This window comes from Adiantum capillus-veneris, chromosome 16 (assembly GCF_014529385.1).
Source record: "Adiantum capillus-veneris isolate H3 chromosome 16, ASM1452938v2, whole genome shotgun sequence".
Classification (NCBI taxonomy): domain Eukaryota; kingdom Viridiplantae; phylum Streptophyta; class Polypodiopsida; order Polypodiales; family Pteridaceae; genus Adiantum; species Adiantum capillus-veneris.
The window spans coordinates 154,182,144-154,326,322 of NC_140946.1; the positions used below are offsets into that span (position 1 = coordinate 154,182,144).

General features: G+C 43.6%; 1 protein-coding gene and 1 pseudogene across 9 annotated transcripts; one reads left to right on the forward strand and one right to left on the reverse strand.

Moving 5' to 3' along the window:
• The first annotated feature begins 23,004 nt into the window (after window positions 1-23,004).
• LOC147440095 (uncharacterized) lies at window positions 23,005-104,367 on the forward strand. Of its 9 annotated transcripts, none has more exons than XM_086483845.1 (8): window positions 23,010-23,209; window positions 83,739-83,851; window positions 84,389-84,488; window positions 84,595-84,651; window positions 84,816-84,964; window positions 85,048-85,092; window positions 102,720-102,814; window positions 102,966-103,394. In XM_086483845.1, the coding sequence occupies exons 1-8, from the start codon at window positions 23,126-23,128 to the stop codon at window positions 103,124-103,126; spliced, it is 804 nt and encodes a 267-aa protein (XP_086339971.1). In that variant the 5' UTR covers window positions 23,010-23,125; the 3' UTR covers window positions 103,127-103,394. The 9 variants fall into 9 exon arrangements, with proteins under 9 accessions (XP_086339968.1, XP_086339971.1, XP_086339972.1 ...); XM_086483846.1 differs by having other exon boundaries at window positions 102,723-102,814; XM_086483843.1 differs by lacking the exons at window positions 102,720-102,814; window positions 102,966-103,394 and adding exons at window positions 26,430-26,512; window positions 103,720-104,367 and having other exon boundaries at window positions 23,062-23,209.
• Window positions 104,368-124,811: 20,444 nt separating this feature from the next.
• Window positions 124,812-128,293, reverse strand: LOC147440096 (uncharacterized; annotated as a pseudogene).
• Window positions 128,294-144,179: the final 15,886 nt, after the last annotated feature.

The window sequence follows — 144,179 nt, forward strand, 5'->3', positions numbered from 1 at the left end:
CCACTCTGGTAAGACCTCCTCAATTGACTAGTACTAACCTGCTCATTAGCTCTATCATTCACTTGTAGAACAAAAGACTCTTGAGTTGTCTACATAGGAGGTGATACATCGGAGAATGTGACCTTCTAGAATTCAACCTCTTTATTGGTTGTCTATATATGTTAGTCTCATCATCACCACTACAGACAACGGATTAACTCTCTGTATCCCACAAACGATAGCCAAACTAACCATCCAATCCAATATAGCCAATAAAGATGCATCTTTGAGATTTTGGATCTAGCTGAAAGGATTGCCTTGTAATTGGGTGTACAAACAAAACAAAGCTTGGTTAGTAGCTAAGGGATTTGAGCAAGAGTATGACATAGTGTTAACCCTCACGGCACACGGACACCCTATGATCTATAAACGTTGTATTATTTAGAGTCAGGTACCGGGCTTGTCGGTCCAATAGGGAAAGGTAGAGTGATCGTCGATGAGAGGCGCACTTTAACTTGGACATTCAAGGGATTAGTTGGTTAAGCATGGGCGCCCAAGTGTGAATGGGGTGAGCTCCTATAAAAGCCAACTAAACCTAATTTTTACTCATTCTCTCATTTGTGCAATTGAAGAGTGCTCTTGCTCCATCTCCATCTTCTTCTTCTTCACCTCCTTGTGTGTGTGTGTGAGAGAGAGAGAGAGAGGGAGAGTGTGTGTGCGATCGAACATTACAAAGGCACGACGGCGGCGAAGCGGTTGAGCGCGGCACGACTGCAGCTTCTTCTTCATCGCGGCGAGGAATCCACCACGAAGGCGAGCGTAGAGCGGTGAGTGACACACCCTTTGTTTTCTTGAGCTTGCTAGTTTAGGCTTGTTGTGTGCTTGGAGCCGTTTGTGGCTCGCATACGGTGTATTGGCAAGTCCCTTGCTTCGACAGTGCGGCAAGGAGCGCACATTTTTGGCGCCGTTGCCGGGGATATGCCCTACACTAAGCTCGGTTAGCACTTTACGCTTCCTTGTGGTGCAATTTCTATCATAGGAAAGGCAGGGAAGGAGTGTGTGGAGATTTCTGTTTTTTGCGTTTTCTGCATTTTCTGCCAAGTTTCAATTTCTGTTATTGTCTGCGTTTTTTCAATTTTTGCAATTTCTGCATTTTCAAGTTCGGCGTTTTCAATTTCTGCAATTTTCAATTTCTGCGTTTTCAATTTCCGCAATTTTCTGCATTTCTGCGTTTTTTCAATTTTCTGCATTTCTGCATTTTCAATTTCAGCGTTTTCAATTTCTGTATTTTTTGCATCAAAAAAAAAAAAGTTTTTTTTGGGAAAAAAAAAGAAAAAAAAAATCTCGAATTTTTTTTTTAATTAAAAAAAAAACAAAAAAAAAATTCGGAAATTAAAAACGCGAGTGAGCGGGCGGCGAAATTTTTCGAAAATAAAAAACGTGACTCTTAAAACGGACGGGTTGGTTTGTATAAAAGATAGATCGGGATCGTTTTCCCAAGCCCAAGCCCAAGCCCAAGCCTCAGTCCTCAGTCTTATGATATATACTAGACTCACTCTTATATATATACCCTACTCCCTCAAGAGAGAATGAGAGCATGTGGGACAAGTTCTCCACTCTCCTTCTTTCTCTTCCCACTTGCACCCTTAGACTTTCTAGTTTGGGCCTAGTTCCCTACTGGAAATTGACAGTTTTAGGGATTCCGAGGGCATAGAGTGACCAAACGGAGGGCTGTAAAGCACGGCACGACCCTCTGACCGATACGCGTTCAAGCTATCACACGGCCCATTCCACGACACGCTCTAAAAAATCTAGCAAAAAAAACAAACAAAAAACACGCTAAAAACTAGTCACAAGGCCTCCTAGAGCAGCTTTTTGACACCTAAGGGTATCAGAAGCACATGCACTTACGCTCTGGGCGGGTGCTAGAACACGAGCATATTGAGGGTACCTCTGTTCATACGGACACCCATTACCCATCCACGATAAGCTCTAGACCCTCAGCGGGGACACAAGGTAGCACCACCCAAGACCCTAAAATAGCCGCTAGTGATTCCTCCTCCGACTCAGAAATCATGGAAGCATACCCTACCCAAAACACTGAGAGAGAAGGCCATGCACCTCCCGAAGCTCCACAGCGTAGTACTAGTATGTTTAGCCGTTTCGTGGAAACATTAGGTAGAGCTACTCGCTCGGAACCTGATGCAAATGAAGCACACGAAGGGGGTGGGGAAGTGGACTCTCCTTTCACATCGCACGTGGACCCCACACCCCCAAAGAGTGTCCATGTGGATATCCTGCCAACTTCTTACCAAGAAGGCCCTGTTGAGCTGCCTCCTTCAGAAGTTCCCTCTAGAGTACCGTTGGTGACAAGTAAAACCACGGGGAGCAACATTGCTTCTACCTCACAAGAAACCATTAACACGTCGACTCTAGAAGGATTGTTCATTAATGATCATTGGACATACGACCTCCACACTGAGGTGTTGATGGATCTACACTCTGGCCACGCCTACCATGTAGGATGGATAGAGATTGTACAATCCACCTCTAGTGCCACGAGCATCGAAGATCAACAAAAATGATCTGTAATGTTATCCATGGCATTATTCAATCAGAAAGGCAAAACCGAGGGGTAAATATACTCTCAACTGGCCCCATGAGATTTTTGGATACGAGTAAGGCTCAACAGCCTACTCTATCACAAATGGAGACTCCTCTAATGAGCCCCATGGACCCATCTTACGTCATTTCACCTGGGGTCTCTATGCAATCTGAGCCTCCGAGCGAAAACTTTAGCTTCCCTAACTTGGCTCAACCCTCTATCAAGGAAAACACAGTGCTCACTCCAGGGATAAGCCTAACAGAGAATGTACCGATGACATCTACGGTTAGAGCAGTGCCACTACCTAGTGTCGTAGTACCTAATATGGGGCCTCGACCGTATGTGCCTCTAGCCCCTTATGCACACATGGCCCCCACACCTCCAATTGTACCACTTGCTTATGCTCCTCGAGTGCCGCTCCCTAGCTCTTATCCGAGTGGACCTATGCCCGGTTATGTTCCATATCCTGCATCATCCACACATATGCCAAGACCGGTACCCGTTCCTCTCCCACATATGATTCCAAGAGTACCTCCACCGGCCCTACCTCCTCACATAGGTGACTTGGCAGCGTTTGCTCAAACCATAGGTCGATCTATCGCGGAAAATATGCGTCATGCATCTGATAGAGAGCCTAGAAGTAAGGCAATACAAATTGCCAAACTCACGCAAAAATTCAATGGGGACGAAGATGCTAGAAAACACATTGAAGTGTTTGAACAAGTATGTGATTCCTTAGGGGAACGCAACGAACTACATAAGTGCAATGCCTTAAGCTTGACATTAAGTGGGAAAGCTGGAGATTGGTATAGGACCCTAAGGGTGGACGAGAAAACAATCTACCCTACCCTTCGAAGGTTGTTTCTAAAGGAGTACATACGAGAAGGTGTGCTTTGGGGTGTAGCATCTCAGCTACAGAAGGCCGAACGTAAGGAAGGAGAGTCAGTAAGGGACTTCATTAGTCGTCTAAAGCACTTAAACTCTCGTTGCCCTGTAAATGAGCGCTTCAACAATAACAAACTGCTTGATCGATTCATTCGAGGGTTGAGGAATGAAGGAATCTATAATGGACTAGTGATTAGAGGTATCACAACCTGGGAAGATGTCACTGCCAATGCAATCCAATTAGAGGACAACTTGATGATAGCAGGCATGAGGGTGTCTACTGACACGAGATCCACTAGCTCACAAGCCATTGAGTATGAACCCATGACTGCAAAGCCCATTGCCAATGAGCCAAAGGTATTTGAGACATTCTTGACAGACCTCACCAAGGCAATCCAAGAGTCTCTTAAGGATAATCGACCCCCTCAAAATAGTCACATGTATCCAAGAAGGGAGCAACAATGGTGTTCCATTTGCTTAGGTCCACATAGCACTAGTGAGTGCCCTACGTTTAGAGTAAAATTTAATGGAACTTGCAACGCATGTGGTAGGTATGGTCACCAAGCTAAGGATTGTTTAATGATCAAAAGTATGATGGCAAATAGACCACCTGTAGCCTGGACGGATGCGCCTCGAGCTCCTGTATTGATGCCTACTCCACCTGTTGAGCAACTACCGCAACACATGGTCCCTAGATCTCAAAATGTTGTACAAGCTACACCGCTACCACCTCCTGTGCTAGGACCGCAGCCCCCGCATCCAAGAGTCGCCCCTATGAACCAAGTGGGTTGCGAGCCATCAAATGCTTATCCAGATGGCTGTGAGGAGGAAATAGACACTAGTATTGCCTACGGACTTGATACATTGGAAGAATGTCCTATATACTACATGGAAGATTGTTGGGGACAAGTCAAGCCGGTTTATCAAGCTGCTGCTCTCGCATCCAGAGGTCAAAATATCAACACCCAGGCTAGGAGGCCACCTCTTCAATGCTACGAGTGTGGTGGACCACATCGAGTAGAGGAGTGCCCTATTAGGCTGCAAAAGAATGCTGCACATATGCAAATGAATCAAGGGAGCACGTCTGCAATGCCAATACTCACATGTAATCGTTGTGGCATAGATCACTTGATTGCCCAATGCCCCTATAACCCAAATGCGCCTAAAATCACACCCCTGAATTTGGTCGAAATTGCTAGTGTGACATCACCAATACCACCCGTCGCACCCGCTTATGCGATTACACGGTCCATGCTTCAAGGGCCAGGACATATCCTCGAAGAGAGAGATACCGCGTCAATTATCCAAGCAAAGAAAAAGAAGACACGAAGGAAGAAGTCGCAGAATACGGAAAATTCAAAGCCAAGTTCCAAAACAAACATAGGAACAGGAGATAACCCCGTGTATATGAATGACCTCGAGGATGATTCAGATTCAGTCGAGACAATGGAGACTAGAACCAATACCACAAAGGGAAAGACCGACAAAGAAAACCGTAACATGGAACCAAATGAAAACTGAATGAGAGAAAACCATAAAGAGCCTCTCAAAACACCACAAGTGTTTCCAAATCCAATCCAAGACCCCCAAGATAAACCGCAGGGGCAAAAAGGGAAGAATCGTAAAAAGAAGATTGGGACGTACCCAAACCCTGTAGACGAGATTAAGCAGGTGAAACATCTAAGAGGTTTAGTGGAGGAGACTCAAAGGAAACTAGAACCAGAACCCATGCATATCAAAATTCATGACACAGTGTTTCCCACGCAAGTTCATCCACCCCACATGAACCATAGACCGTTAGCCATATCTAGTATCATCCAAGAAGGGAGTGAGGACGGGACATCAAAAAGTGAGCATACACCCTTCTTGTTGGAAAGGATGTTTAACGAAGGAATACCTGATCCCATTGAGAAATATGAGATTCCATCCTCACCAGTTCCTAGTCAAGGACCTACACCCTGCAAAACGCCAATGAATGTTGCCAAACTAGTGGACTTCATGTCTTCAGAGGTCCGAACCACGATCATAGCAAAGCTGTATGGAGATCCTGAGTTATTCCTTGCACTTCGAGCATTCCTTAACGGAGAGCTACGAACGGGATTACCGCATTTTGCGCAACCAAATAGGCCTGACTCGATTATGATTGATGAGGAAAATCATGTGCAATCACTTGACTTAGATGGACACGAGTCTGTGATTGAGGTACCCATTAACGAATTAGGGCAGTATTTTGAAGGCGACGAGTCTAATGCGACCCTACCCATCACTACCAAGGGATTAACTATAAAGGGAATTCTTGATGGTGGTGCGGGAGTTAGCATCGTTACAAAAGATTGTTGGGAATCCATGGGAAAACCCCGCCTCAGTGTTACTAACATTGTGGTAAAGATGGCAAATGGTACCCTAGCCAAACCTATGGGGATGCTCAAGGATCTTAAGATCAAAGTTCTAGGACACAAGGTACGACATACGTTCATTGTAATGGATTTCTCTAAACACCTTATGTCATATGAAATGATTTTAGGACGACCATTCATGAGGGAAGCACAAATGGTTCACGATTGGTCTAAAAATCATGTCTATTTGCAATTCCAAGACTCTGTCCTTAGAGTGGATTTGGTGACTGGTAAGGTACACCCCTTAGGGAGTAAAACCATTATTGATCATCGCTCTGACACCACAGTTCACTCGGCCCCACTACAATATTGTTACACTTGTAAGAAGGATACAGACATTGGCCAAGATTCTCCTTACATGGATGTGTTACCGGGTATGACGGAATCAGACAATGTAGACTGGGTCCACCTAGCATCAACCATAGACACTTGGGGAAATAGGGGGACGACCTGGGTAACACCTGAGGGGGATGAAATGCATATACCCTTAAATATGCTACAAGCAATGCATATCACTTCTGACAAGACTCATCCTAAGGTAACGAAGAAAACATACAAGTGGGTCCCTAAAGCTTCTTTAGTGACCATATCTAGTGCTAAAAAACAGAAGCCTTGTAAGAAACGTACCACTCGCTCCAAGAAAAGTAAGAAAATGTTGCGATGGATCTCTAAACGACTATTGGAAGCCCAAGGCTACTATCAAGGAAATGATCAAATCTGGGTGCCGAAACGTAAAGTGTACTCTTACCTATCACCTGACCCAAGTGAGCCCAATCCCGTAGCTCCAAAACGAATCAATGATCGTGGAAAGAAAAAGATCACAGAATGCTACACACCCGCTCCCGAGCTAGTTTGGGTACCAAAGAAAGAACGATTTGTTCCACCTAGCTCAGGAAGGGGGGAGTCCCATGGAGATTCTAGCTCCTCATGTAATACATCCATAGAGGTAAAAGCTTCTACACCGCCTCCATCTATAGTAGTGGACCTCCATGAAGCTACCAAAGAATCCACACCTCCCAGTGTTCAAGAATCACCTAATGAACCACTTCAAGTTCGATCCTGGGAGAGTACCTTACCACCCTTGCAACTTGACGAGGCACCTAGGGTAATAACAAACTACTGGCAAAAATCCTCACCTATTACCAACTGGAACAATTGGTTTCAAAGGGTGACAAGCTCATTTCAAATGGTATGATCTACCCAAGGAAGGGGGGAGTGTTTGTGGACAGTCATCATTCATTTGTTTCCCTCTGAACCTTTTTCCCTGACCTCTCAATCACCAATCTTAGGGAATGTACATATAAAGCTTTATACTCACAAAAAACAAAAAAATAAAGAGCAAGAGCAATTAGCAAACGAGTATGCACAATAAAAGTCAAAACATTGACTCAGACCTACACATGTCACATCTGGTACAGTGAAGCAGAAACCTATGCCATAAAACACCTTTGATCCTCATCACTTGAGTGATGGAGGGTAGGTAAGATTAGTACGATAGGAGTGTTTCTGTTTTAGAGTAGAGTGATTAGCGAAGTTCTCTTTTCCCACTAATGTGCCTCCTGGAGGTATTCCTTTTGTTTCCTAGTGTGTACAGGAGCGTGTTGCTATTGATAGGATTTGGACCTTCATGGAATCTTTATCTCGACTCACTCTTCAAATCAAGCGCGACCATCGACACAAACAGGTGTTTCTTGTCCATTAGCATTGCCCTTATCTTTTTTGCATCTATGATTGTCTGCTTTGATTGTGATTGGTAGCATAATATTCAGCGCATTTGCTTAGTATCAAACATTTAATTCAATGTAATGTTTTGTCATAATCACTTGTTTAGGTGTAAATATCAAGCAGTCCGACTAAGCTAGTTTGACCAAGCTAGGTATTAGAAATCTTCTCTTAATACCATGGGGAATGCCTTCCTAATAAGCAATGGTTACTTAGGTTCTTAATCCGATTTAGGCAGCATTGTATGAAATGTACTAGGGCTTTCTAGTGGGCTTAACACTAGTGACCTTTAGCTTAAGTATTATAAAGGGAGTTTACTAATGTGATGAGCCTGGGGAATGTAACAGTGTTATATGACCTCCCAAAGTTACAAAATTAAAATGCTGAAAATGAACAAACAAAAAATCAAAGTGCCACAATGTAAAATTTTAAGCTGGAAGAGAAATCCTGGCTTGAATTGGTACTTCACTCACATGTATTGCCTATGGTACTAGAGCCCTAGAGGTTCCCAGTGTGGGCGCTTTTCCTTGAAAAGCAAAAAACCCAAGGCATACAAAATAAGCACCCACTTCAAAATTGAATCAGTGTGAAAAGACTTTGGGGGGTCAAAGAAAAAGTAATCAGTCAGGCGATGATTTCATGAGAAATTCCTTTTATGGTAGCTTAACTACAAAGTTTTCTAGATATAGCCTCTAGTCAGCCCTCGAACATGAATACTTGGCTCTCGCGATTAAACAACTTAATTGACCACAGAAAATTAAGAAGCTTACCCATGGTATTAATATTCGATCTCTAGTGCTTTTCGACAGTCAAATTAGCGACCCCAGACTTGTTTAATTTTTTACCTTTACATCTGTTTATGCATTTGATTACATTGCAATTTAATGTTCATTGCTATCAAATTGTTTGAAATTCTTTGACCAATCAATGTGTCTACCTAAAACTGCATATGCTTTTTAAGAGAATGCAATTACTGTGCCAATGTTGTTTGATTTTGCAGTGACTGAAGAAGGCTAAGGACATTCATCTCAAATGCTCTTCCACCCTCGATGACCCAGCTTCAACTCAATAGCTTCCGAGGACGGAATCTACATCAGGAAGGGGGGCATGTTAACCCTCACGGCACACGGACACCCTATGATCTATAAACGTTGTATTATTTAGAGTCAGGTACCGGGCTTGTCGGTCCAATAGGGAAAGGTAGAGTGATCGTCGATGAGAGGCGCACTTTAACTTGGACATTCAAGGGATTAGTTGGTTAAGCATGGGCGCCCAAGTGTGAATGGGGTGAGCTCCTATAAAAGCCAACTAAACCTAATTTTTACTCATTCTCTCATTTGTGCAATTGAAGAGTGCTCTTGCTCCATCTCCATCTTCTTCTTCTTCACCTCCTTGTGTGTGTGTGTGTGAGAGAGAGAGAGAGAGGGAGAGTGTGTGTGCGATCGAGCATTACGAAGGCACGACGGCGGCGAAGCGGTTGAGCGCGGCACGACTGCAGCTTCTTCTTCATCGCGGCGAGGAATCCACCACGAAGGCGAGCGTAGAGCGGTGAGTGACACACCCTTTGTTTTCTTGAGCTTGCTAGTTTAGGCTTGTTGTGTGCTTGGAGCCGTTTGTGGCTCGCATACGGTGTATTGGCAAGTCCCTTGCTTCGACAGTGCGGCAAGGAGCGCACACATAGATTTTGAGGAAATATTTTCTCTAGTGGTCAAGATGGTGACACTGAGATTGTTGCTTGGATTAGAGGATTTGGAGCTAGTTCTCGATGAGGAGATTTATATGGAGTAGCCTGAAGGGTCTGTGCAGAAAGGCAAGCAACATTTGGTGTGTAGACTAAAAATTAGTTTTAATGGTGTAAAGAAAGCATCCAGGCAATGGTATCATAAGTTTGATATTTTTATGTGATCCCAAGGATTTATGTGTGGTACTGAAGATTCACGTATTTATGTGAAAAGACCATTGAATAGACAAATTACTATGCTTATTCTTTATGTGGATGCATGCTCATTGTTGGTCATTTTAAAAAGGACATTGCTGACTAAAGCAGAAGCTACATAGTCAGTTTGACATAAAAGATTTGGGTGATGCCAATCATATTTTGGGTATGCACATTACTTGAGATGGTAAGAACAAGTATCTCAAAAAGAGTATGTGCAAAAAGTTCTTGGGCGTTTGAATATGCAGAAGGGGGAAGTCATTGAGTACTCCATTGGCTCCCTGTTTGAAATTCAACAAGAATGATTGTCCCAAATCTATTGAGGAAAAATCCACAATGGCTAAAGTTCCTTATGCTGGAAATCTCATGTATGCCATGGTGTCTACAACACCTGACATTGCATATGCAATAAGAGGTGTCAGTAGGTATAAGTCCAATCCTAGAAAGAAGCATTGGGATGCTGTCAAATTGATTTTGATATACTTGAGTGGCACACCAGCTAGACAGTTATGATGGTTGTGGAGAATTATCCATTAGGGGATATGTTGGCAATGATTATGCAGTCTATGTTGACAATAGTAAATCAACAACTGGTTGGATCTACACTTTTTCTAGTTTTGCTATTTCTTAGAGATTTGTTCTTCAAGACTGCATGCCAATTTCAACTACAAAAGTAGAGTTGTCACCTTGAGTGAAGCATGCAAAGATCCTATATGTCTTACTCGTCTAGTGGGAGATCTTAGACTAGAGCAGAAGATACCAATTCTTCACCGTGATAGTCAGGGTGCAGCTAAAAATACGACGTTTCATGCAAGGACAAAACACATTGATGTGCGTTATCACTTCAATTGTGATTGCTTGGCAAACAAGAAGCTTGACTTGGTGAAGATACATATATCAGAGAACACAACAAATACATTCACTAAGAATCTCTCTAGCAATCCGTTTCAGCCTTGTTGTTAGCTGATGGGCATTGAGTGAAGATGCGGTATTCTTCACTAATAGTATAGTTTTACGGCCTCCCACATTGGCCATCAAGTGGGAGAATGTAGGGTTGTTGACCATGTAGGCCAAGCGCCCATCACCCATCACTAACTTAAGTCCGCTTTAATTCTATAGATATACAATTTATGAGCCATGCATGAACTAATTTGCTATCGTGTGCTACTGAAAAGAAGAGGGTTAGCTCTCCCTCACCATATTTGTGTGCCATGTGCTTTCTCCATGCGCGTGCACCTGTGTGTGTGTGTGTGTGTGTGTGTGTGTGTGGCTTGCAGGTATGCGACTCTGCTCTTTCGTTTACCTTCAGAAAGATGTCATGTGTAAAAACAAGTCCTGTGGTAGAGTCAACAGCCATAGGAGTGCCAAAAGGCAACAATGTGCATCACTACCTCTGCAACATCTTACAAAAGATGGTAGATACCACACATATCATAAAGCATGCATCAAAACAGAGTACATGTTCAACTTTTAACACTGATGGACTCACCTCTAGGTCCAACATTTCACATTGGACTCACCAAAGGTCAATTACTAGCCATCACACCATGGATTGACATTTCACATCAAATTCATCCACATGTACCAATGGACTAGTTATCCACTAGTTATTCATCACATCATCAAACCCATTTGAATGTACAAAATCCAATGGACTAGTTATCCACTAGCTATTCATCACATCATATCAAACCCATTTGAATGTACCAAATCCATTAATTAGTCAATGATGCAATGCAATCCTACCGAAGAAGATCCATGGTCACTTATGTGAAGAAAAGAGGAAACAATCCATCGTGATCAAGAAACCAATCCACAAAAACTCTCAAAAGGTGACTGAAAAGTCTAGAGCAAAAAACCCGGTCGTGTGCTATACTAGTCACTTTGCAACCGCATGAACCACCACTAAATGGTGTATTGTTAGTAGTAAAGTGTACTCCAAGCTGAGAGAGAGAGAGAGAGAGAGAGAGAGAGAGAGAGAGAGAGAGAGAGAGAGAGAGAGAGAGAGAGAGAGAGAGAGAGAGAGAGAGAGAGAGAGAGAGAGAGAGAGAGAGAGAGATGAAGCAATCAACTCATAATCGTCATCCAAGCAAGACTAACTGGTCTTTGCTATGGTCGTCCTCTGAGAAGGGGGGTAGACAGACTGAGTAGTCTCTGCTTTCTAGATCCTTTGAAAAGAGATGTACCCAAACTTAGGTTTGTGCTTCCAATCCTCCATTGATGTCAATTAAAGCATGATCCACGTCGACAAGCCAGGAGACCGCAAGTCAGATCGCCTATCCTCGTGTCAATCTAGGAGACCACATTTGCTCAGGTCGAGGGATGTATATGCTATAAGATTATTGAGGTTGAGTTTTGAAAACTCTAAAGGTAAGTATCCAAACAATAAAGAGAGAAGGAGAGCAACAAACTTGCCATTCAAGGAGTCAAAACCTATAAGATCCTTTGCATCTTGCGTATAAACTCCCCAAGGAAGTCTAAAGCACTGAAGCTTAACTACAGATTGTAAATCAAGGCTGAATCGATGACCAAGAAGAGATCTAGAATCCTCTCTTTAAGGCCAAAAATATGCTATTCCAAGGCAATGCAACTATCTTGCCAAGGTCCATTAGTATCTGTGTCCAACAATGGATGGTGGTGTCCTCTTTGGGAAGTCGATGCTCCCATATGTTGATACCATGACCATTGTCAATTCACTTGTATGGTTTGTACTGATCAAACCACAACTTATACCCCCTCTAGAGTCACTATCAATGTCAAAATGGAATGAAAGGTCCCCATAGATTTCATGCCTTAAAGAAATGTTGTCCACCCTAAAACACTCTTGCAAGGGGCTGAAAATACATTGTCCAACCAAAATCAGTGTGCTCGTACACTCCTGGATTGTACAAGAGCATTTCAGAGGTACAAGTAGAAGAGGTCTCCATGTCAACATCTTTCAGAAGGCTGAAAATAGAGAGAAAACAAAGCTAAAAAAGAAGCATATGTGATAGAGCTCTAGCGTTGGATCTAATTGTGGTATAGATAGATGATCACAACTAGATAATGTCATAAAATCTAATATCTAGCAAACCCAAATGATTTTCTCATTTAAACTGATCATTTAATGTGGGAGAATAAATGGGAACAAGAGCTAGAATAGAGACACGTGCTTCTAGACCTATCTCAACAAGGGACCAAAAGGAGAGATGATTGCATCTCAATAAGGGTCCAAAAGGAGACGGTCTACCAAAGATCAATGTGCAATAAGTGCTTCTAAACTTATCTCAACAGGGGACCAAGAGGAGAGATGGTTGCATCTCAATACGGGTCCAAAAGGAGGTAGTGTGAGTGCGCAAATGCGGTGCGTGTGCAGAGAGTGAGAAGGGGAGAGAGAGAGAGAGAGAGTACACAGGATGTGGGTGGAGCTCCTAAATCTCACTCTATGAGCACAATAGAGAATGAGTGAGAGCTCCTTATTCTTTGTATATATAAAGAATAAGGAGATAAATGTAGGCGGCCTAGACACTGGCTGGCGGACATGGGCAAAGCACGGTGAGGCACACCGCCTTTACCTAACATTCTCCCACTAAAAACTGTGTGCCGATATGTGGCGAGAATACTAGCCTACAACTAGTATATACAAGAGGTGAGAGAAGATGGCTCTCAACTTATGCCCACTAGCTCACTCTGTAACCGCTCTATTGTAGATGCAACATGCATAGCACTAGGGCTAGAGCTATGATGACACTCCTGATGTAGGTATCGAGTGATGACCTACATGGCGCCACAATGCACAATGCCAGTGTCAGTAATCGCACGACTGACAACTCCCACTGCAAATGCACTAACCGCATAAGCAAGATCAGGTCTTGAGACCAAAAAGGTCAGACATGAGAGACCCAAAAGCCGAAGAAACATGCACTATCTGTGCCAACCTATCCCTATCAGCAACCTCAATGCCATATGCAAAAGAGACACGCCTCGTCTCTCGCTCCAAACATGGCTGCAAATACACAGAGACTACACCGCCTCGTGTGTCAGAAATATGCAAAGGGTATACCAGACCACTCCTAGCACCTCTGGCTATCACCAATGATCCCTTATGCATCTGAAATGATTGCTCTCCAAGCAGTACACAATATCCACTACTCTACAACTTATGCACTGAAATGAGACTCTAGCTGAGTCCTGGTACATAACGTACATCTCGTAGCGTAAGCAATGCACCGCTAGATAAAGACATGCATACATCTCTAGCACCCTCTATGTCATATGTTTAACAATCAGCAAACTACACACAACCAAGTCTCCCACTAGAGAAAGAGCAAAACAAATCACGACGTGGCATCAAGTGAAAAACTGCATGCTCGTCTAGTAGAAAACACGTAGACAATGTGCTATCCCAAGACACAAAGTAGTCTGAAGGCAAGCTAGACTCAAACGTGACATGCTCGTCACATGCATACTCTCTAGCATCTGTCCTCATAGTAGCACCATGCATCTGTCTCTTCCGTTGCCTCATACGCTTGAAGCAACGACGCCTAATATGCCCATCGTGGCTGTAGTGCCAACATGTTAGCCGTGATCGTGATCGAGAACCACCTCTAACTTGAAGTGTCTCCATATTCATGCCAAAACTATGGCAAACAATGCTCGAGATCACAAGACTCTCCCACCCGAGAGCAAACCACTGTTTCAAGCAAAGAAGGTGAGCGAACGGTCAAGCTCACTAACCTCTGCAATAGGCATACATATCTGGCAAAATTTTGGTAGAGCCTCCTCTATAATCAAAGCAAAAACTCAACAGTAAATTGCAATGGAGACAACAACAAATGCCCAGATGGCCAATCCAGGAATGTACTCATCCGGAATCACCTCACAAAGTCATACACAGAGCCAAACCGCTCTAGCCGGAGTATCACTCAATGACGCCACAAATGACATATATATGTGAGCAAAAAACTGCTACCAAAATGTGTCAATGAATGAACAATGTGCCAAAAAACCATAGCATACACAACTTCCCACTCCTGCGAAAGTGGGGACAAGAACACCAAACTGTGTCCAAAACTGACAAAACCTGTCAAAGTGAGAGTAAACACTTGATCACTGTCAAAGTGGGAATATATCGACCACTGTACAAGATGGCATAACACTGCAAACTTTTATGGTGAGAAGACGGGGAAAAACGAATAGAATTTCCTTTGCAAAATGAGTCAAAACTCAACGCAAACCGCAAGCCAAAAAAACTGCAGATAACTGCTAGAGGTGGAGTCAACTCGACCACTAAACCATCAGAGAGCAAACTGCGAATACGCATAAACCATGGTGAGAAATATTGGAAAAAATCCGAGAGTTTTCTCTTGAAACTGAGGAAAAACTCAACAATAGACATTGTCTCAGTAGCAAAATCCTCAAATGGTCTACATGCAATGCCAAAAGCCTGGCAAAGTAGCTCACTCTTGATCGAGTAGCTTTATGGACATGTATCTGTCCAAAAAACACGGAAAACTTGTAAACCTACTACCTGCGAGCTATAGCTAGCTCAAACTGTATCTGCATACTGCATACATAGCATGAAACTGCACAAAACCGTGCTAAATAAGCTCTCTCAAATGCCCCATACAGTCAAACAATGCGCACGAAACCGCATTTGGATGTGTAATGATCCGAAAGTCACATCCCAAAGTATCACTTGCATACAAAAAAACAAGGTCATTTCTCTCTCAAATAGCACCACAGTGTGCCATACATAGCCAAAGATGCAAACCGCATCACTCTCTACACTGTAGGAATCAAACTGCAAAACCTCGATATGTCGAGATTGTGGACAGGCTGCTGCAAAAAATTCAACACTCAGAATTTCAAAATTTTGATATAACCAATGCATCCGGAACGTGCCAAAACCTCAGGGTAGACTTCTGGATCACATGTATCCGAGCCCGGGTGTGAGAGATATGCCAAAAACCTCCGTTTTCGACCCAAAAATGCAGCATAAACTTGTTGTTGTTGCACCTATTGTAATTCAGAGAAAGATTTCAGAAAATGAGCATCACCATCCCATTTGAAATGGGCCAAAACCCCAACCTAGACTCTTGGCTCATATCCATCTGACTCCGTGTGACGGAGATCTGCAAAAAACACTGTTTCAGGAGCCAAAAACAGCAAAAACGAGCTGCGACACTTCTTGTTTCCGCTCTTTCTCTGCAAAATTCAGCAATGGCTTGCTACACAAGCTCTACACAAGACGAATATACATGCCTAGGACCTTAGAGTTAGCTTCATTAAAGACCTCCAATAGTTAGTGTTAAAAGTCCTTTGACCTTAAGCAAGCTAGGACTGAGCTTGAGGTGGAAACCTGACCTAAGCTTGAGGTGTTGGTCATGCTTGTTGACTAAGGTGCTTGTCATGCTCGATGACTAAGGTGCTTGAGGTGCTTGTCTTGCTTGATGACTAGGTGCTTGAAGTGCTTGATGACTAAGGTGCTTGAGGTGCTTGTCATGCTTGATGAGGAAGGTGCTTGAGAAGCTTCCTATGCATGGGGGGTAAGGAGGGGGAAAGCCCCAAAGTTAGGGGAATCTTTGAATTTATTCTCAAGGGGCACATGGGATACATGTCAGACTCTCCCTATGCTTAGCCACATGGTGTGCTTGAATGCTATTGGTTGGCTAAAGAGGGTCCAATGAGCTTGAGGCATGAGCAAAAAGTAGAACTCGCCCCAAGCAAGCAAGGGGTGTGCTGGGGGGGTATACACCCCTCACACACTCATTTTGTGGATTCATTCTCACTTGGTGAAAGTAGAGGAGCTCCACCTCCTTCTCCAAGCTTGTTACAAGTTGAGTGCCTACACCAACACTCTTGGCTATGGAATGCAAATCCAACCAAGAGCCATGCTTCAATGCTTAAGCTTACCATCTTTATTATTACTATGCTATTATGTATGCTAGCAAGAAGAGTGATGATAAGTGAGGAACTATTTCTTTCTCCTATGGAATGTTTCTTCTTCCTCTTCCCTACCCTCATTCCCCGCTAGCTCTCTCCACCTTCGAAGGTGTTTGAGGCCTTGGGACTGAGGCTTGGGATAGTTAATGCTTTCTACAAAGTTTATGTTATGCTTGTGATGCATGAAGCTTTCCATCTTCATTGCATCACCTAGGTCACAAGGAACACAAAGATTGTATTGTACCAAGTCTCTCTTGATGGGAGAAACTATAATACAAATGCCTATTGGAGGGGGGTCCGGCTCCGTATGAATCCGGTCTCAACTATTGTTATGTTCTCTAAACTCTCTCTCTTACAAAGGTATTGTTCATGCCAAGTTAACTAAGTACCATGTTTATGTTGCTACCATCAATTAAGTTCACCCGCTATGCTCACAAATTAATCTCACAAAAGTGCTTTATCTACTTTCCTAATTTGTCTACTCTCAAAGTTCATAGGCCATTTCCATTACAGATCCAATGCAAGAGCTCTATCACAGATGCTTCTCCGTGGCTGAAGAAACCTCGAGTCCAACCCGTATTTGCAAATGGATTACCAATGAAACTGGGGTGTGGACGGGGCTGAGGAGAGGTGTAGGCCATTGAAGGAAAAAATGATTTGATGCAGCTATCATTGCTGATAGTGCGTGCACTTGGAGGGTAAGTTGCCAAGCACATGCTTGAGAACATTGAAAGTGAATGTAATGTAGCCCACCAAATGGTTCTAGGGAGGAGGCAAAAGGGAACCCACAAAATGCTCAAGGGGATGTTGGTAGCCCATTAGTACTTTGGAAACGCAACCAAGCAGGGAGAAAACACTAGCACAAGAGAACGCCACAAGAGATGATCAATAAAATGAAGCCCTCAACTTTTAGATATGAAAAAAGGCAATAAGCATTTTTTAATAAACGTAGCCAAAGCATTCATTAAAACACTCCATAGAAAAACGTTGGGCAGTAGATGAGAGAGATTGCGGGAGGGGGAGTCACTAGGAACTGAAAAGCTGTAAGAGAGAGAGAGAGAGAGAGAGAGAGAGAGAGAGAGAGAGAGATAGAGATAGAGATAGAGATAGATAGTTCTATTATCGTCCTGGGAGGTCAAATATGACCTATGGGACCAAATGAACATGTCACGTGGTGTGAGTGGAGTTCATAAGTGACTCTCGATGCTCAAAAATGGCTGAAATGAGCGTCGCAATAGAGAGTCCACATCGTGGTTGGGAGAGGAAGGTATGTAGGGAGAGATCATGGCTGAATATATGGGGAAAAGAGGACCTAATGTGGTCAAAAGCTGAGCACTCAAGTAGTGTGTGGTACTCACTCTCTCGCACTTGACGAGGGCATAAGGTGCAAAGTCGATGACACTCCTCGCCAATGCCCCAACGTCCTGTCTCGCAGCGTAGAGAATGGGAGCTAAGACGAATGGAGGCAATGGTGCGGATTGCACTCAACGGGATGGGCTCAAGGATGTAGGAATGGGTTCGGTTACCTCGTTCCGAGAAGAAGAGAGATTTGTAGTTTGGGGCAACGTGTGTGGTGTAATGGCTGAAGCGAGAACTTCCGGATTTCTCCCAAGCCGTGATACATTGGCGTTGTAAGAAGGCCTCATTAACTTGGGAGTCGATCGACGCATCCTTAACCAAGTGACATGCATCCCATCTTCCAAACCATTTCTTGATACCAAGCATCCACCCCAAACTTAGTATTTTGCTCTTGCATGTCTTTTGAACCATTTGACTTGCTTCATATGCGATTCTAGGAAGTCGATGCAAAGGGCTACGTTGTGTCTTACGCATGTACTCCACAACCCTTTGCATGCCCAAGACCTCAATGGGAAGCAATCCGGACTCAAGATGTAAGAGCATGTAGGGTGTTTGTGTCTTGACTTGGAGAAAGTTGGTGAGAAAATGCTTTTGGACATTCTCAAACTCTTTCCAAGTAGACTTCCCGATGCTTCCACCCCACACCTCCACTCCATAAAGAAGCACCGATGTCACCAATGTGTCAAAGAGGTACTTTTTGAGAGCCCAACACTTGATCTCTCCTGCATTGCACATGTTCTCAAATGCATAATAGGCCCTCTTTCCGGCTTCCAAGCGACGCATTGCACAATCCTTCCATTTATGATTGGATGGAACCTCAAGGCCAAGGTACTTGAAGTGATCTACCAATTCAAGTTTCTCATTGTTATATACAATGCATGGATTTTCATCATTGAGGGTCTTTACAAGCATAACCTTGGTTTTGGAGCCATTCACGATCAGCCCGCTCTGTAGGCAAAAGCGTTCCAAGACACTCATAAGCTTTTGTGCATCTTCTAAGGTATGTGCCAAGAGCACTACATCATCGGCATAAAGCAAAAGCATGATCACCGCATTTCCAATCTTAACCTCTTCTATGCCTTCTTGCTGCATAAAGTCAAGATCCATGCATTCCAATTCATCAATGAGTAGCCCAAAGAGGGTTGGGGAAAGTGGGCATCCTTGTTTGACACCAATAGTGCTTGCAAAAAATTCTGAAATTCCATCTCCCATACGTAATCGACATATCACTTTTTGGTAGATGCGAAAGACTACATGCATAAATTCTCTCGGCACTTGAAGGCTTTGCATACGTGTCCAAAGATTTCCTCGCGGTACCATGTCAAAAGCTTTCTTGAAATCCACAAAGCAACAATACAACTTTTTTCCTTTCAATCGAGACGCTTCCATAAGAACTCGAAGAGTGACAAGGTGATCAATAGTGCTATGATGCTTTCGAAAACCTACTTGGTCAAGTGCACGTTTGCCATTCTTTTCAGCCCATTCACTTATCTTCATCCCCATGATACATCCAAATAACTTTGCCATTAAAGAACCAACCATTATAGTGCGATAGTTGTTCACATTGTTTACATCTCCTCCTTTGTGCAAAGGTTTGATCCAATTTGCACTCCAATCATGAGGCATGCCATACTGAAGTGCAAGGTTAAACATATCGCATATCCAATATCGTGTTTTCTTGCTTGTCCATTTAATCATTTCAGCCTTGACACCTTAAAGGTCACGTGCCTTGCGAGTAGCAAGTTTCTCAAGCGCGCGGCATACATCTTCAATGGTAAAGAAGGGAGACATAAACGGAAGGGAGCTACAACACTCCATCTTATCAACATTGCGTTGCTCATAGAGGTTCTTACAATGCATATACATATCCTCAAGAGTCAAGTCACCAAAGCTCTCAACGCGTTTGCCTTTTAGATTTTGCCAAAACTTTCCACATGCATGTGCTTTCTCTTGTGCTAAAAGAAGTTGTTTTTCGACTTCCCACCTTCGCCTCTTCTTTTGAACAAGTGCTTTGTATGTGAGTGAACATTCCAAGTAAACTTCCTTGTCTTTGATTGCATCCAATCTTAGCAAGTGTTTTCGGGCTTGACTATATTCCATGTCAAACCATTTCTTCTTGGTGCTACCCTTCTTAGATCTTTTGCAAGACATGTGTTTCACCGAAAAGCATTCCTTCGCACAAGAGAAAATTACTTCTTTGAAAACTTTCCACTTGCATTCTAATGTTGGGCTCTCTTGATGCTCTATCATGCTTAACATTTGGTCCACCATATCAGCATATATAAGTGCTCGTTTGAAGTCTAGAGGTAGGTACAAATGATTCACATCATGATTGGAGGCTACATGCTCGGGCCGTTTACCACACTTGAGGTCAATACATAACATCCTATGATCCGATTCCGGATTCCATTCACCAAGTGTAAAGCTTTGTATGCATTCTAGAGTGGCTTATGAGAACAACATATAGTCAATCACGCTAGCACCGTTGTGCTTTCTACATGTAAAGTCATTGGTGCCTTGCCATAGAGATACACCATTTGCAATGAGCATTCCGGTACTATTGCACATATGTAGAAGTGACTTTCCATAGTGATCCACTTCTTTTGCATCATTAGAACTTCGATTATACATGTATGAGTCATCCATTCTTCTTGAGACATGCGGCATGTCTACTTGTTGTGTGTCGTGTTGTAACATATTTGTGCGAGCATTCATGTCTCCAAAAACAATGACTTCACCTTGATCCTTGTAATGAGCAATGTCTTCCTCTAGTTCAACAAAGGGCTAATCTCTATCCATATTCAAGCAAGCATAAAAGTTGGAGTCATAGTGAGGAATGTAGCAACCGGCCACAAACATGACTTGACCATTTGGTGGGATGATTTTCAACCATAAGTAGCGTTTATACTTATCTTCTTTGACAATGGAAACATCTTTCAAACCCTTTTTGGTCATACATGCTACGCCTCCTTGGCCTCTTCGTTGCTTTGCATTTTTGGCCCACATCAAAGAATGCACATCGTATTTGTCAAATCCAAGAATTCGTTGCGCATCATGCTCCCATGTTTCGACAAGAAGTATCACATCGGAGTCATTGGTAAGCTCATCAATGCCAATTCGCGCATTCCATGGATACCCATTACAATTCCAAAAGCTTATTCGCAAGCGTGAGTTGGTCTCATAGATCATGTGTCCCTATTTGTTGGGTGGACTTGCATCCTCCTTAAGTGGCTTTTCTTCTTGAGGTGATACCTTAACCTTCTTGCTTCTTTCCTCATATGCTTTGCGACGTACATTTTGTTGCATAAGAGTGTGATCCTCATATACATTACAACCTGTTCCTTTGAGGTAGATCCAAGCATTGTCAAGGATGATCTTTCTCTTTACCTCATCAGCCATGGTACATACAATAGGTCTTTCTCCTGAGCAAGGGACTCCTTGTTTTCCAACTCGATGTGCACCATAAGCCATGATTCCTGACATGCCAAAGTGTGTAGCAAAAAACTCTTCAATAGCAACTGTAAGAGATTGGGGTGTTTCCATGCTTTCCTCCTTGATTCCACGAATGACGATGTTCTTTGAGCGTTTTTGTCGTTCGTCTGATTCTTGAGTGTCCACATTTTCTACATTCTTTGCTTGGACAACGGCTTGCGTGATTGGAGATGTAGAAACCACATTATCCTTACATATATCAGCCCATGATTTGGATGCATTTCTCATCTCACATACATCATGTCGTATTGTATCTATTGTTTCCTCTTTCAATACATGATCACTCTCAACTTTGCTCAAGCGCTCTTTCAATACATTCATGTCTACAAGAGAGCGTTTACATTCTTGAACTTCATTCTCAAGATGCATCAAGCGTGTTGTTTGCATTTCAAGAACCTTCTTGAGGTGCTCATTCTCCACAACGAGAACTCTTAAAGTACCATTCTCCATTGCAAGTGCGCGCAACTCTTCACCTTGTTTGTTGACGGTTTCTTGTAACGAGATCAAGTAAGCCATGATCATTGCTTCCGTTGTTGTAGATGATGTGGTTGGATTAGCATCCAAATTCCTTGGAGATTTTGCATCATTCTCCATGGCGAGTGTGGCTTTTCCACCCTTGCGAGTTTTGTCTGACATTGCCTTCAAGTCGGCAACAAAAACGCAAAGTTTTGACAGTTTTTTCAGTTCTGAGATGCTGTTACAGCAAAGCCTTCCATTACACAGAAAAATTCTGTCTTTACATCAATGCGTAGAGGGCTTCGTGCTCTTCGATTGAGGCTATAGATCACCTAAATCGGAGTTCGGATGAGCAAGTTATGGTCAAAAGAGTGAACTGCTGTCTACTAGGTCAAAAAACGGCTGTGAGAGAGAGAGAGAGAGAGAGAGAGAGAGAGAGAGAGAGAGAGAGAGAGAGAGAGAGAGAGAGAGAGAGAGAGAGAAAACACGAGAGATGACCCCTCATGTGACCATGGTAGAAGTCCCCTTCCCTTAAGGAGGCAACTCACAGATACACTATACCCTTGATAGGTGTCCCTAACCCCTACTTATATAGCAGATGAGGGCTGGATCGGGCAGCGTCCACCAATAAACCCAACAACCCATTAATATCTATGAACATGTGAGAAATTGGCTCCACCTTCTACCACCTGCACCATCTTCATAAAAATCGAGACCACCAAACCAAGAGAGAGAGAGCTCGTCAACCTCACCCAGCACATCTCTCCACACCTGCACCATCTTCATAAAAATCGAGGCCACCAAACCGGCCACTCCATTCTTTGAGTCAACAACCTTTAAAAAAATCTTTCACAAATCCCCACCACTCATTCTTTGAGTCAAGAATCTTGAAACAAAATCTTTCACAAATCCCCATGAGTTTTTTATTTATTGAAAGTATCACCCAATTCCATAAAGGCTTGTCTGCAGTATGCTTTGTAATGAAGATTTTCTATTTTTTTCATCCAAAAGTAATTTATGCAGATCCTTAAAATAATCTTCCCTTTTTCATTAGCAAAAAGGGAAGGCGTTACTAAAGCCTTCCCCTTTGGAGTAGGCGAAAAACCTCATCATCTCAAAAGATGGTTTTTTTAATAATCAATTTTCACACGAATTTTTTAAATTTAATCTATTTTCAAAATAACTTCCCCTTTTAAAGGGAAACCATCACTAATGGGCAGGCCGGGCAGTTTAGTTATAAACCTTAGATTTTGGCAGAAATCATTAACTTGGCCTCACAATGCCAAGAAAATGGAGTTTTCTTTGCGAGCAGTGGGTGGTGGCGAGATTTTCGGCGGTCTGCAAGCAAGAGGATAGGTGAGACGCTGTAGCATGGACACTGACATTGCCCACTGCCATCTCCACAAGCGAGCACTGAGCGAGAAACCTGAAACCCGCTGTCCTTTGCTTTCAAAGGTACAGAGCTCTCTCTCCATCGCGGATTGGCCAGAATCCTCTCTCTCTCTCTCTCTCTCTCTCTCTCTCTCTCTCTCTCTCTCTCGCACGCGCACACAGACACAGACACAGACACAAACACGCATCTGGAGAGAGAGAGAGAGAGAGAGAGAGAGAGAGAGAGAGAGAGAGCTGATTGCTTGTGGATGGCGTGGGAAAACACTTCACTGAGGAAAGGTACTCTTGACTGGTTGTGGTAGATTCTTATTGCTGATTGTCATGTGTGTGTGTGAGAGAGAGAGAGAGAGAGAGAGAGGACCTGCTCATTCTCCTCCACCAGTGTAACCTTGGCCACGTCTTCTGAACTGTTCTTCTTGCTTATATGAGGTATCTTTTGCTGGAGCTCGTTGTCTGCTTGGCATCTTAGGGTCCCCAACTTCACCTCCAAAGCAAATCCGCTTCATCGGAGACAATCCATCATATAAAAAAGCAAGTTGACCTTTGCATCCTTCATATGCAAAATATGATTGATTACCGATGGTGTATGGTTGAGGATAATGAAAGAACAAATCTGAGCATCAACACGGCCCCATGACTTTGCTCTTGCTTTTAATGTTGTTCTCTCACCACATGAGCTTGCCTCTAGGGCCGCCAGCCGCGCTGCTCCGGCTTACGGAGACAAATTGATTTTTTTTGCATCTGTGGTATGAGGATTTTACATTAGTTGCTTTTGGGGACAAATGCAAGGTCCCGAAGTACTATATAGAATTTACTTCTCGTGAGTTACCTGCACAATTTTGGTTGCCAGACATGTTGTGGCAAATGGGTTCCATTTTTGGCATACCATTTATGTGTTCAATACAAATCCTGATATCTGTGCCATGATCCATCTGTAAAAATGGCTACCATCCCTTCCACAGAGTTTCCTGATACCATCACTTCACACTCTTAAGATCTATCCTGCTGAAAATTGCTGCACCCTCTAAGTGATCAAGAATATCATCAATCCTTGGAATAGGAAACCTGTTCTTGATGGTTTTCTTATTCAACGCACGGTAATCAATACACGTGCCAAGAGCCATCCTTCTTTGGCACTAGGAGCATCGAAGAGCAAAAGGGTGAAGAACTAGGTTGAATCAACCCTTTTTCTAATAGCTCCTCTACTTGGCTCATAATCTCTTTCGCACTAATCCTGTAGGGAGGTCTATTTGGTGGGCTACAACTTGGCACCAAATCTATTGCATGATCCTCAAGGAGAGAAGGCGTGTAATTATCCCGCATGTATTGGTGAAAGGTTGTAGAGCTACTTAAAGTTCATTTCATGGATAAAAAAACTCATTCCATATTTGCATTACATCTCCCTTATTTATGGTGAGCTTGTGATGGGTTAGCAAATACTCAAGATTGTTTTTATGAGTCCAAGTTAATCTATCTTGGAACCTAATTCGCTTGAGAGATAATCTAGCCTACACACACTCAGTTGTGTGCGCGATGTTTCTCTTTCATCCACCCTAGCTAGCACGATCTCATTCCCATCAAGTGGTATCAGAGCTCCAGGTTATGCTAACCAGGTTTGTTATTATGCATCTGTGTCAGTGATTAGCATTTCCATTAGAGTGATTAATATTTTTTAATCCTTCTAATCATTGCTTGATTACCAAGCATTGGGTACGTTCTCGGACTAAGTCCTTGGACCACTACCCTTCTTGATAATCCACAATGATTAGTGCATTTATGTATATATATGTAATTGCATTACTTATTTTTTTTTATTTTAAGTGATCACATTAAGTCTATTCCTGCTCATCTTGCATTAATAAGCTGCTCCTCACTTGAACAAAAATTGCCTTGATTTATCGGTGTGTGTGCGTAGCTTGTCCCGAGAGTTTTCCATTGAGCCAAAGTACGATAATTTTGAGAGGGATTAAGCCTCATTGCCACTAAGTGGAAGTGCACAAGATTTTTCCTTTGAAGCTTGTCTGTTTTCCTGCAGTAGCTCATCTTTCGTGTGTGTGTGTGTGGTCTTAAAGACAGAGTCTTTTAATGCACTGGAAAAGCAATTCGGTGGGAACCAATTTTTAAAGCCAAAATTGAAAAGGGGGTCTTATTATTTAAAATCCTCGTTGTTTTGCATCTTTGCTCGACAGTATTGAGCCACCTGGAGCTTCACCAAGGAACACTGAATCTGCACCCCTTCGACTAGAACTCGTTGCTCATTGTCTGCTCCCCTAGCTCGCCTATCGCACACCAACAACCTCGCGAGTTGCTATCTACTAGGCTACTCCACTTGCTCTGCAATCGGCTACACACCTGCTTACTCACGCTTTTTGTGCGACTCCAAGTCGTTATCATCAACAGCTGCTGCTGCGTTTTGCTTGCAAATGCACTTATTGCCTATGGTCGTAGCGCATACCGTGCAATTTCTCGCACACACGGCACATCACCATCACCAATATGCTTCGTTATCAAAACTGACCGACGTGAGAGCTCTCACCAACTGTGCAGAGCCTCGTCATCACCTTCGTTGTCGACAGCAGTGCTTCACAGCAACGCACGGCGCCGCGTGTAGCCTAGCTTGCGACATTTCTTTCGTGGCATCTTGCACCATTTCTGGCAAAGCATCGACCGCAGGGGCCAGGCTTGCAACTCTGTTTTTTTAAAAAACATTAAAAGGTGCATAAAATATAAAAAAACCCTCCAAGCCGGTTCCCACACTGGATTTAAAATTAGCAAGGCATTGTCTCACCGCAAAATTTAAAAGGGTTGGCCAAGAGCTGACCCAAAGGGATTGCTTCACCTTGAACTTGGCAAAGTATTGCTCCACCTGGAAGTGGTTTGAAAGTTCTCTAACTGAATCGTAGCATCGAGCATGCCCTTGTGTACATAAGCACAAAGCACAACTTTATGTTATGTATGCCATGCCTATTAAGGCATCTGTGATGAGCTCAAGCTCAAGGGGAGGAGCAAAGGATTATCATGAAGTTTCCATCTGTTATGTACTTAGTTTACATGATTTTGCACAAATTTTATTTTTGCGTCTTGTACAAATTCTTGCATCCATATTTGCATGCACTCAATGCAAAATGAAAAGAGCTTCTATGATGTATGGAGTTCCAAACACTGGCATTGGAGAGTCACCCTTCTCATGACCGTTCCAAGGCACCATGAGAAAGGTGACTCTCCCATGATCATTTGTGGTGAGGAGGGTCTTTATTCTTTACCTCACATTTCTCATGTGCAGGCAAAGCGTGAATTATGACGAGGAGCACAAGCGGCATTCATTTATGCCTCTCCAGCAACTCAGACCCTAAAGGCTCCAGAAAGGTATTTAGGTTTGTTTACCAAGTATGAGCACTTCTTTTTGTAGGATGATCTTTCGCCTCATCTTCCACCCGAGCTGTCGGGGGACCATCGCATAGAACTCACGGATTACTGTTTGAACAAGTCTCAAGAAGAAGAGTTAGAGCAGCAATTCACTAAATTGGTGGCAAAAGGGTTCATACGTCCTAGTGTAAGTCCTTTTGCTGCTCTTATTTTTTTTGTCTACAAGAGAGATAGTTCGTCTCGTTTGTGTGTAGATTACAGGGCATTTGAAACTGGCGCGCAGGACGGTGGACTTTGGCTTTCATCCGAAACTTTACTTTAAGCTTTATCACACAGAGAAACCTTGTAGAAGGAACCTGTAACGGGAATTAACACTTCAAAGCACACATAGCTCGGAAGCTAGAATGCTCCGAGCAGATGCTGACAACCTGGAGGCCCCAAAAACTGGTGCCCCTTTCGGTATTTCTTTATTCCTTTAGAGGGTAAAGTTACAAAACTAGAGTCCTGGGGATCTTCATCTGTATCCAACTAGATTACACCTGTTGTGGCAAAATTTTGGCAGCATAAGGGCCCCAAAACTCGCCCTGAACAAATCCCTGTGCTGGAACTCACTTCCAAGGACTTAAACCCTCTGTTTTCAGCCCCAAAACAGCAATTACAGCTCGCTGTATTTACTGGTTTTTACCCTGTTTTCAGCCCTAAACAGTTCCGAAACTGTCATCTAACAGTGGGACAATGTTCCCAATGCTTCTGGCAGCCATACGGCTGCAAAACAGTCCAAAAACAGTACATAACCAATGTTGAAAATGCACTTGTAAGGTGAGGTTATCACCCTCACCAGTGCCTGCTTTTGGAATAGCAGTAAGCTACTCCTGTTCCTGCTCAAAGAGGCTCTTACAGAAGCATAAGACCACACAATTGTACATAGGTCAAATGAAGAGCTCTCTTGTGGGGCATCACATTACTGCATGTAGGGAAGAGAGAGAGCAGTGTAGAGTGTGCAGGACATCACTCATCACTTCTTGCACTACACTGTATGTGAGAGGGAAAGCTTGCACACAATAGCTCTTAACCTGTGACAGGTTTTCAATGAAGCATCCCCCCAGCATAAATCGAGCGCCCCCTCTTCTGCGCTTGACCTGTAATGCATCTGTGAACAAATAGATGCAAAGGGGAAGAGTTCCATGGCTGCAAAAACCTTCTAAATCAATCAACTGTGGCAATTCACAACGAAAATGCCCATGCTTGGTGCTCATACTTGCTTGTGCTCTTGCTACAGCTGTGTCGTGCCAAGGAAGAGACCTAGAATGTGAATTTCTTGAATGCATACTTTTCAGCTTTTCGTGAATAATCCGCATACATCCGTGCTCATTCATGAGTGAAACATGCTCAACGTACAATATGTCATGCCTAGGAAAAGGGATCACATAAAGACGCCGACTAAAATACAGGAAATAATCATGAATGAAACACTCGTACACTGCGTGCTGACTAATCATATGAACACATAGTACTTCATGTGAGGGTTCTTTGGACCTAGGCTTGAAAGCCAAGATCGGTTCTTCTTGATTGGTTGAATCTTCCTGTGGGGGTTCTCTGGACCTCAACTCGAGAGCCAAGATCGGTTCTTCGTGATTGATCGAATCTGCAATGAGGTTAGCTTCACTAGAGAAAGTATCAACTAACACATCATCCTTGTGAACAATCACATCATCTTCATGCAAATCATCATGCTTGTGAGAAATCACATCTTGATCATGCAAATCATCATGCTTGTCATTGTCATCCAAATCTTCATGCTTATCATTGTCATTCAAATCATCATCATGCAAATCATGTGTGTTATGCTTTGGAGAAGAAGAGACTGAGAGAGTCTCCTTTCCCCGAATCTCTTTAAGCTGCGCTTGCACTGTTAGGTGCAGCGGAATGATTGTTTGCGCTTTGCTCAAGACGAGTGCTCCGAACTGGGCTCAAGGGTTCCTTTTAGTTCTTATGGAAGGGAGAGCCTTCCGTTCTTAATGGAAAGTGCTATGATCACAAACAAAGTGAATGGACTCTGTGCGTGCAAGTGTATGGGACTGAGAGATAGAGAGAGAAGAGAGATACGACACCAGAGACGACGTAAAACCCGCCTCCGAAGGCCCCACTCTCGTCGGCGAGGGTGGTCTACTTATTGATTGCACAATCTGGTACAATGGTGATGCATGAGACATATGCAAGTCTAGGCTATACCGATGACGACGACGGTGATGACGAAGTCGACCTAATGGCTGAAATCTGCAATCTTTCTACTGCTGTCCAAAAACGCTATGGGCTGAAATCTGCAAATCTTGTATCTGCTGAATTCTGACTCTATGTCAGTGACGATGTTGATGACGAGGATGCGACGACGACGCGTTGAAAACGCAGATGCTGAAATCTGCATTTTTAGGGCTGAAACTGTAAACTTTGCGGAAACTGACCGTGCGGCGAGGACCTGCTGCGGGAAGGTGAGATCTGCGAGGTTCGGGACTTGATCTGCGATGTCTAACTGCTGAAAACTGAAAACGCTGGTGTTCCTTGACTTTCCGTCGCGATGAAGGTGCAAAACGCGGGGGGTGATCTGCAACCAAAAACGCTACGGCTGAATTCTAGTGTTTCTGTCGCCGGGATTCTGCAGATGCAAAAACGCTAGGCTGATCTGCTGGGTTCTTGTCGTCGTGGCTCTGCAAATGCAAAACGCTGGCTGATCTGCGGTGGTCTGATCCAAAAACTCTAGGCTGTTGCTTGGGAGCAAAAACGCTAGGTCACTTGGGGGTTTCTGCAGGGGTTCCGCTGAGAAGGTGCCTGTTGAGCATGTGCTCTTGCTGCCTCTTCTGCCAAAAAGTGCTAACTTGGGTTTGCTTATATATTAACTTAGCAAAATTGCCCTACCTACTTTTGTTTGAAAGTCACTTAAAAATAATAAGTTAAAAATACCAAAAATAGGGAAAATAGGCTAAATGCACTTGAAAATTTCCCTAACTGAATCTGATGGATTCTAAAGGAAATATTGATGATCATGCTGTGTGCAACGAGAGGATATGCATCTATGCTAAGTGACAGGGCATGCACGGTCTACGAATAGACTCACAAAAGTGCCAGATCACTTCTAATCTAGACTGACTTGACTGAGTGAACCCTGATCATGCTGTAGCTTGTCCACGGACACATAGGGTTGGATGTGTCACGTGACATGCACATTAGAAAAAAATAGAACCAATGCGGCTTTCCTTTCGTTGCGCTCACGCTCCATTTCGGCTCTTCTTGCTTTGGTCTCCAAGTGTGCTTGCTCGCGCTCACGCTCTATGGCTGCCCTTCTTTCTTCGCGTTCACGCGTTATGGCTGCCATTCTTTCTTCTCGTTCTAACTTCCTTGCTTCGCGTTCTAACTTCCTTTCCATAAACAATTGCTCCAACTCCTCCATAGGAGTTAGTGCAATCCTTGGCATAGATGGGGAAGGGGGAGGGTCGGAAAAACCTCCTGGTGGGGAAAATTCTTCTTCGTCTCTCTCATGCTCATCACCTCCAAGCGCAGTATCCATTCCGCTTCGAGTGATAACCATCCACTGAAGTCGTGGGTTCTTGTGGTCTTGGGTTCTTAAGTTCACGAGGAACTTGGGTTCTTGTGAGTCTTGAGTTCTTGAGGGTCTTTAGGTTCTTCTTTCGCTTGCAATCTGTGTTCGAGAAGGATCTTCTCTTCACCCGAGCTTTGCTCTTTTCCGCGGGCGTACCCCTTGGCGGCCTTGCGCTCACACCAAGGTTGCTTTTTCCCACCTCACGTCGATTGGCCGGCCGCTAAGTGCACGGTCTGCTCTCAATGAGTGAAAAGAGGCACAAGGGAGGCTGGATGAGCCCTTCTTTCTTGGGTTTCTTGTCACTCTTCAAAAACACGATTAGGAATCGACACGCCCAAGCAAACTTGGATTCGTGTGACCGCAACAAGCAAAAAAAAAAATCTGTTGTTCTTGTGGTTCTTTCCTTGAGTGATACAGAACACTGCCAAAGCTCTGATACCAATGTAAGGTGCAGTGGAATGAATGTTGAACTTTGCTCAAGATGAGTGCTCCGAACTGTGCTCAAGGTTTCTTTTGTTCTTATGGAAGGGAGAGCCTTCCATTCCTTTAGTGAGAGAGTGCAATGGACACAAACAAAGTGAATGGACACAGTGAATGGAAGTGCATGAGACTGAGAGAGAGAGAAGAGAATACGACACCAGAGATGTTGTCAAACCCTCCTCCAAGGGCCCCACTCTCTATGGGGAGAGTGGTCTACTATTGATTGCACAAATCTCTACAATGCTTGGACTTGCCAACGATGTCGACGACGATGAGGACGACGACGAGACGGGCTGAAATCTGAAAATGCTAATGGCTGAAATCTGCCAATCTTATCTACTGAATTCTGACTCTATGTCGGTGACGATGTTGATGACGACGACGCGCTGAAAACGCAGATGCTGAAATCTGCGTTTTTTGGGCTGAATCTGCAAACTTAGCTGATTTCACCGTGCGGCGAGGATCTGTTGCGGGAAGGTGAGATCTGCGAGGTTCGGGACTTGTTCTGCGATATCTAAGTGCTGAAAACTGAAAATGCTGGTGCTTGTGTTGGTTTCGTCGCGGTAGATCTGCAAAACGCTGAATTGCCTGGCAGATGCAAAAACGCTAGGGCTGAAAATCCGACTTGCGGTGGAAATGTGCTAACGCTAGGAGTCTTTTGCTTCTTGCTGTCGCCAAGCTGTTGCCAATGCAAAAACACTGGCTGATCTGGTCCAAAAACGCCAGCCTTCTGTTGTGATGCAAAAACGCTAGGCCTCTTGGGGGTTCTGCTGAGAAGTTGCCTGTTGAGCTTGTGCTCCTGCTCCCTCTTCTGCCAGAAAGCGATAGCTCTGGTTTCCTTATATACAAACTCAACAAAATTGCTCTTCCTACTTTCCAACAAAAGTCACTTAAAAATAATAAGTGAAAAATGTCAAAAATAGGGAAAATAGGTCTATGCACTGTAAAAATGCTTCTGATGGGTTCTGATTGGAATCTGATGGTCATGTTGTGTGCAACCAAAGGATATGCATCAAATCTAAGTGTCTGGACATGCACGGTTTGCGAACAGACTCACAAAAGTGCCAGATCACTTCCTATTCTAGACTGACTTGACTGAACGGAACCCTGGTCACGCTGTAGCTTGTCCACGGACACATAGGGTTGGATGTGTCACGTGACACAGAAGGCTCTCCCTTCCGTAAGTAAATGGAACCCTTGAGCACAGTTCGGAGCACTCATCTTGAGCAAAGTTCAACATTCACTTCTGCTGCACCTTACACCCTATCTCGTCTTGGTTCATACTTGCAAACCCTAAAAATGCAGCAGAAAATCAACTCTAATTTGACCACTTTTTGGCAGGGCGAATGTTGAAAAGGTTATGTAGGAACATGTGGAATTTCCTGTCTGTCTTATGAAGAGGAACCCTCTTCCCTGGTGTCTTCCGTCCTTTTAGCCATAGTGTAATTCCAAGTTCTTGTGCTTTGTGTCTTTGCTCAAAAACCAACCGAGGCTCACTTTTTGAGAAAAAAGGGATTCTGTCCCGGCAATAGAACCATGAAACCGGCCCGTAGGGCGGTGGACTTTGGCTTTCACCCGAAACTTTAAGCTTTAACACACCCAGAGAAACCTTGCAGATGGAACCTGTAATGGGAATTAACACTTCAAAGCACACACGACTCGGAAGCTAGAATGCTCCGAGCAGACGTGGATAACCTGTAGGTTCCAAAAGTTGGCGTCCCTTTCGGTATTTCTTTATTTCTTTAGAGGGTGAAGTTACAAAACTAGTCCTGGGGATCTTCACCTTTATCCAACTAGATTACACTTGTTCTGGCAAAATTTTGGGAGCATAACGGCCCCAAAACTCGCCTTGAACAAATCCCCTTGGTGGAACTCACTTCCATGGAATTTAACCCTCTGTTTTCAGCCCAAAATCAGCAATTACAGCTCGCTGTATTTACTGGTTTCTACCCTGTTTTCAGTCCTAAACAGTCCCGAAACTGTCCTCTAATAGTGGGACACTGTTCCCAATGCTTCTGGCATCCATATGGCTTCAAAACAGTCCAAAAACAACGCATAACTAACGCTAAAAATGCACTTGTAAGGTGAGGTTATCACCCTCACCGGTGCCTGCTTTTGGAGGAGCAGTTAGCTACTCCTGTTCCTGCTCAAAGAGGCTCTTGCCTCGGCACAGAAGCATAAGACCACACAACTGTACATAGGTCAAATGAAGAGCCCTCTTGTGGGGCATCACATTATTGCACATAGGGAAGAGAGAGAGCAGTGTAGAGTGTGCAGGACATCACTTCTTGCACTACACTGTACATGAGAGGTAAAGCTTGCACACAGTAGCTCTTAGCTTGTGACAGGTTCTCAGTGAAGCATCCCCCAAGCATAAATCGAGCGCTCCCTCTTCTGTGCTTGACCTGTAATGCATGTGTGAACAAATAGATGCAAAAGGGGAAGAGTTCCATGGCTGCCGAAACCCGCGTATTGCTGAAAACGCAACAAAACAGCCTTGCAAACATGCATTTGATTCCTTTCAATACTGAAAATGAGCTCCTTGGTCCTAGGTGAAGTCAAGGGAAGCTAAAAATTGCAGAGAAATGGCTGAAAATTAGAGTTATCAGCCTCCAAAACTGCTCCAAAAAGTCAGTTACGAGTTCTGTTCTCCCAGACTTGGTAAATTGGTCAAAAAGTACCACTTGGTACTCATGCATGCAATTTCTCCGCATTGGGCTTCCCGCTTAAAAATCTCTCAACTGGTTGCTTAGTTGACTTTGCAGCAGAGTAATAAAATGTTCCCCTTGTCATTTTGAAGCTAATGACGCGAACAAATTTTGTGGCCCAAAATAGCAGTTCCTTAAAGTTTAGGAGATGCTTCCATTGGACTCTCACTGGTCATGTAACCATCTTTCACCACTGGGACCACGTCCAAAAATGCAATGTAGCCCAGTTCTCGCGTGATTTTCTCTGGGTGACCCCACCTTGTCATTGTGGCTCATTTGAGTTAATTTCCTAGCATCCACCAACTTATTAAGTGCGGCGAGGGGACCTAAATGACTTTGAACTGAGCCTAGACACCCTATTACTACTCGAATTCGAGTGTCGACCGACTTTCCATCTGCGGGTGAAACTACTTTTTCACATTGGCCATACAATGTCCAACCATTTGCAACTTCAAAAAGAGGGTCCCAAAAATTAAACAAAAATCATCGGAAAGAAACCAACAACTCAAGTTAGCAATTGCCACGTTCTCATGACAACATTAAACAAAATGACCGTCAAGAACAAGTTTCCGATGCCTCGTATTGAGTTTATCCTCGATATACTCAATGGGGCAAAGGTCTTTAGTAAGGGCGATCTCAAAAGTGGGTATCATCAGGTAAGGGTATTCAAAAGCGACATCTACAAGACTGCCTCTTGCACAGTGGAAGGCAATGGGAACATGTGGTTATGCCTTTTGGATTGACAGGCGTTGTGGGTACATTCAACCGTATCATGGTAGGTCGTTTTGGTGATATGATTGGCATGTGTGTATCGTTCTTGATGACATTCTTATATTCTTTGCATCATGGGAACAACACGAAAGGATGTAGAAAAGGTTTTAGCTCGTTTGGATGAGTGTCAGTTGTACATTGCAGCTAAGAAGTCTGATTTTTATCTAACTGAAGTTACTTATCTGGGTTATATCCTTTCTGCAGAAGGTGTCAAGCTAGGTCCCACAAAGGTAGAACAGGTTCGTAATTGGCATTTGCCAAGAATTGCATATGATGTGCGTTCTTTTCTTGGTCTATGTTATACATATAATTCACACATAGAGAATTTTGCACGCATTGCCGTACCAATGAAAAATGTTTTGAAAGGGGTGAAAAGTCACCATCAGCATGTTGTTTTGCCCGAAGCAGTCGTTGAGGCTTTTGAAGCTCTCAAGGTTGCGATGACAGAAGCACTGTGTCTCATCGTTGCCTCTTGGGATGACCCCTTTGAGGTATGGACAGATACGAGCAAAGTTGCCATAAGAGCTGTGCTTCAACAGCATGGCCACCCAGTTGCATTTCTTAGTCGGAAGTTAAATAGTGCAGAAAAGAAGTATTCAGTTTATGATAAGGAAATTCTGTCTGTTATTCATTCTCTCAAGCATTGGAAGCATTTTCTTTATGGTAGAGAGTTTACAGTCCGCATATATGATCAAGCCCTCAAGTGGCTCCAGTCTATGCCTAGTGCACATTGGAGTGATCGCCAAGCAAGGTGGTCTCATGGTGGTTTGATTGATTATGTTCCTGGAAAAACTAACCCTTTTGCAGATGCATTAAGTCGCAAAGAACAGATCTTGGCTCTTGAGTCAAGCTCCACAGTTTCTATTCATCAGGGTGTCTCTTTCGACAACATGAAGAATCAGTTTGCAGATTCTGAGTTTGGTAAGCAATATGTGCAGGCTCTTGCTTCCCAAGGGCCTAGCAACTATCTCATTCGTGAAGGTTTGTTGTATTTTCGTCACCGTCTATGTGTGTTGCCCTCTCTTAGGCCAACCATATTGCACGATGCTCATGACTCTCTTACGGGTGGGCACAGGGGAATGAACACCACTTTGAAAAAAATAGAAAGATTCTTTTATTGGCCTAAAATGCGGAAGAATGTGTTTAATTATGTCACACAGTGCACCATTTGTCAAAAGGTAAAAGGCCCTAGGGGTAAGCAACAAGGTCTCTTGATGCCATCGTCTATTCCCGAAGGACCTTTGCAGGTTATCTCTATGGATTTTGTGACTAATCTTTCACCTAGTTTGCATGCAAGGAACACAATGCTTAACAATCGTTGATCGTTTTAACAAATTTTGCATGTTAATTCCTTCTAAGGTCACAATTACCACACAAGATGTAGCACGGTTGTTCATTAAGGATTGGTACCCACTCTGTGGTTTGCCAAAGTCAATCGTATCAGATATGGATGTTAAGTTCACGTCAAATTTTTGGTGATCTCTCTTTGAAAGGACACAGTTAAATTTTTCTTTTGCTTTTCATCCACAGTTAGATGGTAAAACAGAAATCTACAATCAGTTGGCTTTTGATGTTCTAAAGTCTTATGTACATGATCAACAGTCTCATTGGGAGCTCTATCTTCCGTTAGTCCAAGCAATTTTGAATGACTCTTATTCCTCTGCCATTGGTAGAACTCTATACGAGGCAGCATTTGGCTGTCCGTTCTAGTCTCTTTTGACTCGTTTGGTCAGTCAATTGCTTGATGCCAATGCTGAGAGTCAGTCATTGGAGGAGATTATTGAGAGTGTGAAGCTTCGGCTAAGCAAGGCTCAGGAGTCTTATTCACGGCAGGCTAATAAGCATCGTCATGATGTTATTATCAAAGAAGGGGATTGGGTCTATTTGAGGATCATGAAGCAACGCCTTAAGCAAGTCAGGAAGAAGTGTCCTAAGTTGTCTTTCAGAATGTATGGTCCATTTCCGATCATTAAAAAGATAAATGATGTCTATATAAAACTGCAGTTACCTAACTCATGGTCAATGCACAACGTTTCCATGTTTCTTGGTTGAAAGTGTTTCAAGGTACACCTCCGAAGGACATTTATGAAGAAGAAGAACCAGAAATTATAGATGAAGCCGAAGTTATGGAGCCAGAGCAAGTCTTGTTGCATCGGTTTCGCCATGGCTCAAAGAAACAAGTGCGACAGTACTTCTTGAAGTTCAAAGATCGAGGAACCCTCGAAACCGTTTGGGTGGACGAAGACTTTTTCAAAGACTACCCAGAGTTGTTGGATGACTACAAGGAAGCTATGCAGCTCGGTACTAGTACCTCACTTAAAAAAAGAGGGGATCTCACGTGCACATCTAACCCTATGTGCATGTGGACAAGCTTACTCCCAGTTCTAGGGTTTAGGACAGCCTAGGAAGTGTTCTGCCACCTTTGTGAGCTTGTGTACAAGCCGTGCATGTCCAGGCACTAGAGTAGTTGCATACCCTCTGATTGCACAACCCGATAGTACCTAGCACTAGTATTTTCCATTGCATAAACCCAAGCTTGCAGTACAAATTCTGCCAGGCATGTTTTATTTAATTAATTTATTTGATTAGCCAATCATGAGGTCGTGGGGGTTGGGTAGCAACTGCTCGACCTAGTCTTTGGCAACTATATAAGGAGAAGGGGGGCGCCATGAACCAGCAGAAGAAGTTCTCGAACTTGCAGTGTCTCGGCTCAGCAATACCGGCAGGGAAACAACCAGCATTTTCAGCCTCTAGCACTTGGCGTTTTTGCAATTTGCAGATCATCCTTAGCGTTTTCAGTTTTCAGCATTCCAGACCAGCAAACCAGGCCAATGTTTTCAGGTTTCAGCCCTTTGCACTTACAGATCAGCCCTTAGCCTCACAGATATCATTCTTCTATAGCAGATTCCCGCCCCATCGTTGAATTCAGCCAGCGTTTTCCAATTCATCAGCGTTTGCAGAATTCAGCAGATCAGCGTTTTTGAAGCTTCGTTGTCGAGTTGTGGTCACCGTCGTCCTCACCGACACGGTCTCAGTTTCAGCCTCAGATCAGCCCTCAGTTTTTAGCCAGATAAGGTGCAGCGGAATGATTGTTTGCGCTTTGCTCAAGATGAGTGCTCCGAACTGTGCTCAAGGGTTCCTTTTAGTTCTTATGGAAGGTAGAGCCTTTCGTTCTTAATGAGAGAATGCTATGATCACAAACAAAGTGAATGGACACTGTGCGTGCAAGTGTATGAGACTGAGAGATAGAGAGAAGAGACATACGACACCAGAGAGGTTGTAAAACTCTCCTCTGAAGGCCCCACTGTCGTCGGCGAGAATGGTCTACTATTGATTGCACAAAGTGGTACAATGACGATGCAATGGACTGATGCAACTTGGGGCTATGTCGGTGACGACAACTGGGATGACGACGACGACTTTAGGGCTGAAATCTGTGGTCTTCTATCTGCTGTCCATAAACACGCTATGGCTGAAAATCTGGGACTGTTTTCGGTGGCTGAAAATGACTGTTTTGGCTGCATTTTTGAGGGCTGAAAATAGGGATCTTCTGCATGTGGCTATGGCTGAATCTGCTATCGTCTTCAAAGCTGAAAACATTGCTGCATCTGTTGCAACAAGGGCTGAATACCAAAAACGCTGAGGGTTGTTGTAGCATTAGTAAAACGTTGGCCTTCCTGGGGGTGCTGACGATGAAGGGACTGACACGCCGGGGCTAGGGGTGATGCCAATGAAGCAAAACGCTAGACTTGATGTCGGCTTGCGGTGGAGATCTGCTAGGGACATAAAACGCTAGGCAAATGAGGGTGTGGGCGATGAGGGAAAACCAAAACGCCAGGGTTCTGATGGGATTCTTGTTGAGAAGGTGCCTGTTGAGCGGGAGCTCCTGTTGCCTCTTCTGCCATTGAGTGCTAACTTGGGTTTGCTTATATACAAACTTAGCAAAATTGCCCTACCTACTTTTGTTGGAAAGTCACTTAAAAATAATAAGTAAAAAATAGGAAAAATAGGCTAAAATAACTGGAAAATTCCCCTAAGTGATTCTAATGGATTCTGATGAGAATTCTGATGATCATGCTGTGTGCAACTAGAGAATATGCATCTACACTCAGTGACTGGGCATGCACGGTCTACGAATAGACTCACAAAAGTGCCAGATGACTTCTAATCTAGACTGACTGGACTGACTGAACCCTGATTATGCTGTAGCTTGTCCACGGACACATAGGGTTGGATGTGTCACGTGACATCAGCCTTAGCATTTTTGCATTTCTGCCCGTCCTCATCGTCGCCATCATAGTCGTCGACATCGTCGGCAAATCCACTGCATCTAGACCATTGTACCAGATTTGTGCAATCTAAAGAAAATACCTCTCTAGCAATAGAGAGGGGGGCCCTTGGTGTCAAGGGTGGCAGCCGAAGATGCAATGAGGACAAGACTTGGCTTGTGATGTAAGGTGCAGCGGAAGGGAATGTTGAACTTTGCTCAAGATGAGTGCTCGGAACTGTGCTCAAGGTTTCCTTTTACTTACGGAAGGGAGAGCCTTCCCTTCCTTTAGTGAGAGAGTGCAATGATCACAAACAAGTGGGTAAACACTGCATGAAAGTACTGAGACTGAGAGATAGAGAGAAGAATACGACACCAGACAAGTTGTCAAACCCTCCTCCAAGGGCCCCTCTCTTGATGGCGAGAGAAGTCTATGCTATTGATTGCACAAATCTGGTACAAGATGCTGATGCAAATTCTTGACGCTACAATGCGATGTGGTTCTAGTCGGAGACGACGATGTGAGACTAGGCTGAAAACTGAATGCTTTGCGAATCTGTAACTGTCGACGATGACGGGGCTGATCTGAGGCTAAATGCTGAAATCTGCTTGCTGAAAAAACGTTGTATCTGCTGGCTGCAAAACGCTGATCTGCTGCTTGGAAAACGCTGATCTGCTGGTATTTGTCAAGGCTGGAAACGCCAGCAATCCAAGGTTGAAAACGCTAGGGGTTATGGGAGGGTTCTTGCTTGAGAAGCTTTCCAAAGGGCCTGCTGCAACTTGATGCCTGTGCTCTCCTTCCTCTTTTGCCAGATTCCACTAGCGCTAGGTTTCTTTTATACAAGCTCTGTTAATTTGCCCTACCCAGTTCCCAACAAAAGTCACTTAAAAATAATAAGTGAAAAATGGCTAAAATACGGAAAATAGATTCTGTGTACTGGAAAATACTCCCGATGGATTCTGATGGTAATGCTGATGATCATGCTGGGTGCAACCAGAGGATATGCATCTACTCTATGTTAGGTGCAGCGGAATGATTGTTTTCGCTTTGCTCAAGATGAGTGCTCCGAACTGTGCTCAAGGTTCCTTTTGTTCTTATGGAAGGTAGAGCCTTCCGTTCTTAATGAGAAAGTGCTATGATCACAACAAAGTGAATGGACACTGTGCGTGCAAGTGTATGAGACTGAGAGATAGAGAGAGAGAGATACGACACCAGAGACGTTGTAAAACCCTCCTCCGAAGGCCCCACTCTCGTCGGCGAGAGTGGTCTACTTATTGATTGCACAAAGTGGTACAATGCGGATGCAATGGACTAATGCAACTTGGGACTATGCCGGTGACGACGACGACGACTTTAAGGCTGAAATCTGTGATCTTCTATCTGCTGAATTTCGGGGCTGTTTCGGTGGCTGAAAATGACTGTTTTGGCTGCGTTTTTATGGGCTGAAAATGGGGGTTCTTCTGCATCCAACTAGGGCTGAATCTGCTGCTTCTAATGCCTGCTGAAAACGCTGAACCAACTGCTGCAAATGGGCTGAAAACCAAAAACGCTGGGCTGCCTGCTAGCGTTAGTGAAAACGCTATGCAAATCTGGGACTGCTGCTGGCGTTAGTGAATGTTGATGCAACCGCTAAGGATCTGGTATTGCTGGCGACACATGCAATGCTTGAAAACGCAAGAGGCTATGGGTGATGGAGGAAACTGAAAACGCTAGGCTGAATGTGTGTTGGCGATGAGGCAACCTGCAAACGCCAGGTGCTTGTGGTCTTGAGGGGTTCCTGCTAAGAAGATGCCTGTTGAGCGGGGAGCTCCTGCTGCCTCTTCTGCTATTTAGTGCTAACTTGGGTTTACTTATATATTAACTTATCAAAATTGCCCTACCTACTTTTGTTGGAAAGTCACTTAAAAATAATAATTGAAAATGTCAAAAATAAGGAAAATAGGCTAAATGCATTGGAAAATTTCCCTAATTGATTTTGATGGATTCTGATGGGAATGCTTATGATCAAGCTGCGTGCAACCAGAGGATATGCATCTATACTAAGTGACTGGGTATGCACGGTCTACGAATAGACTCACAAAAGTGCCAGATCACTTCTAAATCTAGACTGACTGGACTGATTGAACTCTGATTGTGCTGTAGCTTGTCCACGGACACAGAGGGTTGGATGTGTCACGTGACATCCCCTCCTTTCCAAAGTGAGGTACTGGTACCGAACTGTATGGCGTGGGAGATCGCCAATAGCATCCGGAATCCTGGAAGGGACTCGTCGCCGGCCCACTCTGATGTGTGGGTCGTGCGATACTTGAACTTCATAAAGGTCTGCAACGCTTGCTTCTTTGGATTGGCCGAAAGCGACACAAAGTGTTCTGTGGCTCCTTCCTTGCTTCAACTTCGTCGAGTGTCATGCTTCTTTTGTCTTCAAGAATCTCCATGGCTGAAAATTCCTGAACCCATTTCCAACACAAAACCATGAACATACCTATTCCATGTAAAGTTAGTGGAAAAAATCTTGTCTTAGCTAAAGACTGTGTATGCAATGTAGATGAACATAGAGACGGAGTGTCAAACCGTTCATTAAACACATGCAAACAATGACATCGAATCTTTTTCTTATGATCTAGAGCAATCAGCTTTGGCAATTCACAATGGAAATGCACATACTTGGTGCTCATACTTTCATGTGCTCGTTCTACGAATGTGTCATGCCAAGGAAGAGACATAAAATGTGACTTCCTTACATACATACTTTTCAGCTTTTCACGAAAAATCCGCATATATTCGTGCTCATCCATGAGAGAAGCATGCTCAACGTACAATATGTCATGCCTAATAAAAGGGATCACATAAAGACGCTGACTAAAATACAGGAAACGATCACGAATGAAACACTCGAACAATGCGTGCGTATCAATCATGCGAACACATAATACTTCTTGTGAGGGTTCTTTGGACCTAGGCTCGAGGGCCAAGATCGGTTCTGCCTGAATGATCGAATCGTCCTGTGGGGGTTCTTTGGACCTCGACTCGAAAGCCAAGATCGGTTCTTCGTGATTGATCGAATCTACAACGAGGTTAGCTGTCACGTGACACATCCAACTCTATGTGTCTGTGGACAAGCTACAACATGATCAGGGTTTAGTCAGTCCAGTCAGTCTAGATTAGAAGTGATCTGACACTTTTGTGAGTCTATTCGTAGACCGTGCATGCCCAATCACTTAGTGTAGATGCATATCCTCTGGTTGCACACAGCATGATCATAAGCATTCCCATCAGAATTCATTAGAATCAGTTAGGGGATTTTTCGAGTGCATTTAGCCTATTTTTCCTATTTTTGACATTTTTCACTTATTATTTTTAGGTGACTTTCCAACAAAAGTAGGTAGGGCAATTTTGCTAGTTTGTATATAAGCAAACTAGAGCTAGCACTATTTGGCAGAAGAGGCAGCAGGAGCACCTTGCTCAACAGGCAACTTCTAGCGTTTTTGCTTCACAACAGCTTGGCTAGCATTTTTGGACAAGACCACAGCAGATTAGCCTAGCGTTTTTGCATTTGCAGAACCACGGCGACAGAAAGACCAACTTCAGCCCCTAGCGTTTTTGATTTGTAGCACAACCTCGGCGTTGTTGCAAATCATCGCGACGGAAAGTCAAAGACGATTAGCGTTTTCAGTTTTTAGCAGTTAGACATCGCAGATCAAGTCTCGAACCTTGCAGATCTCACCTTCCCACAGCAATTCCTTGCCGCACGTTCTGTTTCTGCAAGGTTTACAGTTTCACCCCGGAAAACGCAGATTTCAGCATCTGCATTTTGAGCGCGTTGTCGTCGCATCGTCGTCATCGACATAGAGTCAAAATTCAACAGATAGAAGATTTGCAGATTTCAGCCCATAGCGTTTTTGGACAGCAGTAGAAAGATTGCAGATTTCAGCCCTTGGGTCGACTTTGTCATCACCGTCGTCATCGCCGACATAGCCTAGACTTGCATCAGTCACGTGCATTCCGATTGTACCAGATTGTGCAATCATAAGTAGAACACTCTCACCGATGAGAGTGGGGCCTTCGAAGGAGGGTTTTACAACGTCTCTGGTGTCGTAGTTCTCTTCTCTCTCTATCTCTCAGTCTTATACACTTGCACGCACAGTGTCCATTCACTTTGTTTGTGATCATAGCATTCTCTCATTAAGAACGGAAGGCTCTACCCTCCATAAGAACAAAAGGAACCTTGAGCACAGTTCGGAGCACTCATCTTGAGCAAAGCGCAAATAATCATTCCGCTGCACCTAACATTGGTATCAGAGCTTTGGCAATGTTCTGTATCACTTAAGGAAAGAACCACAAGAACCAAAAGATTTTCTTTTGCTTGTTGCGGTCGCACGAACCAAAGTTCGCTTGGGCGTGTCGATTCCTAATCGTGTTTTTTGAAGAGTGACAAGAATCCCGAGAAAGAAGGGCTTGTTCAGCCTCCCCTTTTGTCTCTTTTCACTCATTGAGAACGGACCGTGCACTTAGCGGCCGGCCAATCAACGTGAGGTGGAAAAAAGCAACCTTGGTGTGAGCGCAAGGCCGCCAAGGGGTGCGCCTGCGGAAAGGAGTAGAACTCGGGTTAAGAGAAGATCCTTCTCAAACACAGTTTACAAGCGAAAGAAAACCTCAAGAACCTCAAGACCCTCAAGAACTCAAGCACCTCAAGACCCGCAAGAATCCAAGTTCCTCATGAACTTAAGAACCCACAAGAACCCACGACTTCAGAATGGCATCACTCGAAGCGGAATGGATACTTCGCTTGGAGGTGATGAGCATGAGAGAGGCGAAGAAGAATTTTCCCCACCAGGAGGTTTTTCTGACCCTTCCCCATCTACGACAAAGATTGCACTAACTCCTATGGAGGAGTTGAAGCAGTTGTTTAAGGAAAGACAATTAGAACGTGAAGAAAGAAAAGCAGAAAGAAAGGCCTACGAAGAACAAAGGGCAGCCATAGATTGTGAATACAAAGAAGGAATGGCAGCCATACAGCGTTAGTACGACTTGGAAGAAAAAGAAAGTCAAGCCAAATTTGATCGTGAGAACAAAGAAAGACAAGCAGAGAACAAAGCAATACAAGAACAGAGAGATCGACAAAACAAAGAGTTCTGGTGACTCTATTCTCAAGTTTAGGCACAGATGCAAGAGATTTGGGGAAAGGAGACTCTCTCAGTCTCTTCTTCTCCAAAGCATGATACATAGGATTTGCATGATTGTATGAAACATGATGATGATTTGATTGACAATGATTTGCATGATGATTTGAATGACATTGATAAGCATGATGATTTGGATGCCAATGATTTGCATAATGATTTGGATGACAATGACAAGCATGATGATTTGCATGATCAAGATGTGATTTCTCACAAGCATTATGATTTGCATGATCAAGATGTGATTTTTGACAAGCATGATGAGTTGCATGAAGATGATGTGATTATTCACAAGGATGATGTGTTAGTGGATGTTTTTTCTAGCAAAGCTAACCTCGTTGCAGATTCGATCAATCACGAAGAACCGATCTTGGCTTTCGAGTCTAGGTCCAAAGAACCATCACAGGAAGCATTATGTGTTCGCATGATTGATCGAATTGATCATTCAGGAAGACGCGATCTTGGCTCTCGAGCCTAGGTCCAAAGAACCATCACAGGAAGCATTATGTGTTCGCATGATTGATACACACACATTGTTCGAGTGTTTCATTCGTGATCGTTTCCTGTATTTTAGTCAGCGTCGTTATGTGATCCCTTTTCCTAGGCATGACATATTGTATGTTGAGCATGTTTCACTCCTGAATAAGCACAAATGTATGCGGAATTTTCATGAAAAGCTGAAAAGTATGTATGTCAGGAAGTCACATTCCATGTCTCTTCCTTGGCATGACACAGTTTCCGAATGAGCACATGAAAGTATGAGCACCAAGCGTGGGCATTTCCATTGTGTTTTGCCACAGTTGATTGCTCTAGATCATAAGAGAAAGCTTCGATCTCATTGTTTGCGTGTATGTGGTGAACGGTTTGGCATTCCATCTATTGGTTCATTTACATTGCATGCACAGTCTTTGAGGACGACAATATTTTTTCATTCACTTTACATGGAATGGGTATGTTCATGGTTTTGTGTTGGAAATCGTTTCAGGAATTTTCAGCCATGGAAATTCTTGAAGAAGAAAGAAGCATGACTCTCGACGAAGTTGAAGCATTGAAGGAGCTACAGAAGACTTTGTGTTGCTTTCGGCGCGGCCCAAAGAAGCAAGCGTTGCAGACCTTTATGAAGTTCAAGTATCGCACGACCCACACATCAGAGTGGGCCGGCGAAGAGTCCCTTCCAGGATTCCGGATGCTATTGGCGATCTCCCTCGACGCCATACAGTTCGGTACCAGTACCTCACTTTGAAAAGGAGGGGATGTCACGTGACACATCCAACCCTATATGTCTGTGGACAAGCTACAACATGATCAAGGTTCAGTCAGTCTAGTCAATCTAGATTAGAAGTGATTTGACACTTTTGTGAGTCTATTCGTAGACCGTGCATGCTCAGTCACTTAGTGTAGATGCATATCCTCTGGTTGCACACAGCATGATCATAAGCATTTCCATCAGAATTCATTAGAATCAGTTAGGGGATTTTTCCAGAGGATTAGCCTATTTTCCCTATTTTTGACATTTTTCACTTATTATTATTAGGTGACTTTCCAACAAAAGTAGGTAGGGCAATTTTGCTAGTTTGTATATAAGCAAACTAGAGCTAGCACTATTTGGCAGAAGAGGCAGCAGGAGCACCTTGCTCAACAGGCATCTTCTCAGCATAACCCAAGGACTTCTAGCGTTTTTGCTTCACAACAGCTTGGCTAGCGTTTTTGGACAAGACCCCAGCAGATCAGCCTAGCATTTTTGCATTTGCAGAACCACGGCGACAGAAAGACCAATTTCAGCCCCCAGCGTTTTTGATTTGCAACACAACCTCAGCGTTTTTGCAGATCATCGCGACGGAAAGTCAAGGACCATTAGCGTTTTCAGTTTTCAGGAGTTAAGACATCGCAGATCAAGTCCCGAACCTCGTTGATCTCACCTTCCCGCAACAATTCCTTGCCGCACGTTCTGTTTCTGCAAGGTTTACAGTTTCAGCCCGGAAAACGCAGATTTCAGCATCTGCATTTTGAGCGCGTTGTCGTCGCATCATCGTCATCGACATAGAGTCAAAATTCAGCAAATAGAAGATTTGCAAATTTCAGCCCATAGCGTTTTTGGACAGCAGTAGAAAGATTGCAGATTTCAGCCCTTTGGTCGACTTCGTCATCACCGTCGTCATCGTCGACATAGCTTAGACTTGCATCAGTCACGCGCATTCCGATTGTACCAGATTGTGCAATCATAAGTAGAACACTCTCATCGCGAGAGTGGGGCCTTCGGAAGAGGGTTTTACGTCTCTGGTGTCGTAGTTCTCTTCTCTCTCTATCTCTCAGTCTCATACACTTGCATGCACAGTGTCCATTCACTTTGTTTGTGATCATAGCATTCTCTCATTAAGAACGGAAGGCTCTATCCTCCATTAGAACAAAAGGAACCTTGAGCACAATTCGGAGCACTCATCTTGAGCAAAGCGCAAACAATCATTCCGCTGCACCTAACATTAGCGTCGCTAGAAAAAGCATCCACTAACACATCATCGTTGTGAACAATCACATCATCTTCATGCAACTCATCATGCTTGTGAGAAATCACATCTTGATCATGCAAATCATCATGCTTGTCATTGGCATCCAAATCATCATGCTTAGCAATATCATTCAAATCATCATCATGGTTCACACAATCATGCAAATCCTTTGTGTCTTGCTTTGGAGAAGAAGAGACTGAGAGAGTCTCCTTTTCCTGATCCTGTTGAATCTGTGCCTGCATTTGAGAAAAGAGTCGCAACATCTCTCGCACTATTGCTTTGTTCTCGCGATCAAATCGTGCTTGACTTTCTTTTTCTTGCAAGTCGTAATTACGTTCTATGGCTGCCATGTCTTCTTCGTAGGCATTTCTTTCTGCTTCTCTTTGTGCTTTTCTTTCTTCGCGTTCTAACTTTCTTTCCATAGACAACTGCTTCAACTCCTCCATAGGAGTTAGTGCAATCTTTGTCGTAGATGGGGAAGGGCCATAAAAACCTCCTGGTGGGGAAAATTCTTCTTCGCCTCTCTCATGCTCATCACCTCCAAGCGAAGTATCCAGTCCGCTTCGAGTGATGATCATTCTGAAGTCGTGGGTTCTTGTAGGTTCTTAAGTTCACGAGGAACTTGGGTTCTTAATTTCATGAGGAACTTGGGTTCTTGTGGGTCTTGGGTTCTTGGGTTCTTGAGGATCTTCAGGTTCTTGAGGTTTTCTTTCGCTTGCAAACCGCGTTTGAGAAGGATCTTCTCTTTACCCGAGTTCTACTCCTTTCTGCGGGCGCACCCCTTGGCGGCCTTGCGCTCACACCAAGGTTGCTTTTTCCCACCTCACGTCGATTGGCCGGCCGCTAAGTGCACGGTCCGCTCTCATTGAGTGAAAAGAGACAAGGGGAGGTTGGACAAGCCCTTCTTTCTTGGGATTCCTGTCACTCTTCAACAAAACACGATTAGGATTTGACACGCCCAAGCGAACTTGGGTTCGTGCGACCTCAACAAGCAAAAAAAAAATTGTGGTTCTTGTGGTTCTTTCGTTGAGTAATATAGAACACTGCCAAAGCTCTGATACCAATGTTAGGTGCAGCGGAATGATTGTTTGCGCTTTGCTCAAGATGAGTGCTCCGAACTGTGCTCAAGGTTCCTTTTGTTCTTATGGAAGGTAGGGCCTTCCGTTCTTAATGAGAAAGTGCTATGATCACAACAAAGTGAATGGACACTGTGCGTGCAAGTGTATGAGACTGAGAGATAGAGAGAAGAGAGATGACACTAGAGACGTTGTAAAACCCTCCTCCGTAGGCCCCACTCGTCGGCGAGAGTGGTCTACTTATTGATTGCCCAAAGTGGTACAATGCGGATGCAGCGGACTGATGCAACTTCGGACTATGCCGATGACGATGACGGTGATGACGAGGATGACTTTAGGGCTGAAATCTGTGATCTTCTATCTGCTGAATTTCGGGGCTGTTTCGGTGGTTGAAAATGACTGTTTTGGCTGAGTTTTTATGGGCTGAAAATGGGGGTTCTTCTGCATCCAACTAGGGCTGAATCTGTTGCTTCTAATGCCTGCTGAAAACGCTGAACCAACTGGTGCAAATGGGTTGAAAACCAAAAACGTTGGGCTACCTGCTAGCGTTAGTGAAAACGCTATGCAAATATGGGACTGTTGCTGGCGTTAGTGAATGTTGATGCAACCGCTAAGGATCTGGTACTGCTAGTGACACATGTAATGCTTGAATACGCCAGAGGTTGTGGGTGATGGAGGAAACTGAAAACGCTCAGCTGAATGTGTGTTGGCGATGAGGCAACCTGCAAACGCCAGGTGCTTATGGTCTTGAGGGGTTCCTGAGAAGATGCCTGTTGAGCGGGGAGCTCCTGCTGCCTCTTCTGCCATTTAGTGCTAACTTGGGTTTGCTTATATATTAACTTAGCAAAATTGCCCTACCTACTTTTGTTGGAAAGTCACTTAAAAAAATAAGTGAAAAATGTCAAAAATAGGGAAAATAGGCTAAATGCAATGGAAAATTCCCCTAACTGATTCTGATGGATTCTGATAGGAATGCTTATGATCATGCTGTGTGCAACCAGAGGATATGCATCTATACTAAGTGACTGGGCATACACGGTCTACGAATAGACTCACAAAAGTGCCAGATCACTTCTAAATCTGGACTGACTGGACTGACTGAACCTTGATCGTGCTGTAGCTTGTCCACGGACACATAGGGCTAGATGTGTCACGTGACACTCGTAAGTGTGTGGGTATGCACGGTCTACGAACAGACTCGCAAAAGTGCCAGAACACTTCCTAAGCTAGGCTAAGTGAACCCTTGTCATAAAGTAGCTTGTCCACATGCACATAGGGTTAGATGTGCACGTGACATCCCCTCCTTTTTAAAGTGAGGTACTCGTACCGATCTGCATGGCTTCCTTGTAGGTTGCCAACATCTCGGGGTAGTCTTTGAAAAACTCTTCATCAACCCACACTGCTTCGTGGGTTCCTCGATCCTTGAAGTTCAAAAAGTATTGTCTCACTTGCTTCTTTGGACCATGGCGAAACCGATGCAACAACACTTGCTCCGGCTCCATGACTTCTGCTTTATCGATGATCTCCGGCTCTTCTTCTTCGGAAATGTCCTTTGGAGGTGTTCCCTAAAACACTTTTAACCAAGAAACATGGAAAACATTGTGCATTGACCATGAGTTAGGCAATTGCAATTCATTGAAACCTCATTTATCTTTTTAATGACTGGAAATGGACCATACATTCTCAAAGGCAACTTTGGACACTTCTTTCCAACTTGCTTAAGACGTTGCTTCATGATTCTTAAATACATCCAATCCCCTTCCTTGATGGAAACAACCTAACGATGTGGATGCTTATTAGCCTGCCGTGAATAAGACTCACGAGCCTTGCTTAGCCGAAGCTTCACACTCTTAGAAATCTCATCCAATGACCGACTTTCAGCATTGGCATTAGACATTTGAGTGACTGACCGAGTCAAAAGTGACTCGAATGGGCGGCCAAAAGCTGCCTCATATGGAGTTCGACCAATGGCAGAGGAATAAGTCATTTCAAAATAGCTTGAACCAATGGGAGATAGAGCTCTCAATGAGATTGCTGATCATGCACATAGAACTTTAAAACATTAAAAGCCAACTGATTGTAAATCTTTGTTTGACCATTTGACTGTGGATGAAAAGCCGATGAAAATTTCAAGTTAGTGTCAAAATTTTTAAATAGTGCGCGCCAAAAATTGGATGTGAACTTAACATCCCTATCTGAAACATTCGATTTTGGCAAACCACAAAGGGGGTACCAATGCTTTATGAACAACCGTGCCACATCTTGTGCGGTGACTGTGGCCTTACAAGGAATTAACATGTAAAACTTGCTGAAACGATCAACAATTGTCAAACATTGAGCGTTCCTTGAATGCAAACTAGGTGGAAGGTTAGTCACGAAATCCATGGAAATATCTTGAAAAGGTCCATCGGGAGTAGACAGCGGAAGCAAGAGGCCTTGTTGCCTGCCTCGAGGAGCTTTTACCTTTTGACAAATAGTGCACTGTGTGATATAACGAAACACATCTTTGCGCATTTTAGGCCAATAAAAAAATCTTTGTATTTTTTCCAGAGTGGTGTTCATTCCCTTGTGCCCACCCGTGAGAGAATCATGTGCATCATGCAATATGGTTGGCCTAAGAGAGGGCAACACATATAGACGTTGACGAAAATACAACAAACCATCACGAATGAGATAGTTGCTTGGCCCTTGGGAAGCAAGAGCTTGCAACCATTGCTTACCAAACTCGGAATCCGCATACAGGTTCTTCATGTTGTCGAAAGACACGCCTTGAAGAGAAACTGTGGATCTTGACTCAAGAGCCAATATCTGTCCTTTGCGACTTAGTGCATCTGCAACACGGTTAGCTTTTCCAGGCACATACTCAATCAAACCTCCAAATTGCTCAAAAAATTGTGACCACCGTGCTTGGCGATCACTCCAATGTGCACTAGGCATAGACTGGAGCCACTTGAGGGCTTGGTGATTTGTGCGAACTGTGAACTCTCTACCATAAAGAAAATGCTTCCAATGCTTAAGAGAGTGAATGACAGACAAAAGTTCTTTATCATAAACTGAATAGTTCTTTTCTGCACTATTGAGCTTCAGGCTAAGGAAAGCTACTGGACGACCATGCTGCTGAAGCACAGTGCCTATGGCGACATTGCTCATATCCGTCCATACCTCAAAGGGGTCATCCCAAGAGGCAAGGATGAGACACAGTGCTTCTGTCACTGCAACCTTGAGGGCTGCGAAAGCCTCAATGGCTGCCTCGGGTAAATCCACGCGCTGACGGCGAGTCTTTACCCCTTTCAAAACATTAGTCATAGGTGTGGCAATGCGTGCAAAATTTTCTATGTGTGAACTATATGCTTGACATAAACCAAGAAAAGAAAGCACATCATATGCAGTTTTGGGCAAATCCCAATTACATACCTGTTCCACCTTCGCGGGATCTAGCTTGACGCCTTCTGCAGAAATGATATAACCTAGATAAGTAACATCAGTGAGAAAAAACTCAGATTTCTTAGCTCCAATGTACAACTGACACTCATCCAAACGGGTCAATACCCTTTCCACATCCCTTTCATGTTGTTCCCATGATGCAGAAAAATGAGAATATTATCATGAAAGATGAACACACATACTCCAACCATTTCGCCGAAACGGCCTATCACATACTCCTATTGGCCTCGCTCTGTGCGAAAAGCGATCTTGAAGATGTCGCCTTTGAATACCCTTACCTTATGGATGGTATTCACTTTTGAGATTGACCTTGCTGAAGACCTTTGCTCCGTTGAGCCTATCCAGGATATACTCAATGCGAGGCATGAGAAACTTGTTCTTGACGGTCATCTTGTTCAATGCCTTGTAATAGATACACAAACGAGACGAACCATCCTTCTTGAGCACAAACAAAATAGGAGCAGCAAAAGGACTTACACTAGGACGTATGAATCCTCTAGCCACCAACTCCGTGAGTTGCCACTCTAACTCTTCCTCCTGTGTCTTGTTTAAACAGTAGAGAGCCTTACTGACAGGCTGTGCCCCCTCTGTAAGCTCGATGGGATGATCCTCCGGCCGCCCAGGTGGGAGACGGGGTGGAAGATCATCCTGCAAAAAGAGATGCTTAAACTTGGTAAACAAAGCTGAGTACTTGTCAGGAACCTGAATGCTTTGGGTAACTGGAGAGGCATAGATAAACGCCGCTTGTGCTCCTTGTCGTAATTCACGCTTTACCTGCACATACGAAATGAGGGGCAAAGAATGCAGACCCTCCTCAGCACGAATGATCATGGGAGAGTCACTCTTGGCACTTAATGTGAGAGTGTCGTCCTTCCAATCAATGAGAGGGTTATACTCACGAAACCATCTAATGCCTAAAAGCATATCACATTCTGAGAGAGGAGACACAAGAAATTTCCTACAGAAAGCAGCTTGTTGAACTGTAAACAACACATCAAGGCACTCTTTCGTGATGAGAGTCTCCATACCGGGAGTGAAGCCAGACACCGTGAGAGGAGATGTTTGATTGACCTCTAGGTGGGCTCTCTCTACAAGAGAGACACTAATCACATCATGCATACTGCTTGGATCAAACAATATGACAAAACGCTGACCCTTTACATGACCATAACACTTCATGAGAGACTCGTCAATGTGTGTGTCAAAGACATGAGAAGATTCAGCTTGGTTCATTAAAGTGCTTGTGGTTGCTGTGGATGCCTTAGGTTCTTTTGGTGGGGTTGTCTTAGGACAAGCCTTCTTAATGTGACCCTTGACGTGACATTGATAACATCTACCTTCCTTAGCATAAATCACTTGTTCTTCAGCCGTTATGTATCTTCCTAAGATTCCTTGTGCGGCTTTTTCATCCGGGGTTAGCTTAGGTTTTGCAGGTGTTTTAGCTTTACCCTTAGATTCATTTTGAGAGTTCTTTTTTGAAGGATTAGAGCAAGATTGGCTAGAAGAGTTTCCGTTCTTACCATTCTGCAGGTTCTTAGAAGTCTGAGAGGTTCCTTGAGAAGTCTTGTTCTCCTCAGGCTTTCCCTTATTGTGCTTCATCTCCTGTGCGAGAGCAATCGCTACCGCCTTCTTGAGATCGATTGGATCAAGTACCTCGACATCAAACTTGATATACTCGTCCAATCCATAAAGGAATGCCTCTTTGCGCTCAGCATCCGATTTACATAATTGAGTGCCGAGCTGCAAAACACGATATAACCGGCATACCATTTTGCTTGAGATCACGCCAATCGTCCTTCAATCGTGTGAGGTACTGTGGTGGCATAAACCGCGCCTTGAGCTTGTCTTGGAAGTCGACCCAATTGAAGGAAAGGGCCGTGCCTTCCTCTGCTTCCTCTAGGTGCACGGTCAATTGTGCCTCTTGCCATGCGTGGTACCAATTAATGGCATCACCGGCAAGGTACATAGCTACCGTCAAAACCTTGCTATTTCCTGTCTTCTTAGTTGTCGCAAAGTAAGCATTAAATCGATGCAACCAAGAATGAAAATAGTAGCATCTATCTTACCGTCATACTTACTTAAAGTCAGCTTCTTGGTGACGGGGTTGTTGGAGTCCGAATCTTGGCTTGTGCCACTTGATGAACCACCAACATCTTTGGTTGGCGCAGGTTTTGAGGTGAGAACCTGTCGGACTAACTCTTGCATGCGTTGGTCTCTCTGTGCCTCACGTTCTGCCTCCAAAGCCGCTCGTCTCTCTTCGGCTGCCTCCTTTCTTACTTCAGCCGCCAAGCGCGTTTGCTCACGCTCAATGGCTGTCTGTCTTTCTTCGGCCGCCTCTTTTCTTGCTTCGGCCACCAAGCACGCTTGCTCATGCTCACGCTCGATGGCTGCCTATCTTTCTGCTTTTCTCTCTTTTCGTTCCTCGGCCGCCAAGCGCGCTTGCTCACGCTCGCGATCCAAGGATGCCTGTCTTTCTTGGCGGTCCTGTTCCATGGAGTCCTGTCTTTCTTGGCGTCGCGCTTCTTGTTGTAGCATCATGTCCATCATCGATTTGATCAAAGCCTCCATAGGATTTGGTGCAATCCTTGGCGTAGATGGGGAAGGGGGAGGGTCAGAAAAACCTCCCGGTGGGGAAAATTCTTCTTCGCCATTGCCATGCTCATCACCTCCATGCTAAGTATCCATTCCGCTTCGGGTAATGACCATACATTGAAGTCTTGGGTTCTTAAGTTCACGAGGAACTTGGGTTGTAGCATCATGTCCATCATCGATTTGATCAAAGCCTCCATAGGATTTGGTGCAATCCTTGGCGTAGATGGGGAAGGGGGAGGGTGAGAAAAACCTCCCGATGGGGAAAATTCTTCTTCGCCATTGCCATGCTCATCACCTCCATGCTAAGTATCCATTCCGCTTCGGGTAATGACCATACATTGAAGTCTTGGGTTCTTAAGTTCACGAGGAACTTGGGTTCTTGTGGGTCTTGGGTTCTTGGGTTCTTGAGTCTTGAGGTTCTTCTTTAGCTTGCAATCTGTGTTAGAGAAGGATCTTCTCTTACCCAAGCTCTCCTCTTTTCTGCGGCGGGCGCACCCCTTGGCGGCTTTGCGCTCACACCAAGGTTGCTTTTTCCCACCTCACGTCGATTGGCCGGCCGCTAAGTGCATGGTCCGCTCTCAATGAGTGAAAAAAGAAACAAGGGGAGTCTGGACAAGCCCTTCTTTCTAAAACACGATTAGGAATTGACACGCCCAAGAGGACTTGGGTTACGTGCGACCGCAACAAGCAAAAAAATCTTGGGGTTCTTTCCTTGAGTGATACAGAACACTGCCAAAGCTCTGAAACCAATATAAGGTGCAGCGGAAGTGAATGTTGAACTTTGCTCAAGATGAGTGCTCGGAACTGTGCTCAAGGATTCCTTTTACTTACGGAAGGGAGAGCCTTCCGTTCCTTTAGTGAGAGAGTGCAATGGTCACAAACAAGTGAGTAAACACTGTGCATGAAAGTACTGAGATTGAGAGATAGAGAGAGAAGAATACGACACAAGACAATTTTTCAAATCTTCCTCCAAGGGCCCCTCTCTCGATGGGGAGAGAAGTCTATGCTATTGATTGCACAAGTCTGGTACAAGATGCTGATGCAAATTCTTGACGCTACAATGTAATGCGGTTCTAGTCGGAGACGACGATGTGAGACTAGGCTGAAAACTGAATGCTTTGCGAATCTGCATCTGTCGACGATGACCGGGCTGATCTGAGGCTAAATGCTGAAATCTGCTGGCTGAAAATACGCTGTATTTGCTGGCTGAAAAACGCTAACTTGCTGGCTGAAAAGGCTGATCTGTTGCTTGTCAAAACGCTGATCTGCTGGTATCTGTCAAGGCTGGAAACGCCAAAAATCCAAGGCTGAAAACGCTAGGGGTTATGGGAGGGTTCTTGCTTGAGAAGCTTTCCAAAGGGCCTGCTGCAACTTGATGCCTGTGCTCTCTCTTCTTCCAGATTCCACTAACGCTAGGTTTCTTTTATACAAGCTTTGCTAATTTGCCCTACCCAGTTTCCAACAAGAGTCACTTGAAAATAATAAGTGAAAAATGGCTAAAATAGGGAAAGTAGGTTCTATGCACTGGAAAATGCTCCTGATGGATTCTGATGGTAATGCTGATGATCATGCTCTGTGCAACCAGAGGATATGCATCTATTCTAAGTGTCTGGGCATGCACTGTCTCCGAACACTCACAAAAGTGCTAGAACACTTCCTAAGCTAGGCTAAGTGAACCCTTGTCATGAAGTAGCTTGTCCACATGCACATAGGGTTAGATGTGCACGTGACACGTGATCCGGTGGTTTCCTCGACTCCAATCTAGAACACCTGCAATGTCAAACACATGAACAAGGCACACCTATGTAGGAGAGAGATCACATAGGTAGAATGAGACAGGACATCTGAGAGAGAGAGAGAGAGAGAGAGAGAGAGAGAGAGAGAGAGAGAGAGGCTCTCCATGCTGATAACAATTTGCTTATACAAGTGACCAAGGGTGGTCCGGCATAGAACTGACATGCCAATGGATAGACCCGAGGACACACGCAATTGTGACTGTTGCTGACATTGCCAATTGCTCTTGCACCGGAGACCACTCACACGGTCTTGTCATGGGCTGCCCTAGCCTCCTGTGGAACCGAGGCTTTGGCGGGATCTCTTCCTGGCAGGAAGGCTGATTTGAAGGAGAAGGAATCGGATCGGGGCTGCCCTATGGTGTGGCTTCCCCATGACGAGCATGAATCTGCTCCTCGTATGCCTGCACCATGATGGGAGTGCTCTGCATCTGCCAGATCATAGCGCCTCCATGCATCTGCCTCCGGAAGGAGATGCAAGGAAAGGACCTGCTACCCACGAGCGCATGTTGCCCCCGCCTCAGGACAAAAACGCTAGGGATGCTGCCCTGCTGCATGCAACACACGAGGGAAAGGGGGAGCAGAAAACGCTGCCCTCCCCTCTCCTCTGGCTGAATGGGCTGCCCATGAGGACGCCCTGCCCTGGGCTGAACTGCATACACCAGAACACACTGAAAGTGGCCTCCCACCTGCTCCCTATATAGGGCCATCCGTAAACTGCCCGACCCGGCCCTCCAGCCCCACGACTTGGTAAAATGGGGGGAAAATAGGGGATAGGGCATCATATAGGAGGGAAAAAATAGGGTGAGCCTTGGATATAATATCCCAGGCCTCCAGGAGCCAATATGACCATGGAATAGAGCCAAAACCCGAGCTAGACATGGCTAGACATGACCCAACATGAGTGAACAACCTCACACTGGCCGGGCACAACCACAAAATATCCCACTCCCTAATCTGCTCCTGGGAGTTACCAGAGCTATCATCGGACATGATTATGAACTCTAACAGCCCCTCTCAAATCCTGGACAAGAAATGGATCCAAGGAGTTCGAGTGAAGAATCTGCAACTGTAAAGAGAGGGTTTCGTTGACGAGGATATCTACTACAAAACTCAGAGGTTGAATAGTACCTGGCCAGTATGCCATCCAATCGGTACTCCTGAAAGACGTCGAGGAAGTATAATGTTGTCTGCTGAAAGTAAATCGAGCTCTATGAAGAATCTCCTCAAGCCAATCGACTCACAAGTCGCACAACCAACATCTTCAGAAGGTACTGCTGCTTACTGCTCCAAGAGTATACATCCGAACTGAGGGTAAAAGGCATAAAAAAGAATGGTATCCGCATTACTTTCCAACTTTAAAGTACTCCACCCTCGAGGAAAGAGTTGGAAATCTGCACCTCCGGTCATATACCACATGCCAGAAACTTCAAGCTGTTACGGAAGTCCAAGGAAGGGAACAATCCGAGGCTATTATGAAACTATATGTCTGATGACGAAGAACCAAAAAAATGCACCACCCACCGTATAGAATGATGATCTGCAAACTATATTTGAAGGAACTTCATCGGAATTGACAGTGAAACTGTAACCGATCTGTCTGGGACACGATCCGAGAGAATATCACTCCACTCTCAGAGTGAATCGGGAACAAACATCTAGCAGAATAGAGACACTGTCACGTGACACATCTAACCCTATGTGTACGTGGACAAGCTACTTCATGACAAGGGTTCAGTTCAGTTAGTCAGTCTAGAATAGGAAGTGATCTGGCACTTTTGTGAGTCTGTTTGCAGACCGTGCATGTCCAGACACTCAGAGTAGATGCATATCCTCTGGTTGCACACAACATAATCTTCAGATTACATTCAAAACCCATTAGGAGCATTTTTATAGTGCATAGACCTATTTTTCCTATTTTTGACATTTTTCACTTATTATTTTTAAGTGACTTTTGTTGGGAACTAGATAGGGCAAATTTACCAAGCAAGCATATAAAGAAACCTAGCGCTAGCATTATCTGGCAGAAGAGGCAGCAAGAACTTCGGTTCAGCAGGCACCTTCTCAACAGGACCCCCCATCAGCATACCTAGTGTTTTTGCATCAGCAAAGAGCTAGCATTCATGCATTGAAGACTAGCCCTGGCGTTTTGCATTGCAGATCAGCCCCGGCAACAGAAAGACAACAGATAAGCCCTAGCATTTTTGAATTGCAGATCAACCCCTAGCGTTTTGCAATTCCATCCTGACAAGATCAACAGTAGCACCGGTGTTTTCAGTTTTCAGCATCAAGACTCCGCAGAAGAACGCCCAAACCTCGCAGATCTCACTTTCCCGCAGCGGATCCTCGCCGCACGGTCAGATCTAGCGTAGTTTGCAGATTCACCCGGAAAACGCAGATTTCAGCAAGTCCAAGCATTGTAGAGATTCGTGCAATCAATAGTAGACCGCTCTCGCCATAGAGAGTGGGGCCTTCGGAGGAGGGTTTGACAACTCTTCTAGTGTCGTATTCTGTTCTCTCTCTCTCTCTCTCTCTCTCTCTCTCTCTCTCTCTCTCTCTCTCTCTCAGTCTCAACACCTTCATTCATAGTGTTCACCACTTTGTTTGTGTCCATTGCACTCTCTCACTAAAGGAACGGAAGGCTCTCCCTTCTGTAAGTAAAAGAAACCTTGAGCACAATTCTGAGCACTTATCTTGAGCAAAGTTCAACATTCACTTCTGTTGCACCTAACATTGGTGTCAGAGCTTTGGCAGTGTTCTGTATCACTCAAGGAAAGAACCACAATAATTTTTTTTGCTTCTTGTGGTCGCACGTAACTCAAGTCCTCTTGGGCGTGTCGCTTCCTAATCGTGTTTTTGAAGAGTGACATGAATCCCAAGAAAGAAGGGCTTGTCCAGTCTCCCCTTGTTTCTCTTTTCACTCATTGAGAGTGGACCGTGCACTTAGCAGTTGGCAATCAACGTGATGTGGGAAAAGCAACCTTGTGTGAGCGCAAGGCCGCCAAGGGGTGCGCCCGCAGGGAAGAGTATAGCTCGGGTGAAGAGAAGATCCTTCTCTAACACAGATTGCAAGCGAAAGAAGAACCGCAAGAACCTCAAGACCCTCCAGAACCGCAAGAACTCAAGAACCTCAAGACTCAAGACCCTCAAGAACCTCAAGAACCAAGACCGGCAAGAACCCAAGTTCCTCGTGAACTTAAGAAGCGGAATGGATACTTTGCATGAAGGCGATGGGCATGAAGAAGGTGAAGAAGAATTTTCCTCACCAGGGTGTTTTTCTGACCCTCTCCCTTCCCCATCTACGCCACTGTTTGCACCAAATCCTATGGAGGCTTGGGTCAACTCGATGATGGACATGATGGCACAACAACAAGAAGAGAAATGCGTTGCGATGGCACTACAAGAAAGAAAAGCAGAACGACAGGAAGCCGTGGAGCGTGAACGCCAAAACAGACAGGAAGCCTTGGAGCGTGAGCGTGAGTGTGAGCAAGCGCGCCGAGCGGCCGAAGAAAGACAAGCAGAGCGTGAGGCACAGAGAGAACTATGCATGCAAGAGTTGTTCCGACAGGTTCTCACCTCGAAGTCTGGGCCGGCCAAAGATGTTGGTAGTTCATCAATTGGCGCAAGCCGAGATTCGAACTCCAACAAACCGTCACAGAGAAGATTTAGTTTAGCAAGTATGATGGTAAGATGGATGCTACGATTATTCATTCTTGGTTGCATCAATTTAATGCTTATTTTGCGACAACCAAGAAGACAGGAAATAACAAGGTTTTGACGGCAGCTATGTACCTTGCCGGTGATGCCATTAATTGGTACCAATATTGTTTGACCTAGGCAGTATGCATGATTTGATTAGTGACTCTTGTTGAAAGAGCCCGCTTGGAGGTTAGCAAGACATCTCCTTTCGAGGTGTCAGGCTTCTCTCCCGGTATGGACTCTCTCATCATGCAAGAGTGCCTTGATGTTTTGTTCACTGTTAAAAAGTGTCCTTTCGCAAAAAATTTCTAATCTCTCCTCTTTCAGGATGTGATATGCTTTTGAGCATTCGATGGTTTTGTGAGTATAACCCTCTCATTGATTGGGCGGAAAATATATTCACTTTCAATGCCAAAAGGGACTCTCCCCTTGTCATTTGTGGAGAGACAGTTGCTCATTCTTCATCTCTCATTTCTAATGTGCAGGCGAAGATTGAAAAGACTCAGGAGAAGGCGACTCTCTCAGTCTCTTCTTTCCCAAAGCACACACAAGAATTGCTTGATAATGATAAGGATGATGAATTGCATGATAATGACAAGCATGATGATTTGCATGATCAAGATGTGATTTCTCACGAGCATGATGATATGATTGTTCACAAGGATGATGGTTTAGTTGATGCTTTTTCTAGTGAAGCTAACCTCATTGCAGACTCAATCAATCACGAAGAATTGATCTTGGCTCTCGAGTCGAGGTCCAAAGAACCCCCTTAGGAAGATTCGATCAATCACGACGAACCAATCTTGGCTCTCGAACCTAGGTCCAAAGCACCCCACAAGAAGTACTATGTGTTCATATGATTAGTCAGCACGCATTGTTTGAGTGTTTCATTCGTGATGCTTTCGTGTATTTTAGTCACCGTCCTTATGTGATCCCTTTTCATAGGTATGCCATATTGCACGATGAACACGATTCACTCGTGAATGAGCACGGATGTATGCCGATTACTCATGAAACGATGAAATGTTTGCATTCAAGGAATTCACATTCCATGTCTCTTTCTTGGCATGACACAGTATCAGGAAGAGTACAAGAAAGATTGAGCATCAAACATCGGCATTCCCATTATGAATTGCCACAGTTGATTGATTTAGATCAGAAAGTCAAGATTCAATCTCATTGTTTGCGTGTTTTTGATGAACGGTTTGACACTCCGTCTCTATGTTTATCTACATTGCATGCAAAGTCTTTAGAGAAGACGAGAATTTTTCCAGTCACTTTACGTGGAATGAGTATGTTCATGTTTTTGTGTTGGAAGTGGTTGTAGGAATTTTCCTCCTCGGAGATTCTTGAAGAAGGTAGACGCATGACTATCGACGAAGTTGTATCATTGAAGGAGCCACATATGACTTTGTCTCGCTTTCGGCGCGGCCCAAAGAAGCAAGCGTTGTTGACCTAAGTTCAAGTATCGCACGATTCACACATCAGAGTGGGCCGGCGCAGAGTCCTTTTCAGGATTCCGGACGCTGTTGGCGATCTCCCTCGACGCCATACATTTCGGTACTAGTACCTCACTTTGAAAAGAAGGGGATGTCACGTGCCTATTTGTACGTGGACAAGCTACTTCATGACAAGGGTTCAGCTTAGTCAGTCAGTTTAGAATAGGAAGTGATCTGGCACTTTTGTGAGTCTGTTCGCAGATCGTGCATGTCTAGACACTTAGAATAGATGCATATCCTCTGGTTGCACAGAGCATGATCATCAGATTACAGTCGGAACTCATCATGAGCATTTTTTCAATGCATAGACCTAGGTAGAGCAAATTTACCAAGCAAGTATATAAAGCTAGCATTATCTGGCAGAAGAGGCAACAGGAACTTGGTTCAACAGGCACCTTCTCAGCAGGACCCCCCATCAGCAGACCTAGTGTTTTTACATCAGCAGAGAGCTAGCGTTTTTGCATTGAAGACCAGCCCTGGCATTTTGCATTGCAGATCAGCCTCGACAATAGAAGGACAGCAGATCAGCCCTAGCGTTTTTGAATTGCAGATTAGCCCCTAGCGTTTTGCAGTTCCATCCCGACTAGATCAAGAGTAGCACTAGCGTTTTTAGTTTTCGGCATCAAGACTCCGCAGAAGAACCCCCAAACCTCGTAGATCTCACCTTCCCGCAGAAGATCCTTGCCGCACTGTTAGATCCAGTGTAGTTTGTAGATTCAGCCCGGAAAACGCAGATTTCAGCATCTGCGTTTTCAGCACGTCGTCGTTGCATCGTCGTCATCGCCGTCGTCATCACTGACATAGAGTTAGAATTCAGCAGATACAAGATTTGCAGATTTCAACCCGTCTCGTCGTCGTCCTCATCGTCATCGACATCGTCGGCAAGTCCAAGCATTGTAGAGATTTGTGCAATGAATAGTAGACCGCTCTTGCCATAGAGAGTAGGGCCTTCGGAGGAGGGTTTGACAACTCTTCTGGTGTTGTATTCTCTTCTCTGTCTATCTCTCAGTCTCAGTACCTTCATTCACAGTGTTCACCACTTTGTTTGTGTCCATTGCACTCTCTCACTAAAGGAATGGAAGGCTCTCCCTTTCGTAAGTAGAAGGAACCTTGAGCACAATTCGGAGTACTTATCTTGAGCAAAGTTCAACATTCACTTCCGTTGCACCTTACAAACACGCATCAATACTAAGACTGCAGCTAACACGACAAGATCAAAGGAAGATCCTACTCCCAAGCTCTGCAAGAGAAGAGCAGGGTGCTGTAGAAAGCAACCAAATAGTTTGTCAACCCTGTCCGCTCTACAAAGAACCACAAGAACGAGTAGTCTGCGTAAACTAACTCCCAAGTTGGCTCCACATTCCCCTCTGAAGGGAGAACACCCGGACCATGGGTAACTGTTACAACTCTCCAACAGTCTCTGTCTGTGTAACTGGATCACCAAGGATAGGTGTATCTGAAAGGGAAAAAAATGATAATAATGATATACCTGTGGAACCTGGAACCAAATCTGGGAGAACCAAGAAAACTGTCTCCCTTTTTTTTTGAAGAATGCCGGCTAACTGTAATTGGTTCCTTTTCCGAAAAGGACCACTATCCACCTGTGCGAGAGATAACATGCCGGTCTAAGGATAAGAAAGTAGGTGTGTCGTGTATGGTAGTCTCCAAGGATCAATCTAGAAGACGAGGCATAGGAACTACTGCTCGGGTGCACTGTAAAGAGAAACCGTAACACCACAAATCCGAAAGACAAGGCAACCACCAAAATGGCTAAGGGAAAACATCCACCAAGATAATAACTGCACTGTGGGCTCAAGCACACCGTCCAAAGCCGCAAGGAATGGGCAAGGAAACCTAGGACTGAAAGAAACCATGTGTGGTACTCTGCTGAATGGAGTACTGGTAGTCGATTGAAGATAATAACTTGGAAGCCCCCTCTGAAAGAGAAGTATCCTCAAAAGTATACTCTGAGGTAGCAAGTGACTCAACCCACGTTGGAATAGAGCAAACATTGACATTGAAAGCTCAAGAGCTAAAGCTGAGAACTCCCCCAAAGATAGGAAGTCCCCCTCCTGCTCAATCCTCGGAAAAGAGAATAAGTACCACCAGAAAGATATCTGAGACAATGTGGAGTAAAACTGCTTCCTTTGAAAATGAATAGCAAAGCCTGAATCTCATGAAGCTCGAGACTCAAAGAGAATCACACCGTCGGTAAACTCGGACTGCGAAGAATAGGAAGACTTGAAAGGTTGTCACCTAAAGATTGCCAAAGAAGTCGTCAGGGTCCAAAAAGACCTAGCTACTCAAGAAAACTCCGTGAGATCAAACCAAATGTCCACCATATCTCTGCATCTACCAAGATCAAACCGATCGGTACAATCCAATACAAATGCCAAACTGCATACAGACTCGGAATAGCACATATACTCCTACTGTTGTAACTTGCTTCCTTAAAATCTTTATCGAAAAACTGTCCGTTGTACTTGTGCTGAAAAGAACATACCCACAATTGAACTGTGCAATCAACATCCGACACAACATAACTCCAATACTCAGAAGAGAGTAAAAGAACCGGCTCGAGGAACTAGCTTGTGAAGAACGCTGGGGCTGATTTGTAACATGCCAAAAAACTGAGCAAGAAATTGCAAGGAAAAAACCTGCTATACTAGCCAGCCGTGGCCAAATTTGCACACCTGAAGAAGGGCTTCCCCCAAGGTTGGAGCTCTCCAAAGAGATGTATTGGAAGAGGCATCCAAATGTTGCTGACTGCGGGAGTAGGAACTAGATGTCCCCATTAACTACCGACACTACGTGCGAATCTGTCATCCAAAGGATCTCGACAAATCTGTTGTCTATCATATAGAAAAACTGTCCATCAAGGGTTGTAAACCTGTTCCAAAATTGGTGTAGACTAGTTGACAAGGATCGTAAATTGACCCACAACTGATATCGACAAGCTCACAAGAGGGATCAAAATGACATGTTTGCAAATGCTTGACAATTCTGTGCACACATTTCTCGAATACACTATCTAAGAAAACTTTCTTTATTTCGAACAAAAATTGTGTGACTAAACCTTTCCGTACATTAATTATTGAAGAATTGCACAAACCACCCTATGCTGGACATAGAGGATTTGCTGCAACTTTTCAAAATTTATGTCGTGATTTCTATTGGCCTACTATGAGAATTGATGTTAAACAGTATGTTTCAACTTGTTTGATTTGTCAAAAGATCAAGCAGTAGGCAAGTAAGAAATTGGGACTTTTACACCCTCTTCCCATTCCTGAAAGACCTTGGGAACACATTTCAATGATTTTGTTACTGGTTTCCCACTCACAGTACACAAGCATGACATGATTTGGATTGTTATTGACAGTTTTTCTAAACAAGCGTATTTCATTCCTTGTCAGAGAACACTCATAGCACATCAAGCTGCACTTTTGTTTCTTAGGACTGTTTTCCCACATCATGGTTTGCCTAAGTCATTATTTCTGATCGCGATTCAAAATCTATGTTTGACAATCTTGGCACTACACTTGACTTTACTTCTGCATTTCACCTTGAATTTAATGGTCAAACCGAAGTGGAGGTAGAGGTATCCCCTCTGCCTGTCAAAGCCAACTCCAATACATGCACTGAAACATGTACCTGAACTGTTGCATACCCGTTAAACAAGAGTCTAGTGAAGCCGGAACTGGAACTTCCATCCATAGATGGAAAATGAAAAATCATGGAACATCCTCTGCTTCAAATCGGGAAGAAATCCCCCTCTGTCATCCACAATCCACAATCTGGGACAAAAGTGCAACTGAATCGTCAACTTGCTACCCAAAGGATAGGAAGCTCCGTCGACGATTCCAAGAAAGATGTGCATTTGCAACAGGCAAAGCAAATCTGCCAATCCATCTCCTCGAAGAAAACACAGCCATACAAAGCTCCTCCAAAAGGGATGAAGAAGATCCTATTGCCGTCTAAACACTTCTCTCTGAAGAAGAAGCCGGAAATGAGTAGCTCCCCCTCTGGATCCAACAACCGCATGCTTGCTCTCCTTGCGGGAAAGCACAGTAACATGACTCCATCTGGGATAAATAAGGTAATCCAACACTGCTACACATCCTGGAGTCTCCATTGGGTTCCCCTCGGTGAAGAGAGGTCAGGGTAATCAAGGGTAAAGGCGGGGAAGTCGTAGATGAAGATCCAAGGCCTCCACATACCCAAAGTTGCCCCAAACTTGGAGAAAAAAAAAAAAAAACATCAAGCTTCTTCTCTCTCAATCATGTCCAAGACGGCACCAGATCAGCCATATCCGAGCACTCAGGTGGTGGTAACACCATAGAGCTCTGATACCACGTCAAGGGTGGCAGCGGAAGATGCAATGAGGATGAGACCTGGCTCGTGATCCGGCAGGTACCTTGACTCCGATCTAGAACACCTGCAATGTCAAACTGTCACAAACGGGGGCGCATTTCAGTATAGAATATACTTGGACAAATAGGATTTATCACTTATTACTGAAGCCAGAGGATATAGAGAGAAATAGATAGTGGGAGAGAGAGAGATAGAGTGAGAAGATCGACACAGTACTAGGGACCAGAAGATGGGCTGGTCCCCCCCGGTAATAGTATCTTTATTACTGAGGAGAAGTCTATACAAGCACTTGAATCGAACGTATCACCACATTCATTCTAGAATAAGACTTAATGGTTCCTGGAAGCCTCGGCTTCCTATTCCTAGGGCAAACCCCTATTCCAAGGAACTTTCGTTCCTTATTCCAAATCCTCGATAATCAAGGTTCTCGCCTCTGGATCTCACCTTCCAGACTCAGGGCGTGACATCCCTGCAACTCTTTTCCGACTCTGTTCCTAGAGACCTCTTCCTGTAGAATACTCTACTTTCCCGGACATGAAGTCCTTCCCTTGGGAATTTCAACTTCCGGATCACATCTTGAGAGTCTTACCACTCTCGGATCCGTGGATCTACTTCCCAAACTTGGGTATGAAACCCTTGGGCTGATCTGGCTCTAGTTCCTCAGAGCGCTTTTATCCTGTAGAGGCTCGTGCCTTCCTCTGCACCTACTCCCTCACAAAGAGGAAGTACACCTGCAATCAAATACTCAGAGATCATAACATGAAAATCGTTACCTTCACAATCTCGACGCTCAAAACGCAGCTCGGTTCTCGAAAAGCAATTTCCCGGAAGAGATCTCTACATAGAAAATCCTCTCGGGTTCCTTCTCGTAAATCAACCCCGTCTACGATGTTTATGGGCTGAAAACAGAGAAAAACAGCAACTTGTCGCGATGGAAATACGCTCCGTAGACACTTCTTCGCGAGGGAACTCGTGCATTGGGTCTTGGCGACATCTTGTAGACTTGGGGCAGCCATGGACATCATTGGCAACGTCTTCTTTGCGGATGAAATCTGCAGCAGCATCTTCTTGCAAGAACTGATCTCCTCTGAGTGAGGGCATGTGATGCTTTTATAGTTCCCCGGCCACGGCAAAGATAGCAGAGCATTGGCTGCTCGCATAGAGATCGTAGCCGTTTTTCGTCTTTTTTTTTTGTTGGCGTTGTTCTACCCGAAATAGGGGGAGAGAATTCGCTAGCTGGTTTTGTTGCTTTATTTTCTAAGTGGCTGTCCACTTATTAAGTGGGCAGCCGGCATATTTTAAAATTGGTCTGAACGTACCCAAAAACTCATTAAAACCTTATAAGTTAAAAACAATGCTTTTTACAGCACTTCCTAGGCGTCCCTGGATGCAATCACATGCACAACTGCAATGCAGACATATAGGCTTCCTCACGGGAAAGCATATGCTTTCCCGAAAAGCAATCCCGCTTTCTCAGAAAGCATCTGGTTTTCCTCAAAGTTTCCTCTGAACCCATCTTCATTCAAGTGCTTGCTGTTCCTTGTACACAATTCCAACACAGTTCGGAATTTCCTCCTGACTATGGATATTCCCTTTCCGATGCACCCGTCACCCACCTTGTGACGCATCAAGAATACCCATCACCTAGTCCTTTCCTACCGAACTTACGATACAATCTCCTTCGCGATGCTCTCTGTCACCCATCCTATGACGCATCAGAGATGTCCGTTCCTGGATGGTTGGATACTTCTTTCCGATGCTCCCTGTCACCCATCCGATGTGACGCATCAGAAGTACCCGTTCTTGATGGCCTTACAGATATTCCCGTTCTCAGTGATCCCGCCATTACTTTGAATGACCCACTAGGAATACTCTGTACTCGGATGTCTCCAGTGAGAAAAACCCTCTCACTTAAAATTCCAATAATTCATTTAGAATTATTTTTCTTGGTGTTGCAAGCGAGAAAACCCTCTCACTTATAAATCCAATAATTCATTTAGAATTATTTTTATCTTAGATAAAGCCAATTTAGCAACACAAACACATGAACAAGGCACACCTGTGTAGGAGAGAGCACAGACAGGTAGAATGAGACAGGACATCTGAGAGAGAGAGAGAGAGAGAGAGAGAGAGAGAGAGAGAGAGAGAGAGAGAGAGAGAGAGAGAGATTTGGGGAAGGCTCTCCTTGCTGATAACAATCTACTCATACAAGTGACCAAGGGTGGTCCGACATAGAACTGACATGCCAATGGATAGACCCGAGGACACACACAACTGCGACTGCTACTGACACTGCCAACTGCTCCTACACCCGAGACCACTCACACGGTCTTGTCATGGGCTGCCCTAGCCTCTTGTGGAACCGAGGCTCTGGCGGGATCTCTTCCTGGCAAGAAGGCTGATCTGAAGGGAGAAGGAACCGGATCGGGCTGCCCTATGGTGTGGCTGCCCCATGACGAACATGGATCTGCTCCTCTCGTATGCCTGCACTATGATGGAGGTGCTCTGCATCTACCAGATCATAGCACCTCCATGCATTTGCCTTGGGAAGGAGAAACACAAGGAAAGGACCTGCTGCTCACGAGCGAATGCTGCCCCTGCCTCATGCCAAAAACGTTGGACTGCTGCCTGGCAAAAACGCTAGGGATGCTGCCCTGCTGTATGCAACACATGAGGGATGCTTCCCTCCCCTCTCCTCTGGCTGAATAGGCTGCCTATGAGGGCGCCCTGCGCTGGGCTGAACTGCACACACCAGAACACACTGAAAGTGGCCTCCCACCTTCTCCCTACATAGGGCCATCCGTAAACTGCTCGACCCAGCCCTCCAGCCCCACGACTTGGTAAAATGGGGGCAAAATAGGGGATGGGCATCAGATAGGAGGGGAAAAATAGGGTGAGCCTTGGATAAAATATCCCAGGTGACCATGGAACAGAGCCAAAACCTGCGCTAGACATGACCCAACATGAGTGAACAACCTCACACTGGTGGGGCATAGCCACAAAACATCCCTCACTCCCTAATCTGCTCCAGGAGCCAAAGTGACCATGGATTAGAGCCAAAACCCGAGCTAGACATGGCTAGACATGACCCAACATGAGTGTACAACCTCACATTGGCTGGGCACAGCCACAAAACATCCCACTCCCTAATCTGCTCCTAAGAGTTACCGGAGCTACCACTGGACAGGATATGAACTCTTAACACTTGGAGGGGGGTTTGGGACCCCATCTGGTGTCGTATCTTCTCTCTTAAGTGTGGTAGATTGGTTATGCGATTTTCCTCTTTAATAACAGGTCCTGAGTTCAATTCTCCTCGTCGGATAGATCTTTAAGGTCTCTTGGGATAGTTTCCTATGACGTTTAAATTCTCTTCTTCTTCTTCTTCTTCTCTCTCTCTCTCTCAGCACTTTCAGTCACAGTCACTCGGGCCCAAAGAGCTGCTCTTGGTCTTAGCCTTCCAGCACGTTCAACTCCCCCACACATTCTCACAGAAGTGGATACCATGCCTTCAGCTGTTGACAAGCCATCACCCAATGACAAGCAAGAATCCAAATCTTTGCTCTCCGATATTGATGAAGCCTTCTTGGAAGCAGTTTCCGATCCAGAGAAGATCAAGGTACCAGAGAAACCACTGGTAGAAAAAGAAAAGCTTACGGCAGAGACAATCTTGAAGAACACCTTCCAACAAGTGTCCCTCTATGACATGTTGCGGCTAGTTGTGAGTTGTAGAAGTGACACCCTTGCTGTTATTCAGTCACTTTACCTCGGAGCAAGTCCTAGTGGCGGGCACCTCCCAGTGTGACCATCAGAGTCCTATATGATATCCCATCCCGTTGCTCCCCTCACTGATTAGAGAAGCCCTCGTCTCATCGTGTCCGTCTTGGGGAGGCAATTCTTAGGAGTGATAGTGGATGGTGGATCTCGCATTGGCGGGCACCTCCCAGTGTGACCATCAGAGTCCTATATGATATCCCATCCCGTTGCTCCCCTCATTGATTATAGAAGCCCTCGTCTCACCGTGTCCGTCTTGGGGAGACAATTTTTAGGAGTGATAGTGGATGGTGGATCTGGCATCAACCTGATGCCCGAGTTCACTATGTTAGCTCTAGGTCTACAGCCTACTCGCCGTGCTCCCTTCACAGTTACATTGGTCGACCAACGGACAGTCTACCCAGTGGACATAGTGGACAGTGTGCCTCTGCAAGTACAAGACTTTACTTTTAACTTGGATTTTGTTGTGGTTTGTCTTCCCAGGTTGAGGGCGGATTTCCCTTGCTCATCGGTAGACCATGGCTGCGACACACTAAAGCACTTCATGATTGGGGAAACGACGCCATGTGGATACATACTCCTGGATCCCTGATGCAACCCATTCGTCTAGGAGGCATGGATCCCGTCATGCATCATAGTTCTTTGTCCCTAGCAACCAGTCCTATATTGGAACAGCCTACTCCACGTGACGGGTCAGACGAGGATCTGTTGGAGTGGTTGGACACTACCAAATCTATGCCTTTTTATGGAGTCTCTATTCACTCTTTGCCTGAAGGTACTTCCAATGTTTCCACAGTAACTAAACCTAATGAGCCACCTGAGCCAGCTCAAAGGTTAAAGGTCACAGAAGCTACTCCCCATGCGCCCTTGGTGGAAGCCTTTGAATTTGGTGAGCCTATGAAGAATTATAGAAGCGGGAAGAAATCTCCTCTACAAGAGTTCACCCCCCCTCAAACATCAGCCCCATTGGTGTCTGCTTCTCCTACAAGGACAAAGCTCTCCTCTATGTCTAGCGAACTCCCTTCACAGAGCTCCCTCAAGACAGGATACAACAGGGATACAACAAAAAAATAATGTATATTTCAAGCTTGATAAATTCCCTGCTCATGCTATCGGTTTGCTCATGGACATTCCCAGCCACACCCCTCTACCCTCACCCCTTCACCCCTCACTACCCCTCTCTCCCCCTTCGTCCCTACCACTCCCTCCTCCCTCACTACCCCCTAGACCCTATCCCCTCCTCGCCCTACCACCCTCACACCCGCTCGCCCCTATCTACCCCCTATCCCTCGCCCTAACCTCCCCCTACTCGCCCCTACCCACCCCCTCACACCCTCTCGCCCCTATCTACCCCATATCCCCTCACCCCTACCCTCCCCCTACTTGCCCCTACCCACCCCCTCCCTTGCCCTCGCCCCTACCCTCCCCCTACTCGCCCCTGCCCACCGCCTCACACCCTCTCGCCCTATCTACCCCCTATCCCATCGCCCCTACCCATCCCCTCCCTTGCCCTCGCCCCTACCCACCCCCTCCCTCACTCCTATCCATCCCCTCTCTTGCCCTCGCCCCTACCCTCCTCCTACTCGCCCCTACCCACCCCTAGCCCCCTCGCCCCTATCTAGCCTAACCCCCCACCCTACCCACCCCCTTCCCCTCCTCGCCCCTATCTTCTCCCCCTTGCCCCTACCCACCCTACCTCCCCCTCTCGCCTCTATCTAGCCCCCCTCGCCCCTACCCACCCCTTTCCCACCCTCGCCCCTATCTAGCCTAACCCCCCTGCCCTACCCACCCCCTCCTGGACCCTCTCTAGACCCATGTCGGCCCTATCCCCTCTCTAGACCCCTCTCGGCCCTATCCCCTCACCCCTCCCCACCCCTCCCCTACCTACTTCTTCCCGTGTATCCAACTGCAACTAACTGCAAATTGCTCCACTTCCGGTGCCTTGTGGGATTTGTTAATCTTGGCAGTCTTCTGCTTCTACTTTCTGGTCAGCTTACCTCATTGAGCCGGCGTCATTACTTCTTCAACATATCTTGAAAATATCGACAATGCTTCATTGGTACTTCTTCCTGGGAATTCCTGGGCACTCAAAATCTTTTCCAAACATCACCTTTTTCAGTCAGAGTGTACTCAGTCAGAGTGTATTGCGTTTTTTCAAGTGTTTCATTGTTCTATCTAGTTTCACTGTTCTATCTCATTGGGATGGTGAGTGGTTTTGTGGTGGGCAACCTGTAGCAGGGCTACAATGCTCACTATTCTCTCTCACCGGGACGGTGAGTGGTTTTGTGGTGGGTAACCTGTAGTAGGGCTACAATGTCACTGGTATAGGACAAGCAGTTAGTTGCTATTGGGCTTGAGTCACACTGGGCGTACTCTCGCCTGGGTTGTGACACGTGGTGTCACGAGGACATGGCAGTTATTAACCATGTCACAGAGATGTGGCAACTGCTAACCTTGGTTGTTGGTTTCTTTCCAATGGAGTTTATTTTATTTGTTTAAGACCCTCTTTTTGAAGTAGCAAACGGTCGGACATTGTATGGCCAATGTGAACGGTAGATTCACCCGCAGACGGGAAGTGGTCGGCACTGGAATTCGTATGGTAAGAGGATGTCTAGGTTCAGAGCAAGATCATATAGGTCCCCCCGTCGCACTTAGCAAGTTGGTGGATACTAGGAAGTGAACTCAATTAAGGCGTAAAGTCAAGGTGGGACTACCAACAAAAAGTATCCGACAGTTGGGCCACATTGCACTTTTGGATGCGGTTCCAATGAGGATAGATGGTCAGAAGACCAGTGGGAGCCCAACGGAAGCATCTCCTAAAATTTAGGGAACTGCTATTTTGGGCCGTGAAATGTGTTCGCGTCATTACCTCCGGTATGACTAGGGGAACACTTTATAACTCTGCCGCGAAGTCAACTGACGCGTCGGTTGGGATATTTTTAAGCGGCGAACCCGAAACGGGAAAATGCTTGAAAATGCGCCAAGTGTCACATTTTGGTGAACTTTCCTCTTGCAGAAAAATGGGCGCTGATTTTTATGCTGGGAGAGGCCTCATTTGCAACCTGTCACAGGTTAAGAGCTATGGAGTGCTTTCTTTCCCTCTCATGTACAGTGTGGTGCTAGGAGTGATGCCCTGCATACTACACACTGCTCTCTCTGTCCCCTACGTGCAGTTATGTGATGCCCCACAAGAGGGCTACTCATTTGACTGATGTACAGTTGTGTGGGTTCATGCTTTTGTGCTGAGGCAAGAGCCTCCTTGAGCAGGAACAGGGGTAGCTAACTGCTACTCCAAAGCAGGCACTGGTGAGGGTCATAACCTCACCGTACAGGTGCAAAATCAGCGCTGTGTATGCGCTGTAAATTCACTGTTTTTCAGCCGTACGGACGCCAGGATCATTGGGAATCGTGCCCCACTGGCAAAGGACAGTTAGGGGACTGTTTGGGGCTGAAAACAGGGCAAAAACCAGTAAATACAGCGTGCTGAATTTACTGTTTTTGGACAGGAATCAGAGGGTATACGACAGTGCAAGCGAGTTCCAGCAGGGGAATTGGTTTCGCGCAAGTTTTGGGGCTGTTATGCTGCCGAAATTTGGCCAAATCAAATGGTATCTAGGTGGATACACGTGAAGGATTCCCAGGACCTTACCTTGTAATTTACCCTCCTAAAGAATAAAGAAATACCGAAAGGGGCGCCAATTTTGGGGCCTACAGGTTGTCGGCGTTTGCTCGGAGCATTCTAGCTTCTGAGCCGTGTGTGTATCCAAGTGTTAACTCCCGTCGCAGGTTCTCTTTGCAAAGTGCTGTGTGTGTGTGTATAAAGTAAAGAATTTCGGGTGAAAGCCAACGCCTACCGCCCTACGGGCCGGTTTCATGGTTCCATTGCCGGGACATCAATCACTTTTTCCTCAAAGAGTGAGCCTGGATTGTTCAGGGTAAAGACACACAGTGCAAGAACACGGGGATTACACTATGGCCGACAAGGGGAAGGGAATTATGGCAGAGGGTTCCTCTCCAAAGGACAGGCAGGAGATTCCTATGGTTTTTGAGATTGGCGAGAGCTCACGGCCACGTCAGTCTGTACCTCCTGTCAACGTGAATGTCCCTCCAGTAGTACAGGGCTTTATGACAGGGCAACTTGAGGATGATGCGTTTAAGACTCAGTTAGTTGCCGCGGTGAATGTCTTTTCGCAGCTGGTGCAGAATCCGAGGTTTATGGAATTCTTGCAAGCGCCACCAGTGCAACAGCAAAATAGGCAACCTACGCCGCGTACGGAGCTTGTTGAAGCTCAAGCCCAGGTACTTCATGAGGCGCAGGAGGAAAGGGAACACTCGCATGTTGCGGAGTCGGGGGCTCCAAAGCAGGTTCCTCCCGTGCTTGAACAGGTGGCTAGAACGCCTATTCCACAGGTTATGCCAGTTCAGCCCGCCACCTTTCAGAACCAGCATGTTGCCTTGAATGGACAGGGAGCTGGATACCAGGCTATGCACTCAGTTTTTCCACCACCCACGGTACATCCTGGGTATTTCGGGGGTGGATCAGTGTTCCAAAGTATGGCTGGTTATGCGTCTGGAAGTCAGCCGTACATGCCAGGAACAGTGTTCGGGGGTATGCAAGGCATCATGCCAAACCCCATGTATGGTACTATCGGCATGCAGCAAGGTTTCCACTGCAACCAGGGCCAGTTTGGGGTGCCACAGGGTCATTTTGGCATGGCTGGTTTTTCTGGACAGCAGCCAGATATCGCACCTCTTACGCAAAATGTGAATGGCCAAGGCGTGCCGATCAGGCCTAGTACGGTGCCCATGTTGCAGACCATTCCGTATGACAACTTGGGGGCACTAGAGAAGCCGAAGGCTTACAAAGAAGGTGGTGCAGCGGTAAAGTTCAGTACCTTCAGTGGTTTCGAGGATAAGACAAAGGCACTCACTTTCCTCCAGCAGTTTGATACAGCTTATGCGGGAGGGAATTTTACAGAGGCCTCGAAGGTCAGGAAAGCTGCCACTTTCGTAAAGGACAATGCGCTTACATGGTGGACGACATTGTTAATGCAAGGACAGGCACCCGCCACTTGGGTTTACTTCAAGCAAATGTTTGCATCTGCTTGGCTATCAAATGAATTTGAAGCCAATGTCCTGACAGATTGGCACCAGCTTACGGCAGCTTCGTGCAAGAGCTTGCTGGAGTACAATAGGAGGTTTTGTAAAGCGTTACTCTCAGTGACCTCCTACAGATTTGTGCCACTGACAGAGCAGATAGAGAAGTATTGTTGTGGGCTGCCTAAAGGGCTTCGTGATTACTGTACAAAGAACAGAGTGGCTACTCTTACTCAGCTTATGGAAGTTGCGAACACTGGTCTTGCCTTGTTGAAAGGAGAAGACAGTGGATTTCCGAGCAGTGACAAAGGAGGGCAGCAAAAGAAAAATTCAGCGAAGAAGCCCTTTGTGAAAACGGCTCCTGATGCGTCACAGGGGTCAGAACAGGCCACCAAAGACAAGGATTCAGCTGGGACTTCTGGAGCGCAGGCAAAGAAACAGAAAAGGAAGCCTTTTGTGCGCAAGTCGCTCGAGGAAAAGAAGGTCCTAATGGCTGAGAACAAATGCTTTATATGCGAGCAGCCTGGTCATATTTCTATCAATTGTCCACAAAGGAAAAGGCCAGCTGACTCGGAGGATAAAGAAGACCAGAAAGGCAAGAAGCCTAAACCCACGGCAGGTTTAGTGCCAGACATGGTGGGTGATAGGCCCAGCACAGATGCCAGTGAGTTATGCAGGGCATGGGGTAAAGTTAGGGATCAGACGGCACTCATGTTCTTTGATCCAGGTGCCAAAGCCAACTTTATCTCACGAGAGTTAGCTATGAAGCTTGGCATCAGAGCTGAAGAGATGGGGTACACAGCAGAGGCAGGGTTGGCATGTCTTGGCCACTCAGAGTGTGTTACTCCCATCATTGGAAAACTGCGTCTGCATATTCAGTCGTATGTGGACACTGAAGAGTTTTACATCATGCCGCTGGAAGGTTGTGACGCCTTGTTGGGGATCCCGTGGATGTTCCGAGTGCATGGAGTCTTGGATGCCTACAACAAAAAGATCACTGTACAACATAGGGGCAAAACTCACATCTTGGATGTAAAGCTTAAAGGAGAGTCAGTCCCTATTGTATCTGCTTCTGCTATCACTTCTGTAATAAAGAATCATCTTTCTGTGTACTTGATTTTTGCACGTGATGTCTCAGATAAGGATCAGTCAAATTTATCTGTGTTAGATAAAGAAAGGTCAGCATTTTTGCAAAAGTTTAGTGACTGTTTTTCTGATTCATTACCGTCGCAATTGCCACGAGAGAGACCTGAGGACCATCGGATAGATTTGGTGCCAGGGTGTAGCCCACCAAATAGACCTCCCTACAGGGTTAGTGCGGCGCAGCAGAAAGAGATTATGGGCCAGGTTGAGGAGTTATTAGAGAAGGGGCTGATTCAGCCTAGTTCTTCACCCTTTTGCTCCCCAGTGCTCCTAGTGCAGAAGAAGGATGGCTCATGGCGCATGTGTATTGATTACCGTGCGTTGAATAAGAATACCATCAAGAATAGGTTTCCTATTCCTCGCATTGATGATATTCTCGATCGTTTAGAGGGTGTTGCAATTTTCAGCAGGATAGACCTGAAGAGTGGGTACCATCAGATTCGTATAAGCCCAGAGGATGTGCACAAGACTGCGTTTAGAACGACATTTGGTCTTTATGAGTTTCTAGTGATGCCGTTTGGGCTAACAAATGCTCTTGCCACGTTCAACAGAATGATGGACCGGATTTTCCGCTCGCATCAACAGTTTGTTGGAACATTCTTCGATGACATGATTGTGTATTCGAAGAATGAAGAGGAGCATAGGCGTCACTTGACCATTGTGTTCGAAGAGCTGCGCAGTCACAGGTTACTTGTCAATCCTAAGAAAAGTGAATTCTTCCTCGAAGAGATCCACTTTCTGGTCCACATAGTCTCAAAGGATGGTGTTAGAATGGATCTCGCAAAGGTCGAAGCTATCAAGACATGGCCAGACTTGAAGACTGTGCACGATGTCAGAAGCTTCTTGGGATTGTGTTCCTACTATAGAAGGTTTATCAGAAATTTTGCAGAGATAGCATCGCCTCTTCACGCATTGCAAAAGAAAGAGGTCACTTTCAGATGGACCCAAAAAGAGATTTCAGCTTTTAGTCTCTTAAAGGAAAAGTTGACTTCAGATCCAGTTATTGTTTTGCCAGATCTCAGGAAGTCATTTGTGGTCCAATGTGACGCGTGTGGCAATAGCATCGGAGCAGTGCTAATGCAAGATGGACGGGTAGTAGCCTATGAAAGCCGAATTTTGCAAGGGCCAGAGAGGACTATGCAAGTCTATGAGAAAGAGCTCTTGGCCGTGATTCATGCGCTTTCTAGCTGGAAGCACTACCTCTTAGGTGCTGATTTGGTTGTCCAAACAGATCATCAGACCTTGCGATACTTCTTGACACAGTCAAAGTTATCCGAAAAGCATATGCGATGGGCAAACATTCTTTCCATGTTCCACTTCCAGATTATGCATGTGGAAGGCAAGAAGAATGTTGTGGCTGATGCGTTATCAAGAAAGCCACAAATTTAGCTGTGTCAATTCCTTATCATCATGAGTTAGATGACATGAAGGAACAATATACTGCTGATGAAGATTTTGCAAGGATCTTTGAACAGTTACAAGAGGGGCAACATCACGAGCACTACCTCCTCAGAGATGGTTTTATGATGATGCATGGCAGACTTTGTGTCACTAGGCCACTGCGACATAAGGTCATGGAAGAGAGTCATGTCCCACCGTATGCAGGGCATCGTGGCATTGATGCAACAGTTAAAGCGGTAGAGACGTTCTTCTATTGGCCTACCTTGAGGAGAGATGTGGATGCCTTTGTGCGAGCATGCATAGTTTGCCAAAAGGTCAAGTTTGACAGGCAAAAGGCACCAGGGTTGTTACAACCACTGCCGATTCCGGATAAGCCATGGGAAAGCATTGCTATGGACTTTATCTTTGATCTTCCAAGGACGCCAACAGGGAATGATGGTATATGGACCATTATCTGCAGGTTCAGCAAGCAGACCCATTTTATCCCTGTCAGGAAGAAGATAAAATCTGATCAGATGGCACGCTTGTTCATGTACAATGTGTTTAAGTACCATGGTATGCCACAATCGATTATCAGTGATCGTGATCCTCGCATGACCAGTTTGTTCTGGAGAGGATTGTTTGAGAACATGGGTACTACGCTCAAGTTCTCGTCTTCGTTTCATCCACAAACTGATGGACAGTCAGAAGAGGCCAATTCTACTGTCTTAGATTTGCTGAAATGCTATGTGTCAGATAATAAGGGCAAGTGGGAACAGTATTTGCCTATGCTTGAGTATGCGTACAATAATACGATGCATTCGTCTACTGGCAAAGCACTGAAATTGTTGAAGGCGGCAAAAAGGTTCCTTCCATTTTGCATACAAAGGACAAGATCTTTGAGGCAGATCGATATGTTGAGAACATGGATGAGATGTATAAGAAGATTAAAGTTGCCTTGGAGAAGACTCAGGCAAAACAGAAAAAGGCTGCTGATCGTCACCGTCGTGAATTGCTACTATCACCTGGTGATTGGGTTCTCTTAAGGTTCGAAAAGGCAAGATTAAAGAAGATGAAGGGCAAGGAACGGCTGTTTCCTAAGCTCAACATGCGATACTATGGGCCTTTTCAAGTGCTTGACAAGATCAGCGATGTGGCTTACAGGCTGAAACTGCCTGATGCATGGAAGATTCATAATGCGTTTCACGTGAGTCTTCTAAGACCCTTCGTGGGTGATGTGCCAGAAGATATGCCAGTTGAGGATCAGCCAGAAGTTGAGGAACTTGATGAGATCTTGGTACCTGAGCAAGTTTTGGCACATAAGGACAGAAAAGTTAAAGGACAAGTTGCAAGACGTTATTTGGTGAAGTTCAAGAACTATACACCTATGGATGCAAAGTGGATGGAAGAGCATGAACTGTCAGAGTCACCAAATGTATTGCAGCTTTACCTTGAAGCCTTTGGGTTACAGCCTACTTATGCCCCAACCCAACGTGTGCAAAGGAGGGGTAATGATAGAGCTAGTACATCAAATGTACATATGAATTCAGTGCCATAGATGGAAATGGAAAAAGTATGAAGGCCTCATTAAGTCATTTGTATCTATGTATGTTACGACCTTTCTTGCGGATACATGCGATAAAAAGAGTGTTAATAGCACAAGATCATCAGTGGCGTGTATTTATGGTATGCAATCGAGGACGTTTGCGATTTCAAGAGGGGGGTATGTCACGAGGACGTGGCAGTTATTAACCATGTCACAGAGATGTGGCAACTGCTAACCTTGGTTGTTGGTTTCTTTCCAATGGGGTTTATTTTATTTGTTTAAGACCCTCTTTTTGAAGTAGCAAACGGTCGGACATTGTATGGCCAATGTGAACGGTAGATTCACCCGCAGACGGGAAGTGGTCGGCACTGGAATTCGTATGGTAAGAGGATGTCTAGGCTTAGAGCAAGATCATATAGGTCCCCCCGTCGCACTTAGCAAGTTGGTGGATACTAGGAAGTGAACTCAATTAAGGCGTAAAGTCAAGGTGGGATTACCAACAAAAAGTATCCGACAGTTGGGCCACATTGCACTTTTGGATGCGGTCCCAATGAGGATAGATGGTCAGAAGACCAGTGGGAGCCCAACGGAAGCATCTCCTAAAATTTAGGGAACTGCTATTTTGGGCCGTGAAATGTGTTCGCGTCATTACCTCCGGTATGACTAGGGGAACACTTTATAACTCTGCCGCGAAGTCAACTGACGCGTCGGTTGGGATATTTTTAAGCGGCAAACCCGAAACGGGAAAATGCTTGAAAATGCGCCAAGTGTCACATTTTGGTGAACTTTCCTCTTGCAGAAAAATGGGCGCTGATTTTTATGCTGGGAGAGGCCTCATTTGCAACCTGTCACAGGTTAAGAGCTATGGAGTGCTTTCTTTCCCTCTCATGTACAGTGTGGTTCTAGGAGTGATGCCCTGCACACTACACACTGCTCTCTCTCTCCCCTATGTGCAGTTATGTGATGCCCCACAAGAGGGCTACTCATTTGACTGATGTACAGTTGTGTGGGTTCATGCTTTTGTGCTGAGGCAAGAGCCTCCTTGAGCAGGAATAGGGGTAGCTAACTGCTACTCCAAAGCAGGCACTGGTGAGGGTCATAACCTCACCGTACAGGTGCAAAATCAGCGCGGTGTATGCGCTGTAAATTCACTGTTTTTCAGCCTTACGGACGCTAGGATCATTGGGAATCGTGCCCCACTGGCAAAGGACAGTTAGGGGACTGTTTGGGGCTGAAAACAGGGCAAAAACCAGTAAATACAGCGTGCTGAATTTACTGTTTTTGGACAGGAATCAGAGGGTATACGACAGTGCAAGCGAGTTCCAGCAGGGGAATTGGTTTCGCGCAAGTTTTGGGGCTGTTATGTTGCCGAAATTTGGCCAAATCAAATGGTATCTAGGTGGATACACGTGAAGGATTCCCAGGACCTTACCTTGTAATTTACCCTCCTAAAGAATAAAGAAATACCGAAAGGGGCGCCAATTTTGGGGCCTACAGGTTGTCGGCGTCTGCTCGGAGCATTCTAGCTTCTGAGCCGTGTGTGTATCCAAGTGTTAACTCCCGTCGCAGGTTCTCTTTGCAAAGTGCTGTGTGTGTGTATAAAGTAAAGAATTTCGGGTGAAAGCCAACGCCTACCGCCCTACGGGCCGGTTTCACGTGGCAAGATTTACGGATGGTGGTCCAGTGGACACCGTGGCCAGCTCACCACCACCTCACTTATGAGATAGGCTTAGCTAGATTGAGATATCTGCCAGCTGTTGGTAGCTCTTAGGAGATACATATGAGTGGTTGGCGGTACGCAACATCATCTACTTTTGTGTGGTCAGTCATCTAGAGTCTATCGTCAGAGTTGTACACAACACGTGTGCACCATCCCTGCACTGTTCAGCCTCGACACTCCCACTGTACCTAAGAGATCTGGGATGGAGTTGAGTGTGCTGCCCTGCCAGAGTCTGTATCGGTTTCTTTGAGTTTGTCGATGTTCGTGATGTTCATGATCTGTTGAGTCGTGTTGTTGCTCTGTTGTTCTTGTCTTTTGTGTTTTCGTTCTGTGGAGTGAGATATCACGCACATTGCACTAAGGGGCACTCACTATAGAGGGCACGACACATTATCTCCGCTACAATTTGTCGACATGTTTTTTGTGTAGTTGTCAAGAAGATGTCACATTTTTCTTGGTTTTGACTCTAGAGCGTGTCACAAGGCGGGCACCACGTGCCAATAGAAAAGAACAGATTGAACAAACTTTTAGCACTTCAATAACAACTGAATTGAGAGAGAGAGACGACACGCGACACGGAGTGGCAGAATTCCACCCCAAAGAGTATTGGCCCCTAACCTTGGCGTCCCTTTCGGTATTTCTTTATATTGCATCAACTCAGTACAAGCCGGTACTCCAAACTCTGCACCTTTGCCAGGAAGCATGCCAAAGAATGAGCCCTAACCTCATATTTAAAGGCCCTTGGCCTAAAAAGCAGTTACAGTGAAAAGCCTTCAAAACTCAAAAGCCTCTAGTCCAAAAGCATAACCTAACAAGGTCCGGGCCGGGAAATATTCAACGACTCCCTCATCACTCCTCGCGCATAACCTAAAAAGGTCCGGGCCGGGAGATATAGAGGCCTTTTACAACCAAACGCCCCCCAGACCGCAGCCTGCGTTGTTTGGAGACGCTGAGAGTAACCACTACTCAGACTTCTTAATACTTCTCCCGCATAACCATCCAGGTCCGTGCCGGGGAGTCGCAACAACAACTATTTTACAAGCATACAACCAAACGCTCCCCAGGCATCGGCCCGCGTCGTTGGGAGGTTTTCAAACATACAACGAAATGCTCCCCAAGCATCGGCCTCTGTCGTTCCTAGGTTCAAACAATACCAAAACAATATTTCTCACTTCTCCACCCAGGAGTAAAGTCACCAATCATTGAAACCAGTATCAAACCAGAGTCAAACAATTCAAATCGGCACCAAAACAGGTTCAAAACAGATACCATCCATTTTAAACAAATTCCAAACATGATCACCAAACAAGATCAAACAGAACTCGAAGCTAGAAAGCAATCTCGACATTAGTCAAGCTCGAAAAGTCGACTGACTTTCCATCTTGAAACTTGCACCAAAAATTAGAGTTAGGTTTCTTTCATAAGGTCGTAGCCGAGCACAGCATGGTCCATCAGCTCTTGGACAAACAATGTTTCTTTGGCGGCGATAGTAGTCCCAAGATAGCAATCGCATCGAACCACCAAGATTATCAGCTCGAGAAGAAACATCTACTGAGAGATGTCGAGAAATTTCAAGTTATAATCTGCTAGGATTTTCATGGCAAGCATTTCATGATACTAGATAATTCTGAACTCTCGTAGTCTAGAGGAAACTAGTGATAAAAGCGTCTGCCTTCGGTTTTTGGGTGCATAGTCCTGGTCGTTCTTCTTGTATACTTTTTTGGTGTATGAGGGGAGCGGTCGGGTGTGCCCTACCTGACTCCGAAAACAAAACAAAAAATTTCAGGATACCCCACTCTGCCAGAAGTTGCACTTCGAAGGAAGATGTCAGAAACCATATAACTTCGGGCAAAAATTTTCTTGAAAGCTTGCCAAGTCCTTGGAGTGTGTTGCTTGGTAGCTGTAGACATCAACATCTGCATGGCACTGCTTTTGAGAAAACCAGCAGCTCGAAACAAATCTTGGATCCTTCTCTTGCAAGTGATCTTAATGGCTTATGCCCTGTAAGACATGAGCGGTGAAGATGGGAGCGCGCCCGATGCGCGATGAAGTAAGGGTTGGAGAGGGCGAAGATCCTATATAGCTCTGTCTGCTCTTTTGTAGGACCGGTATACTTTCAGAAAAGCACACGCCTGATTCTTTGATACCACTGTCACAAGGCGGGCACCACGTGCTAATAGAAAAGAACAGACTGAACAGACTTTTAGCACTTCAATAACAACTGAATTGAGAGAGAGAGGACACGCGACACGGAGTGGCGGAATTCCACCCCAGAGAGTATTGGCCCCAAACCTTGGCGCCCCTTTCTGTATTTCTTTATATTGCATCAACACAGTACAAGCCGGTACTCCAGACTCTGCACCTTCGCCAGGAAGCATGCCAAAGAATTAGCCCTAACCTCATATTTAAAGGCCCTTGGCCTAAAAAGCAATTACAGTGAAAAGCCCTCAAAACTCAAAAGCATCTAGTCCAAAAGCAAAGCCAAAAAGTTGCCAGCGTAAATCACGGAAATTCGTACAGCCTGCCACATCATCAACCAGTGCAAAACGCGGAAATCTCCCTGCTGCCCTTAGGGTTAGGGTTAGCGTTTTTGCAGTTTTAGGGTTAGGGTTTTCAGAATTAGGGTTTGCAGATTTTAGGGTTAAGGTTTTCAGAATTAGGGTTTGCAGGTTTTAGGGTTAGGGTTTCCAGAATTAGGGTTTCAGCAGTTAGGGTTTCTGGCAGAAATTAGGGTTAGGGTTTTTGCTCTCGGGCAACCACGTCATCACTTTGTGACACTTCTTCTGTTACTTGTTCTTCTTAGGGTTTAGGCCCCTGGGCCACATCTATAAGTTGGCTCCATTCTTTAGGCTTTGACACATCAGCAGTTTGTTACAGAGCGAGCTCCCATGATCAGCTACTGAGTGTAGGTTTTTCGCAGGGTTTCTTTTGGACGAGGGAGGCTGTTTATGATACCACATAGGAGGAGACAATGGTTGAGGCCAACTACTTTATGGATATCAGACAGTTTGCGGATTTGTTTGGGAGTAGGGCATTGGGGAAGTTGGTTTGGTCAGAGAGATGTCCATCTTGGTACCTTTCCTTGGCTTTTGTGGTGGACGATGATTGGGTCCCACTTGCCTCTCTTACAATATGGCTGTGGTGTAGATCTGACCCCTATTTTTGGGCTAGTAGTTGTGGGCATTCCTCGTTCGCATTAGTGTCGTGTGTCTATAACACTACTAGAGCTGTAAAAGGTGGGTATAAAGAGCTTGAGAGGTACATATACAAAAAGAACAGATACAAAATGGTGGATATGTGACAAGAACTTTTAGGCAGGTTGTGAGATGCTACGAGGGAGCTTGTGGTGAATGGTGAATGACAAAGGGAGAGGGGTCTTTTAGAACCTCATGCACCTTGAGACAAGACCAGCATCAATTCTAGGGGGAAAAGAGAGACGTCAAGGGTGGCAAGGACTGAAATGAGTCATGAGATGCTACGAAAGAGCTTGGGTGAACCAGGATATGGTGAAGGGAGAGCGAGTCCCTATGTTTAGATCATCAGCACTTTGAGTGGAGAAACCACCAAGCCTTGAGAATTGCTGTGGTGAACAACCATCTAGTGAGTGAAAACCTAGGGTGGGGCCCTATGAATAGCACCGCATGCACAATGAGAGGGGAAGGTATCAAGCTTAGACATTGGGGGCAAGTGTAGCTTCTTGCCCAAAAGGAAACAGATGCCCAAAAATGGAAGGCAAGTGTAGCTACTTGCCCAAAAGAAAGTGGATGCCCAAAAGTGGAAGGCAAGTGTAGCTACTTGCCCAATAGAAAAATATTGGAGACCTAATGACTCCAAAACAAATAAATTCAATAGATACATGGGGATACAAAGTGTTAACTCTAATAAGAAGAAAATGCCTTGGAAAGGTGAAGGTAGAAAGAGAACAACATAAAGAAAGAAACATATGTATGTTGCATGCAAGCGAAATCAACCTCTGTATGTCTAGAGGTGAAGGTCTTTTGACTTTCCATTGTCACGAGGCTTTTCATTTCCTACTCTCTATCCTCCCAAAGATGGAAGCCCTACTGATTATGTGGCAACTATAGATAAGGTGAATACCAAAAATACAAAAACCTCCTACCTGTGTTGGTGGTCCCAAAGGTAGAGGGGGCTCACTCTCTTTACTTTGATGAAGCCTACAAGAGGACTTGTCCAGTTTTGGAGAATAAAGCAAGGTTTGTATGCTAATTAATAGTATTGTGCAAGTCCTATATTTGATAAGGTTAGACTCATCTGACAATATGAAGATACACTTAACTTCTGTAAGATTTCAACTGTAGGCCTGTTGTTTTACTACAAAGCTTTCTCTGTTTCTGGAACATGTGCTACACCATTTCACCCTCTTCAAGGGTTGATGTGATTCTTGCTTTCAGCCAGCAGAAACTTCCTTTACATTATCCAAACTGGCCAAAAATTGGACAAGAATTCATTACCAATCATAGACTGTTGGGATTTTCTAGTCATGTGAGTTTAGTGGTTTAAGGAGCTCGTCAGTTTACTGAGTTTCTCTGACAAGTCAAGTTGTCTTCTTGACCTCTGCAAAACAGGAAGAAATAGAAGGGACAGTGCTACCAAAATTCAAATGCAGATGGGCTCCCTTACCAAGCCACATCGACAGCTCTCAAATTTGCCAGCTTCTCTGTCCCCCACCTGGAATCAGGTAATTGTGAAAGAATTGGATAATAACAGGTTGTTGAATAAGCATCGCATAAATTAAGTAAATAAATATCATAAATAAGATGTTGAATATTAAATTCTGTTGAGATTAACAAACCCATACGGTTTTGCGACCTACCACTTAAGGGGTGACTTTGTCTGCTTCTGGCAACTGTATTGTAATGTTTGAGACAGCCTATGATGGGATAAAAGCTTTTGGTTGGCACACCTGGGTTTGATGTTTTGGACACCTGTTGATGCAATACTTTTGTAACACATTTCTATGGGATTCTTCATTGCGGTCAGAAGAATATTTAAAGAAGTTCATTTGAATTAGACAAAATCTTCTTCACCTTTTGTGAGCAGAGTCATATGATTGACTTATTTGTTTGGCACATATTCCAACAATGTAAGCCCCATGACAAAAGCATAGATTTGCAAGGAGGTCTTGCATTTAGTTGCAAAATAAAAATAATTGAAAATATATGAGCCAGTCCTTGCAAAAACAAGATACCAAAGAGTAATTTCAAAACCCATGCAGAGAATTAATGATTCGGAAAGGAATTACTCCTCGCAACCATTGCAAGGATAACCGAATGGCTATAGCTCAGAAGAGTGCCGTAAATCATGCAGCAAGACAAGTATTTCATTTTTCTTTATCAGCTGCATGCCAAATAATCATATGAAATAATTCAATTTCAAGTGTGCATCATATTGTAAGTCCTGTTCATTTGATTATCAAAACAGGCTGCCTTGTGCATGGAACCGCCACCTCAAGTGAAGACTTACAAGCCCAAACCTGAAGTATGCATTCCTTTTATGTTGATCTTTTGAATTGGATCAAGGGTTTGCTTGCTGAAGCTTTATGTTACATTCATTTGGCTTGTTTTTGTTTTGTTTTTTTTCCGCCTATTTGTTATAGAGGCCCAAGCTTTCCATCAAGCTGATTCCAAACTCCATCATTCCAGAGCCAGCCAACTTGGAAAGCAAGCGAAAATGCTGTTGATTTTGTAATGAAGAATAGGAAAGATGTTGCCCGGGTGCCTACACGCCGCCCTAAAAACCCAGAACCATGTTGCCAGAATTTCAAGGAAAACTTTGGAAAGATACCCTCTTAGTATGTTTCAATCACGTTTTGTTTGTTATATAAATAGTGTGTTATCGTGATGATCTCAAAAAGGCATAATTTGATTGATGCAGTCTTATCAAAAGGAAAATCGAGCTTGCTCAAGAGATGGAAAAAAGGTCTCTCTCTCTCTCTCTCTCTCTCTCTCTCTCTCTCTCTCTCTCACACGCACGCACCCACACACGCACACGCACACCATGCGCATGCGCGCGCGCACGCACGCACGCGCACACACACACACACACACACACACACACACACACACACACACACACACACACACACACACACACACACAGAGGGAGGTGCTTTTGGGGGACATCACTTACATACAATCACAGATTGACTTCCGACGCCTGGTGCTGCAGAAGAAGAGGGCATTTTTGGTTAGACTAGAGCAGGATCTATACTATCTATTCTTGAGTTAGGACTCGCGTGAGGCGTGGCGGCTCTTGTGGACTTCCGCAAAGCCTTTGACACAGTACCCAGAGCTAGATTGATGCGCAGATTACAGGAGATGGGAGTACCCACAGAGCTCATTTGGGGGATCATGGCATTGTACAGATCAATAGTAGGGCATGTACGCACCCCTGAGGGACTATCTACACCGGTTCACTCCACTATTGGGGTGAAGTAGGGCTGCCCGCTCTCTTGTACTCTATTCGGTATGTATGTGGATGAGGTTTCTGACTACATTGAGAGCGATGGTGATAGAGGTGCACAGCTGGTAGGGACATGGATTCCACTTTTGTTATATGTTGATGATATTGTGTTGATCTCCGAATCTCCGGAGGGGATGCAACGTCACTTGGATGCTTTGCATAGGTTTGCCTGTCAACCTTGGTAAAACCAAGGTTATGGTGTTTAATACCACGCCACAGTGGATGAGGAGGTCAACACCTACATTCATATACGGCCAGGAGACTGTGGAGTACACAGATGCTTACACTTACCTTGGAGTGGTTTTTAGCGGACTTGCATTCTCACTCAGGAGAGCAACACAGACCAGATTGACTAGAGCCCATGTAGCATTGGGTAGATTGGAGAGAATGTGTTCGCAGGTTCAGTTTCAAGAGCCTCGGACGAAGCTCTGGCTCTTTGACACTTCGGTGGCTTTTGCATTGCTCTATGGAGCTGAGATATGGGGACCTTTATTGGATCATAACGGGAGGTCGGATCGCACTGACGGATGGGGAGCATGGAGAAACCTCTTGTCTCTATGATCTCGCGGCTCATTAGAGCCAAGGCATCAGTACCACGTGCCATTATCCGAGCAGAGCTAGCGGCCCCCCCACTAGTGGTTGAGACGCTCACTAGATCAGTCTCCTTCATACACCGCATGTGGGAACTTCCTAGAGACAGATATGCTCACATTGCACTTGAGTCCTCTCGTCAGTTAGCCATGCAGGGAGATACAACATGCTGGTATGGGGAGATGACATCATCGTTTTAGGCGCGTGGGTTCAACATAGACAGGTTGCCACCCTTCCAGTACTTGTTGGATGCACCATCTCTCACTTACACAATCCGAGATCACCAGGCTCATCCGCCAAGACCTGACCAGCTAGACACTAGGAGTACATGGATACAGCCAGCACAGGAACTGGGCACGAAGATGGCTTTCTACAGAGAGGATCTTCTCCAGCTTGTGGAGGATGGTTTTGTGACAAGACCCAGATACATGGACACCCACTTGTCTCATGGGATACAGTGTGCTATTGGCTAGATACGCACATCTTCACACAAGCTGCAGATCGAGACTGGGAGATACAACGGAGTGCCAACAGAGGCCAGGACATGCCCCCTGTGTGACATGGAGCCTGAGACAGAGTTGCACTACACATGCCACCACCCCGTCTATTACGAGATACGAATCCGCTTCCATTGCTTGTTTAGAGAGGGCTTTGGACCACTCTCCAAAGTCATGAGGGACGAGGATCAGAGATGCCTGGGTTTGTTTTTGCTCGAGTTGCACAGACACAGAGGAGAGAGCCTAATGAGAGGAGAGGCCAGCCAGTCCCAGAGACACATCACAGACTTCTTTAGAGCAGACACTGGACACTCGGAGGAGCTACTGCCAGAGCAGAGCCTATCGCCTCACACTAGAGGTACACTGATCGACTGAGCGACTGAGCTGGGGAGATCCAGATGCCCACGACTGTGGAGGACTACACAACATCGATGGAGGTTACATCAGAGTATTCGGATCACCTTGGCCCGACATGAACGATGCTCGGTCAGATTGTTGACTGAAACAGACTTGGACACTCCAAGTCAAGAATCAATCACAACAGCACCAAATAACCACTTCAAAACAATTCACAGATCACAAAAGATTTGCACTGGCCTGGCGGAGTTCTGTGCCTAGAGATATTGGCCCCAAAGACTGGCGCCCCTTTTGGTATTTCTTTATGTATTAAATCAATGTCAAAGTACAAGAGAGCGGTTAGGGTTTCACTCTCAGACTCTGCGTCTAGATGCTCTGCAGAGTGAGTCCTAAACCACTTATTTAAGGATTACAAGGGATGCCCAAAAGCTGAGCCCCAAAAGCTTCCAAAAATAAAAGCATGTTCTCTCTCTATCTCATACAAACTCTTTTGAGTTTTTGTAAAATAAAGCAATCAATTTTCTCTCTCCTTGCCCATGCGTACAAAAAAGCAACCAGATTGCGTTGCTCGGAGGCTGGCTTTTTCAGCGCCGTGAATCTCGCCGCAATTGCCGGAAGATCCGTAGTGCTGCCACGTGGCATTTGCCGCCAGAAATTAGGGTTTCAGCCACCTTTAGGGTTTCAGCCAGCAGTTAGGGTTAGGGTTCCCAGAAATTAGGGTTTTTGCAGATTAGGTTTTTTGGCAGAAATTAGGGTTTGCAGGTTTTAGGGTTTCTGCTCTCGGTAGCCACGTCATCAGTTTGTGACACTGACCATGGAGGAGATTGATGAGATGTGCCAGCGAGCGATGTTGGATCTCTTGTGACTTGTGATTAGCTATCGCAGCTAGTTGCTTAGTTCCCACCCGCCAGTTTAGGATTCCATAGTATTTTATTTTGTCATTTTGTTACTCTGACTTTGTATCAGATCCACCCCATTGTAACCCTCTGGTCTCATAGGTCATTTTGGCCTTTTGAAGGCGTTAAATATAACATTTCATCTCTCTCTCTCTCTCTCTCTCTCTCTCTCACATGGGTTTGGACTCTCTCACTGTTTTTAGGGTTTCATCACCTCTTTCTTGCTGTTTTTAGGGTTTTGTCATTGTTTTTTTGCTGTTTTAAGGGTTTTGAAACTGTTTTTTGTTGTTTTTTAAAAGTTTCAGATGTTTTTTAGGTTTCAAAACTGTTTTTTATCATTTTTTAGGGTTTCGTCACAGTTTTTTGCTTTTTTTTAGGATTTAAAAAATGTGTTTTGCTGTTTTTTAAAGTTTCGTAGGTGATTTTCTTTGTTTTTTAAGGTTTCACCGTTTTGCTGTTTTTTAGAGTTGCTATCTTTAGAGTTTCGTCATTGTTTTTTGTTGTTTTTAGGGTTCCGAAACTGTTTTTTGCCGTTTTTTAGGGTTTCAAATATGTGTTTTGCTGTTTGTAAAAGTTTCGAACCTGATTTTCTCTGTTTTTTTAGTATTTCACAAGCGTTTCTTGCTATTTTTTAGAGTTTCTTGTAATTTTTTTGTTGTTTTAGTCTCTCTTTCTGTCTCATGGTCTCCCTCCATTGGGCAACCCATTGACCCCTTTCGACCCCCTTTCACATGGCCTTCCCAGTCGCTATAGCCCGCCTCTCTCTCAACATGAAGTTCTCGATCACCAACAAGCGGATATCAACACTTGAAGTTGAAGTAAAGGAGTGGAAGAAAGAGATGGAGGCAACCTTTCTTCAAAAGATGGAGGAATGGAAAGAGGAGAAGAAGAACCTACGGTGAAAGAGCTAAGCAGGTGGGTGGGCTCTGTGAATCCCATCATGTAATCCATACCCCCCCCCCCCCCCCCCCCCACCCAGATTCCCGGCTGTAACTCCATGTGGTATGCATGTTAGCCCTTCTGAAGTGGGTCACTGAGCCATCCCGTTATTATAAACAATGAGACGGTGCTGAGAGCCTAATCTTAGCAAATGATGGCCGTACTCTGTGATGCGGGATGTGTTTGCTGAATCTCTCATGGTAGCCTCCTCCTATGTGGCGTGTAGTGCCATCGGGTCCTCTATGTTGTATGTCTCACATTGGTCACAACATGTCCTGGCGTGAAGTCTCCCATGAGGAAGACTTCCCCCATTGTAGAGTACTCCATAATCTCACCTGACAAGCATGCGTATGGGGATGGTCTCTCTTCCCCATACCTCTCCGTCCCTGTAGTAGCAAATCTAGAGCATGAGGAGGGGAAGTAGTAGAGGGTAATGTAGATGATCCTATCTCGTGATAGCTCAATGCGAATCCAAAGGTAATAGGCCTGTGGGTGGCGTGCAAAAATCTGTATCCTACTCTAGAGTCCCTGATTGAAGAGTATAGCCATGAATCCTCAGTAGACTCCGCTCTGGGCTCTCATGTGTCTCTGTCAGGAGAATGAGGTCCCATCCTCTCATTACCTCCTTGAGCCTCTCTGGATGTGTCCATAGATCCTCATTGCAGTTCCAAACCGCAATGTGGATCTCCTCATGTGTCTTGTCATAATAATCAATATCTAATTCTCCTAAATGATTTTCTCATATTAAACTGATCATTTAATGTGGGGAAGTGCCAAGGGAGAAAAAGCTAGAATATTGGTTAAGTTAGCAGACCGGCCACAGTAGGGATCCAAAGGAGGGAAAATAGGGATCCAAAGGGGGGGCCATCTGCAAAAGAGCCATGTGAAACAACGGGCTAAAAAGACCCTAAGGTTCAGCCCATTAAGACTTCCAAAATGCTAAGGTTCCAAAATTCAAAGGTTGTGTCCAAAGGTCAACCTTAGGGAAAATTGGATGCTTAGTGTGTGCCCAAAAAGTCTTTCTACATCCCTACATGGGAGGGGGCGAGCCCCAAAGCTAGGGGATGAGAGAGAAAGCCACACACACACACACAGGCTCCCTTTACACAAAGGGAATGAGGGACACATGTCAGCTCCCTAGGCCAGATGCCCACAAGGTATGCCCAATTCCTATTGGAAGACCCTTGAAGTGGACCAATGAGAATTAGGCTAGAGTAAATCTAGTTTAATTAATTTAAAAACATTTAATAAAAGAAACCAATAAGAATTAAGTGTCCTAGAAGACTATTGGGCAGTCTCCCAAGGGGTCCAATGAGCATTCAGGAGCCCCATGGCTTGCCTGATTCCTATTGGCCAGGAGGCAAAGGGGTCCAATGAGAGTTTAGTTTAATTATTTAATTATCTAAAGCTCTCACAAAAGGGGAAAGGGGGACACATGTCAGAAGGCTATCACTTATGCTGCTTAATCCCTATTGGCTTGACCTGGGGAGGTCCAATGAGGCAAAAGCCAGACTAACTTAGCAGCTAGGGCTCGCCCAAGAGAGAGAGGGGGCTGATTTTTGCTTGGCATTGACACACACACTCTCACACTTGACCATGTGTGAAGGGAAAATACTCTATCTCCTCCCAAGCTTTAATGGAGAGCTCATCACCTACTCCAAGCTTGTGAGATAGAAGCCTACATCAACACTCTCTTGGCATGTGGATGCAAATCCAACCAAGAGCCAAGCTTCAATGCATGCTCATCTTCTCTACCAAGCTAATTACTAAGCTAAGCTATGCTAATATGAGTGATTATGTGAGGAGATGTACTTCTTTCTCGTAAGATACTTCTTTTTCCTCTCAATCTACTCTCATACCCTGCTAGCTCTCACCATCTTCGAAGGTGTGTGAGGTCTTGGGTTTGAGAACGGGGATAATTCAAGTTGTGTTTGATTAAGTGTTTTGCTTGGTGTATGAAGCTTCCATCTTCATTGCACTAGCTCGTCTTGAAGGAACACAAAGAATTGTATTGTACAATGTCTCTCTTGATGGGAGAAACCATAATACAAAGCCTTTTGGAGGGGGGACCGGCTCCATGCAAATCCGGTCCTCAACTGTTGTCAATAGCTTAATTGCTCTCTCTTTTGAAAGTATTGTCGATGCTATCTAACTAGGTGTTATGCTTTTTGTTGCTCTCTCCACCCAAGCACTCTTGTAATTCTCATTAGGAATCAACTCTAATGAAATGCTCACTATGTTCATGCTAATTTCCGCTACACATAAGATTTTAGGCCATTAAATGTTACATTGGTATCAGAGCTCAAGGTTTCTCTTTTCTTGCTCAAGAAGGGAGGTCCTCAAGCTAGCTACAAATGGTTGGTATTATTAATTGCCTGTGAGTAAGTAGAATAGGGATTTTTCAGCATTGCAGTGCGCCTGCCTTTGTGCAGTTAACGGGGCATCACCGTCGAGAGCTATGGTCTTAATAGTGGAGTCCTACGGGGCTTGCCTACGGCTTAACCACTATTGAGCTATTAGAAGCTTGACAGGAGCCGGTGCTGTTTTGGTGTCGAAAGACCCTCTCTTCTATTCCTTGCAATTAATGGTATTCGAGCCGCGGGTACAGTAGCTTGAGTGCTTTTTCTAAAGGGGTAAAGAGGAGTAGCAACTAGGGCTTGAAGTGCCAAAGTACACCTAAAAAGTTTACACCTAAAAGTTGTTAGAATGGCTGACAATATTAAAGAGAGTGAAATTAATGTTGATAACTTTGATTTTGCTCATGAGCAAGCTACTAATGATGCTTCAATGCTTGTTAATTATCTTGTTTCTAGGCTTCAACAAGCCATGGGCAATCCATCTCTCCAAAGTGAAGTGCAACGGCAGCTCCGTGCTCACGGGATTCTCCAAGCTCATCACCATGACGAGAGAACACCTAGGAAGCCTCCTTGTGAGACTACCAAAAGAGGTCTCTCTCCGATTCGGGAAGAAGAAGAGAATCCATATGAAGGGCTCAAGAACTTACTTCTTGATGATGCATCTCCTTCCCAAAGGAGAACTCAAGAGCCTCCACCGAAGGAACGAGAAAGAAGCGAGTCTCCCGCCACCTCGGCGGAGATGGCTCCACGAAGACGGCGGGCTAAACGCTCTCCATCACCACCAAAGCGGAGAAGACCATCACACTCTTCTCCACGCCATAATTCAAAGAGGGATGATAAAAAGCAAGAGAAGAAAAAGGCGAGAAAGAGGACACCCTCTTCTCCATCTTCTTTATCCTCTTCCTCTTATGAAAGCTATGGTGAAGACGACAAAGATCAAGACAAGAAAAAGGCGAGAAAGAGGTCACCCTCTTCTCCACCTTCTTCAAATTCTTCTTCTGAAGAAAGTGATGGTGGAACTTTTGAACCATCAAAAAGAAGAGGCCATAGGAAATCCTATGCCGCATGGAAGAGGTCGTCCAAGCTGAAGAAATTCAAAGAGGGAGGGAAGAGCATCTCTTTCCTTACCTATGATGGCACCTTCGGTGCTACAGACAAAGTTTTGGCCTTTATCCAGCAATTCGATGCGGCGTTTGGAGATGAGGGCTTCACGGAGTCCTCTAAGCTACGCCATGTAGCTATGCACTTTCAAAAGTCCGCCAGACAATGGTGGTCTAGCCTACGAGCCAACGGTGAAGCTCCACGAACATGGAAGGCTTTAAGAGCTTCCATTATGAAGCAGTTTTTGGCCACCGATGCCAAAGACAAAGTACTCACCGAATGGCGAAGCTTAAAGCTCTCTCCCAATGAATCCATCCACAAATATGTAGACAAGTTTTGGGACCTACAACTCAAAGCCACTGTCTTCAAAAAGTTGGATTTTGGAGAGCAAAAGCAACAATTTTGTGCGGGCTTAACCGAAGAAATGGCGGAGTATGTCAACTCCCAAAGGCCACGTACCATATCGGCGGTAATACACCATACTATGGTGGCCTCGCGAATCAATTTCCAAACGGGGGGTAAAAGAAATAATAAGCCCCCGGAAAACAAAGGTTCCAATGAGCCTAAGGGGAAGGACAATGTCCAAAAGTCTCCTAAGGGCAATTCCAACAAAGCTAAAGAGAAGGGAGTTTACAAAGGAAAGAATAAACTCTCTCCTGAAGAGCTTGAGCGTTATCGTAAAGATAACCGGTGTTTCAAGTGCGGCGAACAAGGGCATGCGTACCGCGCTTGTCCCCAAAAGAACAACCGCCAAGATCCTCCTAGAGCTTCTTTGGTTGAAATCCAAGAGGAGGAGATTCACCAAACTCACCACAAAGGATCTCCTCTATGCCATGCTTGGGGAAAGGTAAGAGAACATGATGCTTTTATTCTCTTTGACCCTGGTTCTACTCACAATTTCATATCTATGGAGTTAGCCACCAAGCTAGGCATACAATCCTACGAGATGGGAGATATCCTACCCGCAGACAGTGCCTTCAAGGGGCAAGAAGCTTCAGTCACTCCCTTAATCGGGAAATTGAGGCTTCATGTCCAAGGCTATGTGGACAAAGAGGATTTCTTTATCTCTCCTCTCAAGCATGAGGATGTAATCCTAGGGGCACCATGGTTTGACCGTCTGGCTGCCCATGTTAAATTTCCTGAAAGGAGAATCTCCTTTAAGTTCAGGGAAAAGGACATGTATATAGATGCTAGGGAGATGGGTAACACCATCCCCATTGTACATACACCAGCTTTCAACAAGTCAATAAAGAGCTCTATTTCCGTGTACATGATTTTTGTTAAAGATTCTCAAAATGAACCTAATGCTTTAGTAAAAGAAAATAAAAGCAACCAAAAGGAATTAGAGTTATCCAATTTTCTCAAGGGGTTTCAAGATGTCTTTATTGACGACATCCCTTCTGAGCTACCTCCTAAACGAGGTAATGACGACCATGCAATTGAACTTCTTCCAGGAAGTTCACCGCCTAACAAACCTCCTTATAGAGTTTCTCAAGCTCAACAAGAGGAGATTATGCGGCAAGTGCATGAGTTAATTGAGAAGGGCATGGTTAGGCCTAGCTCATCTCCATTTTGCTCACCTGTGCTATTAGTGCAAAAGAAAGACGGCACATATCGTATGTGTGTCGACTATAGAGCACTAAATAGGATCACTATCAAAAATAGGTTTCCCGTTCCACGGGTAGAAGACCTATTTGATAAGCTACAAGGATCGACCTACTTCAGTAGGATTGACCTAACAAGTGGCTATCATCAAATAAGGATAGTTGATCAAGACATTGTAAAGACCGCATTTCGTACTACATTTGGTCTTTACGAATACATTGTCATGCCTTTTGGCTTGACTAATGCACCAGCCACATTTAACCGCTTGATGGAGAAGCTGTTCAGACCTCATCGAACCTTCACTGGAGTGTTCTTTGATGATATTATCATCTACTCTAATTCATTAGAGGAACATAAGCAACACCTCCAGGTAATATTTCAAGTTTTAAGAGAGAATAAACTTTATGTTAATCGAAAGAAAAGTGAATTTTTCTTGCAAGAGATTCAATATTTAGGTCACATTATCTCTCAAGATGGAATCCAAATGGATCCATCCAAGTTAGAGGTAATAAAAGGATGGCCTAAACCAAGGAATCTTCATGAACTAAGAAGCTTTATAGGTATGTGTGCATACTATAGACGCTTCATAGAAAAGTTCTCACAAATTGCGGGACCATTACATGACCTAACAAAGAAAAATGTTAGGTATACGTGGTCTGCTAAGGAGAACAATGCTTTCGAAAAGCTTAGAAAAGCTTATCTCTCAACCTGTGCTTACACTACCGGATCTCTCAAAACCATTTGAGGTCCAATGTGATGCTTGTGGTGATTGCCTTGGGGCTGTTTTGCTCCAAGAAGGGCACGCCATAGGCTATGAGAGTCGAAGGCTCGACCCTGTTGAGCAAGCTCTAGGCATATACGAAAAAGAACTCCTTGCAGTTCTACATGCCTTAGACTCATGGAAGCACTATTTATTGGGGACTCCTTTCATTCTGCGAACGGATCACCAAAGTCTTAAGTACTTCATGACGCAGACCAAGCTCTCCGACAAACAAATGAGGTGGGCAAATTTCCTTTCGCAATTTCATTTTCATATTGCTCACATTGCTGGCAAGCATAATCAAGTAGCCGATGCACTCTCAAGACGACCGAGAGTGAATGCGGTTTCCATAGCAACTCACAATGATCTATCTTTAATGATAGATGAGTATGCTATTGATCCCAATTTTAGAGATGTGATTTCAGCCCTTGCCTTAGGGAAGAAAGAAGAACCATTTACTTTACAAGATGGCTATCTTCTCTATGGCAATAGACTATGCGTTACTAACTCACTACGTGAGAAAGTAATGTATGAATCTCATGCTCCCCCATATGCGGGGCATAGAGGGATTCAGTCTACCCTAAAGGGAATTGAAACATATTTCTATTGGCCTACCATGAAAGTGAACATACATGAGTATGTTTCCAAATGTGTGGTATGTCAAAAGACAAAATTTGATAGAGGGAAGCAACTTGGATTGCTTCAACCCTTGCCAATCCCTAATTCACCATGGGAGAGCATATCCATGGATTTTATCTTTGGATTGCCTAAGTCTATCCATGGGAATACGGGAATATGGACGATAGTAGACAGGTTCAGTAAACAAGCTCATTTTATACCTGTCAAAAAGACTATCAAAGCCCATCAAATGGCAACCCTCTTCATTTCGCAAATTTTCAAGTACCATGGCTTGCCAATGTCCATAGTGTCGGATAGAGATCCTAGAATGACCAGTAATTTCTGGAAGGGTCTCTTTGAGAATTTAGGAACAAAGCTAAACTTCTCTTCGGCCTATCATCCACAAACTGATGGCCAAAGTGAAATAGCTAACCCAACTATTCTCGATCTACTAAAAGCCTATGTAACGGAAGTAGATCAAAGATCCCAATGGGAGAAGTACTTACCCTTAGTAGAGTATGCTTACAATAACACTGTACATACTTCTACAGGAAAAGCACCTTTCGAGGTAATTGAGGGAAGATCAAAAAGTCCCTTGCTACTTAAGGTACATGGGAAGATCTTCGCTGCAGATGAGTATAGCCGAGACCTACAAGAATCTTTCCAAAAGATTAAGGATGCTATCTCTATCTCACAGCAAAGGCAAAAGGCTGCTGCTGACAAGCACAGAAGAGCCCAAGCCTTTAAAGAAAACGATTGGGTCTTGTTAAAGTTTCCCAAGGCTCGATTAAGGCACACGACGGGCAAGAATCCTACGGGCCACCAAAAGTACTATGCTAAACTAGCAAAAAGGTACTATGGTCCCTTCCAGATTCTTAGGCCAATCAATGAGATGGCCTATCAACTTAAGTTACCCAATCATTGGCTCATACACAATGCTTTTCATGTGAGCCTCTTAAAGCCTTACAAAGGAGAGCCACCTCAAGAACCAACTATTGAAGACCCACCGGAGATCGAGGACCACGAGGAGGTGCTGCAGCCCGAGTCCATTCTCCGACATGAAGACAAGGTATTAAGAGGCGGTAAGACTATCCGACGATATCTTATTAAGTTTAAGAATTATCCTTTTGAAGATGCTAGATGGATGCAAGGCATACAATTAAAGGATAACCTAAACCTTGTCAATGCTTACAATGCTTCCCAAGAGTAAGCAAATGTACAAAATGTTAAAAATGAACAAAAATTTTTGTCTTATAAGACTCTCTTTTTCTTTATTTGTGCACAAAAATGAAGTAGTATGCATGCTTAGGTCAAGTTTGCGGAGACGACGTCTCCCGAACACCAAGTAGAGCTTGTCACTCTACTATGGAAGATTGATAGGACTAATGTGCAGACATGCTTGCGGCAGCCTCAGGCTCTCAAGCGCCAAATGGACTAGTCATCCATTATGGAATGATGTCGTAGGGTAACATAGGGATCCTCTACCCGCTAAGAAAAGGACTCATGCATATGCTTTATCTTCTCTACACCATAGTCGAGGACGACTATGATTTCAAGAGAGAGGTAATGTCATAATAATCAATATCTAATTCTCCTAAATGATTTTCTCATATTAAACTGATCATTTAATGTGGGGAAGTGCCAAGGGAGAAAAAGCTAGAATATTGGTTAAGTTAGCAGACCGGCCACAGTAGGGATCCAAAGGAGGGAAAATAGGGATCCAAAGGGGGGGCCATCTGCAAAAGAGCCATGTGAAACAACGGGCTAAAAAGACCCTAAGGTTCAGCCCATTAAGACTTCCAAAATGCTAAGGTTCCAAAATTCAAAGGTTGTGTCCAAAGGTCAACCTTAGGGAAAATTGGATGCTTAGTGTGTGCCCAAAAAGTCTTTCTGCATCCCTACATGGGAGGGGGCGAGCCCCAAAGCTAGGGGATGAGAGAGAAAGCCACACACACACACACAGGCTCCCTTTACACAAAGGGAATGAGGGACACATGTCAGCTCCCTAGGCCAGATGCCCACAAGGTATGCCCAATTCCTATTGGAAGACCCTTGAAGTGGACCAATGAGAATTAGGCTAGAGTAAATCTAGTTTAATTAATTTAAAAACATTTAATAAAAGAAACCAATAAGAATTAAGTGTCCTAGAAGACTATTGGGCAGTCTCCCAAGGGGTCCAATGAGCATTCAGGAGCCCCATGGCTTGCCTGATTCCTATTGGCCAGGAGGCAAAGGGGTCCAATGAGAGTTTAGTTTAATTATTTAATTATCTAAAGCTCTCACAAAAGGGGAAAGGGAGACACATGTCAGAAGGCTATCACTTATGCTGCTTAATCCCTATTGGCTTGACCTGGGGAGGTCCAATGAGGCAAAAGCCAGACTAACTTAGCAGCTAGGGCTCGCCCAAGAGAGAGGGGGGGCTGATTTTTGCTTGGCATTGACACACACACTCTCACACTGGACCATGTGTGAAGGAAAAATACTCTATCTCCTCCCAAGCTTTAATGGAGAGCTCATCACCTACTCCAAGCTTGTGAGATAGAAGCCTACATCAACACTCTCTTGGCATGTGGATGCAAATCCAACCAAGAGCCAAGCTTCAATGCATGCTCATCTTCTCTACCAAGCTAATTACTAAGCTAAGCTATGCTAATATGAGTGATTATGTGAGGAGATGTACTTCTTTCTCGTAAGATACTTCTTTTTCCTCTCAATCTACTCTCATACCCTGCTAGCTCTCACCATCTTCGAAGGTGTGTGAGGTCTTGGGTTTGAGAACGGGGATAATTCAAGTTGTGTTTGATTAAGTGTTTTGCTTGGTGTATGAAGCTTCCATCTTCATTGCACTAGCTCGTCTTGAAGGAACACAAAGAATTGTATTGTACAATGTCTCTCTTGATGGGAGAAACCATAATACAAAGCCTTTTGGAGGGGGGACCGGCTCCATGCAAATCCGGTCCTCAACTGTTGTCAATAGCTTAATTGCTCTCTCTTTTGAAAGTATTGTCGATGCTATCTAACTAGGTGTTATGCTTTTTGTTGCTCTCTCCACCCAAGCACTCTTGTAATTCTCATTAGGAATCAACTCTAATGAAATGCTCACTATGTTCATGCTAATTTCCGCTACACATAAGATTTTAGGCCATTAAATGTTACATGTCTCATAGGTCGCGAGTCCCTATGCGATGGTCTTCCCATCAATGATGACCCTACCATTTCGGTATATTGCCTTCTTCCCTTCTTTGCGAGCTTTTTTGACTCTAGGCATGCATGCACGGCGTTTGTCTTCTTGTATCTTTGTGAGGTCGTCGTCAAGGTAGACATGAGGACCCTCTAGCCCTCTCAAGATAGCCCTGTTTCGGATGAATGAGGTTGGAGACTCCTTGGAGGCGAATTGGAGGATGAGGGCTCTTTTTTGTAAGTCTTTGCCGGCTCTCCAAGCTTTGGAGAAGGGTAGCTCCTCTTCTTCCTTGTACGTGAGTTTCATGCATAGGCCTTTCCCATCTCTCTCGGGTGTGGATCCCTCCTCTTCTTTGATGTATAATGAGCGCCTCATCTTTTTAGGCTTCCGCTCTCGCCTCTTTTTTTATATTCTTCTTGACTACTTTGGCCCATCCTTCCTTGGTGGCCACCAATTTGTCGTGGACGCTTGCTGTGAGAGCTTTGGTGATCTCGTCCTTGAGGGCTTCCTTGGCACTCAATGTAGTGAAAGTTGCCCCCAGATACACATATGAAGTCACCTTCCTCTACCTCCTACCCCCATATATGATGTGTATGGCCCATCTCCTGGCTGCTGATGTACAGAAAATTATAACCTTGGTTTAATCAAGGTTATCAGTGCTGCCGTATGTCTCTGTAGCCCCTCCTCCAGGCCTGACAGTAAAACAATGTCATCAGCATACAACAAAATAGAGACAAACATCCTTGCACGAGATATATTTCTGCCACTTCCTCTTTCTATGAAAGACTCAATCTCATCAACTTATAGCCTAAATAATGTGGGAGAGGGGGAAACCATGCTTCACCCCTATAGTGCTATCCACCTCTGCTGACAACCTCCTGGACAATGTACTTGTCCAACCACATTCATACAATTCAATGGTGCCCCATATCATGTCGGATGGTACTTCAATCCTCTATAATCTCTGAAGCAGTTGATCTTGCGGCGGAACCGTACCAAATGCTTTGCAGAAATCCACAAAGCAGCAATATAATCGGTACCTGAGGTTGCACCCGCTCCATGAGTGTTTGCAGGGTAAAGAAGTGAACAAAACTGTTACCAAAACCCTACCTGCCTCTTACTCAGAGTCCTGCTGTCTCTTCTAGAGAACTCGACTCCGCCTCTTTAACATGATCCATAAAACTTGGCCAACAAGTGGCCACACACACACACACACACACACACACATACACAGAGAGAAATGAAATGAAATGTTATATTAACGTCTTCAAAAGGCTATAATGACCTATGAGACCGGAAAGTTACAAAGTGGTGGATCTGATACAAAGTCAGAGTAACAAAATAACCTAACAACATTACAAAACAAAGATATCTACTATGGGGGCCTATTACCTAAGCTGGTTGATGTGAGCCAAGCATAAAACTAAGCGGGAAAATTTGGGTGGCTTGTTGGGATGGCTGAATCACAAGAGATCTAGCATTGGTTGTTGGCGAATCTCATCAATTTCCTCCATGGTTAGTAGTCTGACCGGGCGTCGTGCATGCCTGGCCAGCGTGCTCCGAATTTTCTGTCGTAGAACCCGTCGATGCTGCGTAGTTCTTCGCAGTCGTGGGCGCCTGGATTTCCCTAGTTCAATCGCTCGGTCAATCAGTGTGCCTCTGGTGTGAGACGAGGGGGAGCTCTGTTGTGGGAGTGGCTCTTGCGGCCGTCCCGTGTCTGCTTTGAAGAAGTCTGTGATCCGTCTTTGAGACTGGCTAGCCTCGCCATTCATCAGGCTATCTCTGTGTCTGCGCAGCTCGAGTAAGAACAAACCCAGACATCTTTGATCTTCGTATCCCATGACTCTTGAGAGTGGTCCAAAACCCTCTCTGAACAGGCAGTGAAAGCGACCTCGTATCTCGTAGTAGACAGGGCAGCGGCATGTATAGTGTAGCTCTGCCTCAGGTTCTGTGTTACACAAGGGGCATGTCCTGTCCTCTACTGGTACTCCGCTGTACCTCCCAGTCTCAATCCGCAACTGGTGAGAAGATGTGCGTAACTGGCCAATAGCACAGCGTATCCCATGAGACAAGTGGGTAGAGAGAGAGAGAGAGAGAGAGAGAGAGAGAGAGAGAGAGAGAGAGAGAGAGAGAGAGAGAGAGAGAAAATGAAATGTTATATTAACGTCTTCAAAAGGCCAAAATGACCTATGAGACCAATCAGTTACAAAAGAGTGAATCTAATACCATGTCTGGGTACAAAAGAACTAGAAAAGAACTAGAAGTGGAACAAAATACTACTACTACTACTACAATCTAAAACTACGTGGGTGTAGCAGCTGATACAATAGGTACCCGGTAAACTGGATGTAACAGTGTGTGAAACAAAGATGGAAGAAATGGTGAGGATCCATCCTCATCTGCACTCTGGATGTCGAGAGAGTATGGCTCGAATCTTCTGTTGTAGTCTCCGTCGATGCTGTGTAGCTCCTCTCCTCAGTCGCGGTCGTCTGTATCTCTGTAGCTCCAATGCTCGGTCGATGAGAGTGCCAGTAGTGGTCGAATGAGTGTGGGAGGAGCTCTGCAGTGGTGGCTGCTCCTCTGGCTGTCCCATATCTAGTGAAAAGAAATCTGTAATGTGTCTCTGGGACTGCCTCTCTCTAGCTCTCCCCAGTAAAGTGTCTCTATACCTGTGTAACTCAAGTAGATATAGTCCAAGACATCTCTGATCCTCATAACTCATGACCCTAGATAGAGGACCAAAACCCTCTCTGAATAAGCAGTGGAAACGCCCCCGTATCTCATAGAACATTGTGCAATGACATATGTAGTGCAACTCTGTCTCTGGCTCTCTCTGGCATAATCGGCATATCCTGCTGTCTGCTGGTATCCGTCTGAATCTACCAGTCTCAATCTCGAGCTGATGTGAGGATGTGCGTATCTGACCAATGGCACAACGCAAACCATGAGACATATGTGTGTCCATGTAGCTGGGTCGAATCACAAACCCATCTCCTGTGAGGTGGAGAAGATGCTCTCTATAGAGAGAGAGATGAAATGTTATATTAACGTCTTCAAAAGGCCAAAATGACCTATGGGACTAATCTGTTACAAAATGGTGTCGGTCGATGAGAGTGCCTGTAGTGGTCGAATGAGTGTGGGCCGAGCTCTGCACTGATGGCTGCTCCTCTGGCTGTCCCATATCTAGTGAGAAGAAATCTATAATCTGTCTTTGGGATTGTCTCTCTCTATCTCTCCCCAGTAAAGTGTCTCTATATCTGTGTAACTCAAGTAGATATAGCCCAAGACATCTCTAATCCTCATAACTCATGACCCTAGACAAAGGACCGAAACCCTCTTTGAATAAGCAGTGGAAATGGCCCCGTATCTCATAGTACACTGTGCAATGACATATGTAATGTAGCTCCGTGTCTGGCTCTAGCTGGCATAAGCGGCATATCCCTGTTGTCTGTTGGTTTCCCTCTGAATCTACCAGTCTCAATCTCCAGCTGATGTGAGGATGTGCATATCTAACCAATGGCACACCGCAAACCATGAGACATGTGTCTCCATGTAGCTGGGTCGAATCACAAACCCATCTCCTGTGAGGTGGAGAAGATGCTCTCTATAGAAAGCCATCTTCGTGTCCCAACTCCTGTGGCGGCTCTATCCATGTCCTCCTGGTATCAGTTGGATCAGGTCTTGACAACAGAGAGAGAGAGAGAGAGAGAGAGAGAGAGAGAGAGAGAGAGAGAGAGAATTTATAACAGACTTATGCTCTTCCACTAAGGAGAGCACTCTGAAGTCCACAAGTTTTCCGAATGTGAGGGCCCTTCAAACATAGACCTGAATTTGAAATGTTTCTGGCATCCATTTAACAAACATCATAAGGTTTTTCCAAGCAACTGCATGATTAGCAATGTTTGATAGATCACAAATTATCTCTCCTTATTTTATTTCAAGGTTAAGTTTGTCAAGCTGATTCAAGATGCATTATAAATCTACATAAATAGAAACAACACTCAAGCTCTCAATTAAGTGTTTTTGGGCCTTGGCTTCTTATGCTGTTTTACGATACGATGCCAATTTATGTTCAAGTATAAACAAATTTTCATGTGCCAGCAGAAACGGCAATCGAACTCCTGCAGTGTTTTTGAGCTTTAATCGAGTGTTTTTTCACTTTGGCTTTCTATGTTGTTGTAGTAGACTAAATAATGAAAAAAGTCATCAATTACCCCCTGGTTATGTGGAGATGGACGAGGACGAAAAAAATGAAGTCTTACAGGCTTTGAAGGAGAGTATCCACACATTGCATAGGCCTGATTTACGGTGCAAAAATTCTAGAGTTTGTGCAATAATCCTGATCAACCTTTATTTTATTTGATCCCATAAAATATTAATCTTAGTTTGATTCCATGGCATCCATCATTTCCTTAACATTTTGTGTAGACAAGGCCAGCTTGGAGAAGAAGCTCGGTGGTCTGCCCTTGGTTTGTGATACTCCGAGTCAAATACGAGCAAGGTCCAACATGGATCTTGAGCTTCAAGGCATAGAAAATGCAATCAAACGCTTCTCAAGACCCCACGTTTACATTTCTTTGAATGATTAGGCTTATTATTGCATGTTCAAAAAACAAGGTTTCAAGCCTATGCTCTGCTTACATCTAGAAAGTTTTTGTGCAAATTCAGTAATGTAACAAATTGACCCAAGATACACGTAGCCAGGAAAAAGTTGAACAACATGACAAACATTGTATAGAACTAACATCTCAAATGCATTTGGCAAGCCAGCATTTTGAACTAATTGGACATGTTAGCTTTACAAGCAGGATGAGAAAGAATTGAAGGAGTTAAGTTCAAGGACGTTCTCCTTTTACAGTTGTGGCTTGCTATTTTTCATCATTAACATGACACTGTGGTGACATTGCTTTTTGCACGAGTGCAAGTTGATGCTTCCATAGCCTTAGGTGCATACAGGAGAGAAAATACCGACATTCTAATGTTGCCAAAGAACCCAGTAAACAAATTATCGTGCTGAGAGAGAGAGAGAGAGAGAGAAGAAGAAGAAGAGAATTTTAATGTCGTAGGAAGCTATCCCAAGAGACCTCAAAGATCTTCCGACGAGAGTTGAACGAGAGAGAGAGAGAGAGAGAGAGAGAGAGAGAGAGAGAGAGAGAGAGAGAGTTTTTATTACTTCCTGCAGAGGCCAAAGAGAACTGGCACATATACAAAGTATGGGTGCCATTACATATAAATCTCCACTAAGGTGTAGTTATTTCAAAGACTCGATGGGTATATACGGCATGAAGCTGAAAATATACACAGGATGTATTAGTGTCGGGTGGAGCACTACTCACTATGGACTTCAATGCAAAAATTTGCTAGCTCTAGTAGGAGGGTATAGTCTGATGTACATAGGAGGAACCTTGTGCAAGAATTTGCTTGCTACTTTGATCTTGGTAAGTGGCAGTAGCCGTCAGATGTACAGGGATATGCTCCACCTTTTTTGAGTATTTTGTACTTGCATCAATCTAAGATGAGATCAATCACTACTCTCAATCCGTGGTAGAAATGAATCTATGTAGGAATGCGAGGAGTAAATCTATCATATGCTAGCATGAGATATTGTTCTCCACTATAGGTCATCTTGGTGGGCAATCGTGTTGTTGGTGCCACCCGAGTCCTCTCTGTGTTTGTGTTTGGGCTCTTTTGTAATTTCTATGTTCCTCTTGTCTCGAGGGTTGCTTGCTTGCAAAAGTAACATAGAGGACCTCCTTGTGTTGCTTGCAAAAGTATCCCAAATTTTATATATGAATAAGAAATATCTATTTGTTGGCCAGTTAAAGATTTATGATTTATGTACTTGTGTTGCAATGTGAAAAATCATACCCTAAATTCTAACAAGTAGGGTCTGTGTCTGCAGCACTGAGAAAAGATGTAATGCATGTAAGTGGTGTTGTAATCCCTCATGTGACTTTGAGCGTAAGACTATAATATTGGACTCGAATACTTTAAATCTCAACCTGAACTCCTCTACTCTTTATGGGGGATGGGGATAGAGAAAGCTTTTGAGAAAGCTCTTTAGAGAGCTTTTATCTGATTTTTACTTGCAAAAGCATAATTAAAAAAAAGCTCCCTCAAAAAGTTTCCTTGAAAAGCTCCCTCCACGTGTTCCAACTAGAACGCTCTCTCTCTCTCTCTCTCTCTCTCTCTCTCTCTCTCTCGCATTCCCATTTTTGTAGTCGGTTGTTACATTCCTCATCATGATTCCCCCTTTTATGCTTGCATGGATAGAGATCATTTATTTTTTGATTTAGAAGTTATTTCAAAAGAGAAGGTGATGTTATTGTATTTGGGGATATGAATGCTCGCACAAAAACATTGTAGCATGATACTCAACAATTTGATATGGCATACATTTCAAGGGAGTTGGAGGAAGTTTACTTGTAGTATGATCGTACTTCAATGGATGAGAAAGAGTCGGATCACTATGGAAAGTTACTTTTACACATGTGTTATAGCACGAGTATGTTCATTGCCAATGGTGTATCTTTATGGAGTGGAACTAATGGATTTACTTGTAGGAAACATAATGGGGACAGTGTGATTGATTATGTGCTACTCTTCGAAGCCATCATGTATCACATAAAAAGTTTTATGTTTGGCCAATGGACCGCGGAATTCGACCGTCGGACCTTATGTATTGACCTTTCATGTGGAGAAGCAACTAAGCATGATAATCTCAGCCAAAGGAAAGAGAAATTATCACTATGTATGGATTTTAAACGTACACCAATGTACATTGAAATGGTTAAGCAAAAGTTATGGATGACAACTTCAATATGATGTATCATTGGAAACTAAATGAGAAGCTTTCAAGAAAGTTATTTGTTCTTGTGCCGAAGAATACTTTGTCATAAAGCATCTCCATGGTATCAACAAAGATGGATCACGCAAAAGGTGGTTGATAAAGAATATCAAGATGCTCGAAAGTCCTTGATAAAGCTTGATACAACTATGGACAAAGACAACTATCAAAGCCATTTGCATTCATACAAGGCATTGATTCAAAAGAAGAGAAGAAGATGGGAAGTAAATCAACAACTTTTTAAAGTTTAAGAAAAGACACAGTTGGAAGATTCTGGAGAAATACGAGAGACAAGCGGGTTGAGAATTTTGATAACTTGAGTTTTGTGGATATGTACACACATTGTAGGGAATTATATGAACAAGCAAATGCTGAAAAAATACCATTTTATGGTTCACTCCCATGTATGTCCTTTTTTTCTACTATTGAGGATGTATGCGGTGGGCTTGAAAAGTTGGCCACTCGCAAAGCGAGGGATCTTCAAGGTATCAAGCCGGAAATGATCAAATGGACGGAAGATTTTACCCATGAGTGGATGTGTGATATATTCAACCTTGCACTTCAACATGGTTAAGCCTTTGCATAAAGGAGGGGATGTAAAGAATGTAAACAACTACCAGACTATAATGATTGGGTCTCTTATAGCAAAGTTGTTTGGGTGCATAATGAAGATGAAATTGAGTGATTGGGTTGAAGAGAATGAAAAGCGTGCAAAAGAACAAGCAGGTTTCGAGTAATTTGCCCAATGCGGTCACTCATCAAAAACTCAATACTATCCCATTATGGGGTATGTCATTTTCATGAGCTAAAACACGCGAGCTAGGAATGACGAGCTTCAAATTATCATCTTGATAAGTTATATATTTCTCTTAGAAATATAAAGGTTGAGAAAAATTTCTAAGCAAATGAGGTAGTGTGTAAGTGCATATCCATTATGTATTACAAAATGAACATGTAGCATCGTTCTTGTTAAGCTAGAAAATAATTGTTTATACTACATTTGATTAGAAAAATTATATCTAATCTCACTTTCAGCTATATAATTTGGAGAAGTTGTCTTTATACACATGCTAAAACCAAAAAATTTAGCAATGGTTAAGCTCTTATGCAATAAAAAATAATATTTCTTTGAAGAAACTAGGTTTAAGAATGCTAAGAAAAAGGTAAAAATAGTGGCTCATTATAATGTCAGAAAGTTCATATTTTGCTAGCAAAATATCCATTTGGGGATTCTATATGTTATGAGTTTTTGGGAGAATTCAAGCATTCGCCTATATTCAATCAAAGACATCATGCTTTAGCCCAATAGAAAAACTTATTTTTCATAGAAGTTATATTTGGGATCCTACTTTTGCTTTGTATTTATTGTGAAATATTTCCAAAAAATTATCTTTATAAAAGTTATTTTAGGGTTTGAAGAAAGTCATTTTTGTATCCAAAAATTCTAGAGTTCAAGTACAAGCCATTTTTTGTTGAATAAATTAAGTTTCAAGTCAAGTCCCAATCATACTTCTAAAGAGATATTATATCTTAGCATAGCTCATGACCATAGGTATTTTCTTGGAAAAAATACAAAATTCATTTGTAGGATCCCTAAACCACTTTCTTCATAAAAGTTGGCTCCATTGGTGCAAGTTCAACCTAATTTCTCTATGGACTGTACTTTGATGATGTTGTAACTTTGACGTTCGACATCGAAAAATAGTCATTCAACCACTCAATCGAAGGAAAAATGGTGTTTGAACACGACTTAAGGGTTAAAATTTTTGTAAAACAACATCTAAGATGTCAAAATTACAAAATTAATTTCTTGGATAAATATATATTAATTTTGGAGGCTATATGTTCTTGCAAAATATTTGATATACAAAAGAGAACTTTGGTAGCATAGATATCTTTCTTTATTTTTTCATGGATCTTATCATAAACTATGCTTTTTGAAACAAGAATCAAGTTCTTGTTTTTTTCATTACTTTAATTTACTCTATCCATTATGTTTGTCATTTTAACTTAGTATATCAAAATGTTATAAAGAAAGACAAAATGCTTTTCAAAACGTAATTCCTCTTGGAAACATATTTTTTTTATCTTTGATTATTTGTATAGATTTGGGAGAAATTGTCTATATATGTTTTCTCCTAGCTCGCCAGCTCAACGATTTTAGCTCGCAAAATGGCCACTCCCCCCCCCTCCCCCAAACACACACACTAATATGCATGTTATACTTACACTATGAGCCTATTTTCAAAAACATGCTTCCCTTTAATGTATACATTATGGACTATTAGTAATCCTCTTCAGCTACCTCAAATGATATGATACACATTTTTTTGAAAATTGAATGCTTTAGTGGAATTTGGTATACCCTTTGTAAAGACTCCGAGTGCAAGAAGGATGTCGGAAAAAAATAGGGCACCGAGTAGAGATCATATGACAATCATGAGGCTTGCCATTTTGCAAATATGGCAAAGATTGTGTAGGATGTAGATCTTACTTCTTTTGAAAATGCTATTGGAGACCCAAAGTGGGATCAAGCTATGGATGAGGAAGTGGCTACCGTTAATGCCAATGAGACATGGGAATTGCTTCCATTGCCAAAAGGAAAGAACATGATTAGATGTAAATGTACAAGGTGGAACACAATGCAAGTGGATCAATGAGCAGATACAAAGCTAGATTGGTAGCAAAGGGGTATGCAATGACTTATGGCATTGGTAATGAGTATAGATTTAGCCCCATGACTAAAATGGCTACTATCCATACCAATATTGCAACGTCTATTGGAAAAGGTTGGGTTTTTCATCAAATGGATGTAAAGAATGAATTCTTGCATGGTGAGGTGTAAGAAGAGGTGTGTATGGAACAGTCACAAGGATATGAGGATGTGAGACGTCTCGAGTATGTATGCGAGTTGAGAAAGCAATTTATGGGTTGAAGCAAGCACCTAGAGTTTGGCATGAGAGGATTACAAATGTTAATAACCAAGTTAATAGAGGCAACCACATGCCTATGTTTGAAGAAATTTATGGGTTGAAGCAAGCACCTAGAGTTTGACATGAGAGGATTATAAATGTTAATAACCAAGTTAATAGAGGCAACCACATGCCTATGTTTGAGGCAATTTTGTAATTTTCTTGTTATATGCATAGCCAGATTCCATATTTTTGGAGTTTTCATCATTGTACTTATTACTTTTACAAATATGTATGTTCAACGTTATTGGATGAAACAGGGCCAACGGCTTCCAGCTTACAATTCATTAAACCTTGGCACTTTATCTGCCAGTTTTGAGAGCCATTTTGGTCGAAGAACTTGATGTTGACCTTCGACACAAGTATAAAGGCCAATTTTTGTAAAGCTCTGAAAGCTCTTGAAGATAAGAATTGACACTCAATGACTTGTGTACTTCTATCTACCCTCTCGCTTTATCTATTCATATCTCCCTCGTTCAAAGTCTATTTGTATCTCCTTCTTACAAAGTCTATTTTCCATTCCAAGGATAGAATTGTGCTTGCAGGTAAAAGCTCTATGCAACAACGTAAATCTCTTGTAGTATTTTCATGTTTTGGGTGTGGCCCTCCTCTTGCTATTTTTAGTCATAAGTTGTGTTTTATGCATCTATTTTGAATTTTGACAAAGCTATAGAGTGCATTAGTTTAGAGATCAAAATCCTAAAATTAGTTTAACTATTGAAAATAATTTTCCTCTTGCTATCATGTTACCATGTATATGGTAGCATGTATGTGAGAAAACTTAGCACTGTCCGGCACTTTTTTTCCTCACTAGGAATGTTTTTTCCCTATGCTTTTATATATATGCCCATCACTCTAGGGCTATCTTATCTTATATTTGCGCACTTAATAATACATTCTCTATTATACATGCCTTGAGCCTCTTCTCCATCTCCAAGTTGTGTGTACATTTGCAATCCTAACTACGACAATTAATATCAGGGCAGGTTCCTCCTGAGCAAAGTCACTAGCATCACTAACACGTTCTTGCTCACTTTCTCCAATTTTGGTGAGTTTTGGCGAGCATTAGGAAGTCAAAAAATACTTTGGGGAACTCATAGAGCTTGGTATGCTTAGAGTTTTGGTTCAGGCTCATTTTGGCCTCCATTTCCACTACTACGGGTACTATGCAAGATATTTTTTCCTTTTGTGCAAAATTTCTTCGACTGTAAATTTTTGCATAGTAAGTCTTTAATAGTTGATTGTGGTTTGTGCTATATAGAACATAAATTTCCCTTCAATTTCTACTCAATTTGGGCATTTTCTACATCAAGTTCACTATGGTTGAGAGCAATGATGTTTTCAATTTTGTTGAAGACAAATTGGGTGGAGAAAACTATCCATTGTGGGCTTACATGATGCAGCATGTACTTATTTCCAAGGGTGTATGGAGCCTTGTTAAAGGCTATGTTGTACATCCAGGTTATGTGGATACAAATTTTGTGGAAGATGTTGCAAGTTCTAGAAGTTCTACTCCTACTGCTAGTGTTGTTTTACCTATAGCTGAGCAAGCTCATTGGGACTATTCTCGATGCATTGCCATACTTTTGCTAGTACTTGGAGACTTATTGTTGGGGTAAAAAGCCCAATGTGGTCGCCCAGGTAAGTGGGCGGGCCGCCAGGTATGTACACATATTCTTTTGTAAAAACCTAATAAGAACTCACCATGCTCTATACATTACAGTAGAGCGAGTTCACCATATCGTCGTGCTCTTCTTCTCGCACTCTCTCTCGCGTCGCACTTCCGCTCGTACTCCTTCAACTGGTATCAGAGCTCAGATCGAGGCTCGGGGCAGCATTGCAGGAGGCTAGAGTCACCAGCTCAGATTGGAGTGAAATTCAACAGGCGAAGACACGGCCCCAAATCCTGTGGGACAGCTCGAAGGGCTTAGTGTTCTCAGAATTTCATTCTGAGGTCATCTCGGCCATCGTTCGGCTTCGACAAAGGTTTGCACAGGCCATTTTCGACTACGTGGTCTCAGCGGGTGCAAATCCGACTCTGCAAATTTGGGGTTTTCGGCCTACGACTGCAAGTACTGAGGATATCGACACTCCCAGAGTGTTGATTTGTGGCTGTCTACACATCGAAGGACGGCTCACAGTTCTTGGAGGCGTGTCACATACGACACGGGCGCATCTACACACAGACTGTAGGCGACATCCACTAGTTCATCAGGTAGCTTGTGTTTGCTGCTTGATATTCCAGATTTCATCCTGACATTGCAGGTACTTCCACATGAGATGTATTGTCAGAGATGATGTAAGTCTGTTGAGGGTTTGCTGGCTGTGAGTCATGCAGCAAACAACCGCCGCAGCGGTTACAGCATACAGTGGGAAATTTGTGGATGTATGACTTTGTGGGAAGTCTATGTACTGTCAGATTTATTGCAGCCTTTGTTGAGGGTCGAGTGAGGTTTTATTGAGCTGGGGGATTCTCGAATGTTGAGATCCTTTCAGTGATACAGGTCTTGGAGCGATCCCTCGAGCACCCTTAGATAGGCAGCTAGGATGTATTGACTGTGAGTTAGACAGTTGGGATTGCATCTTTGCTTTACTGCCGTTGAGGCATTGTCGCAGTCTATGCTTATAGGACAGTGACAGGACAGTGAGAGACAGTACAGGTGCAGGACAGGTTTACCCGCAGCTTACATTGTCAGAGAGACAATGTTTTTTGAGCTGTTTTTTGGTCTGTTTTTAGTACACCAGAGCCATTTTACAAAGGAGACTCTGCCAAAATTTCTGCAGAATCTGAAGCTTTCTTGGTTCATTTGACAGGTTGATATTGGTTCAGAGGTCAGTTTATAGGGAAAACTCTGCCGAATTTTTCCCAGAAAAGTAAACTACTGTGAAGCGTAGCTATGGCTGGATCACAGGACACTGCTCTTTACAATATCAAGAAGCTGGATGGAACCAATTTCCCATTGTGGAAGAAGCAGATTTGGCACGTGTTGGTACAAAAGAAGCAAATAAAACTTATAAAGCTCAAAGGGATAAAACCAGAAGATATGGACGAAGATGAATGGAGCGAAATGGATGAATTGGCACTTTCTACCATTATGCTGACTTTGGCAGAAAGCGTTTACTTCAATGTAGCAGACGAGATGTCGACTTATCAAGCATGGTTAAAGCTGAGTGATCTTTATGAGAAACAGAGTGCAGCTTCACAGGTATACTGGCTTAAGAAGCTTGTTGACTTGAAGATGAAAGAAGGGACACCTATGTCCAATCATCTGAATGAATTCAACACAATCTATAGTCAGTTGTCAGCTCAAGGTGTCAAGTTTGATGAACCTGTTAGAGCTATGTTCCTGTTGATCACATTGCCGGAAAGTTGGGGCACTTTTCGCATAGCTTTGAGTAATTCTGCACCTCCAGATGGTTTGAACATAGCAAGTGTAGAAGGAAGTCTGCTTACTGAAGAAACCAATAGAAAGACAATGGAAAAAGGCAAAGGAACAGCCTTAGTTGTCAGGGGAAGGACCAAAGAAAAGTACAAAGGTGGAAAGAGGAATCAATCTTGTAGCAAGTCCCGCAGTACTAAAGGCAAGACTGACATAGAATGCTACCATTGTGGCAAGAAGGGTCAGATGAAAAGAGACTGTAGAGAATGGAAAGCAGAAAAAGGCAAAGAGAAAGCTGAAGACCATGGTGAGAAGAACAAGTCCTCAGTGAAGATTCAAGAAATAAATGTGACAAACACTGTTGCAGAGGATGACAGTCTAGTGTCAGGAGACATCTACTTCTTGAAGAATACAATGGACTCAGCTCTTCTTACAGCATCTGATGGAAATGCACTGAGTGGCTGGATTATAGACTCAGGGGCATCACTTCATGTGTCTCCAAACAAGGAGTGGTTTACCTCTTATGTGACCACTAAAGATCATGTTCGGCTAGGCAATGGGCAGACATGTGAGATCTTAGGTGTTGGAGATGTACAATTGAAGTTTTAGAATGGCTCTTCTTTCACGCTGAAGAATGTGAGACATGTTCCCGCAATTACAAAGAGCTTGATCAGCACAGGTTTACTTGATGATGCTGGCTACGTCACCACTTTTGGACAGAACATGTGGAAGATATCCAAGGGTTCTATGACAGTAGCACATGGAGTAAAGTCTGGAGGACTTTACATGATTTATGTATCAAATGTCTCTAAAAATGTAATCAATGTAACCGAGCAGCCGAACGTTTCTTTGTGGCATAGCCGGTTAGGACATATGTCCAAGAAGGGAATGGAAATCTTGTCTCGTTCTGGTTATTTTCCTGGCTTTTCATTTAATGATTTTGAATTTTGTGAACATTGTCTGTATGGTAAGCAAACACAGCAGCCACATAAGCATAGAAGCAGTAGAAGAGATACACAGTTGGCACTTGTTCATAGTGATTTCTGTGGACCTATGCCTAACCTATCTCTAGGGGGAGCTTCTTACTTTATGACATTTATAGATGATTACTCGAGGAAAGTATGGGTTTACTTTCTCAAGCACAAGGATGAAGCGTTTAGTGTTTTCAAAACGTTTGTGACACTTGTGGAGAATCAGAGTGGCAAGAAGCTTAAATGCTTACGCACTGACAATGGTGGAGAGTATGTTTCAAAGGCCTTTCAGGACTTTTGTGAGTCAAAATGTATAAAACGTGAACTTACTGCTCCTTACAATCCTCCTCAAAATGGTGTTGCTGAGAGGATGAATAGGACCGTACAAGAGAAGGTCAGAAGTATGTTGTCTAATGCACATCTGCCAAATGGGTTTTGGGCTGAAGCTGTATCAACAGCTGTTCATCTTGTAAATAGATCTCCTAGCAAGGTTTTGCAGAAGGATTCAGTGCCAGAGATGGTATGGTCAGGCAAAATGTCCTCATACAAGCATCTCAGAGTCTTTGGCTGTGAGGCATATACTCACGTTCCAAAGGAATTTAGGAACAAACTTGAGCCAAAGAGTAGAAAGTGCATCTTTCTAGGCTATGGTAATTCTGGTGAGATGGGGTACAGACTTTGGGATCCCGAATCCAGAAAGGTTGTCCGCAGCAATGATGTTCACTTTAATGAATCCAAATATCATTCTAAACCAGAGAGGGTTGAGGAGATTAGAAGAGTTGTCTTCCAAGAAGATGGACCTGCACGTGCAAGACAAAATGTCAGGGCTCAAGAGGAGCAAGGACAAGATAGAGTGGAACCACAGGTTGTGGCTGAGCCTGAGCCACCTATTGTGCGTAGATCTCGACGTGTCACACGACCTCCTGATAGGTTTGTTCCATCTATGAATTATGTCATGTTGACTGATTGCAATGAGCCTTCATGTTACAAGGAAGCAGTGCAAATGAAGGACCTCGGGAATTGGCAATTGGCCATGTAGTCAGAGATGACAGCTCTGCATAAAAACAAGACATGGAAGCTAGTTAAATTACCACAGGGCAAAAAGGCTCTACCTTGTAAATGGGTTTACAGGTATAAGATCACCGCTCATGATAGTCAACCAAAGTACAAAGCAAGGCTTGTTGCCAAGGGCTTTAAGCAAGAACAAGGCATTGACTTTGATGAAGTCTTCTCTCCGGTGGTCAAGATGACTACATTGAGATGCTTTCTTGCATTGGTTGCCATATTAGATTTGGTGTTGCACCAAATGGATGTCAAGACAGCGTTCTTGCATGGTGATTTAGATGTGGAAATTTACATGCAGCAGCCAGAAGGGTTTGTTGAGAAAGGCAAGGAAGATTGGGTATGCCAGTTGTTAAAGAGTCTTTATGGCTTAAAACAATCACCAAGGGCATGGTACCATAAATTCCACAAGTTTATGCTTTCTCAAGGCTACAAATGTAGTGAGTTCGATCACTGTCTATATACAAAGAAGGCTAAGGATGGTAGTTGGCTGATCCTTATTTTGTATGTGGATGACATGTTGATTCTTGGAAGAAATTTCAGCTTTGAAGTCAAAGATGGCAAAATCGTTTGACATGAAAGACATGGGTGAGGCAAGTCATATACTTGGTATGCGCATTGAGAGAGACAAATCAAAGAAGTTGATTTGGTTATCTCAAACAGAGTATATTGACAAGGTTTTGCAAGGTTTCAATATGGAGAAGGGAAACGCACTGAGTGTTCCACTGCCACCATATGTGAAACTTAGCAAACAAGATTGTCCTGTGTCTGAGGAAGAACAGGCTGAAATGGATAAGATTCCATATGCGTCTGCAGTGGGTAGTTTGATGTATGCAATGATTGCTACTCGCCCAGACATTGCATTTGCAGTGGGAGTAGTAAGTCGATACATGTCAAACCCAGGCAAGAAACATTGGGAGGCAGTGAAAGGAATATTGAGATACCTGAAAGCTACAAAGAGTATGCGTATATGCTATGGGAGTCAGGAGCTAAGTGTAAAGGGTTTTACAGACTCAGATTATGCAGGTGACTTAGACAACCGAAGGTCTACGTCAGGGTATGTCTTTACATTGGCTGGTGGAGCAGTATCATGGCGTTCTAGATTACAAGATTGTGTTACTCAGTCTACTACAGAGGCTGAATATGTTGCAGCATCAGAGGCATGCAAAGAATCAATTTGGCTTAATTGACTAGTAACAGATTTGGGAATCAAAGAAGAGATGCCTGTATTATATTGTGATAGTCAAAGTGCTATACAATTGGCTCGCAATCCAGTTTATCACTCAAAGACAAAGCATGTGGATGTGAAGTATCATTTCATCAGGGAAATGCTCGAGGATAAGCAACTTCAGCTTGTCAAAGTTCACACCACAGAAAATCCTGCTGATCTACTTACAAAAGGACTTCCCTCAGAGAGCTTTGCGCATTTTCGCAAGCAGTTAGGTGTAGGGTAGTACATCACTTCTCTACATCTCTTGTATATTAGCTTGTATAGCAGCTTCTCTCACATTTAAAGTACCACATTGGACTTTAAGTGGGAGGTTGTTGGGGTATAAAGCCCAATGTGGTCGCCCAGGTAAGTGGGCGGGCCGCCAGGTATGTACACATATTCTTTTGTAAAAACCTAATAAGAACTCACTATGCTCTATACATTACAGTAGAGCGAGTTCACCATATCGTCGTGCTCTTCTTCTCGCACTCTCTCTTGCGTCTCACTTCCGCTCGTACTCCTTCACTTATGACCCAAGGAAACCCTCAAGCTGTTTAGTTTGATGCATTATGCACATTGCTATTACAAGAGTCACTTTCAACAAAGAACAAGGTTAACGATGTGTAGTTGAATAGGCTTTTGTTGTTTCTCAAAGAAAAGGTGGTAAAAGCAATGCAACCACTTCTCATGGTCCTTCTGTGAGTAGAAGATCACCTATGTCTACTTCTATTGACAGAAGCACTAGACACATGTAGCGACTCACCTAGAAATTCAGTGAAAAAGGCAAGAAAAAAATGCATTGCCATTATTGCAAGGCTAATGATCACTTTGATAAGATAATGTCCTAATCCGAAGGCAAAAGAAGCCAAGAAGAAAGAGGCTAGAGCTACAAACGGTGCAGCTATAGTAAAATCTTCTGTCAATGGAGATTATTATGTTGATGTCAAGAGATTATAGAGTAGAGAGAGAGAGAGAGAGAGAGAGTACACACGATATACGTGGTTCACCCAATGTGGGCTATGTCCACGGGAAAGCAGCCACTCAATGGCTTTAGTACTTCAAAACAAGAAGTAGTTTAGAAAGGGATTATACCCTTAATAGAGCTCCTGCCTTGCTTCACTCTCACCACCTCACACCCACCTTGTTGCATCAACTTCACACTCTAAAATGTGTGTAGAAATGGCCTCCTTTTATAGGCCAAAAAGGCGACCCTCTCTCATGAGAGGCAGCCATGTGTAGCCGCCCTTGTGTAGATAAGTCCAAATCGGACCCTCCAATCTGCCCGTGTGTGGCCGCCCTTGAGAAGACAAGTCCAGTTTTGAATTCGGCCACCGGCCATTGACTTCCGACCACCGGCCACCACTGGCCATTGACTACCGGCCACCGGCCAACCACAATTAGTCATTTTCCGACCACTTTCCGGTCGCCGTCCGTCAGCCGCCGTCCAACCATAATATTCTGGCGAAAAAGAATATTCCGGAATTTTTTTTGTTTCCGGCGAGTGATTTTTATTTCCGGCAAGTGATTTTCCTTCACGCACGATGGCTTCTCCTCATAATGGGGGCTTTACAAATGTACGTTTTTACCACAAAAATTTACAAGGGGTAAATCAGGCTCCATACTTAACAATCTCCCACTTGGAGACTGATCTCCAAACCAAACCTGTGACTGCATTCCATCCTGGCTTCTTATCCTTGAATTCCGATTGAAGATGAGCAAAAGCTCAACTTCTCTTTGTTGACCACCTTTGTAAACATGTGTGCAGGATTTTCACTTGTATGCACCTTTCCTAGCTTTAGTTGTCCCTCTTCCAAAAGAGTGCGTATGAAGTGATATCTCACCTCAATGTGCTTTGTCCTTGAATGAAAGGATGAGTTATTTGTAAGATGGATAGCGCTTTGGCTATCACTATACAAGACACAATTGTCTTGTTTGAATCCAAGCTCTTCTAAGAATCTGTGAAGCTACATAATTTCTTTGCTTGCCTCCGTCATTGCTACATACTCTGCTTCCGTGGTAGAAAGTGAGACCACTTTCTGTAGCTTTGAAGACCACCTCCAAATGTGAAGACATAGCCAGTAGTGCTCCTTCGAGTATCTTTGTCACCTGCCATATCTGCATCAGCATACCCTTCTAGAAAAATATTAGTTCCTCCAAAATACAAAGCATTTGTTGTTGTCCCTTTTAGATACCTAAGTATCCACTTCACAGCTTACCATTGCTCTTTACCTGGGTTGTCCATGAACCTGCTTACAACTCCCACTGCATGTGCAATGTCTGGCCTTGTCCAGACCATAGCATACATAAGAGAACCTACCGCTGCAGCATATGGAACTTTAGACATATAGGCTATCTCCTCTTGTGTCTTTGGACACATATCCTTGGTTGTGACCAGCCAAAGGTGTAGAAACTGGCTTTGCATTTTGCATTGCAAACCTTTCTAGTACCTTCTTGATGTAATCCTCTTGAGATAGATTTATTGTCTTCTTCGTCTTGTCCCTTGATATTGTCATACCAAGTATCCTCTTTGTAGCACCTAAATCTTTCATTGAAAAAGATTTAGATAGCTCCTCTTTTAGGTCTTTGATGTCCTGCATGTTAGCACTTGCAATCAGCATGTCATCAACATACAACATTAGGATGATGAACTTCCCATTTCCCAAATCCTTCGTGTAGACACAATGATCCGAGTTGCATCTTGTGAATCCATGATCCAACATCCATCGATCAAACTTCAAGTACCATTTTCTCGATGCTTGCTTTAAACCATACAAGCTCTTCTTTAATCTGCAAACCATTTTCTCCTTACCTTTCCCTTTGGTTGAAGCATGTAGATTTCCTCCTCTAAGTCACCGTGAGGGAATGCCGTATTTACATCCATTTGCTCGAGATTCAAATCATGAGCAGCCACAAGGCTTAAGACAAGCCTAATTGAGTTCATTTTTACAACAGGAGAAAATATTTCATTGAAGTCAATACCTTTCTTTTGAGAAAACCCTTTTACCACAAGCCTAGACTTGTACCTTTTCTTCCCACCTTCTTCTTCCTTCAGCTTGTACACCCATTTATTTTGAAGTGCCCGCTTATTTTTAGGCAACTCAACCAACTCTCATGTTTGGTTGCGATGTAGTGAGTCCATCTCCACTTGCATGCTTTTCGTCCATTCTTCTTTGGATTTATGTTGCATAGCTTCTTCATATGATTCCGGCTCTCCAGAATATGAGATCAAGAGATGGTTGAAGGAAGGAACAAACCTTTCTGGAGGTCTACTTGCTCTTGTAGATCTTTGGGGAATAGGTTGAGGCTCCTCATTTGGTTGATGTTGTTGCACATTGTCACTGTTTGCAGTCCTTGAGTCTTCACCGTCCTCAAGCTCTATGTACTCATCACCTGTTTCTTTTGTTTGTTTTCTTTCCAAGTAATCTTTGTACATATTTTGTTCGTTAAAAATTACATCCCTACTCTTTAAGATTTTACCATCTTTAGATTCCATAGGCGATACCCAAAGTCACCTTCTCCATAGCCAATGAAGAAACACTTTTTGGGCTTTGCATCTAGCTTTGATTTTAGGCTTCTATCTATGTGCATAAAAGCCTCACACCCAAACACTTTGAGAAATGCATAATTCACCGGTTTACCTGTCCATGCCTCTTCTGGAACTCCCCCATCCAATGCCGTTGAGGGTGACCGGTTGATTAAGTACACAGCCGTACTTACAGCTTCCGTCCAAAGCTCACGCAGTAGGCCTGCATGTAGCCGCATGCTTCATGCTCGCTCCATGATTCTCCTGTTCATCCTTTCCAAAATCCCATTTTGTTGAGGTGTCCTTGGGGTTGTCCTTTGCATCCAAATGCTATTGCTAGCACAAAAGCTTGGCTACAATATTCGCCTCCATTGTCGGATCTGAGGCATTTAACCTTGGTACCTGTTTCATTCTCCAAAAATGCTTTCCACCTTTGAAATATGAAAAATACATCGGATTTATTCTTCATGACATAAACCCATGTTTCTCTAATCGCATCGTCTATGAATGTTACATAGTACAATGAGCCACCAAGTGATGGTGTACTTGCAGGACCCCAAACATCAGAATGAACCAACTCAAGTTTTTTATTTTTTCTTTCATAGCCTGATTTTTGAAATTTTACCCTCTTTTGTTTACCATAAACACAATCTTCACAGAACTCTAAGTCCACTTCTTTCAAACCTGGTAGAAGCTTCTTCGTTTGAAGGATTTGCATTCCTGTGACACTCATATGCCCAAGCCGGTAGTGCCACACTGCATGTCAACTTCTGTAGTTGTTGCACAAGCTGAAGGTTGCGTGCTGATAGTACACAAGTAAAGTGTACCGACCTTTTCTCCCTTGGCAACCACCAAAGATCCCTTTGAGATCTTCCACCATTTGTTTCTGAATGCAATGTTGTGACCTTCATCGTCCAATTGTCCTGTAGAGATCAATTTTTTTCGAAGAGAAAGAACATGCCTAACATCTTTAAGCTTCCATTCATTTCGGTTAGCAGTTTTGACAGAAACTGTACCTTTGCCAACAATCTCACAAGCTCATCTCTCCCAAGTATAAATACCCAAAACTACCTTTCGTGTAACCTTGAAAATGTTGCTTGTGTGGTGTCGCATGGAATGAAGCCTCAGAATCTACTATCTAGGAATTAGACACATTGTCTAATGAGAGAATTAGAGCATCTTGCTCTACTTTACCTGCCACATTGGCCTCCGATGTTGGCTTGTTGTCTTGAGACTCAATCTCCTTCTTCTTCTTGGACTAGCAATCCTTCTTTACGTGGCCCTTCTTGCTGCAGTTCCAACATTCAAGAACTGACTTTGTGCGTGACTTGCTCCGTCTTGAGCGATCACGATCCTTTTGGTTTTTGAGCCTCTCCTTAGGCCTTCCTCTTGTTTCCACTGATAGTGCAACACTTGATGATTCTCCTGTGCTTATCCTTCGTATTTCCTCACTTACGAGAACACCCACAACATCATTAAACTTAAGAGTATTTGTGCGAGAAATAGAATTACTTACAGCCATCACAAGGCTGTCCCAACTATCCGGTAGAGATGATAGTATAAGGAGAGCTCGCACTTCATCATCGAAATTGATTTTCACCGATCGAAGTTGACTTATGTTTGTGTTAAAGTTCATTTAGGTGTTCTGCAACTGAACCATTCTCTGCCATCTTTAGATTGAACAAGCGCTTCATAAGAAATACCTTATTGGACGCCGATGGTTTCTCATAGAAGTCGTCAAGTGACCTTATCAAGTCCTCCGTGGTCTTCATCTCCAAAACATTCAAGGCCATCGTTGATGCCAAGCTTAACCAGATTGTTCCCAGTGCCTTTCGTCTGTCATTGTTGCGAGCTTCTTCGCAAGACCGCCTAGTGGACAATAGAGGTCCTTCTGGTATAGATAGTCTTCAATCTGCATCTTCCAATGTTGATAATTTTTGCCATTGAACTTCTAAATCTTGAGCTTCCCTTCCTCCACCATAACTCCCACTCAATTCAAGGAATCCTTTCCTTGAGATAATTTTGCTACGAGCAAATCTTGCTCTGATACCAGTTGTTAGGAAATATGACGTAGCTAAATAGATATTTGAGTAGATTACTTAATGGAGAGAGATAGATTTCACACACAAGAGATTATAGAGTAGAGAGAGAGAGAGAGAGTACACACGATATACGTGGTTCACCCAATGTGGGCTATGTCCACGGGAAAGCAACCACTCAATGGCTTTAGTACTTCAAAACAAGCAGTAGTTTACAAAGGGATTATACCCTTAATAGAGCTCCTGCCTTGCTTCACTCTCACCACCTCACACCCACCTTGTTGCATCAACTTCACACTCTGAAATGTGTGTAAAAATGGCCTCCTTTTATAGGCCAAAAGGGTTGTCCTCTCTCATGAGAGGCAACCATGTGTAGCCGCCCTTGTGTAGATAAGTCCAAATCGGACCCTCCAATCCGCCCATGTGTGGCCGCCCTTGAGAAGACAAGTCCGCTTTTGAATTCGGCCACCGGCCATTGACTTCCGACCACCGGCCACCGGCCATTGACTATCGGCCACCGGCCAACCGGCCAACCGATCGATCGTTTTCTGACCACTTTCTGGCCGCCGTCCGACCATAATATTCCGGCAAAAAGGAATATTCCGATGAAGGCCGTGAAAATTTTGGTTTTCGGCAAGTGATTTTTATTTCTGGAGAGTAATTTTCGTTCACGCACAATGGCTTCTCCTCATAATGAGGGCTTTACAAATGTGCGTTTTTACAACAAAAAATTACAAGGGGTAAATCAGGCTCCATACTTAACACATAGGTCCTTGTTTTGGGCCGAACATGATTCTTAATTCGGTAACCACTTCTAAAAAAATTTAATTCCTTTACCGATATAAAGGTACAAAACCAAGATAATTAAAAACTTTGAGAGTCATGTTCATTGCAACGAAGCCATTTGTCCAAATGAGGCTTGTAATTGGTTTTAGAAGAGAGCATATGTAAATGATGAGTTGCTAGTCAAGGGTTGGATGTCCTGTACTAGTGTACTGGGCATATAAAGATCCTTGAATTCTTGCGTTTTTCACCATCATAGATTTGAGTTGATAGACACTGTCGCTCCATAATATAAGAGCTATAATCCTTAATTGGGTCAAAATCGCTTTTATATATTGAATTGGTTGCATGGGGGGCTACAATTCTTTGATGGGTACAAGTAGTCCTCAATTGTGTGATTATATTGAAGATTTATTTGCATTAGTTCATGCATTTGTTTATAGCGAGAGTGCATTATGTATTATGATAGAATATTAGTGCATGAAATGACCAAGCATATATTTTATTGCTTTCGTTTGTTTTTGGCAAACAACTGACATCGTTCAGTGTAGAAGTTGATTATTCTTTGTAGCATTTGAAATTAGATGTGTATTGTTTGCAAATAAAAGTGGATATATAAATAATCATTATAGTAATAATTGCATTGACGAATTCATAGCATTGTTGTAGTTATTATGCCGTGCATAGGTGTATTGCAATGTGTATGTTTGCTTGCAACATAGTTGATCGATATGTCGATAGACTAGCGTGCATTGAAAATCTTATATTGTGCATTTTGGTTACTTTCATATTGAATAGTTTTTAATATATATTAAAAATAAGAAAAAGGTTTTAAAAATTGAACATCTAGTTCTTTTGTCTTCAAGTTTAATTTAAAAACAATGGAGCAAAATGTGGGCACAAGTGGTACGAAGAAGCCAAAGAAAAAAAAAAGGTCGTGACAAAGAGTGGGATTATGCTCACAACATATGCGGCCGATATATGGATTGGCAATGTAAATTTTATCTCACAACAAAATCAGGCGGTGCACTACGTATTAGGGACCATTTTTTGGGTAGCGTTAAAAAGAGTTGTAAGAAATTTGAACATCCTCAGGCACCTACAAATTGCAAAGTGTTTGAGAGAAGAGCTCGCCAAAAAGGGTGGCAAGAGACAACATTATAGCTCTGTGGTTGCAAGTCAAGAGTTATCAGAGCCAAATATTAACTCTGCTGATCCTGTAGTGACGCCAACTAACCTTGGGGATCAACCTGCACAAGGGGAGAAAATTTCATGCAACATTCCTTTTAAGTGTCACAATGAAGGTGGACTTGGTCAAATGCGTCAAAAATCATTACATCAAAGCTTTTGAGTACAATCTCTAGAAGAAGCACAAACTGTACTTGCCAGAGCAATATTATTCAGTGGAAGTGCTTTGGTCATGGTAGACAACAATAATTGGAAGACTGCTTGGAAGAAAATCGGTGAGTTGGGCCCAGGATTTTCAGCTCCTTCTTATCACACGATACAAAATGATTTCTTGCACAAATGTTACATCAAAGTCAAAGAGCATGTAATAGTTGAGAATATTTCACTTTCAGGATGCACAATTATGAGTGATGGCTGGTCAAATGTTCAAAGAAGACCGCTGATCAATGTATTGTTGGTTTGTCCAAGGGGAGAAACATTTATAAAAGTGATTGATAGTTCTGGTGCAATTAAAAGTGGCAAATATATTTTTGTAATCTTGATTAATGTAATTAAAGAAATTGGTGTTGAACATGTCGTTCAAGTAGTCATGGACAATGCAAAGAATTGTAAAAATGCAAGCAAATTAATAAAGAAGTACGTTCCACACATTTTTGCCAATGGTTGTAATACGCACAGCTTAAACTTGGTGCTAAAGGATTGGTACACTAGCGAAGAAACCACATGGTTCGCCAAAATAATTGACACAGCTTAAACTTGGTGCTAAAGGATTTGTACACTAGCGAAGAAACCACATGGTTCGCCAAAATAATTGACACAGTGTGTCAGGTTGTGAAATTTATCTTGAAACATCAAAGAGTGCTCGATCTGTATAGAATGCGCATGTCAGTGATGTTGAAACTTCCTACTAATACTTGGTTCTACACGCACTTTTATACATTGGAATCAATTCTCCGCAATAAATGCGTTGTGATTGACACATTCAATTGCACGGCCTTTGATGAATGGCAGCTTGAGCAGAAAGAAAAAGTGAAAGATAAAATTTCATGTCTATGTGATGACGTAAACGAGGCTGCTTGGTGGAGGAGTGTAATGGATGCATACCATGTAATTATGCCTGTTATGTTCGCGATCCGCAACCTTGATCAAAGGGCGCCAAACTTGGGCAAAGTGTGGATGACATGGTGGTCAGTCCAACAAAGTCTTGAAAATCTCGAAGAGTTGAAAGAGTCTGTAGTAGAGAAGGAGTGGCGCATACCATTCTCTGGCAAACAACAAATAATTTTGCCAAGTATTTTCATGCAAGGTGGAAGAGTGCTCATAGTCCACTCCATAGCGTTGCTTACATGCTCGATCCGAAGTATTGGAATTTAGATCTGATGTCTAATACAGAGGAGGTAAGCGATTTCTATCACGTGGTCAACACGTTCTACTCCAATGTTCATGACCAAATTGATTGCATCAAAGAAATGAGTGCATTTAGATTAAAACAAGGTCCTTTTGTGAATGATTTTTTACAAGTAATGGCAAAAGAGCAACCTGCATGGAAGTGGTGGATGATGAATGGTGGAGATCATTACTCTATCTTACGTCCCCTTGCAATGAAAGTACTGGCACAATGTACAACAAACTCAAGTTCAGAGAGAAACGGGAGTATGTACAAGTATGTTCACAGCACTATTTGCAAGAGACTATTAGCAGATAGAGCCAAAAAATTAGTGTATATGTTTTGCAACTAAAAGATATTGAATCACATCAAAAGTGTTAGCTACGAGGAGGAAATGCCAACGTGGTTGTATGATTGTCAAAACGAAGACAAAGAAGAGTTCAATGTTGGTGTATCTCAATGTACTATAGACGAAATAGAAGAGAATTTGATAATAGATGTGCAGGCCGAATTACAAGGAAATCCACAACACTCAGACTTAGAACCATATAACAACTTCACAGATTCAATATAGCTTGAGAGTAGAATGAAGATTGTGTCAAAAACCATTGTAAAAGACCTTGTCTTCAATGTGTTTTGATCATATACAATGCTTCATATTTGTAATTATACATAGTTTGTCGATCTCAATTGTGTTGCTCTTAAGCAACATCTTGGTCACCAAACAGATTTCTAATTGTGCCCAATCATTGAAATGAGTATTACAACCAGAGTCAAATAATTCAAATCGGCACCAAGACAGGTTCAAAACAGATACCATCTACAAAAATTTGTTAGCACGTCGAATAGATAGCCCAATGCATAAATGTCGCTCGCTTTTGTGTATGCATCTGTGCTCTGTGGATTGTATAGTTATGGAGCAATCCATGGTCGCTTAGCTATCTCTGCATTGCGTGTTCTCTGTGCCTCCAAAATTTTAGAGTCCGATTGTGCACTTGGATGCAGATAATTAATTGTTAAGCGCTTAGCTGGCATTCTGAGCATCATTCCCAATCAATGATGCCGACGCGGGGTTTATTTTCACAAGTAAAGTCCAACATTATGTTGAACGGGTGCAGGTCACTGTGCACTATCCCAGCCAAGTGGACAATCGCAACGCCATCGATTAAGACGTGACAAATGGCTAGCATCTGCTCGATCATTGCTTTGATCCGCGCCGTATCTATCTCTTGTACATGAATATTTGTTGCAGGCAATGACCTCTAGCCGTGTTGTAGCTTATGCATGTGTCGTCTGAACAATCCGTGGGTGAATGGTAAGCAACACATCATGTCCCCCATAGTATCCCCATCGTAGTATGGAGATATTGTGATCCAAGGAGCTTTGGTGGTAAAGCCAATGTACCTTACAATGGAGGGGTGAAGCGTTTGCATTCCTTGCTTTGTTTGAAAGGTGCCATATTTTGCCTCACTCCCTCCCTTGTAGTATTTTCCCACATATGTAATGTGATCTAGAAAGAAAGAGATGTCTTTGATGGTGTACAATGTGCACACACCAAAGGAGCCTGCTCCAACCCTTATACCTTCTACCAAAGCCTCGTGAGGGATGCCAACAAGATGAGCGCACTTGGCATTCAAAGCCGTGTGCATGATTGTGTCAGTGCCACTGGTATCGGATCGACCTCCCAAAGCTGCTTGCGCATCTTGGGCCATCTTCAATCTCTTGGGTAAGGCTGCTTGATCTTGCGCTTTCACATGCTTCATCTTTACCTTCTGTTCCTCCCACAAATTTATCATAGAGCTCTAATTTTAACACGTCACAGGCAGGAGGGATATCTTCCTTTAAGTCTCTGCAACATACTTTCATATTGCCCAACACTGTCCTAACCTTGTGGTGGGGGTCAAATTCGCGAATCCCTGCTAGAATCAACAACTTGTATTGGCCATCACCTCGCAGAGCCTGCGCTCTATGTTCTCCCATATAGCGCTAGTGAGGTCTTTGATGAAGACATCGCTTTCACTAATCTGTTGTATGTGACCATCTGCATATGATGAGATTGCCAAAATACATTCTTTACAAATGGCACACATAATACTTTTCTTTTGATCTGGTGTCATATTTGCACTGGAGAATGCTTTTCTTTTGATCTGGTATCATATATGCTTTATCGTGATGTATATATTGTCAATTTGATTTCAACTCATTTAAAACATTGGAAGTATACAAATCGGCGGGCTAGGAAATTGCAAAGAATGTCTTGCTCTTTAAAAAGATAGAAATAAAGAATTCAAACTAGCGATGATAATAGATGCTCTTTAAAAAGATACAAAAGAATATTTAACATGCAAATTATGGGCAAATTCTTTTTCACAGAGAATTTATGTAAATGTAGCAAAATAGCGATGATAATTGATGCTCCTTAAAAAGATACAAAAGAATATTTAACAATGCGAATTGTGTGCAAACTCTTTTTTACAAAGAATTTATGTAAATGAAGCATTAAAAATAGCAATAATGCTTGAGGTTTTATAAAAAGATAAAAATGAATATTTAACATGCAAATTGTGTGCAAATACTTTTTTGCATATAATTTATGTAAATGTAGCATTTAAAATAGCGATGATTGATGAATAAAGCATTCTTTTGAATATGATTATCTAGTATATAATTTCATATGGGCACTTAAAAACAACAAAATCAAACGATTCAAACATTTGTATATGAAATACTCTTCACAGCCGCGTTACCGACCAAGTATTTCATATACTTGATACTTAAAAAATTAACTGCACATGCACATATAAATTATATGACGTTTGTACGGCCAAGTTAACGACTTGAACGCCACATTTATGCAAAAATAGATGCTTCTAACAAACGACACTCTATTAACCCCGTTACCGGCAGAGTGTCGTCCGAATCTAAGGAGAAATAATGGCTTGCATACGAACAACATATAGTCGCGTTACCGATCGATGCCCATATATTTTTTGGGAAAGGGCAAGGGAAGTTGACTTACCATAAGGATACTAGATTCGCCGTGTTACTGACGTAGTACCCAGACTGTAAGCCAATACTTACCACAAGGACACCATCTTCCCCGCGTCACCGAGGTGATGCCCCCGTGGTAAGCACCATTCCATAGAACAGCTTACGCACACACTCCCATTGTGTGGTAAGGTACCTTATGACTGCCATGCAATACGACAAAAGGCACGCTACCACACAACGCATACATACACACACAACACATACTCGAGTCGTGTGGTCAGGTACTCCGCTACTGTTGTGCACTGCGAATGCAGAGCACGCTCCCACACGGCCCCCTCTCTCCTTTCTCCTCTCGACATACCTGTAAAGGCGATTGAAGAGCACGCTCTCTCTCTCTCTCTCTCTCTCTCACACACACACACACACACACACACACACACACACACACACACACACACACACACACACACACACACACACACACACACACACACACACACACACACACACACAAGATGACTCAAAGAATAACACCCAGCGGGCCCGATCGGGCCCCGATATATATAATTATGCGAGCTTGACAGGCTTTTACATTTTCTCGACGTGCCAATAGGGAAAATGTAAAAGCCTGTCGAGCCCGTCGGAAAAATGAAAAATCCCGCGGGGGGATTTTAGTGGGTTTCCAAGTTGCCCTAAACCAGATTCTTTGTGATCATGTTAAGTGTAATCATGTAAATGTGTCAATAAGACCTTGTGATCACACAAAATTTGTGGTAATTACGTAAATATTAAATCCCTATTGTTGTGATCCAAAACAGGGTTTTGAAGCTTGTATCGACCTACCAAGACGAAAGCTTGGATATCGGGGGGGGGGGGGGGGGGGGGGGGGGGGGGGGATCCTGAAGAGTCCAAATAAGATTTGCAAGGAAATCCCACGTCTTGGATTTGATAAGCTACAAATCCCAAGGTTTAATTCTAATTTGGAGAGACAGTTGGATTTTGTCCAACCAATCCCGGGTACCAGGATCCCATAGCTAGGACCAGGTTTTGAGGCCCTTTTTGTGGAGGATCAAAGCTTTCTTGAAGGAGGAAGAGGGTAAAGGGGGGGTATCTAGGCACGACCACCAAATGAATCGTTAGGAGAGGGACCGAGTACTTGTGCTTTGAAAGGGTGTTCAATTGGATACTAGCCCTGTGTCTGTTCCAAGCTTGAATGACAGACCTTAAGAGGTCTAAACCAACAGAGGTGATGGGTTTCTTTTTGAAAAATAGAACAATGGTTGGCAAGTGGGACCAGCCTTTAAGATCCACAAACCGGAACCTGTCAATTTTCTTGAACAAAAGCCTTGCCCATTCCTCATTTTTGGCTGAAGGAGGGCAGAGATCACAAGCTTGAATCCCATTTTGTCTACTATAAGGTTGAGGTTTTGGATGCCTAAGCCACCTTTCTCTCTTGGGAGAGTGCAAATTTCCCAGGAAACCTTGGAAGTTTTCTTGGTAAAGGAGTCCCCTGTCCACTAAAAATTTCTACAAATCTTTGTGATCCCCATCATCAACTACTGGTCTCCAGCATCCAAAAAAGAAAAGCACATATGCATTCAATAAATGGTTGATGACTATCACTCTGCCAGCCAAAGAGTGTTGGAACCCTATCCACCGATTGAGCTTAGATTGGAAATTGTCACACACCTAATCCCATCTAGCTTTGAGAGTAACACAGAATCCCATTGGAATCCCTAGCAGTCTAAAGATCTCTCCTTCTTTGAGAGTTTTACATCCGGCCCGAGACACCCAGTCTGGGAGGGAGGAGTGAGAAAAGTTCCATGTTTTACTGTGGTTGACCTGAGAACCTGAGGCTAAGCAAAAAATATGCATAACTGACCAGAACTCAGAAAGTGTAGATTCCTCGCTAGACAAGAACGTGTTGGTGTCATCAGTGAATTGAGAGTACATTGTTTGGTCTCAAAGCTCGGAATGTTGATACCTTGAATAAGACCACGAGCCATTCTGTCTTTGAGACGTTGAGAGAGTCAGAGATGCTATTGCGAATAAGAGAGCAGCCAGAGGACATCCTTGTCTTATTGACTTGGCAAGGTCAAACACATCAGACAGGGAGCCATTCAGAGACAATCTTGCACGTGCATTACCCATTAGAGTTTGAACAAACAGGAGCAGAGGGTCACTAAAGCCCATTTCTTCCATACACCTCAAAATAAAAGACCATTCCAACCTATCATAGGCTTTATCAAAGTCGATTTTGACAATACAAACTCTTGACCAGTTTCTGTTGCATGTTTGAAGCCTTCCTACAAAGAAATTACAGCCTCGACAAGTTTTCGACCTTTTATAAATCCTTTCTGTTCTTTAGAGATCCATTTCATGAGCAAGATGCACATCTGATTAGCTACAGCCTTGGCCAAAACCTTATAAGTTGTGTTCAGCATTGTCAGTGGATGCCAGTTTGATAGATCGTCCTTCACTCCTCTTTTATGGAGCAACTTGATCACTCCCGTGTTGATGGAGCAGGAAAGAGCTTTATGAGCAAGGGATTCCTCCCATACTACTAGTAAGAAAGGTGCCAGTAGATCTTTAAGTTGTTGGAAAAACTTTGAGGGAAGCCCGTCCAACCCTGGAGTTTTGTTGGGCTTGAGAGTTTCTATGGCTTGGAGGATGTCTGAAATGGTAAGGGGGGTTTCAACACAAGAAGCTTCTTGAGCGGGGATGACTTTGGTCCTGCAGGCCAAGGTTTCAATACGAGCTTTCGTTGCTTCCAGAGATAGGGTCTCAGGAGGACTAAACAGTGAGGCAAAATGGCCCCGCACATAATCGAGATTCTGGTCATCAGATTCTATAGGGATTGGGCCTTTGAAAAGGGGAACGCGGTCTCTGGCATTCTTTTTGCGGAGAGATTTGAACATCTCCTTAGAGGGCCTGTCCACCTTGCATGCCCACCATTTCTTGAAGAAGAAATTAGAGTGCAAGTGGATGACTTCTTCTTGATGCTTAATTTGGCTGCGAGCTGAAATATGATCTTGTGAAGCGGAGGAGGGGGGGAGGCTTCCAAGATGGCAAGCTCCTCATACATCTTATCCATGCGTTCCTTTAGGATTGAAAGTGACTTCCTTTCTGAAGAGGATGAGTTGAGATTGGGTGTCCTTAACAACCTTACTCCAAGCTCTTGCAGGAGAGTGGTAGTCTTGGAAGGCTTGGGTCCAGATGTTTTTGACTGATTCTTGAACAGCAAGGAGTTTGAAGAGGGAGGGGTCCGTGTGAAACCAATTGTTCCTGAGCTTTGAGTCTTTGTCGTCTATGGTGAGCATAAGAGGGTAGTGATCCGAGATGCAGGTGTTGTATCTAGGTTTTACTTTGACTATGGAGAAGGAGTTGACAATGGAGACATCCAAGTAACACATGTCCAGTCTAGCTTTCCTTGATAGGTCTCCTTTACCATAGTTTTGCCAGATGAATTCGCTTATGATCCCAGCATCCCATAAGTGGTGATCATGTTTGAGGGACTCCCAAGCCTTTTGTTCATCAGTCCCCCTAATGGTTATTCCTTTGGGAAGAAATCTATCCTCCAAAGACTCCACCATATTGAAGTCCTCGATTAAAATCAGGCGTTCGTGAAGAGTAGCAAGTGCTTCCCAAATTTTAGCACAATTAGCCATAGAACCTCTAGCATAGACTCGGACTAATCTAGCATTGATCGAGTGGGGAATGAAGGAAGAACACCAGTTGTGCCCTGAGAGGGGAGCAAGGTTGGAGGACCGATACTCTTTAGGGACACCTATGACACATCCTCCAGAACCATGACAGTGTGTGTCTTAAATCCAAAAATGCTTGCTTGCCATCGCATCTAAAGCAGCGGTCATATTTTGACCAGACGTCTTAACTTCCTGAAGAATAAGGAATTCTGCAGGATTGTTCCGAATCCATGAGGCAATCCTTTTCACTTTGTTGGGGTCTGAAAGGCCCTTTACATTCCAAGAAAGGACTTTCATTTGGTAACTCTCTTGTTTTTGTTGTTGCTCGCTTGCCTAGGTGGAGTCTGGGCCACACTAGCATGATTTTGTTTGTTGTCTTTGAGAACCTCCATGGGGGTGGGCTCATTTGAGACGAGAACTAGGGCCATCTTGATAGTAGGAACATTCTCCTTATTGAGATAAAACAGAGACTGGTTGTCAAGAGCATTGACTTCTTCTTCCAGCCTAGTAGCTGTTGGTGGTTGCTAGACTTGAGTAAGGGGAATGAACTCCTCGGAATCTTCTGAATCAGAATCTACAAACTCATGGAGTCTAGCAAGGATGACAAAGGGGTTGGGAGCCTTGCCTTTGGGGTCCTGCCTCTTGGAAGGCTTAGGCTTGTTAGAAGCCTGGTTAACACGAGACTTCCTCGGATTAGGAGTGTTGATCAGATGAGCAGGTTTGGTGTTTTTAGAAGGTGGATCAGGTTGAGCTTGGGGACTATCTGGGGGGACTGCACGGGAAGATTTGAGAGGGCAAGCTTTCACAAAGTGGCATCTTTTGCCGCACAAGAAGCAAGTGTCCGGTAGATACTTGTATTCAATGGGCTAGTCAATGACCTCACCATCGTCAATCCTGATTTCAATGGAGGGAGGAAGCTGGTCTGGATGTGAGATGTCCATCTCCACAAGAACATGCGGATGCCAGGCAGGGTTATAGAAGTCTTGCCTTGGGCATCCTCCCAAAACCTTCCCAAGATGCCCTGCAATTAGACCTAGGTGGCTGTAGAGATGAAGGTGGAGATTAGTAAACTCCACCCAAACTGGGTAGTTCCTGGTTGTAGAGACCTCCGGGTTAAAGTCTTTATTCCATTGGAACAGACAAAGAGGGAGTTTTGTATTACCCTTTGGCCATAGCTCAAGGCTTGGAAAGCCATTACAGGCTCCGGAAAGACAAACAGGAAGTGGTTTTTGGGGAGACATTGGATGGATTCAACTTCGAGGCCTCTGGATGTCCATTGTTGTTTCACCCTGGCCTTGAGGATGTCAATGGGGGGGGGGGGGGGGGGGGGGGGGGGGGGGGCGTGGGCCAGCCAGGAGTCCTACTAGGGCCTTGCTTTCCAAAATCCCTTTCGACCTTTCTGACTTGAGAGGACGGTAAAAGGATCGAAGGCTTACCTTGTGTTTCTTAGATTCTTACTTGTTTTTTAATATAATTCAGCTGGTACCCCCTACTAGGTGTCTTTTAAATATGGAGGAAAGCCGTTCCCACAATAAGGACAAATCGATTTTGGTGGATAGGGAAACTCCTCATTTGGAGCATTTGTAGGTTGTAGTTGTCCATTTTATCTCGATTGGCAATTGAGTGTGGCTATTCAAAGGCCAATTATTGGAGTAGAGCCAAAGATACATAGAGTATATATATATATATATATATATATATATATATATATATATATATATATATATATATATATATATATATATATATATATATATATATATATATATATATATATATATATATATATATATATATATATATATATATATATATATATATATATATATATATATATATACACATACATATATTGCATAACAGGAACAATCCAAGAGACCTTACATATATACATATATATACATATCCAAGAGACCTTAAGCTCTATTTTGATTAACATGCAAGCGGTACCCTACTTTACCCACACACAAAAAAAAACTCTTTGAGGTGTTGGTTGTTGTAAACACTAATTGCTATTTGTAGACCACACGTATGTGCCATTTGGAAGAATTATATCTATAATGGATGTTGTCTTATTAACTAAGGAACAAGAACATACAATTCAATATTCATACCATGTGTTACAACTAGTTACATTAGGTATAAAAAATGTCTATTAGCTTCAAAAGGAGAAGTTTATGAATAACATGAGCTTCTTGAGTATCTCTCTATTGTCTCAAGAAAAGCATGGATGAGGGTGGTCGTCACATCAAAATCCATGCGTGGAATTTTTTTGAAAACACAAACCATGCAACCATTTTATTCTATGTAATTCTTACTCTTCACCTTTAATATGCTCAAAACTTTGAAGATAGATAAAGTATATCTATCCATCAAGAGACATTAAAATCTATCTATCCTTAAGCCTGCCATTTAGACATTACAATCATTATGTGTGTCAGCAAAAATTGATAATTGGATTTGCTACAGAAATCAGGTATGTGAGCACTGAGTACAAGAAGTTAAGAGAATGATGCCATTTTATAAAAGAAACTCTTTACGAGCCTATTCAAAAGCAAGCTTATAAGCATATTTTAAAGTGCCACGTGTACCATCTAAATTTTCTTTGTCATGTTTTTATCAAAGCCACTTTGAATGAAAAGTATAAAAATCTTGTCTAGGCTCAAAACATAAACATGGGTTTCACCTCCTATGTACAAGGAAGAGAATTATACTTAAACTCTTGCCCTTGCGCGCTTTTAGGTGCTTGTTTTTTGCTCGTTAAATGATAGTAACAAATTCAAGCAAAGTACATCCACCAAGCTCACAAAATTTGAGTTCTTCAACTGTCACCTCTTCCCCTTGCTCCTGGTCATTTTCATTCATATCCACAGTTCATCATGGTCTAGCATGTGATTGCAATATACGTATACCAATTTGGTTGGATTGTTGAGAAGCCGATTATGAATAGTCGAATGTATATAGCTATAGGTACTCTAATTTTTCTCAGAACTTGAACTGATAGCACATTGTGCAAGAACCCAAACTGCCAATCGGCGTAATGTAGGTGCCGAAGCACCATTCATGAGCCACCATCTCCATGATGGCTATTCTGTTGCACAAGGTACTGCACAAAATCTGAACTGAAAAGGCCATCCTTTAACTTGTACTTTGTTAGGTCGGTGACTGCCTAGGCTTGATCATCTAGATTACTGTAGAAATTACTGACCATGTCACAGAAGTCTTCAATCATTTGCTCATCTAATTCATCAAAATCCATGTTCTGGTAATCTGGATCAAGCAAAAAATCCACACTAAGCAGTGGACTATGCGCATTGACCCATCAAGCATGTACATACTTATTTAAGATATCCCTTTTAACCTTATTCAAAGGTGCTCTCCACGGATCTAACAAACAATTTGCAAGCTCTGAAGGAGAGTTCAAGCTCTCCTGAACATTATACCAACCCATGTAAACCTTCCCTATATTGGGTAACTTAAGATCTCACTGACACAAGGATATAATCACAGACCTCATCACCAAGTATGTGTCACCAACGTCATACCAAAAGTGTATATCACCTATAAGAACTTTCAAGGATTGCACCTTTGTTTTTACTCTTTTTGGCTCATAGAAGCCAACATAAACAAATGTCTCCAAAACAAAAAATTTGTTTTACAAAAGGCTTTCCACAGTGCATAAGTTTGTTCAAAATTTTGTTTCACATGGAAGCTTCAATATTGTGGACATATGTTGCCGATACAATGTGTAGCACACATTGTCTCTTCAAATAAACTTCACCACCTGCCTTCCATTATCTATAATGATTTTGATCCAATCAATGTTGTCTTTTTTATACCAATCCTGCAACATAAGATTCAAGCTATGTGCATTGCAACCAAACGTGTGCAAGATAGAAAAGCACTCCTCCAATAGACCACCACCTGCTTTGCAATTTTTTAAAATTATCCATGATCACCTATAGTAAATTGGGGATACCAACTTGATGAATTGTTTCTGTTATTATAGCAGTTATATAGCTCCCTGATTTTATCTCACCCGAGTTGTCAACCACTTTAATAAAGCACTCCCCTCGAGGACTGAATAGCATCACATTAATTCACCGCCTACGTTGGACATTTGACCATCCATCACTAAGTATAGTGCATCCTATTTGATCAATTGATTTCAAGATCAATCTATCAACTTCCTTTTGGGTGTCTACAAAGCATTTATCCAAGAGCGTTGTGTGCATTTTGGTGATATGATGGAGGGGGAAAACCAACACCATACTCACCGATCTTCTTTCATGCATGCTTCCATGGATAGAACCGCATGTAAAGTAGATAGCTTGTGCAAGAGCAGTCTGTGCCTCTTCAAGAGAGGTAATAGCTTTGCTCCAGACTTACTTGCCTCATTCTATGCATTCAAAATTGGTACTCGAGTGATCTATCTTGAGTGCTAGCTCTTTGTTTGTGTGTGATGTCGGCATGGAGGGTGCACCACTATTTTGTCTGCCTTGTGCTGAGGCAACACTGCCTTGGTGCTCTAAAGCCAACCGGCTTGGAGTCGGTATATTAGGTGGCTCTGAATTGGCTATACCTCCTAATAACTCTCTCAAGCGTTTTGTAGCACTCCCCATTACATCTGCCTCCATTTGACCTGTTAGTTGTTCCATTCCCTCACCCAAGGAAGTGTTCCCTAATACGAGGTGCACCTCTTGATTTTTCCTTGCCACATATTTTGCAACGCCAATCTATAAATGATCTTACATTCCGAGCAAATTTCCACTCAGACCTTGCACTTCCCTTTATTGGAAGCTCCATTGTTTCATCCATCACCAATAGTCGATGGGCGACTAGAAGTCGCTGCATTGATGTTTTGGGAGCAAGCATTAGCATCCATGACAAGTTCACAAGCCACCTATTGATTCATACGATCATAAATAAATTAGGTTTTTGAAAAATTATATTTAATTGAACAATTGTATTTAATTGTGGTGGTCCACTAACATGCCTCAATTGATAGACCCAACGTACATACAAATAATAAGTTCTAATGTCATCTCCTCTTGCACACGAGATCAATTTCTTGGCCTCAACATAGGGAACATCCAAACGGTGAACTGGAATCACACCAAGCCATTTCTCCTTTTGCCTACAAGATGAAGTCGGTATTTGGCTACAACGATATATTCAGTTTGGTTCCTAAATGCCAAAGATTGTATCGGTCCCATAAAATCTATGTCCCATTTGGCAGAAGCTCTTGCTTCCATGGTCTCAATGGCATACCATACATGCATCACATCTTTTGACATACTCTTTAGTATCTGAGAAGATAGTTGGACACCAAATTCCAACCATCATGATTGATTTTTTATAGTGTCATTTGAAAAATGACTTCCCGCTCTTCTAGCAAGCTTGCTCTAGAATAGGAATTTATTGGTTTGTAAAGTTATTAGGTTTTACCTAGCTTGAACAATTGTTTTGAGCCTCAATCTCAATAGTTCTTTGTTTAATTTTTCTTATCTTTTAAGGAAAAGTCTTGATCAAAAGGGTATCACCATGACTTGAAAAAATGTGCGGATGGTATTGGAGATACCTTACAATTTATTGTTCACACTCTTCAACATATCTATGGACATCTATTTCCATTAATGGCTAGTCACTGCACTCAATCATTTGGACTACTTAACAATCCAATATTTTGCAAATTACAAACATATTTGGATCAAGTAGAAACTCTACTCCTGAGGTTCTATACATAAGTCCACTTTACATCACAATAGTCTCCCACATTGTTCACTGGAACAAATTTGACCGTTTTCTCAAGAGACATTCTTGTCTCATTTTGTAAATATGCTCTTAAGTTAAACCTTTAATACCCATCTTCTCTAAGTTCTTGTGCAAATCACTCCATAAATTTGGTATAAGTCTTAGCAATTCTCCAAGAATATCTAATCTGTGTGGACATGATAGAATGAAAATCTCCAACATCCAAAGATTCTTTGACATTAAGTACAAGATTACATATACACCTCCATGGGTAGATGCTATGAACACAACTCTTTGAATAGAGTAAAACCTAAGTTCTAGCTTCCATCATTTGCATAATCTTAGTGCATCTTATAGATGATTTGGCAAGTCTTCCACCACACATGGAATTTTGTCAAAACCATCCCATGTATGTAGTGCATCAAGAGTTGCTACTCTAGGTCCTTTTCACTTTGTTTGTCCAATTTTTTGTTGATGCTTAGTTTCTCTGCTTTTGTTTCCACTAGGTTGTGGTCGTTTTTTTTGCATCTCCAAAAGTTCTTGTGTAATCTTGACTACCTTCTAGCCTAGTGTCCAAGAAATTTTGCACTTTCGCTCATACTATTGCTTCACCATCATATGAACTTGAGCCCATAGAACATTTAGAGACATTTTCAACCATATCCAAAAATTTCTTGAAACACATGAACACTTCGGACTTAGCTTTAAGCAGATACATTCATGCATGCGTGGAGTAATCATCAATGAAAGTCATGAAGTATAGGTAATTACCCAAGGATGGAATTTGCATAGGCCCACAAACATCACATTGGATAAGTGGCAACTTGCATGTAGCCCTTATTAAAGCATCCTTTGGAAACTTTGTGTTGTATCTTACTCAAAATACAACCTTCACAACCATGCTAGAAGGTGCTTCAAGAGGTGGCAAAGAAGCAACTATCTCAGATTTTTGCAAACATAGCAAACTAGAAAAATTCAAATGTCCAAAATATGCATGCCAAATTTTGGCATTTGAAATAGCTTTTGAATTCACTAGTGCATTTGCAAAGATTTTCCCACACTTGTCATACAAAGTGAGCTTATGTAGCCCACAAGACAGAATTCCAGATGCAACAATCTCATCACCAAATTTGAGATCATGAAATGCACATCTGTCATCCACAAATTTGACAACAAGACCTAGTCTTGCAAGTGCAAATACAAGCAAAAGGTGAATTTTTGATCCCTGGTACATGAAGTGCATAAACGAGTTGAAAGAACAACCATTCATAAGAGTTGGCACAATCTTTCCAACTCCCTTGATTGAATAAGGGGAATTGTTGGCACAAGTGATCGTATTTCAATGAGGGACAGCCTTGAGAGAGGTAAACAAATCATGATGCAAAGTAATGTGCTCTGTAGCACCAATATCAAAGTACCAAACATGTGACCCTGTAACAACTAAAACATGCATCATGGATAGAAGGATCATAAGTACACTTTGCACTAAATGCCTGCTCTACATGTGTGTAAAATCTATCTCTCTCCATTAAGTAATCTACTCAAATATCTATTTAGCTACGTCATATTTCCTAGCACTGTGACTCTGTAACCTTAGGTCAATTCACAAGGAGGTGACTATACTCGACACTCGGATACACTCCCCAAAGATTTGCTTAGCTAAAGGACCACGATAGCACATTGTTTACTATATATAATTACTCTCGTCGGGATTTTTCATTTTCTCAACGGGCTCGCCGGGTATTTACATATACCCGATGGGCCCGCCGAGAAAATGAAAAAGCCCGGCGGGACCCGCAAGGAAAATTAAAAATCTCGGAGGGCTAACCAATTCTATGGGTTTTTGCAGGTCATAACCAAAGTCACATTAACAATTAACGTGATCATGTGATTTTCTTGTGTAAATACTAGAGTTATTAACGTAATCACATGATTGTGATTACATCAATGAAATCCCTACACAACAGTGTGGCCTCAGCTATCTTAGCCACCCTAAATAAGAGGTGGGTTGGTTACTCTCAAAAACAGTGGAAATTCAAGTTAAAAAATATTTGGGCCTCCTCTATAGAGCCCAAAAAATCAATTCTTCTTTGGTTAATCCTTCACAAGGCTCTATGGATAGGGAAGAGAGCTCTTAAAGCTAATATCAACTCCGGGATTGGCTGTAGATATAACAGATTTATCGAGGATATAGGTCACCTCTATCTAGCATGTCCCAACAACAAACTACTCCTATCTCCCCTGAACCGAACCCTTGGCTTCTCTCCCTCTTGGAAACAATTTCTATTGGGGGATTATGTAGGCGTCCTCTCTGTGTTTTGGAATAAGTCAAGAGCTGAGTTTCTTTGGCTGATTTGGCATCAGGGAAATTGTAAACTGTTCGAAGTTGCTTACTAGACACCAAGTCTGAAGGCACACAATAGAGAGTGTGTTACTTAGTGTGCAATGGAAAGATAGATAGCCCTAGAGTGATGGGCGTATATACAATGCACGGGAGAAAAAACCACCTAAAGAGGGAAAAAATGCCCCGGCGGTCCTAGTGTGTTCACACACATCACTACCACATGTATATGGTAACAAATCCCCCCTGGAGTGATACGGTGAACGAGAGCTGGCACATCAGTAAAGGGAAGTGCCATGCCCTGAGGACAGGATCAGTCCACAAAGGGGAGTAAGCCCAAAGCTTTGCAAAAAGCTTCAAGCTTCTCACGAGACAATGCCTTTGTGAAAAGATCTGCAAGGTTGTCCTGTGTTGGCACATAAGCCAAGCTGATCTCTCCTGCTGAGAGCCTCTCCCTGACATAGTGGTAATGCACCTCAATGTGCTTTGTGCGAGCATGAAAAATTGGGTTCCTCGCAACTGCCAATGGGCTCTGACTGTCAGTGTAGATAGTGTTGGCAGTGTCCTGTCCAACACCCAAATCAGCCATAAGGCGTCTGAGCCATACACACTCAACCGTAGCTGTGAAGACTGCCCTATACTCAGCCTCACAACTCGAAGTGGCCACTGTAGGTTGCTTCTTGCAAAACCATGATATACATGAACTGCCAAGCATGAAACAACAACCAGCCCAATCTGAGTCCAAAAAAGCATGTAAGTCTGGCGGCAATGATCCCCCCTTGGGATAAAACAAGCCAAGATGTAAAGTGCCACTAAGGTAGTGGAAAATCCTCTTGATAGCCTGCCAATGCTATCTGCTGACTTATGAGACTACAAACTGAATATTCGGCCTTGTGATGCATACATAAATGAGGCACCCAACAGCAGTTTGGTAAAGAGTGACATCAGCAGGATCACCAGCATCATGCAGACTCAACTTCAAACCTGTTTCCATGGGAGTGGCAATAGGTTTGCAATCCTCAAGTCCAAACTTACATAGCAATGTCTCTATGTAACTTTTCTGACACAAGGCAATATCACCATCACACTGCTTAAACTGTATACCCAAATAATGATGCAACAGCCCCAAATCTTTCATCTTGAAAGTAGCATTCAAATCAGCCTTAAATTCAACAATATGTCTCTCATTTGGTCCAATGATCAACAAATCATCAACATAAACAACCACAATGAGAAGTACATCACCCTCACGCTTTACATACAATGTGCTTTCTGTTGGACTGTTACGAAAGCCTTGTTTGACCAAATGAGTGTCAGCTTTCTCATACCAAGCACGAGGAGATTGCTTCAACCCATACAAAGCCTTATTACATTTGCACACTTTGTCCTCTTGTCCTTTTATGACAAAACCACGAGGCTGCGTTACATAAACTTCCTCAAATATGTCACCATTTAAGAAAGCAGTAACAATGTCTGATTGATGTACATCCCAACCAAAATGAGCTGCCAATGCACATAGAAAACTCACAGTAGTCATACGACAAGTGGGAGCAAAAGTCTCTTCATAATCTATGCCTTTTTGCTGTGCATAACCCTTTGCAACAAGTCGAGCCTTATGGCGATCAATCTCACCATCCGGCTTGCGTTTCAACTTGTAAACCCACTTCGTACCAATGGCCTTTTTGCCAGGAGGCAAATCACATAAAGTCCATGTGTCATTCTCGATAAGTGCATCATATTCTGATTGCATGGCAGCCATCCAATTTTCTAAATTTTGTGCTTCATCAAAAGTCAGAGGCTCCTCAACATCATGTAAGCTAGACACAGCCAAAGCATAACAATCTGATGCATAAGATGCATGGCAAGAGCTTGAACGAGTACGACTAGACAAAGGTGCATCCAATTTACTCTCACGCAAAGTGTGCACCAGCCATTTTGGCATACCTCATACCTCTAGCGTGCTCATTTTCAGCCCTTTCCACATCAAGTACATCATGTACATCTGCATCAGTAATAGGCTGATCTAAAACATTTTCAGAAACCCCCATAGACTGTACATTTGCCTCATTGGAACTTACATTCGTATTTCCACCACTGAAAAGAGGCAACAAAGTGTCATAAATGTCTTATGAGCTTACATTACTGTCTCTAGTACATGACAACAAGGGCTGAACAGAATCTTCCACAAACACTACATCCCATGAAACCAAAATACGTTTTGTTTGCGGATGATACAACCTGTAACCTTTTCTTTCAGCACTATAACCAACAAAAATACATTTGACATCCTTATCATCCAATTTTCTGCGCTGCACTTGTGGCACCAAAGCATATGCCAAACAGCCAAAAACACGCATGTGCTCAATAGAAGGTTTTCTATCATGCCATGCTTCATATGGAGTAATAGACTGAAAAGCTTTCGTAGGACACCTGTTAAGTACATAAGTGGCACACATAATGGCCTCAAGCCAAAAAGTGTTGGGGTGTAGGCCAGGTGGCCGTGGGAAACCATCCTTGTACACTTTATTTCACCTAATCAATATAGGGAGAAAAAGAGGAAGGGTTGACTCTTCCCTTTCTTCTCCACTAATCCACACAGGCTGCCTGTGCATCTCCCCCTTCCCCATTTTCTCTTCTTCCCCTCTCTTGCATACACACTCCGTATACGCTCAACAATTGGTATCAGAGCTACGGCTAGGCGATGGCGGTGATCTCTCGACGAAGGTGGAGCTCGGTCGGAGCTTGATGCTTCACGACACCGAATTGGGCTGATTCGGGGTAGATCCGGCACGGATCTGAGGAGATCGGGTAGATCCCGGCTATCCGACACGCGCAACCCCTCTCGAGCATGAACAGAGGAGTTTGGGAGTGTACAAGCTCAAAAGGCTCTGTAGAAAGAAATCGGTCAAGATATTAGGGAGTTTGCACGCCAACTTGAATCGGTAGCAGAGATTCGAGTTGAAGCACTTGATGCAATCCAATTTGTGAGAAAGGCGACATTGAGGCAAGCAATTGAAGCCAGGAGCTCGACCCGTGAGCAAGGAGCGATTGGGGGATAATTTGAGCGGCCAGAGCATTGGCAAGCTTGGGCATTGAAGCTGTAGGGGAGGGGAAATGTGTATGGTTGTGTGGTGCTCTCTCTCTCACACACACACACACACACTCTCTCTCTCAGAAGCAATTCCAAGCACGAGTGTGTATACAGGCAGCGCTGCCAGTGCTAGCGAGTTGTGCAGTGAAAAGGAGGAGCAGACTCGGGATACACACACACACACACACACACACTCTCTGCGAGAGGCAATTTGAGGCAAGCAGCAATAGGTCAAGCAACCAGGACTCACAAGCAGAGGAGTGAGATAAGCTCAACAGCTTGAAGCAAGGAGCCAAGCAGGTCGAACGACTCAAATTGAGGGCAATTATTGACACCGTGAACAGGGATTGGGGGAATTGGAATCAAGTCGAAGGAAGCAAGGGAGCAAAGAGAGAGAGAGCAGACACGTAAGCAAGGCATGGTTGGGCAGTGAAGAAAGTTGCGAGCAAGGTCATGCTGCAGAGCAACAGAGGGCAGAATCGGGTGCATCAGGTAGAGCTTTGCAAGGGGGAGCATCTCGACAGTGAGTGATGTAGTAAGGAGCAAACACCTGCAACGGCAAGCAAGGTCGAATTGCCGAGCAATGCTACACACACACACACACACACACACACACACACACACACACACACACACACACACACACACACACACACAACAACATTGTGTGTGCTTGCTCGTCACCGCTGCCACAGACTCAGCAGTAAAGATAAAAAAATCGATTTGTTTTTATCCATAAAATTTTTGTGTGCATGGGTTCATTCCCACACAGAGCCGCCGAGAAATCCCATTTTTTGATGCTCTGACCCCCGAATCCTCTCCTCGAGCTCGTAAAAAGGAAGCTTCCCAAAAATTTGCAGCTTCTGGGATAGAGAGATAGACACACATTCTCTCATTGCGCGAAAAGCTTGTGAGATAGAGAGAGTGAGAGAGAGAGCTTGACACCGTGCTTGCATTCGAGAAAAATCTGCGATCGATACCGATCCGACTCGGTATTGACCGCTCGAGCATTGGCGTTTTACGGCTATTCGGCTAGCCACAACCGCCCGACGGTGGAAGGCGACATCGACATCGACACCGCTCTTGCGCACCGGCTCGACACTCCTCGTTGCGGCCGATTTTCGACATCCGACCCAAACACCGGGCGCTTCCACACACGAGCACGTTCCCGCGATCGATGACCGTGCTTGCGACATGCGTGGGTGAGGTACCTCTATCATAGAGGAGTGACACTCGGCATCGGCACCGAGTGCACCGATTGTCTTGTACGACACAGTTTACGGATACTACACCTTTGGCGGCTATTCGACTAGCATATTCCTGCCTGACGACAGAAATCGGCACATAGCGACACCGACACGCAGGTTACAGGCTACAGGGGGGTTTTTCAGCCCATTCACTCACAGATTCTCCAGGTTACCAGACACAATGCTTTCACAGGTGATTTGACAGTCATTTCGATAGCAGATTCTCTGCGAACACATGCGTTGACAGATACATTTTGTTGTAAGCACACCTAGTGCTACTGAGCTCTTTTGAGAGCAGATATCCCTGCAGGGATCACTTTCACTACATGCAGCAGTTCTTGGCGCCTGTTTGAGCGCGGTTTTACTCATGTACGTTGAGTTGCGGACACTGCCCACTGTACTACATGTGGAGCCATTTTTGGCTATTTTGGCAGTTTTTCCCGGCCGTTTCTAAGACTCGGACCGGAAGAGCCCTTTTTGAGACTGTGGCTAGTCCATTTGTGTCTGCATTAGCCTTTTGGAGGGTCAATAGCGTGAGGTTTTCTTTGAGCTGGGGTGTGCTCGAATGTTGAGACACCTTCGGTGATACAGGTAGCTGGAGTTCCCCTTTACGGTACCCTCGCCATAGGATATGTATCTGGACGGTTATTTATGCTTTTGACGCCGAGTTGGCACTCACATAGCAGTTGTTTTGTGCACCAGATGCCCAGTTAGTGCAGTTGGCACATTTATATACATTTTGAGTTGAGTTTTGACTCCTCATACAAAGGAGACTCTGTCAGATTTACTTCCCGCGAGTCATGACTTCCATAGTTGGAACTTTTCAGTCTATTTCGGTTGAGATTTTACTCCCGATACAAAGGTTACTCTGCCCAAATTTCTACAGCTTCTCGCCATAGCTTGGCACCTCTCAAACCCTCTTGTCAGCGATGGCTTCTTCTTCAGAAAAGGAGGAGTATTTCATTCGGAAGTTTGATGGCAGCAACTTCACCATGTGGAAAGAGCGCATGAAAGATGTTTTGATAAACAAAGGCCTCTCCGAATCGTTGAAAGATCGCGCAAAGGATGATGATTATACACAAGCTCAATGGGAGCTTTTGGATGCAAAAGCCGTGGCTACGATACGTCTACATCTAGCCGAGTCAGTCTTCT

What these genes read in the sequence shown, in the direction of transcription:
- LOC147440095 (XM_086483842.1), top strand. Translation starts at nt 23,126, where the DNA reads ATGGACACTGACATTGCCCACTGCCATCTCCACAAGCGAGCACTGAGC. An exon ending in TGTCCCCCACCTGGAATCAG is followed by an intron (nt 83,852 to 84,388) that starts GTAATTGTGAAA and finishes AAACCCATGCAG; the next exon opens with AGAATTAATGATTCGGAAAG. An exon ending in CTTACAAGCCCAAACCTGAA is followed by an intron (nt 84,652 to 84,815) that starts GTATGCATTCCT and finishes CCATCATTCCAG; the next exon opens with AGCCAGCCAACTTGGAAAGC.